The sequence below is a fragment of the Sphaeramia orbicularis genome, chromosome 7 (genome assembly GCF_902148855.1).
Source record: "Sphaeramia orbicularis chromosome 7, fSphaOr1.1, whole genome shotgun sequence".
Classification (NCBI taxonomy): Eukaryota; Metazoa; Chordata; class Actinopteri; order Kurtiformes; family Apogonidae; genus Sphaeramia; species Sphaeramia orbicularis.
This window is the reverse complement of record NC_043963.1, coordinates 51,099,890-51,244,068: the sequence shown is the minus strand read 5'-3', so window position 1 is coordinate 51,244,068 and position 144,179 is coordinate 51,099,890. Positions and strand designations below refer to the sequence as shown.

The 144,179-nt window shown below is 40.1% G+C and overlaps 1 protein-coding gene and 1 pseudogene across 1 annotated transcript; both read right to left on the bottom strand.

Annotated features, from left to right (window-relative positions):
• Positions 1-2,062: 2,062 nt before the first annotated feature.
• LOC115422488 (alpha-2-macroglobulin-like protein 1) lies at positions 2,063-15,442 on the bottom strand (annotated as a pseudogene).
• Positions 15,443-40,843: 25,401 nt separating this feature from the next.
• Positions 40,844-114,935, bottom strand: LOC115421974 (serine/threonine-protein kinase 38-like). The gene is given in 18 exon segments (XM_030137995.1): positions 40,844-40,895; positions 41,085-41,141; positions 41,144-41,178; positions 47,053-47,117; positions 47,120-47,150; positions 78,693-78,816; positions 78,970-79,004; positions 79,006-79,042; positions 79,045-79,084; positions 81,474-81,535; positions 81,800-81,902; positions 82,350-82,504; positions 82,636-82,759; positions 86,877-86,960; positions 87,304-87,426; positions 88,019-88,070; positions 112,787-112,924; positions 114,863-114,935. Coding segments are annotated over 17 exon segments (1,284 nt in total). The 5' UTR covers positions 112,918-112,924; positions 114,863-114,935; the 3' UTR covers positions 40,844-40,869.
• Positions 114,936-144,179: the final 29,244 nt, after the last annotated feature.

Sequence of the window (144,179 nt, the reverse complement as noted above, 5' to 3'; positions counted from 1 at the left end):
TAATCTGTATGAACAGTTCCAGTCTGGTTTCCGCCCCCTTCACAGTACAGAAACAGCACTCATAAAAATCACCAACGACCTACTCATGGCAGCAGATTCTGGTTTACTTACCATCCTCATCCTCCTTGACCTGAGCGCAGCCTTTGACACCATCTGTCACAACACCCTTCTCAATAGATTATCTTCCATGGCATCACCCACACTCCATTAGACTGGTTTAAATCATACCTCTCTGGCCGCACTCAGTTTATCCAGATCAAATCCGTCACATCCTCCATTTCCCCGTCACTTCAGGTGTGCCCCAGGGATCTGTACTGGGGCCCCTCCTCTTTATCATTTACCTCCTTCCCCTTGGCAATATTTTCCGGAAATACAATATCAATTTTCACTGTTACGCGGATGACACCCAGCTCTACCTCACCTGCAAACCCCCTCCACCCTCCCACCTCCTCCCTCACTGACTGCTTGGCAGACATAAAATCCTGGTTCGCTTCCAATTTTCTCAAACTAAACAGTGACAAAACCGAGGTTCTCCTCGTTGGCTCAAAATCCACTTTATCCAAAACCAATAGTTTTTCTCTCACCATTGACAACTCCACGGTCTCCCCTTCCCCACAGGTTAAGAGTCTGGGTGTCATCCTGACAGTACTCTATCTTTTCAATCCCACATCAATAACATCACGGTCTGCATACTTCCACCTACGTAATATTAACCGCCTGCCCCTCCCTCACCCCCCATACCACTGCTATCCTTGTTCACAGCCTTGTCACTTCTCGTCTGGATTACTGTAACTCTCTCCTCTTTGGTTCCCACACAAATCCCTCCATAAACTTCAATTGGTTCAGAACTCTGCTGCTCGCATCATCACCAGGACCCCCTCCACTCACCACATCACTCCTGTCCTCCAACAGCTTCACTGGCTCCTATTAAGTTCCGGATTGAATTTAAAATCCTTCTAATGACATTAAGGCCATCCATAACGCCCCTCCATATCTGTCTGACTCCTTAATGTTGCCACTCCCTCTCGTACCCTCAGATTCCTCCTCCATCCACCTCACTGTTCCCTCTGCCGTCTCACCACCATGGGGAACAAGCATTCAGCCGCTCTGCTCCCCAACTCTGGAACTCCTTGCCACCGGATCTCAGAAACACCACTTCACTTCCTCTTTCAAATCCAGACTCAAAACCCATCTGTTTAGGACCTCTTTCTCTTGTGAAACAATTGCACTGTCCAAATTTTTAACCTGCCTTTTATTTTTACTTGTTTTTGTTGTTTTAACTCTCCTGTTTTACTGTACGGTGTCCTTGAGTGCCAAGAAAGGCGCCTATAAATAAAATGTATTATTATTATTATAACACAAATGTTTGTGTTTACATGCTTACTAATACTCAGATCATTATCTGATTTCTAGAGTTATCAGATTATTCAAGGGAGCACGTAAACAGCATAATCTGTTTTATCAGATAACAGCAGTAGAAAATCAGATTAACACACTTGGATTTCTCCCCAATATTCCAGTGTCTTCATAATATTTGTTAATCTGATTTATTCATTCTTTTACATCTGCGCATGTGTAAAATAGTAGAAAATGGAAGTGATGCAGATAAACATGAGCAGAAGACAATAATAGGAAGTCTGAGTCTACCATCACTATGTACGTACTGATAGGTCTAATCCAAGGTTTTTTGATGATCATATTTCTGAAGTGTATGTAAGTGCGTCAGGTCTGATTATTACAATTGTCTGATTAATCATAGTTATCAGATTTTTATGGTCATGTAAATGGACTGAGTAAAAATATAGTCAGTAAAGGTAATACATTTCCACAAAAAAAGGGCACAGATATTGAAATGAAATAGTTGTACTTTGTTTCTACCCAGCTCTGGAGATGTTTTTAAAGAAAAGTATTTCACTGTATAAATAAACTCACCCAACTTCCACCAAGTCCCATATCCAAGTTTCAGGGAAGAAAGAGCGGGCCGTCTCTATTGGTGGTGCTGGAGCTCCTCCTAAGCCTGGACTAACTGCATTAACCAACTGCACTGTATCCATTCTGGCGATCATAGGAGGACCTGAACAACAGAAAAAAAAACACATACTCACATACAAATACTGGGCTGAAAGGACACTGTGAACTGTTTACAGGCCAGTAAATGTGTCTCTAAATTAAGTAAAGATTGTCACCATAATTGTGGCCCTGGTAGTATTTTCTTCCCATAAATTGAGGCAGTTTGGCACTCGGATGAACAAATTTGTTGCCATCTTCAGCCCCACATTCTAGGTTATCCAAGAACATACATTAGTGACAAATACAGGGGGGGAAGCAAAATTTACAATATTTTGAGGCAGGGATTGAAAGACAGTGTATGACCAATTAGTTTATTGAAAGTCATGAGAATTATTTGCCACAAGAAAATTGACGTAATAGAAAATGTTTTTATTCTATGTCTCCTCCTTCTTTCTCAATAACTGCCTTCACACACTTCCTGAAACTTGCACAAATGTTCCTCAAATATTTGGGTGACAACTTCTCCCATTCTTCTTTAATAGTATCTTCCAGACTTTCTCATAATAGTTTTGATCATAGTCATTCTCTTTTACATTATAAACAGTCTTTATGGACACTCCAACTATTTTTGAAATCTCCTTTGGTGTGACGAGTGCATTCAGCAAATCACACACTCTTTGACGTTTGCTTTCCTGATTACTCATATGGGCAAAAGTTTCTGAAAAGGTATGGATAATAGTGTTAGGTATGATTATGACATCAATATAGTTTGGTTTCAAAACAACTGACGTAGTGCCTGCTGAGAAAAAACAACTAAATGTTCATTGTAAATTTTGCTTCCCCACCCTGTACATTACACATATAACAACAAAATATTAAATATTATCGACTATCATTGAAATTAACGCATTAGAATTACCTGGAAAACTGTATGAGGGTCATCTCCTTCAGGTTGGTATGGAATGATGTATCTTTTGGTCTAACAGAAATGCACTCAACCTCATCCACAGCGTCATATGGAACGTGCCATTTCCGATCAAGCAAATCAAATATCTGAAAACAGACATAACTATGCAATGTGATAAACAGTGGTAAAAAACATATTCAGATTATTAATGTCATTAGTCATTTAATGATCTGTTGTGGTACCCTATCTGCATCCAACGTCTTTCCTGGCTCTTTGATGAGGACACTCTTGTCCACAGCGCTGATGCCACACATAGATTGTGGATGACCCGTGACCTGCAGGGTGATCTCCCCTCCTGGGACAGCCGAGGATGGAGAAAAATCCAGCAACACCTGATCAAACACACCGAATACACTGGCCTTTGAGTGATAAGAATATGTATGTATGTGTAAGTATGTATGTATGTATGTATATGCATGCAAATCAGCAATGTGAAAATACCCCATTATAGATAAAATTCTCACTTAAAAATAAAACTACAGAAGGATCTGTAGCAAAATGTTGAAAAACAAAGGAAAAGTACAGGTGCCTCATATTACTGACATTCTTGTATTATTAATAGTAAATCAGTGTTAAAATGTATGTTACTTTTCTGTGTGAGGTAGAGCTAGTTTAAGTTATTTTCTATTAACAAAGAGGCTCAGGAGATAAGGCTCAAAAGATAAATCTGAGGACTCATCACATGATTGATTGGGAAAAGAAAGAAGGATAAATAAAGTTCTGATACACACATCTTTTTTTCTTCTTCTTGGCCTGTTTTTCTAATTTTACTTTTGGTGAAACATTGGATGATTTAAACATTTATTAAAATGACACCATTGAGAAGCTTAGATGCGAAATAATTATTTGGTGATGCAGTCAACAACTCACACTAGGACATTTATTTCCATTACTTTTTTGGCTTGTAAGGTTGCTGAACAACTGGCGTAGAGATGGAATTTATGGCTCTTTGAAGGGAGCTGGACCTTGTGGATTTGCTCCTTTCAAAGGGCTGTTCAAAAGACTTGCTCATTTTAATTTTTTTTTTTTTTTAAGAAGCCAGCCTAGCGGTAACTCATTTTATCTGGGAAATAATAAGATTTGATTCAGAGTCATTCAAACTTAAACACCCCACCAATATATAATCTATTGGCGGGATATGTGAGTTTGAAATATTCTGAAATACTGATTGTAATTTCATTTAGAATGTGTCAAATAGATTTTAATGTCTGATCTACATTTATTGTAAGCATTCCTCAAGAGGCCATATCCCTCTGCTTTGAAAGTGAGAACACTATTTTGGATTTCCTCTTTGTGTGTATCATCACTTAGCTTTCAGTGTCACAGTCACATCAGATAAGCGCAGTCACCACCTCACGTTGTCTCTCACTGACCTTGTGGCCAAAGCATTTCTCAGTGCTGAACTCAGCCTCATGGGCAATCACAAACCCACTGGAGAGGATAGCATAAGCCACGATGTGAAACTCTGGTGCCAACTCTGGATCCACATGCAGGTTGAAGGTTACCTCACCCTCATTAGCTAGAAAACAGACACCATTAATGAATCTGTTACATAGTCACCTGCTTACATATATCTATCATCTATCTATCTATCTATCTATCTATCTATCTATCTATCTATCTATCTATCTATTAGGCCTGTAATGGTACACATACCAAACCACAGCGTGTCGGTATGCACCAGTTCGGTTCGGTACACGGCTGTACCGACACCCTCAGTATGTTGAGGGAAAAAAAAGGAACAAAGATGTTGTTCGATCAGGAACTTTAAATCCGAGCAAGTTCCAGACGGACATATTGAACTACTGCACAATGACACGAAATAGCTGCTGCCATAAGGTAAAAATAAATAAATAAATAAATAATAAATAAATAAATAAATAAATAAATAAATAAAACGTCAACCTGAAGGGAAGAGATTGAAGACCCTCCGCCATCATTACAGTCCCATTTGGGATCACTACAGGTTCAGGTGAAAGACAAAAACGGGGAAAGTGAAGATAAGACGAACGCTGTTTGGCCCCTATGAACTACGGTAGTTCTAAAACACTTACACTAACTCTCTTTCTCTCTCTCTCTCTGCCTGTCTCTCTGTCTCTCTCACACACACGCTGTGCAATAGAGAAATGGAACCCGGGAGTTGGAAGTTGGAAAGGAGTTGAAAGGATGTAAAGTTTCACTTTCGTTTCACGCCAGTGTTAGTTACGTTAGTTATGGACCGAACCCCCACGTATAATATAAAATGTCTTCTATCACAGTTCTTTTTGTCTATTCCTCAAGTTATAAAAACTCTTGACGTCAGCAGACTGGAATCATTTACCTGAGTGTTCTTGTTTCTAATGGATTTGTTACTATGAACACATCTCATGCTTAAACCTGATTTTAGTTGTAGGAGTTTACTGATGGTAGGTTTGGTCATTTTGTGGTTGCAATTTCCTGGTGTTCTTAAGGGGTCTGTCCTATTGTTACAAGGGTTTATTGTAATAAAAACATATTAAGAAATTGAGAGAATAAATGAATGACATGCAAACTTATATAGAAAAACAAAAATGGAAATTAAATAAATAAATAAATAAAGTTGCTAAGTCCTTGCCCACCTGTGTTTTTTATCAATCCAACGTTTGCTACTTTGTGGAGGAAAATACCATCCCTGAAAAGGACCTGGAAAATGACACATATTTCATCTCACTACTTGATGTAAACAAGACTGGGCTAAATATCATAAGTCAACCAATGATCTTTTGTCTATATGGTTAATGCTGAAGTGCTACTCACCAAATACATTACATCCATAGAGCTCTGAGCCTCTTTCACCACTGTGTACTGGATGGAGAAGGTCACATCTGTGTGACACTTGAGTGGGCCTTCCACTTTTTTCACCCTCAGAAAGCTTACTGTTTTAGTATCAAGAGACGACTCCTGGGCCATGGACAGAGTGATATCTCCATTTTCAAAGTGTGGCTCTCTGTAATTGGGGTATCTCAGTGATGGCTCTGCGCTAACCTAGAGTTTAGAAAAGAAACATTACTAATCATATAATTAGAAGTATAAAGTAAACATGTAACACCACACATAAAAGCAAAACTTCCAACCACATCATCACATCTAACCACACCAGCCACAGTGGTGGGATTTAGCTGTTATTGAAAATGCTGGAAATACTTTGCAATAGCACTATCCTTGTAAAACACATAAAAATGGTTAATTATGTGAACACTTCATAAGTTATTCATGAACAATTGTAAAGCAATTTCCAAACTTCAATTCAGGCTCAGTATTTGTGACATAAAGTAACTGCTTAACTTTTTGTCTCTATCTTTCACAGCTTATTCTTTTAACTCATCCCTTCTAAACCAGTACCCTCTACTGGTCGACAGAAGCCATGGTAAGATTAAAAAATAAATAAAATACAGTGTCTTTTTGCATCCTTGTGCTATTGCGGGACTTTGTGACAAAACAACAGGAAAAAGATATTTTAAGAAATACTCAGAGTGGTTTGCATTCACTAACATCACTGTGAATTGCACCATAGTTGTGCTTGAAATCTGTTCTGTTCTAAAGACCAACAAAAGATATGAGTTTTTCTCAGTCGCTTTGGTACATTTCTCTGATCAGAAGTGAAATTCTCAAAACTACTTGTCCAATCATCACATCCTTGTGTCACTTGTGCACATCAAAAAAGCAGTTTCTCATTTCTTTGAACAAGTTGCAAATGCTTTGGTGCATCCATGCAAATGATTATGTACAATTGTCTGCTGTTTTCTACATTATCAGTTGCTTATGTCATGTTGATCAAAATGTATTATAACAGGTCTCTGCTGAATAGTCTCACCCCCCACAACATTTAGGCATTAGTTCATTGCAAAAGTCTTTATATGCAAAATGGTTAAACAAGTTGTCATAATATGTCAAGTATATTTCTATACTTTTCCATTAGACTTTTTTTTTTTTATTTGTCCTGAATTGGTAAGAAGCTGGATAAGACACTAAAAGATTCTTTCCATGCTACATTGCAGGAGAAGATATTTCTTGTGATGTGGATGAGAATTTGTGGCCCAACAGACAGGGACGTCAGGAGGTGTAGGAAGACTGCACTGTAATTCCTACAGCACTGCATGTGCATTTTCCCTACGGAGATTATCCTATGTTCACATTTCTACTTTTGTTTTTTTGTTTTTTTCTTTGTGCTATGCAGTGTTGTGTTTTCCTTTCTGTATCACAATGGCGTGGTCAGTCAACAAATTGCAGTACAAACAGTACTAAGAGTGTAAATGTGAATCTTGTCCAGTGTCTCACAATCAATCTCCCACATACACTAAGATGTAACTTAGAATTTACAATAACTGTCATCAAAACTTCAGCCAAAGTTTACATCAGAACATCCCTCCAGAGTACACTGTTATATTAACAACATGACTACGCAATTTGACCGTCTATCCGTACACAATGACACAAGGACTTGTCATTTCGATGGCATGATATGTTCATTGACACAGATATTACTTTTGGAGATGAACTAAGGATTTTGAGCAAGAGACTGACGTTTGCAGGTAATCCATGGTGTTTTACTATTTGTATGAATTGTTTTGAGAACTGCACTTACTGTTTTGCAAACGTCGAGGATGATACGAGAAATATACCAAAGTGACTGAGAAAAACTGTAATCTAATGACATGCTGGCTCAAAACAGCATATTTGGAGAAACATTTGCACTGATGTTGCTAAACATGCTCAAATAATTTATTATCCCCTTGTGGCAAATTGTGATACAGCCAGCAATTCACACATCTACACAACTGGCAAATATGAATATGAACATATAAATTACAAATCACATACCACTCAGAAATCTAATACTAGTGTTTAATAATCTAGTTCTGATCAATAGTATTATTGTCAAGTGGTATATTTTTTCTCTTTTTCAGATACACTTCTTACTTACATGGAGGTGGATGTCCCCACTGTACATAGAGGTGTCCACTGTGAAAGTGGTGACTCCATTTTTATCAGTGGTGAGGTTCTGTAGGTGGCGTGAAGACCACGTTTCACCCTCAAACAGGTAGACCGGCATGTCAGGAATGGGTACTTTATTTCCATCAAGTGCCTGGACCTGATAATAAGATGAAAATGAATGTGAATTCACTTACAATGAGCATCAAGACCAGTTTTTGTAGAAAAGGAAAAAGAAAACGACTAAACTAGACTTAACAGTGAAAATATTTCTATTATCTACAGAAAAGAAAAAAAAGAAAAGAATGATACCTACAATGAAATATACAGCAAAGGAAATAAAATACACTGTAAAAAGGGAATTATACATTTAAATCATGTAATTGATGATTTAAAGGTGCAATAGACTTTTGTGACCAATTACGGTAAACAATTTTGAAGTGCCATTCACCACAAACCAAACGTGTTTACAAACAGAGCCGGGAGGTAACTTGGGCATCTTCGGAATTTTGTCATTGTGCATTGTGGGAGAGGGAGGTTTGTGCAGCTGCCTGCAGTGGCTGCAGCAGCACAACCATATCATATTATATGGATGAAACAAACACGACGCGGAAACGTCTGAAACGTGGAAACGGCTGGAAGAATATGCATAGAGGGAAGGGAGCTCCTGCCGTTTCCGCGTCATGTCTTTAGCAGCTGCCGCTGTCAGGTGGCTGCGCAAGCCTCCATTTCCCGCAATGCATGTCACAACCAAATACTGAAGATGCCCGAGTTACCTCCCGGCTCTGTTTGTAAACACATGGTTTGTTTATGGTGGATGGCACTTCGAAATTGTTCACCGTAAATTCAAGAAATTCAGGTGAGTAATCGCAGAAAGACTTAGAGATTTGTGATGCTTAGGCTATGGCTGAGGTTTTACAGATTTGATGAAAAATTGGTCACGAAAGTCTCCCGCACATTTAGAATTATTGACAATTCAGGAGAAAAAATATCACTGTTAATGGAGAAAATGAGACAGAAAATGATTTATTTACTTTTTTTCTGAGAAATATATGTATGTATGCTATGTTCAAGTTTCAGTTATTGCTTGCCTTTTAATAAATATTTGATAAGTAGGTTTATTGTAGAGAGGCAATACTGTAAAGCTTGCAAAAGAAAACATTAAAATATGCTTACATAATTCAAGTAAATCTAAATAAATTTTACCGAGAACTTTAGAAACTCATTTTTGTCACACTGTGACCAACAAATATGTCAGAAAGGTCATTCTGCTTTTCTTGTGAAAGTGATTTGATTACACAAACCAAAAGACTGAATAAAACAAATAAACAAACTTAAAAGTCTTCTGAAAAAGCTACATTTGTCACTTACTTTTCCTTCAAAGTTTGATCCTTTCTCATAAATCTTAGGAGTATCAATGAAGGACACCTTTCCAACAACATATGAAATCATTATTCTTTGATTTTGTGAATGTTCTATGCCTGAAAAAAGAACAAAATTGATTATAATATTGATTATGATATTTTCTACCTTGTATAATGTTAAATCTGAGAGTACTTACCTGTTCCCTCCTCTTGCATTTTGGCGGTCACCTCAAGAACATCTTGCAGCACTTTTTTGTCAAGTTTTATGAAAGTGGACATCGGGATGCTCATGGTAACACAACCTTCATTGTCTGTCTATAAAATACAAAACCACAATACAAAAAACAATTAAAGAGTGAATTGTCAAACATTACCCATTTCAAGCCCTTGAAACAGACTGCGCAAGCAAACCAGGTAAAGACTCAACTCAAGCCACTAGCTACAGGCCCCTCTCACTACTTAATACTGCCTTAAAAATCATTACAAAAGCATTCGCTTCCAGACTAGAAAAGGTTACTCCGTTAGTGATTAACCTAGATCAGAGAGGATTTATTAAAAACAGAAACTCATCTGACAATCTCCGTAGACTTTTCAACCTCATTATCATCTCTCAACAATCGAATATCAACACCATCATAACTTCACTTGATGCAGAAAAAGCATTTGACAGGGTAAAGTGGACATTCTTACTCAATACACTTCATCAATTTGGCTTCAGGGAATCATTCATCCGCTGGATTAATACACTATACACATCACCCAAAGCCACAGTTACAACTAACGGTATCACCTCTCCCACATTCACACTGCATAGGGGCACACGACAAGAATTCCACTCTCTTCTTCCCTTTTTGCACTATTCATAGAACATCTCACAACTGCAATATGTCAAACTAACAGTAAAAAGGGAATCAATGTCTCAGGTACACAACACAAAATCAGTTTATACGCAGACGATATTCTTCTCTACTTACAAACTCCCCAACAATCACTGCAGGAAACATTCAAAATCATGAACATATTCTTATCCATATCCGATTATAGCATCAACTGGAACAAATCAACAATATTCCCACTTTCAAACGATGCCTGGGACTCTGCAGCTCAGGACTCACTTCCTGAAATGCACAGTGGCAATATTAGGTACCTGGGTATTTACATTCCCCCCAGGTTGTCAGAGTTGTTTTCACTTAACCACAATCCCATGCTCAAAACAATAGAAAAGGACCTGGAACACAGGACAAATTTACCACTCTCACTCATTGGATGTATAGCATCAGTAAAAATGAAAATCCTCCCAAAACTTCATGATTTATTCTCCAATGTCCCGGTTACACCTCCTGACAAATGGTTCAATAACCTGAACTCACTGTGCACACACTTTTATTGGAAGAACAAAAAAACCAAAAATCAAACTTGCTACTCTACAAAAAAAATAAAGCTCAAGGGGGACTAGATGCACCACATTTTATCCACTACTTTTTGGCTAATCAATTACAGTACTTAGTTAAATGGACAAAAACAACATACAATAACACATGGATTCAACTGGAACAGTCATATTTCACTAAACTTCTTTTGGCAGACATACCTTCTTTAAACACAACACTAAAAAAACATCACTGATTTAAAATCACAGTCATCTTAACAACTGACTCAGCCTGGTGGAAAACATTAAAACTAACCAACTCTTCCACATCATGTAAATATACCCCATTTGGCACAATCCAGATGTTCTCATAAGCACCACCTCTCTTCACTATCACACACGGGAACAAAAAGGCATCAATCACCAACACCACTTATTCAATAATAACAAATTCATAACATTTACACAGCTCACAGAACAATACAAACTTGACAGTAAGAACACCTTTCAATATCCACAAATTAAATGTATAATCCAAAGTAAAATTAACATAACCTATAAAACACTGAACCCACCCAAACTGCTAGAAAACATAAAGAACCTTAAAGGACTGAAAAAACTCACCTCAAAATTATATAGACGCATAAACTCTGACAATACAATACACACACCAACAGAAAAATGGAGCATGGACCTCGATACAACACTCACAGAGGAACACTGGACAGAAATTCGCAAAAACATTTTTTGTATGACATCCAACACCAATCTTCAACTCATTCAATATAAAGTTATTCACAGGACAAATATCACACAATACAAGATGCAAAAAATGTGACTGACATGGCCACTTGCTCACAATGCACCATGGGAGTCACTGACACAAATTATATGCAAGTTATGAACCGGCATTTGTATGTATACGGAAAACTACAACCAGCAGATTTGTAGTTTAGTTTTTAGAGAAAGAGTTATAGATGACAAAAACAGCAGTGGACAGAGAAGGAGACCCAGTGCTTTCTGGCACTGTGGGCTTCATCTGAAGTAAGTTGGAGGGAGCCTCTGGCACAAAGCTACTGTTCGAAAAAATATAAACTGGACCAGACTTGGACCAGCTTCTAAACAAGCTAAAGAAGTTAAAGAAGGACTACAGGGACCAGAAAAGACAGCTTAGACCCAAAAGTACCCTGCATTTGGACCTGCTGGACTGGGTTTTAAGGGACCAGTGAATCCGACTACTGGTGCACTGAACTTGGACACAGCAGACACGGACTGGAAGCTTTTGAGTGTGAATGAATCTGTTGATCAAACAGCTGAAAATGATAGTGATAAGTTTTTTTTCTCAAATGCATGGTTAATAGCTCACAAAAAGTCAATTTTAGAGATTAAAGCGAGCTACAAATGTAATGGAAATTTAAACGCTAGCTACTGGTATGCTAATGTCACAGGATGACAGGGGCCGTTGTATCCTATACAATCTGACATTGTGATGCTTGAAGTGTCTTTGTGTTAATGCTTGCTGTGCCTTTTATTGTGAATTTTATATTGCATGATGTGTATTATGTGTTTGAGTGTCCAGCTTGCAGTGGTTTGTTACACGGACTAAACAAAGCCAATGTGGATTGTGGACTTTTTTATTCAGCACTTCTGTCTCCTTGCCTCATATAAACTTGGTTAACATACTGCGCTGCTGACCTACCTAATTATCTGTTTACAGACTATCCTTAAATTATCTTTATACATACGTAGAAACCCACATATTTATTATTTATGTTTATGACATATGCCACAGAGTGAATATTTTGTTTTTCACCTGTGGATTAGAATATAGGCTTGTAAACACAAGAGCAATTATTGCTTCTGAGTGAGCGTCTCCCGCAGCAGACCCAATCATGTGATCACATTTTTCGATAACGTAATGACATGGCTCTGACTTGGCTCTGCTTGGCTCTTGGCCTACAGAAAAGCAAACCGGTTCTTTGGAGGCACCAGGTTGGAACCTAAGCTAGCACCAGCTCCGAACTAGCACTGGCTCCGAACTAGCACCAGGTTCTTTCTGGGGAAAAAGGGTAATTCAGTGCATGTTGATACTCTCATCTTTTTACATGAAAACATGGAGTGCAAGGTAGTGATGCGCAGATCAGCGGACCCGGGTCAGGTTGGTGCGGGTCCAAAATATGTAACTTTATTTGCGGGGCAGGTTCAATAATCCCACAAAAGCGGGTTGAAAAAAAAAAAACCCGACCCGCACATCACTAGCACAAGGCCAAGACTTAAGGAAGAAGATGACTCAGAGTAGAATTACTACACTGATTGCGATCTAGAAAAACTATCGTCTAAGTAATGTTCTGTGAACTGTGCAAGCACGACCAATACTGGAATAATAATTTGGACAGCCAGTGTGTTTGGATTATTCTGTTCATTTATCTCAGTAAGACAATGCGCTTTTTTAGCTTACCGGCTGACAGGCCGTAAGCTATTGTCGTCATGCGGCCTCCGGTGGCGGCAGGGGCGTCTGTCGTTATCTGTCATCGTCTGTCGTCCGTTACAAAAATTTCAATTGTCTTCTTCTCTGAAACTACAATTCCGATTGACTTCAAACTTAGTATACAGCTTCTTTACGATGTTGTCACAAAAGCTAGTGAAATTATTTGGATGCAGATCTGATTCTGGATTTGGTGTGACTTTGAAAATTTTCCCCATTATAACAGCTAGGAAGTGGATCGATGCAATAACTCAGTAAATATAAATGATATCAAGTTGAAATTTCTACAGTACAGCCCTCATGGGGACATGATCAAAACATAATGGCCACATGCGGATCAGGATCTTCTTCTGGATCCGGGAACTTACGGAAAATTTAACATAGGCTCTTATGGGGAAAAAATTTCAATCGTCTTCTTCTCTGAAACTACAGTTCTGATTGACTTCAAACTTGGTATGCAGCTTCTTTATGATGATGTCAACACAAGGTATTGTAATTATTTCGATGCGGATCTGATTCTGGATTTGGTGCCACTTTGAAACATTTTCCCATTATAACATATAGGAAGTGGATTGATACAATAAATCTGTAAGTATCAATGATATCAACTTGGAATTTGAATTTTTACAGATCTGATTAGAATATGACCAAAACATGGGCTATTTCGGTAATATAATAAATATACATAACTGGGGATAATAAATGGCATCTGGATACATTTCCCAAAGCTTTTCATTTGGCCAGTAAACTACAGGGCCATTGGTCCTATTTTTCTTTAATATGCTATAGTCTTGGCTGCTGTTGTCTTAACCTTTTCCCACTTTATGTCGTTCACTTAAATTTAAAAGACAATTCAAGGTACTAGCCTATGTTTTGTTTTGGTTAAAATGTCCAAGAAGTACTGTTGATGCTTGCGTCTTGCAAGTTTTTTATTCTGCTCTTCACTGTGCATTGTTAATGTTACAGTAAACATTTGTACAAGTTGCTCATTGTTGAGAGGCTGTGTGTCTGTGTTTTTCCTCCACTGTCAATGTGATGACATCATACATACAACTAGCTGACTCGAGTACAACTTTATTGATGAATACACTGATCGGACAAAATCTGAACTCAGTAATGCCCTAGTACACAGCCCACACTTTTAAATCTCCCTTTGAGGGGGTTGCACACGCAATACGTCATCAAAACATCACACCTTGGTTGAGGAACGAGAGGTGTTCCTTTTACATGGCATTCCGAAATCATGATTCCACCTTTATCATGGCTCTGTTACTACCTCCAGAGGCGTAACAAAGCCACAATAAAGAACCAAATGATCCCATTTCGTTTACGTCGTTCCAGAATAAAGGTGAAATAGTCCTGTAATAGAAGAGCTGTATAAAAGGAGCTACAGTCTTATGACAGGCATTATCTGCTGACAAATACGCTGATACACATATACTGCACAGAAATCCATAACTGCTGTGTTCATTTCTTCATCATTATTATTATTATTATTATTATTATTATTATTATTATTACTTGTATATATAATATTTTTTATTTTCTCCATAGAGAAACTGCTGTACACATACCTCCATGATCTCCTTGTGACATGGAGCAGTGACTTGCTGTCCTTCTAGGTCTTGGTTGGAATAACCATAGAAGTAGCGCTGCAGAGGTCTGCATATATCCACCTTCATGTTGCCTGGAACAGGCTGTTTATATGTGTATCTGAAACAGAGTCACTCTGCAGTCAATCACCCAAGCAGATGTATCTAGAAGCTTTTGAAAGTTGAAAGTTTGTTAGAAAATGTCTCATCACTTACTCGGCACAGATTTTAGCTGTGATTTGGTCTTGGTCAATGCTTACTTCCTCAGATGTGTTGATCTTTACTTCAAACTTTGGTAAAACTGGGACAGAGCATGACAGTTAGTACTCTAAATTAAGTGATGAAAAACATGCAAAAATTTCACAAATTGTTGTACTCTCTGGCAAATAAATCTTATTTCTAAAATAGTGTATGCTTGTCAGAATAAAAGGAGTATAATTTTATCTAATGTCTTAATTAGACAATCCTGTACATTTAACTAGTACAAGCTAAAATGTTAATACTTGGATAACACTGTATACTCTGTCAGTAGCAAGGCTTTGATTCTAGTATTAAGACATCTGATCACAAAAATGACCATTTGTTATAATTATATTAATAATTATAATTATTATTATGCGACTTTATTGCTGTTTTTGCAGTGAACTCACCATATTTCTCCACCTTGAAGTTGTGATATTTCTTTTCCTGACCATATGCCAGCATTATGGTGTAGACTCATTCTTTGGCCTCAGTGTTCAACTCGTAAGAGAGCTGCAGTATTGTACGGTCTGATGTGTCATTCAGCCACTGACCAATCAGGTTGTTGTTACTGTCCTGTTTCATCAAAAATATGACAAGTATTATAACAAAGAAATCAGAAAAATTATGCAAGGTGAATGTGAACTACATTGTAAAGTGCTAAATTAGCTGTTTGCTCTCTTTTTGCAAGCTTAAGGTCAATAAGTGCATCTGAAGTCATTTATAATAAATTTTTTTTTTTTTTTTTTTTACCCGCCACCACCCCCCTTCTTCAGAGTATAACTTTATTTTTAAATACAGCATGTTTAAGTAACAATCTCAAACTTATATTCACATGTTCATCCATTCCTTGCTGGTATAGAAATACATAGAGGGAGGGCTCATATAGACGAAAGTGTACAGGGACAGGACAAGACAAGATAGTGGGATAAAACAGACATAAGACCAAACAGTGGGACAAGCCAGGTAAGTGGTGCTGTTGAAAATCATAACCAAACATGTGAAAGACATGACAACAAGTAAGACAAGACAAAAACAGATACTGATTACATAATTATCGTTATACATTTGTGTGAGTGTGTGTGTGTGTGTGTGTGTGTGTGTGTGTGTGTGTGTGTGTGAGGAGAGGGGACCAAACAGAGAGGGGCTCTAGGGGCTCTACTGCTGGGTGTTGAGTGGTGGTGGTTTGGTTTAGGTTTTCCAGTGAAATGTGCTCTAAAAGGGGGAGGAGAGAGCAGAGGGGGGAGAAAAGGGGAGAAGAAAGTGATCAAGACCCCCACAGCAGAACAATACCACTAACAACAACCACGGTGATAACCACAATAGCAACAATGACCAAAACAAGAACCGAGCAAACTTGGCAGAGGGAAAAGAAAAAAAAAAGGGAAATTTCAAAGAAAAAAGGATAAATAAGACCCGAATAGAATACCACAAACAACGAAAGCACTAAAACAACACCAGCAACAGATCCACACCACATTAGCTCCCCACACCAATCCCCTGTGACAGAGTGACCGCACCAGTGCAAAGCAAAGAGAACAAGGCAAAGACACTGAGGTGCACCCAGTGATGAACACATCCATGCAACTATAACCACAACCCCTCCAAGGACCAGGGGCCAAAAAAGAGGATCCCAAGGCCCAGCCAACCAGGAGACAACACAGAGAAGGGGAGCCAGCCCACCCCCCAGAGAGGCGACGGTGCGCCCGCCTCAAAGATGGCTGAGGAAGGCCCCCCACCTTAGGCCCCACAGCAGCCAAGCAAATCAATCAATCAATCAATCCTTATTTATATAGCACTTTTTCATACAATGAAATGTAGCACAAAGTGTTTTACATATAAAATCAGTGCATCCCACCACCACACACACATACATACACACCCAAACACATTCACACACAAACACATGCCCATACACCCCGCCACCCATGTACCTAATGTTAATACCCATAAATAATAAAACAGAAAAAAATAGATAAGGAAATAAAGGAAAGAAACAGGCTGAGCACGGGGGACCAAAAGCAACAGAGGAGGCGCTAACACAGGGAGCCACCCACACCAGGGGACAGCCACCGCCCCCAGCAACCCAGCGCCACCATCATAAAGCCGCATCCTGACTGGTGAGGGAGGGCCGAAATGCCACCGTATCATGGCAGCAGGGCCCCATTCCCCACCGTGGAGCAGACCCCTGAGTGAGCGTCAGAGCCACTGGAGCCCACAGCCGCCCCCTGGCGCGGAGGGCCCCCGCTGATGAAGCACTGGAAAATATATATAAAACATTAAAAAGATAAAAAGAAGCATTGGTTAAAAGAGTATAAATGTATATAAAACATATATGTAATTAAAGCTGCAAGCAGCATTGGGTGGGACCTCGCACCGGGCGATCCGCCTCCCGCGCGATCCGCCTCCCGTGACCGTCGACACCTCAGCTCCACTCACACCTCTCCGTCCCGATACCACTTCCCACCCTTTAGTGTCCATCCTCCTTACATCTCTACAGAACACCAGCGACCCTCTGCTGAAACCACCATCACCTTTAAATGAGACTTTTATTTTGGAAACCCTACTGTGTGTATGTGCATTTGTTTTGTATGTGAGAGAAAGAATCAGTTTGAAAAATGAATTGAAATTGTATGAATAACTCAGCATAAAAGTGATGATTTATCACATGTAAGGCTATTATTTTGGAAAAAGTCTATTGTGTGAGCATGTGTGTCTGTGAGAAAGAGTACTTTTGAATGAAGAAACATTGTGCAAACAGTTGAGCGTTTGGTCAAAAATGACAAGAAGTTATGTAACAGACATTATTTATTATTTTTAATAGGGGTTTTATTTTGAAAAATGTACTCCGTGTACTTTATAATGTGTGCCAAATGTCCAATATCCACAATATAATGCAGCAAAACCTGTTTTAAAATGTTAGGGGGAAAGAAAAAAAAAAAAAAAATCACTGATCTGCCTAGGGTTTGAACTCATGCCTCTCATACAGCAGACTGCTGCTCTGTCCACTAGTCCATTGTCAGACACACAAAGCCTTGCACTACTCAGGCTTATATAGGGATTTTTTCATGGTGACAAGTGAAACTAAACATACTCTTCAAAAAAATCGCCATTATTCCATAACCGTAGGTCATATTTGAAAAATTCTTTCACTTTTGGATTCTGCAGACTTGTGGGAATTTAATGAGGTACAACTTTTGTGTCAAAAGTCTGAAATGAATAAGCAGTAATTGCAGAAACGTAGAGTAACTTTCAAAGGCAGATTGCCAACTTCCTGTTGGAGTTAGCTCATGAGTGTCTCATGAGTGTCAGTGTATGATTTGTCGGGCTCAATCAGACCAACATTTTGGCATTTGTTTCATGTTTCTGTGACATTCCTACTGGCCGCTAGGGCAGTTTTTGTCTTTTTTTTAGTACATTGGTGGCGCTGCAGAGTCCATTTTGGCACCCAATGGGTTAATTTTGATATTGAATGAAAGTGTTCACCAGCCATGACATACATGGCAAATTTGGTGAGTTTTGTAGCATGTTAAGGGGTCAAATGGCAGTCTAAATTGGAAAAAGTATGAAAATAAACCAATTGTTCTAAATCAATAACCGTACATCGTATCTCAAAATGTTTTGCATGTGAGCGTTGTGCTGAGTCCCGTGAATGGATAGATATGTCACATGTGGGGAAAACTCCAAAGTGAAAATGAGTTCCAAACATCGCAACTTTGCGGGATACTAAAAAAAAACTAAGACAGTTAAGGCTAAGCTACGAGATCACTTTTTTGAGGAGGGTTCACTCTATCTTTTGGTGCTATTTAGAAGTCAATACGACAAAAGGTGTCATCGGAGTTAGTTTTAAAAATTTTATTTTGAAAGGCATATTGCGAACTTCCTGTTGGAGTTAGGTCATAAGTGTCAGTGGATGATTTGTAGAGCATCATCCAACAAAAATTTTGGCACTAGTTTCATGTCTCTACGACTTTCCTTCTGGCAGGTAGGGCGGTTGCCATTTTTTTTCAGATAGGTGGCGCTAGAGAGCCCATTTTGGCACCTATGGGGTAAATTTGTACATTTTATCAAATTTTTCACCAGGCCTGACATGTGTGCCAAATTTGGTGCATTTTGGAGCATGTTTAGGGGGTCAAAATCCAGGTGAAATTGGCGGAGTAAGAAAAAAAAAAAAAAAAAAAAAAAAATGTATATATATAATATATATATTATATATATTATATATATATATATATACATAAAACGAATGAAAAACAATAGGGCCTTGCTTGCAGGCAAGGCGTCTCACTGTGTGAGAGGGCCTTACCTTTTGGCTTGGTCCCTAAATATAATATAAATATAAAGCAATAAAGAGATAAAACAGAAGCAGTTGTTAAAGGTCAAATTAAAAGTCAAGTTAAAAACTAAGGGAGACAGGAGTTAAAAATATAAGCTAAAATTAAAGCTGCAAGCAGCATTGGGCGGGACCTCGCACCGGGCGATCCGCCTCCCCCGCGATCCGCCACCCGTGACTGTCGACGCCTCAGCTCCACTCACACCTGTCCGTCCCCATACCAGTTCCCATCCTTTAGTGTCTGTCCTCCTTACATCTGTACAGAACACCAGTGACCCTCTGCTGAAACCACCATCACCTTTAAAATGACACTTTTATTTTGGAAAACCTACTGTGTGTATGTGCATTTGTTTTTAATGTGAGAGAAAGAATCAGTTTGAAAAATTAATTGAAATTGTATGAATAAGTGAGTATAAAACTGATGATTTACCACATTTAAGGCTTTTATTTTGGAAAAACCCTATTGTGTGAGGATGTGTGTCTGTGAGAAAGAGTACTTTTGAATGAAGAAACATTGTAAACAGTTGAGTGTTTGGTCATAAAAATGAAAAGAAGTTATGTAGACATTTTGTATTATTCTTAATTTTGGTTTTATTTTGAAAAAATGTACTCCGTGTACTTTTGAATGTGTGCAAAATTTCCAATATCCACATACAATGCAGTAAAACCTGTTTTAAAATAAAATTAAAAAAAAAGATTTTTTGGATTACCTGGGACTTGAACCAGGGTCCTTTGGCTCCATAGGCAGCTACATGAACCACTGCACTACAGAGAGACATGTGAAAATGTGCACCAGCAAGACTTTTATAGGGATTTTGCCATTTGGATAAGTGAAACTAAACATAGTCTTCAAAAATCGCTATAATTCCATAACCGTAGGTCGTATCTGAAAAATTCTTTCACTTTTGGATTCTGCAGACTTGTGGGAATTCAATGAGGTCTAACTTTTATGTCAAAACTCTGAAATGAATAAGCAGTAATTGCAGAAACGTAGAGTAACTTTCAAAGGAAGATTGCCAACTTCCTGTTGGAGTTAGCTCATGAGTGTCAGTGTATGATTTGTCGGGCTCAATCAGACCAACATTTTGGCATTTGTTTCATGTTTCTCTGACATTCCTACTGGCTGCTAGGGCAGATTTTGTGTGTTTTTTAGTACATAGGTGGCGCTACAGAGTCCATTTTGGCACCCAAGGGGTTAATTTTTGATATTGTATGAAAGTGTTCACCAGCCATGACATACATTGCAAATTTGGTGAGTTTTGGAGCATGTTAAGGGGGTCAAATGGCAGTCTAAAGTGGAAAAAGTATGAAATAAAAGAATTGTTATAAATCAACAACCGTACATCCTATCTCAAAAATTTTTGCATGTGAGCATTGTGCTGAGTCCCATGAACGTGTAGATATGTCACATGTCAGGAAAAACTGCAAAGTGAAAAATGACTTCCAAACATCACAACTTTGCGGGCTTGTAAAAAAAAAACTAAGACAGTTCCGGAAAAAGTGAGAGATCACTTTTTTGAGGAGGTTTCACTCTATCTTTTGATGCTATTTAGAAGTCAATATGACAAACGGTGTCATCGGAGTTAGTTTTAGAAATTTTATTTTGAAAGGCATATTGCGAACTTCCTGTTGGAGTTAGGTCATAAGTGTCAGTGGATGATTTGTAGTGCTTCATCCAACAAGAATTTTGGCACTGGTTTCATGTCTGTACGACATTCCTAGTGGCCACTAGGGCTTTTCCCATTTTTTTCACATAGGTGGCGCTAGAGAGGCCATTTTGGCACCTATGGGGTTAATTTTTACATTTTATCAAATTTTTCGCCAGGCCTGACATGTGTGCCAAATTTGGTGAGTTTTTGAGCATGTTTAGGGGGGCAAATTCCAGTTTAAAGCGTCACGGAAAAATAATAATAATAATATAAAAACGAACGAAAAACAATAGGGCCTTGCTTGCAGGCAAGGCCTCTCACTGTGAGAGGGCCTTACCTTTCGGCTCGGTCCCTAATAATATAAAAACGAACGAAAAACAATAGGGCCTTGCTTGCAGGCAAGGCCTCTCACTGTGTGAGAGGGCCTTACCTTTCGGCTCGGTCCCTAATAAATAAAAACGAACGAATAACAATAGGGCCTTGCTTGAAGGCAAGGCCTCTCACTGTGTGAGAGGGCCTTACCTTTCGGCTCGGTCCCTAATAATAATAATAAAAAACGAACGAATAACAATAGGGCCTTGCTTGCAGGCAAGGCCTCTCACTGTGTGAGAGGGCCTTACCTTTCGGCTCGGTCCCTAATTAAAGCTGCAAGCAGCATTGGGCGGGACCTCGCACCGGGCGTTCCGCCTCCCCCGCGATCCGCCTCCCGTGACCGTCCACACCTCAGCTCCACTCACACCTCTCCGTCCCCATACCAGTTTCCATCCTTTAGTGTCTGTCCTCCTTACATCTGTACAGAACACCAGCGACCCTCTGCTGAAACCACCATCACCTTTAAAATGACACTTTTAATTTGGAAACCCTACTGTGTGTATGTGCATTTGTTTGTATGTGAGAGAAAGAATCAGTTTGAAAAATGAATTGAAATTGTATGAATAATTGAGCATTAAAGTGATGATGTCTCACATTTAAGGCTTTTATTTTGGAAAAACCCTATTGTGTGAGCATGTGTGTCTGTGAGAAAGAGTACTTTTGAATGAAGAAACATTGTACAAAGAGTTGAGCGTTTGATCATAAAAATGAAAAGAAGTTATGTAATAGAAATTTTGTATTATTGGTATTTGGGGTTTTATTTTGAAAAAATGTACTCCGTGTACTTTTGAATGTGTGCAAAATTTCCAGTGTCCAAAATACAATGCAGTAAAACCTGTTTTAAGATGGAGAAAAAAAAAAAAAAAAAAAAGTTTGGATTGTCTGGGACTTGAACCCAGGTCCTTTGCACCATAGGCAGCTACATGAACCACTACACTAAGGACCGCCATAGACAGCTGCCCACCAAGAAGAATTTTATAGGGACTTTGTCATTGTTAAAAGTGAAAGTAAACATAGACTTCAAAAAATCGCCATAATTCCATAACCGTAGGTCGTATCTGAAAAATTCTTTCACTTTTGGATTCTGCAGACTTGTGGGAATTGAGTGAGGTATAACTTTTTATTCAAAAGTCTGGAATGACTGAGTACTAATTGCAGAAACGTAGAGTAACTTTCAAAGGCAGATTGCCAACTTCCTGTTGGAGTTAGCTCATGAGTGTCAGTGTATGATTTGTCGGGCTCAATCAGACCAACATTTTGGCATTTGTTTCATGTTTCTGTGACATTCCTACTGGCCGCTAGGGCCGATTTTGTGTGTTTTTAGTACATAGGTGGCGCTACAGAGTCCATTTTAGCAAGCAAGGGGTTAATTTTGATATTGTATGAAAGTGTTCACCAGCCATGACATACATGGCAAATTTGGTGAGTTTTGGAGCATGTTAAGGGGGTCAAATGGCAGTCTAAAGTGGAAAAAGTATGAAAAGAAACAAATTGTTATAAATCAATAACCGTACATCCTATCTCAAAAATTTTTGGATGTGAGAGTTGTGCTGAGTCCCGTGAACGCGTAGATATGTCACATGTGGGGAAAAACTCCAAAGTGAAAAATGAGTTCCAAACATCGCAACTTTGCAGGCTTGTAAAAAAAAACTAAGACAGTTATGGAAAAGGTGTGAAATCATTTTATTAAGGACATTTCACTGTATCTTTTGGCGCTATTTAGAAGTCAATACCACAAACGGTGTCATCGGAGTTAGTTTTAGAAATTTTATTTTGAAAGGCATATTGCGAAGTTCCTGTTGCAGATAGGTCATGAGTGTCAGTGGATGATTTGTAGAGCATGATCCAACAAAAATTTTGACACTGTTTCATGTCTGTACGACATTCCTACTGGCCACTAGGGCAGTTGCCGTTTTTTTCACATAGGTGGCGCTAGAGAGCCCATTTTGGCACCTATGGGGTTAATTTTTTCATTTTATCAAATTTTTCGCCAGGCCTGAAATGTGTGCCAAATTTGGTGAGTTTTCGTGCATGTTCAGGGGGTCAAAATCCAGGTCAAAGTGGTGTGTGAATAATAATAATAATTAAAGCTGCAAGCAGCATTGGGCGGGACCTCGCACCGGGCGTTCCGCCTCCCGTGACCGTCCACACCTCAGCTCCACTCACCTCTCCGTCCCCATACCAGTTCCCACCCTTTAGTGTCCGTCCTCCTTACATCTGTACAGAACACCCGCGACCCTCTGCTGAAACCACCATCACCTTTAAAATGACACTTTTATTTTGGAAAACCTACTGTGTGTATGTGCATTTGTTTTGTATGTGAGAGAAAGAATCAGTTTGAAAAATGAATTGAAATTGTATGAATAATTGAGCATAAAAGTGATGATGTCTCACATTTAAGGCTTTTATTTTGGAAAAACCCTATTGTGTGAGCATGTGTGTCTGTGAGAAAGAGTACTTTTGAATGAAGAAACATTGTACAAAGAGTTGAGCGTTTGATCATAAAAATGAAAAGAAGTTATGTAATAGACATTTTGTATTATTGGTATTTGGGGTTTTATTTTGAAAAAATGTACTCCGTGTACTTTTGAATGTGTGCAAAATTTCCAGTATCCAAAATACAATGCAGTAAAACCTGTTTTAAGATGGAGAAAAAAAAAAAAAAGTTTGGATTGTCTGGGACTTGAACCCAGGTCCTCTTGCTCCATAGGCAGCTACATGAACCACTGCACTAAGGACAGCCATAGACAGCTGCCCACCAAGAAGAATTTTATAGGGACTTTGTCATTGTTAAAAGTGAAAGTAAACATAGTCTTCCAAAAATCGCCATTATTCCATAACCGTAGGTCGTATCTGAAAAATTCTTTCACTTTTTGATTCTGCAGACTTGTGGGAATTGAGTGAGGTATAACTTTTTATTCAAAAGTCTGGAATGACTGAGTACTAATTGCAGAAACGTAGAGTAACTTTCAAAGGCAGATTGCCAACTTCCTGTTGGAGTTAGCTCATGAGTGTCAGTGTATGATTGTGGGGCTCAATCAGACCAACATTTTGGCATTTGTTTCATGTTTCTGTGACATTCCTAATGGCCGCTAGGGCCGATTTTGTGTGTTTTTTAGTACATAGGTGGCGCTACAGAGTCCATTTTAGCATGCAAGGGGTTAATTTTGATATTGTATGAAAGTGTTCACCAGTCATGACATACATGGCAAATTTGGTGAGTTTTGGAGCATGTTAAGGGGTCAAATGGCAGTCTAAAGTGGAAAAAGTATGAAAATAAACAAACTGTTATAAATCAATAACCGTACATCCTATCTCAAAAATTTTGGATGTGAGAGTTGTGCTGAGTCCCGTGAACGCGTAGATATGTCACATGTGGGGAAAAACTCCAAAGTGAAAAATGAGTTCCAAACATTGCAACTTTGCAGGCTTGTAAAAAAGAAACTAAGACAGTTATGGAAAAGGTGTGAAATCGTTGTATTAAGGAGGGTTCACTCTATCTTTTGGCGCTATTTAGAAGTCAATACCACAAACGGTGTCATCGGAGTTAGTTTTAGAAATTTTATTTTGAAAGGCATATTGCGAAGTTCCTGTTGCAGATAGGTCATGAGTGTCAGTGGATGATTTGTAGAGCATGATCCAACAAAAATTTTGGCACTGGTTTCATGTCTGTACGACATTCCTAATGGCCACTAGGGCAGTTGCCGTTTTTTTCACATAGGTGGCGCTAGAGAGCCCATTTTGGCACCTATGGGTTAATTTTTTCATTTTATCAAATTTTTCGCCAGGCCTGACATGTGTGCCAAATTTGGTGAGTTTTCGTGCATGTTCAGGGGGTCAAAATCCAGGTCAAAGTGGGTGTGAATAATAATAATATAAAAACGAACGAAAAACAATAGGGCCTTGCTTGCAGGCAAGGCCTCTCACTGCGTGAGAGGGCCTTACCTTTCGGCTCGGTCCCTAATTAAAGCTGCAAGCAGCATTGGGCGGGACCTCGCACCGGGCGATCCGCCTCCCCCGCGATCCGCCACCCGTGACTGTCGACGCCTCAGCTCCACTCACACCTGTCCGTCCCCATACCAGTTCCCATCCTTTAGTGTCTGTCCTCCTTACATCTGTACAGAACACCAGTGACCCTCTGCTGAAACCACCATCACCTTTAAAATGAGACTTTTATTTTGGAAACCCTACTGTGTGTATGTGCATTTGTTTTTAATGTGAGAGAAAGAATCAGTTTGAAAAATGAATTGAAATTGTATGAATAAGTGAGTATAAAAGTGATGATTTACCACATTTAAGGCTTTTATTTTGGAAAAACCCTATTGTGTGAGGATGTGTGTCTGTGAGAAAGAGTACTTTGAATGAAGAAACATTGTACAAACAGTTGAGTGTTTGGTCATAAAAATAAAAGAAGTTATGTAATAGACATTTTGTATTATTCTTAATTTTGGTTTTATTTAGAAAAAATGTACTCCGTGTACTTTTGAATGTGTGCAAAATTTCCAATATCCACAATACAATGCAGTAAAACCTGTTTTAAAATAAAATTTAAAAAAAAAAAATTTTTTGGATTACCTGGGACTTGAACCGGGTACTTTGGCTCTTCAGGCAGCTACATGAACCACTGCACTACAGAGAAACATGTGAAAATGTGCACCAGCAAGACTTTATAGGGCTTTTGCCATTTGGAAAAGTGAAACTAAACATAGTCTTCAAAAAAATCGCTATAATTCCATAACCGTAGGTCGTATGTGAAAAATTCTTTCACTTTTGGATTCTGCAGACTCGTGGGAATTCAATGAGGTATAACTTTTATGTCAAAACTCTGAAATGAATAAGCAGTAATTGCAGAAACGTAGAGTAACTTTCAAAGGCAGATTGCCAACTTCCTGTTGGAGTTAGCTCATGAGTGTCAGCGTATGATTTGTCGGGCTCAATCAGACCAACATTTTGGCATTTGTTTCATGTTTCTGTGACATTCCTACTGGCTGCTAGGGCAGATTTTGTGTGTTTTTAGTACATAGGTGGCGCTACAGAGTCCATTTTGGCACCCAAGGGGTTAATTTTTGATATTGTATGAAAGTGTTCACCAGCCATGACATACATGACAAATTTGGTGAGTTTTGGAGCATGTTAAGGGGGTCAAATGGCAGTCTAAAGTGGAAAAAGTATGAAAATAAAAGAATTGTTATAAATCAACAACCGTACATCCTATCTCAAAAATTTTTGCATGTGAGCATTGTGCTGAGTCCCACGAACGTGTAGATATGTCGTATTTCAGGAAAAACTGCAAAGTGAAAAATGAGTTCCAAACATCACAACTTTGCGGGCTTGTAAAAAAAAACTAAGACAGTTCCGGAAAAAGTGAGAGATCACTTTTTTGAGGAGGTTTCACTCTATCTTTTGATGCTATTTAGAAGTCAATATGACAAACGGTGTCATCGGAGTTAGTTTTAGAAATTTTATTTTGAAAGGCATATTGCGAACTTCCTGTTGGAGTTAGGTCATAAGTGTCAGTGGATGATTTTAGTGCTTCATCCAACAAGAATTTTGGCACTCGTTTCATGTCTGTACAACATTCCTAGTGGCCACTAGGGCTTTTCCCATTTTTTTCACATAGGTGGCGCTAGAGAGGCCATTTTGGCACCTATGGGGTTAATTTTTACATTTTATGAAATTTTTCGCCAGGCCTGACATGTGTGCCAAATTTGGTGAGTTTTTGAGCATGTTTAGGGGGGCAAATTCCAGTTTAAAGCGTCACGGAAAAATAATAATAATAATAATAATATAAAAACGAACGAAAAACAATAGGGCCTTGCTTGCAGGCAAGGCCTCTCACTGTGTGAGAGGGCCTTACCTTTCGGCTCGGTCCCTAATTAATACAGTTAACCTTAGTTGGGACATTTCAGGTGTGTAAATCCGCAAATATAATTCATAGACCACAGATGGTATATAACAATGGACATCATGAGAACATTTCACATTTGAATCTAAACCATATAGAGCAGGAGGCTGGCTTCCGTAAAGTTCATAAGATCCCAATTTCGTATTCTATGAATACTAACTTAATCTAATACTTAATCTAAAATAAAACTCAAAAGTACTTCTGCAACAAATTTTTCCCATGCATTACATACTACAGTAAAGTATGTACAGCAGTAAAAACAAAAGTTTCAGTAGAAAAAAACCCAGTTTTGAACCAAAGGGGTCGTATTTAGTGTGACCTTTATTTGATACTTAACATGTCTTTAAATTTTGTTCAGACAATAGGAAATTTTTGGCATTCACTTTCTGATTTTTTTATACTGATTATATTCAACAAATGCCAGATGTTTGTAATGGCTTTTTCTGCTTCTTGTCATGGGGTCAGGGGCCACACTAAATACTAAATACTTTAGAACCTATTTAGCTCCATTTTTTTTTGTGTCTTTTAAGGCTGTGCACATATTTCCTTGTATTTTCTTGTTGTATCTGAAGAAAAGAGTCTGAGAAATAAATATGCATGCTCGTTTCAACGCTGCAAAAACAAATCTAAGGGCCGTAAAACTTTTGCACAGTATTGTATGTAAGTAATTTATCTGATCAGTTTGTTTTTATCAAGTAATTTGATGTTAAAAAAAAAAAAAAAAAGACTGACAGACGTAATGATCATGTGACGCTAAACTGAGAACCTGTCTGGAGGTTGGGTGGAGGGCAAATGTGACATCGCCACATCTCTTCTGCATAGATTTTAAATGATGTATAGCAGCCTTCACACAGCCCTGGCTCCCAGATCACATTGCACAAGATGACATCAGCAAGATGACATACACATACCCTTCTACCAAAACCCTCTCACTCACAGACACACAAGTGATGTCATGTTTCAAAGTCATTGTATGTGCTTACTGCTTTTAGTCAACTTGTCCACTTTTGTCAACAAACAACCATGGCACCAGGATCTTTTGTTTGGACAGATGAAGAAGTTGAACTTAAATTAAATGTAGCGTTAGACTAAAAATCAACAGGAGAACGCTGACTGGGAGTCGTGCCAGAAGAAATACAGTGATGTATTGGAACTCTTTTTAGAGCACTATCCTGATTAGGATCAAGAGAATTTTTCACAACGCAGGGAGGATACCACCCGCGGCGTAATTACAACCAATCTCAAGGCACTAAGAGGAAAATACAGCAGTGCTGTGGATACGGGACGCAGATCCGGACATGGAAGAGTAGTTCTTTATTTCGAACTCTGCAAGCAGGTATGGGGTGGTTAGCTGACCACCACCACCTTGGTGACCAGCATCGAAACAAATGATTTGGAGATGACCACCTCCTCCTCTGCATCATCTCCCTCTTTTTCAGCACTGGATAGATGCTAATGGCGAGTCTGATAACGCTTAAGACGAAACTGATGGCAGTGTGGCAACAGTGAATATGAAGGAGAGAACGTCTTCACACATATATGTATTATTGCTACCTTTTATGTTCATTGATGTTTGTGTGTATGTGCTGATTTGGTTATGCAGTTAACAGGCCTAGCTATACAACTCTAACAACAGTAATTTGATGCGATGATTGTGCAAGGTTTGTTGATGTTTTCTGTCTGAAATTAGATTATCAGAACTTGAGTCTTTGGAAATTTGATGGCTTTACTTGTTCAAATTATAATGTTGTAATGTATTTTGTAATGATCATGATGTAAAGGCTAAACTGAGGGGACACCAGCACGAGCACCTGAAAAGAAGGCTGCCAGAAGGCAGATGAACAAATGAAGCAAATGATAAATGCAAAATGCCATTGAGGAAGACCAGCGATTATAAAAACAACTCATAAATATCATTGAGGCCTCAGACAAAAGAGCTGCTGAAAACATGGCCAATACACTAGATCGGCTTACAACCTTCATTGCTGAAGGGTTTTCTTTATTGTGCTCCACACACCACCACCGCCACAGTTCCGCTACCCCACAACATTACCCCACCAAGGCCAAATGCAAACACAACATTACTATCTCCAAGGGTCCAGAACCGTTTTGGTATGTACCTGTTCGGTTTGGTTCGAAATGACACAGTATATTGAGAAAAAGAAAAAGGAATGAAAGACGTCGTTCGACGCGGAACTTTAAATCCACACAAGTTCCACACTCACATATTGAAGGAGCACACATTGACCCAAAATACAAAATAGCAGCTGCTATAAGGTTACAAAAAATAACAAAAATGATGTCAACCTGGAGCGAGGGGATTGAAGACCCTCTGCCAACATTACAGTCCTGTTTGGGATCACTGCGGGTTCCCGGTGAAACACAACAATGGGGAAAGTCGAACGTTGTTTGCTGCCTATGTACAGTAGTTCTCAAATACTTACACTTACTCTGACTGTCTGTGTGTGTCACACACATGCGCTGTATAATAGAAGAATAAAACCCGGGAGTTGGACGTTGAAAGTATGAAAAGTTTCACCTTTGTTTCATGCCAGCGTTAGTAATGGACTGCACCCCCAGCATATAACTGCCCCCCCCCCCCAGACAACACAAGCAAAATATCCCCCTCCCCAGTGTGGCACTGACAAATTGCACCCTGCACACACACACACACACACACAAATACACAAAGTGGCCTAAACAGTTTGTTTGCTGTCCTAAAATAAATAATTTGGTGAATTTTGTCATCAATGTTGCTCTTCAGTTAAGAGAGAATACGAGTTCGATTTGATTTTTGTTGTTTGTTCAAAACTACCTTTCAGGGAAAAGTGCAATACAAATGTTTAAAATACATTTAGTAATATTTTATTTTTTTTTTCTATTTGATTTATAGCAGCAGAATTAAATTACTCCTGTTTTTCTACTTTCTGTTGTCTCCAAAAATTGGGGGGAAATGTTCATAAAACTTCATAAATACATTAAAGACGTTTTGAGGGGTTTTCTTTCTTCCCGTAGCAAACCGAAAAAAAACCAAACTGTGGCTTTCAAAACTGAAACCATACCGAACCGAAATTTTGTGAACCATTACAGGCACACGCACGCACACACAGTTTTCATAGTTTTTTACTACTGAGGTCTGCTCATTACAGGGCCTCTTAAAGTACTTTTCTTTACCTGTTAGTACACTGGTTGCACAGTATTTCTTCTGTTGTCTTAATGTCAATTTTCCTTCATATGTTTACAATGTTAACAATGTTTATTATAGAAACTGGGGCTGGGTTTCAGAATGGAAAAACACAACCTTATGATTATGCATGCCTTTGCATTAAGACAGCCGAAATTCTATAAAAGTCAAAAATGTGAAAGCCATATAATTCCATTGTTTACATTTTCAAAACATTTCTGCACTGAATACATTTTTCATAATGCCTGCATACTGTTTGTACACTTGCACTGTTGCACTGTATTTCTTCTGTTTGTCGTAATGGCAATTTACTTTGTATCTGTTTACAATGACCAATGTGGTCAGAATAAAATGTGTGAAAAACATTGTGTGTCTGTGTAATAAATCAATGTACAGGTCAAAGAAGGCATTCACCACATAATTATTTCAGGTTCCGGTTACTTTATTTAAACCAAAAACAGGTGAGATGTTTGTCACATTCTTTAAAATATGCCGTTCAACATAAATGCTTTACTAAAAATGGAACCAGTTATGAATTAAGGTATTGACTGCGGATTCTCCTGACCCTCTTCCCTTCTGCTATCAAGCTGTATCCTCTGTCCGTTGGTTGAGTAACTGTTGGTTGTCTCAGTCACTATGAATAGCCTCAATAGCACTGTTTTCACTACGGGATCCTTTGAAGCCTCACAGCAATTGTGCAGGACGAAACATGCGTAGATGACAAAAGGAAGGTCGTTCAGGTTAATTGTCCATTGCTCCTCTCAGTGTTGCAAACCGGGCTTTCAGCCTCCCAAAGGCGCACTCGATGACCATCCATGCATGGCACAAGGAAGTCGAAGATACTGTTCCTGGCAGTGCTCCCCTCACTTGCATATTCATTCCTTAAATATGCAACAGTGGGTATGCTGGGTCACCAAATAAATACACTGGTATGGCTCTTCATTGTCTACAGTTTGCCTTGGACAGGGCAAATTTTTTCTGTTTTTTCATCTCTCAGGTGTTGAGTGTAGAGTTGGCGAAAATGCAGGTGTCATGTATGCTTCCTGGCCATTTCACTACCGCGTCAATCAAAGAATATTTATAGTCACAGGGTGGCCTGGATGTTTATGCTAAACCTGCCTTTTCTATGAAGGTATCATTGGAATTGACTGAAGCTGTTTAGAATCCATGTACAAGTTGCTGGACAGAACACTGGAAGTGGACAGTTCAATGTAAATGGGACCCAAGTGGACAGTTATTGCCTTACACCCTGTCTGACACGGTTGATCGAAAAAGTCTGAAAGCATTAGCAGTTTTGCATAGTCTACTCTTGTCCACCTTGTAATATACGTACAGGCTACCTTTTTGACCACACTCACTGGAGACCGCATGGTAGTTGTCTGACCCTCTACATTGGGTGGCAGCAATTGGCAAGTGACAGTAGTGATGATCGCAACATCCTGAAATTCTCTTGCCACTCCTCTGGCAAAACCACTTCTTGTTCGAAGTTCTTCCACCAAGCAGCAGTTCACCCAGGTTGAACCCAAAAACGGCCGCGGTGGCTGGCGCTGAATCTTCATGTTGATTGTAGGAGAAGTTGCTGCAAAACTGCTGACCTCCAAACAGTCATTCTCCTATGCTCCTCAACGTTACAGAGCAGTTGCACTTAAATTTGCAAACAAACATAAAGTGTCTGCATTAAACAGCAATACCACCACAACTCTGTACGTGTCAACAAACAATGTACCAAGAGTCACACGTGACGTAAATGTATTTCCGTTGCCAACTGTAACGTTGTCTGAGATCTCCGGTCCCTCCATTTATACGCAAATGCAAATACGGAAGTTTGCAGAAATCTCCACTTTGTCCGGAGTGATGAGAAACCTTCATTTACTCGTGCATGCCTGTCATTGTCATGTGACCGATAGGCACAAACACAGACAAAAATCTCTGTTTACAAAATCCCAGCTTCGTGTGAACAGCTACGCCCCCTTGCACATGGTGCAGACTCATTCCAACAACACTTTACGACCCTATTATAGAAAAAAAGCTCCCCTGCTTGTTTATCTACAATGTTTAGAACGTGCTCAGCCTCATCTACACATTACCTATTACATATTACACTACATATTACAGAGAAGAAACCCTTCGCTGGAATCAGGAATACATTATCATGAAACATCATTTAAATGGCATTCCTTTAGTGGGTCAATATTTCACCTGGGGTTGGGGCTCGTATGAGAGCACATGGTGGCCGGGCCTCTGCCCGAACGGACGATGTGGGCCTGACCTCCGGTGGGCTCACCATTCGCTGAGGGAACCATAGGGGACGGGTGCAAATGTAGATTGAGTGAAAGTCAACAGCAGGGGGCTCGGTGACCCAATCCCCAGACACAGAGACTGGCTCTCGGGACATGGGACACCTTGCTGGGGGGGAAGGAGCAGGAGCTTGTGAGGGAGGTCGAGAGGTACCAACTAGGATGCAATCGGGCTCACCTCCACACACAGCTTGGGCTCTGGAACCCAACCCCTTGAGAGGGGCTGGACTCTCCACTTCTCTGACATTGCCTGCATGAGAGGCAGTGAGCTGGTGTGGGCTTGCTCATAGCCCCACAGCTCAGCCACCATGTGTTGGAGTTTACCCAGAACAAGAAACAAGTGAACAAGAAAGTAGTACCCTTGCAATGTGTCTCTTTCCATTTTCGTAAAGCGCTGTGAATTGCCCTGTGTATGAATTGTGCTAAATAAATAAATCTGCCTTGCCTTGTGCCTGTGGGTTGGGGACAGGCGTCTCACTGTTGTTCTGGCCAACAGGCCGAGCAGCAGTGCAGAGTGCAGATTTGGAGTCCCTGGCTGGGGTGGTGGATGGTGCTCCGACTGGGGACTCCATTGTTCTTCTGGGGGACTTCAACACCCACGTCACGACAGTGAGACATGGAGGGGGGTGGTGGGGAGAAACGGCCTCCCCTCTCTTCACCCAAGTGGTGTTCTGTTATTGGACTTCTGTGGTAGTCACAGTTTGTCCACAATGAACACCATGTTCAAGCACAGGGATGCCCATAATGCACTAGGACACCCTAGGGCCGGAGGTCGAGGATCGACTTTGTTGTTGTTTCATCTGACCTATGGCTGCGTGTCTTGGACACTCGGGCGAAGAGAGGGGCAGAGGCTGTCAACCGATCACCACGTGGATCTGCTGGCAGAGGGAGGAGAGCCGGACAGACTCGGCAGGCCCAAATGGGTTGTGAGGGTCTGTTGGGAACATCTAGTGGAACCCGATGTCAGTGTGGGTCTTCAACTCTCTCCTCTGGCAGAACTTCTCCCAGATCCCCGGGGGTAGGCTGGGGACATTGAGTCCGAGTGGACCATGTTCTCCGTCTCCATTGTCGAAGCAGCGGCACGTAGCTTGCTCCAAGTGGAGGAGTTCAGGTATCTCAAGGTGAGGGAAGGATGGAGTGTGAGATTGACAGGCAGACTGGTACAGCGTCTGTGAAGTGATGCGGACTTCAGTCTGTCATGGTAAAGAAGGTAGCTGAGCCGAAAGGCAAAGGTCTCAGTTTACTGGTCAATCTACATTCCTACTCTCACCTATGGTCATGAGCTTTGTGTCATGACCGAAAGGACAAGATCCCGGATACAAGCGGTCGAAATGAGTTTCCCTCCATAGGGTGGCTAGGCGCACCCTTAGAGATAGGGTGAGTAGCTCAGTCACCAGGGAGGAGCTCGGAGTAGAGCTGCTGCTCCTCCACATGGAGAGGGGCCAGCTGAGGCGGCTCGGGCATCTGTTTTGGATGCCTCCTGGACGCCTCCCTGGGAAGGTGTTCTGAGCATGCCTGCTAGGAGGAGGCCTTGGGGAAGACCTAGGACACGCTGGGGAGACGATGTCTCTTGGCTGGCCTGGAATGCCTCAGGATCCCCCCGGAGGAGCTAGAGGAGGTGTCTAGGGTAGAGGGAAGTCTGGGTATCCCAGCTTAGACTGTTGCCTTCGTGACCCGGCCCCAGATAACGCAGAAGAAAATAGATAGAGGGATCAATATTTCAACTTTATTTAGGATTTTATTTAGAATTATTATAAATCCAAATATATAATTACTCAATCCAAAATATCTAATTTGTTTATAATTTAATAGTATTAAAATTTGTGTTTTAATTATTTATACAGGGTGTCCATAAAGTGTCTTTAGAATTTTACAAATTTATTACAAAAGCAAATGAATAGACAAATCTGTGGAATGATTACAAAATGAAAAGTAGATATTTAAAGTTTTTTGTGCCTCATTTAATACACCTCTACATGGAACTATTACTTGTATGACACACATCAAGACCGTTCTCCATTTCTTGCCATGTTCGCTGTAGCATAACCTTTTGCTTCAGGTCGTTGATGATCGTTGTTCAATACATGGCATCTTTAACATGGCCCCATAGAAGGAAATCCAGGGGAGTGATATCTGGTGAAGGAGGAATGATCGGATTGTACATCACACATTTGAAAACTTTGATAACCCCTGAGTACATCAAAACAAACCTGTTCCCTTCAATTGCTTTTGTAATACATTTTTTAAATTGTAAAGATACTTTGTGGACACCTTGTACTAATTTTGGCTGACTTAAAATTGTCAGTAAAGACTAATGTCTTTACCTTTGTAAATGCTGATATCAAACATCAACGCATTAAACCCCGTAGATGATTTTTAATCTGTGGGTAAATCTTCTAACAAATTATCTTGTGCACATAAGATAATTAACCCGATCCAACAGGATAGTTATTTGTTCACGAGACAAGTTGAATGTACAAGATTTTGGGCTCTGTGGTTTTACCTTGTGAATTTTCCTCAGCTACACATTACACTACAGCTACACATTACAGGTACATTTCTACCTGGTAGAAATGGACTTCAATAGATGATCATCATTTGTAAGAAAAGCCCCCGACATATAACAGACCAGGCTACATTCAAACAAACAGCATCTTGAAATAAATGTGGCAAAAGACCCTAAAACATATCCATTCTTCCATGCAACGTCATTTACATTCATTTTCAGCAACAGCATTTTGGATATTGTCTTCACTTTATAGGTTTAACCCTGTGCTTTTAAATGTACAGCAGAAGTCCGCTCTGGTCCTTGTGTGGAGGGAACGAGCACTGCTCAGGTCTAGAAATGCTCTTTGAATGTAATGAGTGCCTCTTAAAAAAGTAGCATGACAAAAGTAGCGGACTTCAGAAATCAACTTCTGTACACCAACATGGATTTAAAACTACTGCTACTAACCCACGTTACTTGTGTAGTGCTTAATCTGCACCTCTATTCCCACTATGTAACTGAAGCCATGCAGATAGTTTTCATTTCCAAAATAATTCCTCCACTAAGGGCTGGGTGATCTAATGATCCAATATCATGGACCATCTTCATTTGTCATCTGACCTGCTTTTCAGAGGGGTCATACTGGTCATGTCAGTAAACAAACGAATACAAACGCTCCCCAAACATGTCCCAGTATATATTTTTGCTAGGCTAGTATGTGCGTTTCCATCGAGGGGTACAAGCAGGGAGGAAGGTCATTTACAAGAGTATCCTCCCACTCAGCCCTTTCGGCTGCCATGTCTCCACTGCAGAGTTCTACCCACAGCTGACATAATCGCTTGCACTCATTGGAGTTTTGCTGTAGAATGCACACAGTGTCTGCACATCTGCGTCGGTCCACTTATCATACATTATTCTTCAATTGTAAAATCCGTCAATTCCCAGAATCCACAATTTACAACTCCACCTCTGCAGGGCTTTAAAAATGCTGCTTGATTCCTTTCCTGCTTTGGGTCTACCTAACCAACATCTTTAAGTTCCGCCCAGAGTTTTACGGGTGTTTCGAGTAGGAGGGCCTTGGTTGGACCCTGTAAATGTTCTTGTAGTTTGATCCACGGGGGTGGTTCCTACAGTGGAGACATGCACCATTGGCCCTGCCCCAGCTAAACTACCTCGAAGTTCCTGCAATGGAAAGGCATGTGTGCGTTTATGGGATTCTTAGAATGTATTCAGCGTTAAATGTTGAGTTAGTCCTCTTAACAACATGTAGGTAATGTGCATCAAATGTTGCTCCATAAATCTATTTTATAAACATTTTGAAGGACTGCATTAGAAAATGTGTACAGATGAATGGAAATAACCATATTGAAAAACTTAAATTACTAAATATTTACTCTCCCTTAAGGTGATTTCATGAGATTACTTTTTGCCTAATATTAGACATAGTGAATACTGAAGTCATGACTGTATCAGCTCTTTTTTATCTTCCTGAACAGACAAAACAAACCTTAGGTTTTATGTAGGTCTTTTGCATCTTAGGTGGCCATTCTTTGCAACTTCCACACTAGATGACACTAAATATCATGCACAGATGTTTTAGGAATATGTATTCCTAGTATGTTTATATACACATATATATTCCATATACCTTTTAAGTTTGTCCAGTCATGTATTTTCTGTTTGAAAATTATTAGGGAAAAGGCCAATTTAAAAAATCATTTTGCCTTTTTTGTGCTTAATGAGGTTCAAAAAGATTTTTAAATATTTCAAACATTTCTATACAGAGTACTAAAACATATCTGAAACAAAAGGTCATGTGGACTGATGACAAGACCAATTTCAGCACCTCGGTGAGCTAATAGTCTCACAACTAAACTCTATTGTGTTTACACCCAGACACTAGTCTACAAACATGTTAGATGTGAGTTACATATTTAGTAGGAAACACTGCAGCTATGACAGCTTATTGATGGCAGATGTTTGGGTATTCTTATAGATAAATACTACAGTAATACCGGTCCAAGATAATGAGTTTTAGCCAATAACAACAGCAAAGCCACAGCCTCTTGTGACAGCTGAAAATGGACACCTAGTTATTTGGCTTTGCACTTTCACACATCCACACAATACACTCACTACTGATGAACTAATGTGTTAATTTTAAGTTGTTGGGGTTTAATTTGAAGCAATTACATGTGACTAGAACACATTGTCAATTGAGACCTACTTAAGAAATATTTGCACACAATGCTGCAATTTTCAACACTAACAATTTCATGTCTTAATACTTCTTACACTCATTATGGAATTATTTCTAAGTCTCTACTCTTTAAATGTTTCAGTATTGTGTACAAATATTTCTTAAGTTGGTCTCATTGACATTGTGTGATTTGGTGGTCTATACAGACCATAACCCATTAACCTTTTTGCAGTCCCTCCAGAATCCAATCAGATTGATGCTCTGGGCTTTGTTTTTACAACCCTTATGATTTGGATATTTGTCCAAAGGTGAAGGAAATGTAGTTGCAGATGCATTGTTAGTTGTAGGTTTGCCGCTCTGTTCTTTATTTACATTATACCGTTTTGATGTACTCTTAAATGTGCTTCCTCTGGATCAAGGGTGCTGGGCCAAGAAGACTGCAAATGGGGAAAGAGTTTTGGGAGGGGATCGGAAGTTGTGGGAAAGGTTAAGTGACATAGCTAAGCTTAACTAAATACTTATCATGAACATATAGTTATAGTTAGAATGTACTCAGTTACAGTGGTATAATTCTAAAATCATATGTGGGAATGTTCTCTTTTTTTAGTTGTTTTTCGGAGTCTAATGCCCTGTTTCCACTACGTGGTACTGGCTTGACTCGACTCGGCCTTTTTTGCGTTTCCATTATGAAAAAGGACCTGGAATCTGATACTCGGTACTACTTTTTTGGTATCACTCCGCCGAGGTTCCAGGACTGGGGACCAGATACTAAAACGGACGTGTACACACTGCAGACAGTTGTCGACAGTTGTCTCTGTGACCCACCGTTTTACAAAAAACAGATGCGGAAGTGGACAGTAAATATAGCGGTACATTAATCTACATGACAACAGCCCAAAACTACACCATGGTCAGTCGAGGAGATTCAGTCGTAGGTGCCGACGTAAAAATTCAGACGAGACAACACGCAACAAGCGAGTTTATCAGCAACTCTCTGAACAGACGACACAAGTAACGCGCTGCATCACTATGACGACCAGGTACTGTAAAGTTGGTAGTATCTTGTAATGGAAACGCTCTCCAGGAATACCGAGCCGAGCCGGTTCCACGCAGTGGAAACGCAGCATAAGATGGAACCATACTCTTGAGGGGGGGGGGTGACAGCCTCTTGCTTCTACACCATTCCGTTTTATTTGCTCCTGGGATCTGGAGGCGTGGCCCTATCAGGAAAATTGTATATATATACAGAGGGGCCAGTGCAGTCTTTCTCTTGTTTGGATTGTTGGTTTGGTTAACTTAAACGGGTTACTAGTTTTTGGATATCTTGGTTATTTGGCTTTGCACTTTCATACATGTTCACACATCCACACAATACATTCACTACTGATGAACTGATATGTTAATTTAGTTCCTTAAATAAATTTGGGTTAAATGTTAAGAGTCTTGTGTGGTCTCATCCTTTTTTTAGCCTTCCTCTGAGCCAGGTCGTGACACTCTAGAAACCAGGAAACTGCAAACTCATTTTACACAAGGTGATTCAGACCCAGCCAATAACTCCAGCTCAATAGTAAATGCCAAACATATTCTAAAATACAAGCTTAAAGTACAAAAAAATGACATGTCTACTGTACCAACAGTTCAGAAATAGTCATGAACAGAGGTGGCGAATGTCTACACAGTTTCCTCCAGTAGAAGTACAGATACTTTAAGTACCAATAAAATAAGACTGGTAAAGGTAGAAGTACTGATGCAAAAGTGAAAAAATCCAGGCTCTGAAATGTCCTCCAAGTATCAAAGTTTAAAGTTGGCCTTAAAGGACATTCCTCAGCTGTTTGTGAAGTGAACTGAACCTCATGTCATATTAATATAATGTGAAGACTATCGAACCATTCTAGTAAAATATCACCAACTGAAAATAATTTAAACATCAACTTTACTTTAGTGTGCAAATTAGTTTTCAATATCAGCAACACAACAGGTATCATAAAGATTCAACATTATGGTACTTTTTCTCTATCCAGTCTCTGTTTACTGTCTGGTTAGTCTTATGTTTACATGTTGTTTGACATGTAAAACATTTACCAGTGAATACACAAGGTGATTGTCACTTCAACATGTATTAGGAATGTCAGTGACAGCCTGGATGGCATCAAGTTGCACAATGATGCAAAAAACCCCAGATAATTATATATAAATGCATTAAAACTAATTATTAGAATTTGGAGTAGAAAGTACAGATATACGAGTTAAAATGTAGGTAGTAAAAGTGAAAAAAAAACACATACACAAAGTGCAGATAAGCCTTCTGAGTACAGTATTGAAGTATTTGAACTTTGTTATTCCCCATCTCTGTTCATAACATTTACATGCACACAAGAAGGTTCTACAGGTTAGCCCATACGTTCACATGCACTGTAGTAATGAGCTCTGATGATCACACACATTACAGCTGCAATGGAAATGGAATTGTGTTCTGAATTTAAATGCGGTTTCTGACACTTTTCCTGCCTGTGTTTGTGGCATTAAGATGCAGTTTTCAGATTACCATTTCAAACAATTCAACCCACACTGGTGTACTTATCCAGTCTAATAAAAATCTCCAATCTAAACACACCTACACGTGAGCTGCACTGGAGTTGCATCAAATATCAAATAAGGTGCACTATGTGGCCTAAAAATGTACAAAAATGTAATAACTGTTCTGGTCCATCCATCATTCTCATATTTCTCATACACAACTGAAGTTTCAACTAGTGGCATTGACAGAGTTCAAACAGAAACATGACCTGATTTACTCAGCCAACGGTCTTGGTTACGGGCCTTGAGTAGCAGCAGCAGTACTTTAGAGAAGCTTTATTAGTGAGCAACAACAGAATGAGAGAATCCCTGATGAGCACCTGATTTCACTTCATGTGACAGCTAAATGTTTCAGCTCACTGCAAAAAGGGACAGTCCTGAAAAGGGCCCTTGGTTGGTCCAACAGTCTGATGCTGGTTTTACAGACAAGAAATGTAAAGGGATGCTGGTATCTGGAGATTCCCACTGTGAGTCCACTGGTGGGAAAAGGCCCGTGGACCAAATCACAACAATCCCAGTTTGAGTGATGCAATAGCAGGAAGCAGAAAGGTACCCTCAATGCGTCAGATCAAGTGAGGCTGCGGGAAAGCGATTGATGAAGGGTGTAGGGAGGGGGGCCCTTTATTATTTCCACTGTGAAAAAGAAAAAAAAAGCCTCCCTGCTCAGCTTACAGAGTAGAGGGCTGAAGTTCACCAGACAAACCAGTTTTGAACAACTATTCATTCAGAAGTTAGCGGTGGCATGGTAGTTTGCTGAAGCCAGACGGAGGGTATTCATCTCTTTCCTGACTTCATGTAGGACGGGATAGCACCTCGAGCTTGTCAGGCCTTCAAAACGTTTGTAAGTGTAGTTGATGAAGACCCAATCCTTGTTCTTCAGGTCGGCCTCAGTCTGGTTGGATACTGTGGGTGACTGCATGAGAAGGCAAGTCATTAGGTCAACCCATACTTTTTAAGGGATCTTAACAATAAAGACAGGTCAAGACAAAAAGGAATTCTTTCGCCAATATATACCCTGAAAAGACTCTAAAACCATGTAAACTTAATTAAAATGCACATCTAAGACAATATAACTAATTAACTTAACATCACAACTCCATACCTGTTGGCTGAAGAATGTCTGAATCAGGGAATTCATCAAAGTGTGATGTGTCATCGTGCTTTTGATCTCTATGGGGATGGCAGCAGGTCTCTCTCTACAGTTCAGAGACAGACACAAAAGTCAGAAATGTTTAAGATTAAGACAAAGAGACACCTAGTGCCAGTGTTTCTGTTTCAGTGGAGTTGCTCAGTTCTAACCACTCATCAGCCCATTTTCTCAGTTCTCAAGTTGTAGCCCTTGCCTTGACTTGCCAGGGTCCTGCTCCCCAGTGTAAAAATCGAGGACCTAAGAAGAGAGGAGCTGGGCAAACACAATGTTTTCCCTTCCATTATGTTAGGGGGTGCATAATGCACCCCCACCCCCCAGAGGTTCAATTCATTTTATTTAATTTTATTTTCTACATAACTCCGGATCACAAAAGAAGTTATTTAAAGATACCTTCCTTTTAGAACTGGTCTATTCCTTGTCCTTTTATCAAACTAAATAGCCTCAAGTTTTTTTTTCTTATTACATGACGGCAGAATCGTTGTCTCTTCTTCTCTGAGTTCTGTATTGTTATGGAGAGACATTTGTCTTTTTATTCAATCAAATAGAATAGATTTGCAACCAAAAAAGAGATTGAGAGCAAAAGACATAAAGTGGCAATCAAAAAAAAGATCATTTTGCTTGTAAATCAGTCCTCTTCGCTTCCAAGTTGAAAACTTTTGTTTGAAAATCAGTCCTCTTTGCGAGTTCAAAAGTTTTGCTTGCAAAATAAACCGCACTTAATTTGCGGGGTCTACACTGATGGATGAGAGAAGAGTTTCTATTGGTGGGTTTGACCTGGCTCCAGTGTTGGCTACAGCTTCCACGTTGAACCCACTTCTTCCTTGTGTTATGCTACTGGGAGGTAAGTTTATAGTCTATTGCTCTTTGAAATTGAAATGTGTCCTATAAGTAATGAATTACGCTAAATAGTGTCAGCTACAGCCTGCTGTACATTCACAGTTTGAGCAGAGTCACAACCTGAACAGAGTACGTCGGAATGAGTGAGTGAGTTACAGGGAGGCATTCACAAAATAGGGCTGTGATTTAAACATTAGTGCAGACTGGTGCCCGCGGTGCCAAAACATGGTTATAAAACACACACGCTGCTACAGCTGTCAGCCTGTATCTCTCCCACGGAGCTCTGTCCATTAGAAAGGTGACGTCACTTCTGAGATGTAGAATGTGTATTATAGCAGAGAAACTCATATTTCAGCACCTCTGATTTGTAGTTCCTCTCTCTTTAATCTGGCGTTTGACTGTGTTTTTTTTGACAGTTATTTAACATTTTGTTATACAGAACATAACACCAATCGGCAATAGACCTAATCCAATAGCAAAGATAATTCAGGCTACAGTTATGAAACAGCAAACAAGTTACACAATCAAATTTTTAGTGCAGCAGTTCAAACAGCACTTCAGAGGACTATGAGACAAACCACACATTATCTTTAAAGAAACTAATCCATTTGCCCCACATTATCATATAAAGTTCAGCTTGCAGCCTCAGCATAAATGTTAATCTCCCCATTTTGTGAATTTCATCAACAATTTAACCAGTCCTCCAGTACCGGTGGATCAAGTTGAAGCCATTTTTGAGTGATTGTTTTTTTGCTGCAGCACCAAAGATTTTTAGAAGGTATTTGTCATTTATTGCCAAATCATCAGGAAGATCTCCTAACAAAAAGTAGGTTGGTAAAGTAGGTTGCTGTAATTTAAAACCCAAAATCTGTTCTGTTTTTATCCGACATCTTTCTAAAAAGTTGTACTGTTCATACAGGACCAAAAAATGGGGGTGTGGTTTGCCTCTGTGTCCCCGCAACCCCTCCAGCATGTAGAAGCATTTAAGTTTCTACAAAAGTGTTGTTTTGGTGTTATAAAGAACCGTACTATATTTTTCCAACAAAATTCTCACCAGTAGGCTGAAGAGGAGGTTGCAGTAGCAGATTCACACATATTGTCCTATTGTTCACATGATATAACAGTGTTCAATTCTTTCTCCCATCTTTTTTTAATCTGTTGAGTTTCCTTTAGCCTTCAACAGACCTTGAAAGAGCTTACAAATAATAGACTTACATTATTTACTTAGTGTAAGCTTGTGAGACTAGTTGAATTATCACATTGGCCTCTGAATTACACATTTTCAGTATGTTTGAAGAGCGATATTATTGTAATTGCAAATACCTAAAAAAATCATTTTTTTCCAAAGTACGTTTGTTTTTTGCAGAGTTTTAAAACTTGGTAAATTATTTTTATTCAGTATCTTGCAGTACACAGTGATCCCTTTATGTGACCAATTTTTAAAACTTAAATCAGTTTGATTAGGTATAAACTCTTGAGTCAAAGCCGGCCCATCACAACTTCACAACTTCAAACCACGTCATTAGTCTAAAAGAGACCAACAGACTTAATTTGTTTTGACAAGTGGCTGTAAGTTTCTGATCTCCAAACAATTCTTGTATTGGAATATTTCCACACATGTTCTTCATTTCTTTCCATCTAGCCTCATAGGCACCATCACACCACTGTATCACTGTTTTAAGTTGAGCTGCAATGTAATAATCACATAGATTTGGGAGGGATAAACCCCCTTTTTATTTTCTAATCATAACTGTACTGTAGTTAACTCGAGGTTTCTGTCCCTTCCAAATAAAACCAGATATTTGTTTGTCCCACTCACGGAACTGAGAATGAGGGATTCTAACAGGCAGTGACATAAGCAGGTATAATAACCTAGGCAAAATGGACATCTTAATGACCTCAATTCTTGCATTAAAGTCAAATATACATGTTACCCATTGTGTAAGGTCGTCTTTAATCCTCTTGTTCACATTTTCAAAGTTTTTTTTATACAGGTCACTAAGAGAGTGGGTCAGCGACACACCTTATTTAATTGCTTTCTGAGACCAATCAATAGAAATTTTGTCTTTAAGCTCTGCTGAAGGGCAATAATTAAAACTCATAACTTTTGTTTTACTTATTTAATTTATATCCTGAATAGACATCAAATGTATGCAGCAATTCTAGAAGGGCCTGGATGGATTGCTCTGGACTGGAAAGATACAAAAGGACGTCATCTGCATATAATGCTCTTTTATGTTCTTTTGAATTAATTACAATACCATGGATATTCCATGTCCCAACATGGAATATCAAGTGGAGGAGTTCAAGTATCTCAGGGTCTTGTTCACGAGTGAGGGGAGGATGGAGCGTGAGATTGACAGATGGATCGGTGCAGCGTCTGCAGTGATGCATTGCTGTATCAGTCAGTTGTGGAGAAGGAGGACCTGAGCTGAAAGGTGAAGCTCTCGATTTACCGGTCAATCTATGTTCCTACTCTCATCTATGGCTTTGGGTCATGACCGAAAGGACAAGATCCCGGATACAAGCAGTCGAAATGAGTTTCCTCTGTAGGGTGGCTGGGAGCACCCTTAGAGACAGGGTGAGGAGCTCAGTCACCAGGGAGGAGTTTGGAGTAGAGCCGCTGCTCCTCCACATGGAGAGGGGCCAGCTGAGGTGGCTCGGGCATCTGTTTCGGATGCCTCCTGGACACCTCCCTGGGGAGGTGTTCTGGGCATGTCCCACTGGGAGGAGACCTCGGGGAAGACCTAGGAACACTGGAGAGACTATTTTGCTCGGCTGGCCTGGGAACGCCACGAGGTCCCCCCGGAAGAGCTAGAGGAGGTGTCTGGGGAGAGGGAAGTCTGGGCATCCCTGCTTAGACTGTTGCCTCTACGACCCAGCCCCAGATAAGCGGTAGAAATAGATGAATGGATGGACCATGGATATTAATTTTCCCTTATTGATGGTAAATCTTATGAATCACGAAACAGTTTTATATCTTCTGTGTTATTTTGTCTCGGTTGCGTGTATAACATTTTATAATATGTTCGGAATGCCGTATCAGTTTCTTCTCAATTATTTTCTAATATTCCTGTCTTTAGGTCAATTATTGAGCACACTGATTGCATTATTAGTTTTTTTTTTTGCTAATTTTCCTTGCAAGTAATTTTGTTGCCTTTGGTCCCGTTTCATAGTATGATTGTTTTAGGAATTTATACTTTTTCTCTTCTTCTTTATATACATCTAAACTTTTACTCCATATCTTTTTAATTTGTTCAAGAGTCTGGTTACTATGAGTTTTAATGTGTATAATCTCTAAATCTTTGATTATGTTCATAAAGTTGTTTTTCCGTTGATTTTTTTAATACCTGTACTCAGCGATATGAATTTGCCTCTTATAACAGCCTTCAATGTGTCCCATAGAATGTTAGGATCAATTTGTCCATTATCATTTAAGTCTAAAAAGTTTTTTTTTTTCTTCTTTTACCTCTTTTATGACATTGTTATTATTAAGTAAGCTTGTGTTTAGTCTACAAATAGTTTTTTTGGGGGGATCAATTAAGTGTTAAATAGATTGGTGAATGATCTGACATGTTCCTAGTAACAATTTCACAACTTTTTATTCTATGTCTGTCATTCCTAAAGACCAGAAAAAAAACTATCCTTGAATACACTGCATGAGGGGGAGAGAAGTAAGTAAAATCTGTTTCCACTGGATGCATATCCCACCAAACATCAAATAAACCTAAGTCATCCAGGCAGTTCCTTAACAATTTACTCTGTGGCGTGACTGTCCGTTTATTATTATATCTATCTTTTTTTATTCAACACTGTGTTAAAGTCACCTGCACATATATTAATACACCTTGTGACTCTGAAGAAATTACTTCTAGGATTTTTTTCTGAAATTGTAGGTCATAATGTGGAGGCATATAAACCAAAAGAAGACTGGTCATTTTACCCTCTAATTTTCCCTGGACCAGTATATACCTGCCTTCACTATCTTTTATTTGGTGTTTGGCTGTATTTTGTATTGAAAGAGTTGGATTGAAGATCTCAGCACCAATCAGCTGAGCAAGATTGCTGCACAGCTGTAGCAGCATGTGTGTTTTATAATGTCAGCAACAAAAAAAGCATTATTCAGTTGCTCTGAGTGTGTTTTCTGGTATAGTAGTATTTACTTATTTAGTTACAGGACAGTGTGTATTGGCATTAGTTACAAAGAACAAGATGCATGCACAAGACTTAGCAGAGAAGCTAATTTCCATCTGTTGTCCTGGACAAACGATTAACACAACAAACATCACAGTAGTAGTAACCATGACATTTTGGTACCACGGGTACCGGTCAACACTAATGTTTAAATCACAGCCCTATGTTGTAAACGCCTCCCTGTAACTCACTCACTCATTCTGATATACTCTGCTCAGGCCATGACTCTGCTCAAGCTGTGAATGTATGGCAGGCTGTAGCCGATGCTATTTAGTGTACTGCATTACCTATCGGACACATTTCAGTTTCAAAGAGCAATATACTATCAACTTAGCTCCCAGTAGCATAACACAAGGAAGAAGTGGGTTTAATGTGGAAGCTGTAGCCAGCACTGGAGCCAGGTCAAACCCACTAATAGAAAGTCTTCTCTCATCCACTGGTGTAGGCCCCACCCATTAAGTGATTTTTAATTTGCAAGCAAAACTTTTGAACTCGCAAGCAAAGACCACTGATTTTCAAGCAAAAGGTTTTAAGTCACAAGCAAAGAGAACTGATTTAGACACAAAATTATCTTTCTTTTTTGATTGCCACTTACTATTTTTTGCTCTCAAATCTCTTTTTTGGTTGCAAATCTATTCTATTTGATTGATGAATAAAGAAACAAATATCTCCCCATATATTAGGCATTGGGGCAGAACTCCGCCATGCTCAAACACAGACAGGTGCACCGCTGAAACTGGCAAGAACATCCACAGTGTGAGCTACTGCCTTGAGGATGAAGCTACTGTGTCAATAAAATGTCTCTGCTTTAGAATGTTGTTGTGTTAACAGTGTAAAATATAAGCCACCTTTGACTGGAAATCAGCTGTCTGTTTGGAAAGGTCCTCACCTGATATGGTCATAGTCGACCCCCTCAAAGAAGGGGTTGGACTTTATTTCCTCCACACCACGGCCGCACCGATTCTGTGCTCCTCTTCACAGCAGAACCTAGACACAACATGGCTTTTAGATGTTCATGTTTATCCATCATTTTCAGCAACCACTAGAATGATATTATGCAATCATATTATCTGACTTTCTGTTTAGCCACATGTCAAGTAACAGTTGCCTTTAGCCAATTACTTTGTCTTTATGAGTATATTTGCCTGACCACAATGTGACTAAATTTTGTGCCAATCATGTCACCTTCACTAATACTAACATTAATGGGACTAGTGAACATGGTAAACTCTGTGCCAGCTGACCTGACACCATGTTCTGCTCCCTCAGTTACTGTTGCTAATCTTTGGTCACTACGTAATTCACACCAGAAATTTGATTTGTAATACATGTCAGGAAAAGCGACTTCCTGTTGCCAGGATTTCCAAGCAATTACAGCAACTTCGGGGATTTTAAAAAAGTGACCATTTTTGGTGGTTGTGTACTGTAACTCACAATTCAAGATTCATGTAATTTCTTTTCCAACAGTCACGTCAGAAATGACATTAACTGGCAGGATAAAAGTAGCTATTAGTGAGCTAAGCATAATTTGCTACCTCAGACAGACTTATGAGAAAGTAAGAGACCGTCAAAGTTCATTTTAAAAATGTTTCTGGGATTCTGGGCTTAAAATACACATTAGGAACTGTAGTTTACTTAATCAATAAAGTAGATTTAGCTTATTTCATACTCCTTCATACACACTATTTATTTACAGTTTTTCTCATCACTTTGACACATTTCTCAAATAATCCTTGACATTTACAAAACAGTAAGTGCATTTCTCAAAATTCATATAAATAGCAAACACCATGGATTACCTGCAAAAGCCAGTCTCTTGCTCAAAATCCTTAGTTCGTCTCTCAAAAGTAAATATCTGTGTCAATGAACGTGTCAGTGCTATCAGAATGACAAGTCCTTGTGTCACTGTGTACAGATAAGACGGTCAAATTGCTTAGTCATGTTGTCAATATAACAGTGTACTCTGGAGGGATGTTCTGATGTAAACTATGGCTAAAGTTTAGATGACAATTTTGTAAATTGTAAGTTACACCTTAGTGTATGTGGGAGATTGATTGCAAGAGACTAGACAAGATTCACATTTACACTCACTGTTTGTACTGTAATTTGTTGACATACCATGTTATTGCAATACAGAAAGGAAAAGACAGCACCGCATAACACAAAGAAGAAACAAACAAAACAAAATAAAAGTAGAAATATGAACATAGGACATTCTCCTTGGGGAAAACTGTACATGCAGTGCTGTAAGAATTACAGTTCAGTCTTCCTACACCTCCTAATGTTCCTGTCTGTTGGGCCACAAATTCTCATCCACATCACAATGAATATCTTCTCTTGTGATGCAGTGTGGAAAGAATATTTTAGAAAACTGCTTGATCATTGGTTAATCTAATGCTTCACACATTTCCCTTCATTAGAGAAAGTTAAGATTCACCTGGGAACAATTTACCAATTCACGACAGATTTGGAAAAAAAAAGTCTAATGAAAATGTATAGATATATGCTTGGCATATTATGACAACTTGTTCAACCCTTTTGCATGTAAAGACTTAAATGATGAACTAATGCCTAAATGTTGTGGGGGGTGAGACTATTCAATAGACCCATTATAATACATTTTGATAAACATGACGTGAGCAATAGATAATGTAGGAAACAGCAGAGAATTGTACATAATCATTTGCATGGATGTACCAAAGAATTTGCAACTTGTTCAAAGAAATGAGAAACAGTTTTTTTATGTGCGCACACGACACAATGTGAAGATTGAGCAAGTACTTTTGAGAATTTCCATTCTGATCTGAGAAATGTACAAAAGCAACTGAAAAAAACAGTAAAAAGAAATCAGAGGTAAGAATTAGACCTGCTACTATTAACTGAGTGGCCAACTAATTCAATGTTTTTTTCTTTTGATACTTGATGACTTGTTTAAGATGTTTTTAAGACAAAAGTGAAAATTCTGAAATTCTAGAATCTGAAAAGTGAATATTTATGGGTTACTTTCCTCCTATGTGTTAAGTTATGTTTTAGCTACTGCACATGTGTGCATTTGGGGGGGGGAGACGCTATATCCTTAGTTACATTACGTTACGCAGATGTTGCTATGGAATTAACATGTGTTGGTGAGGAGTAAAACAGAAGTGTCACAAGAAAAAAAACAAGTGTGGTTATTGACTCAACACTATGTGATATCAAACTCAATATTATAATAATATTATAATAATTATAATTATAATATTTAAAGGAGTCGTACATAGGATTGTGGCTAAGACAGGTATTGCAATCACATTCAAAATACTGTAGAGCATGGTATCCCCTTTGCCTCCCCCCAGACAAGGGTTGCCAGATCCAGCATAAGCATCTACAACAAGGAGCTACCATGACAAGCGACTAGTCCTACATCCACGCAGTTCCGGGCTGCAGTCTGTTCTCCCAGCCCAGTCCGTGGTGTATTCTTCAGGGACCAAGCCAGGAGAAGAGACCACGACAGGGCCCCAGGAGAAGAGACTGCGGCCCAGGACCCAGTGAAGACACCGTTGCCTGGCTGTCATCAGGTGGCGAGACTGCGGGCCCAGCTGTGGCAGAGCGTCAGTCAGTTGAACTTATTTCTAGTCAGCTTGTCAGTCTTTAAGTTTTCCTGTCTGTCTTATAATGTGTTTGTTCATGGCCTTTTCATTTCCATGTCTCTCACCTGTCTTCCTCTGTTCTGTGCTTCAGTCCCTAGTTCAGGAGTGTCCAGATCTGGTTCTTGAGGGCCGCTATCCTGCATGGTTTAGATGTATCCCTCTTCCAACACACCTGATTCAAATGATAAGCCTATGATCAAGCTTGATAATGACCTTCAGATGTGCTGATTGAGGTAAACATCTAAAACATGCAAGTTGGCAGCCCTTGAGGACCAGGATTGCCCTTGTTCATTTTTTCCACTTCTTTCCCCCTCTCATCTTTTTGTCTGTCTTGTAACTGTTGTCCTAGCCCTGTAGTCCTGGTGTTTATGCTCCTTTGTCTTTCTGTCTCTCTGGTCAGTCTGTCGTTCCTCTATCTTCTAAATTTTTAGTCTTTTCGGTGATGGTAATTTTTTTTAATGGGAGGGGGGGCCTCAAAATAAAATTCTGCTTAGGGGCCCAATTTGGCCAGGGGCAGCCCTGCCAAGGAGCGTACACCACCACCGAGCCAACATCAATCGAGCTGTGACTCAATGATGAGCACGGACATTAGCTCGTCATCAGAGCAGCCTTCTGCAAGCCGCGACGGTAAATATCGAACTAGCAGATTTAATCCAAAATGGTTACTTTTAAATGTGACCATTGCATGACTTTTCAAGATCCACTAGCCGATTACTTTATTAGGATTTAACTTAAGTGAAAACAATTGATATTATTTATTTTAATTGTATTTTTTTTGTGTTTGTTAAAACAGTATTTCAGAGTGTGCCTTTTTTGTTAGACTCTATAGTAGGTGTGTAAGTATTATTAAATGTCTTACAATAACACATAATAGGCATAATTTCATATTTCCTGTCAACTTTTAACATTTTCTTTAAACAAAAACATGGTGGGCTTCCCTAGTGGCCCTACCACCAGGCTTGGCAAAATTTCTGGGGGAAACCCTGTATTACATAAGTTAACAATTTTCTTAGATGACACCGTTATGTGTTTACTTATCCTTCAGTTGTTGTTTTTTTTTTACCAGACATTTCAACCTATTTCAAGTGATACCCACAGTGCCAAATGGTTTACAGGTATCAGGAATGGAAGGATGGACTACACAACATTGATAACCATCTAATCTTAAGCCTTGAGCTTTGTTATATTTAAGCCAAAACTTGCAAGTAGGTACAATGGAATTGTTGCGGTAATGGACAATTTAGTTAAGATTATCTGGGTATATTTATTTTGTTGAACCCATTTTCATTGTATTTATTAAGTAATATGATTTTTGTTTTGTTTTTTTTACATTTCTCTCTCAGAACAATGTATCTGTGCCCAAAGTCATAAAGTCACTGGAAAGCCTCAGGAAAGTAAAATTTCCTGCTGTGGACACCACCCTCCATGCTTACTACCACTTTGAGGCACTGACAAACCACAGTTATTCTTTTTCTTGTCTGTGCTGTGGCTGCCACCCATCAACTGTTGTGATGGACCAGCATAAAAAAGGAGTATTCAAATGACCTGATAAGCTACAATGTCATGTAGTGTAAATGAGGTGGTATGTTTTGATGTGATAAACAATTTGCATGTTGCTCCATGTTATAGAGAGTGACACTGAGGAAGCCTTTGAGAACTTCACTGGGGAAGGTGAACAGAGTTCTGGGAGTTGGTTGAGCTGGAAATGATTTCACGTGGATTTTTCCCAAGTATTGTGCTGTTCAACTCTCTCCAATTTTCTTTACATTTATTCAATGATTCATATTTCCATTTTTATAAATTTTTTGTATGATGTATGGGAGCGGTGCACCCCCACCTAAATATACATGCACAAATGCGGAGTCGGTATCGGATCGGAGCGTTTTCTGGAGGTTGGTGTAGTCCACGGTCATCTGGACTATCTAGTCAATGAGACAGAAGTTGAAAACCTGATCCAGGCCATAGGTATGTCCCGCATTATGAAAATAGCAAGGGGGGGCATCTCCGCTGAAATCTCGTTCTATCATGTCAGGTAGTGATGCAAAGTCAGAAATGCCCATTTCACATAAACTGCCCCTCTTCAGATCCATTTATTTTATTAAATTTCTCTGCAGAATTTATTTTGTTCTACTACATAAATGTCATGGTATAATAAATCAATCATTAAGGAATATGACATGCTTTTTTCATGAAGTAGCCTATATAAACAATATTTAGCTTTATTCTTATAGACCCTATCGAAAGAGAAATTCAGGTTCTCAGGAAAATCGCTGCTTATCAATTAATCATTAATCAATCAATAAGGTCAACCAACTAATGATTAATAGATTAGTTGATAATTTGCATCCCTAGTTTCAACTGTATGCAAGCTGTGCAAGGCATGCAATCTGGATACCAAGGGATTCAGGATGGATCTTATCATCAGACTAAGAGAGGATGATGACCAGACTTCCTATGATAAAGTATTCAGGAAAATATGGGGAGCATCTGGATCATTGCACATACAGAATTAAAAACACTCCGATAAATTGCTTGTGCACTGTCTGACAATGTTGTCATTTGTCACTCACTGAAAGGCGGCTGGTCAGTTATCCTGTGCCCTCATGGTGTTGTGTACAGTTTAAAGTTCAACCTACGAGCTGAGTCTCCAAGGGACTTTGTGGATCTTCTTTTGATGTGGAAGCATCTGCCAAATGTTTCTGTTTATAATTTTGCTTGTGGGTGGGCAACTCATGCAAACCTCCACTTCTCAACCTCTATACCTTTCAAGCCGTGTGAAGGGAGACTGGCGGCATCTACACAACAAAACATTACAGCAGCCCAGCAGAAAAATAACTAAAGATCTCTCTACCATGGCTGACTAAAATTTCACAAAACCCAGATGAAGCTGGGCATCCGCACATGGGCTCCTCAGACCACTACGTGCTCTATGATAATTTTATGAGGCCAATACCAAAGACCCACAGGAGGTCTTCAGGAGGATCAACCTGGTTCCTGAACTTCAAGGTTCATTGAATAGCCAGGTGGCCAAGCAGCTTTTCTCAAGTATGCAGAAAAACAACTATTTCCTTAATAACATGGTCCCCGCAACACACATATTTCTGATGAGAAATATGGTACATTACAGAAACAACACAAATGCTAAGCTTTTGGAAAAGCAACCCCAGAGGGTCAATGAGATGCATCATTTGCAAGACATCACTCTGGAAAGATTGTCCAGGCAGTATTTGGTAAATATTTTTTGTATTACTGTAATGATTTTTTAAATGTAATTCTTGTGTTCAATGTCAACAATTTCTGAAAACCCCAGGACCCCTAGCATCACAACATCAACCCCCCTAGTTGGACTGCCTCTGCAGCAACAGAAGCTAACCCTTGATCCATACAAAGGTAAGTATTTGGCTTTCAAATCAACATGAAATTATTTTGCCAAGATTTTACAAGACCTCCAAGAGTTTCTGCATCAAATATCTTTTATAGACACTGATACCTGTGGACTACAATGAGAAACAATCACAAAATGTGAGGCCATGTCAAGCACCATGAACACTGAAATTGCATCTTGGCCAAGAGCAGCTGGTATGCATTTTCAAAATTTGTGCCCCTCATCTTGAAGTTGTGCTGCAAATTAATGTCCTGTGTTGAAGTACACATTCAATATCTGGGTTTTATTAATGTGATGCTTTGTAAGAAACACCATGTCATGCTTTTTCTTTTATGGGTGTCAACTGGACTACATCTTGGTCACTGACAGGCCAGGGGTGAACTGATTGTTAAAGCAGGAAAAAGTTGCCTGACTCGAGCAGAGTTTTTTGGACATGGCTTGAACAATGAAACATGAGTTATAGTTAATCAATTTTAGGTGAGACTAAGGGATGGATGTTTGTGGCTACTAAACTTTTTTTTGGCTGGTGTTTTTGCAGGTTGGAAATGCAGGCTTTGAGGTTTTTAAGTGGCTCAATCACAGGTATATAAAATACAAAATTCATCTTATCCATCCATCCATTTTCTTCCGCTTATCCGGGGCCGGGTCGCAGGGGTAACAGTCTAACCAGGGATGCCCAGACTTCCCTCTCCCCAGACACCTCCTCCAGCTCTTCCGGGGGGACCCCGAGGCGTTCCCAGGCCAGCCGAGAGACATAGTCTCTCCAACGTGTCCTGGGTCTTCCCGAGGTCTCCTCCCGGTGGGACATGCCCGGAACACCTCCCCAGGGAGGCGTCCAGGAAGCATCCGAAACAGATGCCCGAGCCACCTCAGCTGGCCCCTCTCGACGCGGAGGAGCAGCGGCTCTACTCCGAGCTCCTCCCTGGTGACTGAGCTCCTCACCCTATCCCTAAGGGTGCGCCCAGCCACCCTGCGGAGGAAACTCATTTCGACCGCTTGTATCCGGGATCTTGTCCTTTCGGTCATGACCCAAAGCTCATGACCATAGGTGAGGGTAGGAATGTAGATTGACCGGTAAATCGAGAGCTTCGCCTCTTGGCTCAGCTCCTTCTTTACCACAACCGACCGATACAGCGACTGCATCACTGCAGACGCTGCACCGATCCATCTGTCAATCTCACGCTCCATCCTTCCCTCACTCGTGAACAAGACCCCAAGATACTTGAACTCCTCCACTTGGGGCAAAGACTCTCCACCGACCCAGAGGGCAGACCACCTTTTTCGGTCGAGAACCATGGCCTCGGATTTGGAGGTGCTGATCCTCATCCCGCTCGCTTCACACTCGGCTGCAAACTGCCCCAGGGCACGCTGAAGGTCCAGGTTCGATGAGGCCAACAGGACAACGTCGTCTGCAAAAAGCAGAGATGAAATCCTGTGGTCCCCAAACCGGACCCCCTCCGGCCCCTGGCTGCGCCTAGAAATTCTGTCCATAAAAATTATGAACAGAACCGGTGACAAAGGGCAGCCCTGCTGGAGACCAACGTGCACCTGGAACAGGTCTGACTTACTGCCGGCAATGCGAACCAGACTCCTGCTTCGGTCATACAAGGACCGGACAAAATTCATCTTAAAATGTCCTTTTTCCATTTTTTTTAAATGAACGCTTGTTCATTTTTGATATCTTTTCCAAAGGGGAAAACCATTTTTGTGGTTGATCTCTACGTTGTACCAACATGGCGACAGCTGCAAGCATGCAACCCACTTGAAAGTTTACCTGTAAGTGTACCATGCCATACTGAATTGAAATAAAATTACATTCATGTTTTTCAACATGTTCTTTTTTTAACTTTTTGGAAGAATGATGCTGCATTCAGACATGCCATTGTGGTTCCTGTGTGGAAATCTGGGCATTACATTCTCTCTGTAAGTAATGCTGGTCCCTTTGACTAGCTCTCATATGGCAACTACTTCTAATGTTCTTAAAGTCTTAGATTAGTTTTTCTGCTAGTCCTGTGCTGTGTTTTTGTTCTGTCCTTCCACTGACAGTTGAGTTTAAATGGCAATAATTGCAACTGTGGGCTTTGAAGCCAGCACAAAGAGAAATATTCTCTCCGGACTCAAAATGTGCTCAAGCACGATTTGGATTTGGTGATGATAAGATGAGGGGACTGTTGAAGAGAAGACTTCCAGTTGCAGGTTTGATCAGTCCAGTCTTCAGTAGTCCACTGCTGGTGTTTCATGGCCCAGGGAAGCCTCTTTTCTTATTCTGAAGTCTCAGCAATGGCTTTCTTGCTGCAACTTGTCCATCAAACCTGCAACTCGAAGTCTTCTCTTCACAGTTCAAACTGAGACTTGCTTACTACGACCACTATTGAGCTGTGCTTGAAGCTGTTGTCCTGTGAGTCGCCTATCACGAAAGCTGCTGACTCTCAGAAACTTGTCTTCTGATTCTGTTGTAGCTTTGGGTCTGCCAGACCTCTTCCTGTCAGCATTTCCCCTAGTTTCTGAGTGCTTTTTGATGGTGAAGGAAACTGTACTTACTGACACCTTGACTTTCTTGGCAATTTCTCTGTAGGAAAGACCTACATTTTTAAGTGTAGGTCTTTAAGATGGTCTGTCTCTCTTCTATCATTAATTCCCTTTTCCTTACCATTTTTATAGTAACACACTACTTTCTGCAGCACAATACTGTTCAAAAATGCTCACAATGTTGGTACCAAAGTATGTTCCAGCACTACTTTTATGCAGACAGAGGGGGTTGGAAGTAATTGAGAAATGTTGGGACACCTGTAGGAATTGGTAGCACCAACTTTCGAGGCTTGATCAACCTCCATTGCTGCAGAACTGCTTTAGGTTGTTAACCCATTTCTTGTTCGCCTTATTGTATAATTCTGAAATGTACATTATTTTTCAGTTTTGTTTAAACTTACCTTTTTTTTTTTTTTTTTTTTTTTCCTCTGGGAGTTCACAGCTTACCTTTGTACCATTTCAAGCTGTTCATTGGACTTGAACTGCTTGAATTTCAATACAAAACTGGAAAAATTGGGGTGTTCTAAAAATTTTTGACCGGTAGTGGATATGCTGATCTGTGTGTCATTACTGGTTATCAAATTCATATTTGAATTTTACACTTCAATGTTGACTTGGGAAAAAAAAGGCACCATGAATAGCTCGTTCAAATGGTGTGTGGAGTATGACTGCATGTAAAAATGTGTTCCCAACTGAATTCAGTGTGGTGTGTGGTTCATGAAAATCAATCATAATGATTCATTCTAACAACTATCTATATAGCTTTAATGCAGTTGTCTTTGTAATTTTAGAAACCTTGCACAGTCATTACACGCTGGAAATTGAAAGGAGGTGAATGGCTTGCAGACAGAGGTAACAGTAACTACTGTTTGTAGTTTGTGTATTACCCTAAAATGATTGTCCGAAAGAAATATTTATGGAGGACTTAATTGAACTACACCACTAACTTTTCTTGAACATTATAAGATTTTCCAAGACCAGCATTTGGCATTGACTGTGGCATCTTCATGTAGATGGTAATACAATTTTGTCCAATTAAATTATCCTTCTGTGTTGAAAATGTCAGCATTATATTAAAATGCTGACATTTTATTCCTAGTATGCCCTTTATATCACATTAGATGCTCCATATAATTTCACTATTGTAAGTTTACCTACTCAAAGTAAGCTAAAATTTAAGGGAGGAATTGATCTGACAAAGTGCTGGCATAAATATACATACATTTTGAAGATAGACATGCCATATCTGCGGAAAAGGTGGTGTATTCTCTTAATGGAGAACTTTAACCTTGGAGGGTAAGACTGCAATGTTGATATTTGAATGACTTGCATGTTGTCCAGAGTTAGTTATGGCATGCCGCAAGGGTCGGTCCTCAGGCCCATTTTGTTTACACTGTATATGCTGCCTTTAGGTAATCATTAGAAAACATGGCATTTATTTTCACTGTTACACAGATGACACACAACTGTATTTATCGATTAAACTTGATCAGACCAGGTAAGCGAATAAACTAAGTGCCTGCGTCGAGACATAAAGACCTGGATGAGCGCTAATTATCTTTTACTTAATCTTGAAAAAACATAAGTTATTATAATATGCCCTAAAAGTGTGAGAGACTCCCTAACTGACCACATAGTCACTCTGGACAACTCGAGTGTAGCCTCCAGTGCTACAGTTAAAAACCTACGAGTTCTATTTGACCCAGATCTATCATTTAAAGCTCATATTAACCAAGCCTGCAGAACAGCCATTTTCCAATTGTGCAACATAGCCAAAATTGGAAATATTCTGTCTAAAAATGATGCTGAAAAATTAATTCATGCGTTTGTCACATCTAGATTAGATTAATGTAACTCCCTACTCGCAGCATGTCCTAAAAGTTCACTAAAAAGTTTTCAACTGGTTCAGAACACAGCAGCAAGACGATTAACAGGAACAAACAGAAGACAGCATATCACGCCTGTGCTCCAAGCCCTTCACTGGCTTCCAGTCGAGTTTAGAATAAAATCTGAAATCCTCCTTCTTACATACAGACCATTAATGGTATGGGCTCTTCTTATCTCAAAGATGCTCTGGTGCCGTACCATCCTAACAGAACCCTTCGCTCTCAGAATGCAGGTCTACTGGTAGTTCCCAGGGTCTCTAAAAGTACAGTAGGAGCAAGAGCATTTAGCTACCAAGCTCCTGTCTCGTGGAATCAGCTTCCAGCTAATATTAAACAGGCCGACACAGTCTCTACATTTAAGATTAAATTGAAAACATTTCTCTTTGAAAAGGCTTATGGTCTGGCTAGTTAAAAACAGACTGAACCCCACAGTTCAGTCTAAGCTGCCCTAGGAGCAATAATGCTGGGGGGAGGTACAGTGCACTGAGTCCTATCACCTGTTTCTGGTACTACGTACCCCTTTTGTCTGTACTTATAATTTCCAATATTTAGTTTACTTAGTCTGTTCATCACTATTCACCTAGTGTCCCTTTTCCCCACTAACCTCTGAGGCAGTGGCCACTGTTTCAGTTGTAGCCACCTGGGGCCCAATGATGACAGGATCTGAGATGGACCCCCTCATGTGCTCCCACCTTACTGCATCTTCACAGACTGGAACTACATCTGCAAATGGACATCCATCAGTCCTGGTGCATCTATAGCCTGTCTGTCCATGGGAGTGGATCTCTCCTTCACCATGGTTCTCCTCGAGGTTTCTCTCTTCCTACTGGGTTTTTGGAGTTTTCCCTTGCTGAGAAGGAGGATCTAAGGACGGGGGATGCCCGGGACAGTAATCCATTTCCTTCATCTGCTGTTTATTTGACTGTTGTTTGTTTCATATCCCTAATTCTGTAATGCCCTGTGAGGCTGAGCTCTACAGCCTCACAGTGATATAGAGCTCTACAAATAAAATTGAATTGAATTGTTACACTGCATTATCATTTTTTTTCATGTGTTAATTTTTATTTTAGGCATTGCAAGGTGTTTGCTCACTGGACACACTCAGCTAAAGTCCTCCTGCATGGTGAAGTACCACCTGTGTTCAGGTTGAGGAGACAAAAGCTGGATGACACAGTTAAGGTTAGGGTTAGGGTAAGGGTTAGGATTTTTTGACTCTAAATAGACACACCACAAGTTTCCAAAGAGCACCTGTGGATAATCACCAGGAAGACCCAGCAGCACTTCCACTTTGTTGGATTAGAGTTCAGTAGGACTGTGTTTGGGTGAGTCCTGTGGAAGTACCTCCATTCTACCTGAATGTTTGTGGGGCATTTTTTAACATGGCCTTGAATACCACATTTCCTTCACAAATGGGCAAGGCAAGAACATAATTGAACAAGACTCTCTTTTGAATGAAGAAGCTAATAATCAAACAGGCACTTTACATGAACTATATCACAATCTAAAGAAACTAAAAGAAAAGGAGAAGAAGTTAGAACTACATGCAATCACACTGTCGGATTACTGGAGAGAACAAATGATCCCAAGAGGACTGCGTATCAAAAAGTTCCCATCATTCAGCCATGACAATGTTGAATTTAAAAAGAAATGGGAGGCCATTTTGAACAAATGTTCACTTGATTTGATTTTATTGCTGATTGAAGAAGCTAAACACAGAAAGCTGCTTTGCAACCAAATATAGATGACATCAGATCAGTGATTGACTCTACTGATCCCTGAACAAAAACTCCAGCGTGAGGAAAAACTTGAAGAGATGCAAAAATTCACAACTCTATTGAAACATGAGAAAATGGCTAAATTTAGAAGCAACCAAAAGGATTATAAGGAAAACAAGGTGTACACATGGAGTCATGGATCTCCTCAACCTCCACGGAAGAACAAAAAAGTCCGCTCAGTCTCATTCAATCTGCTCACAAGTGATGAAGATCAAGAGGATGAAAATTCCTCAAAAGCAATAAATTCTGGAGCTGAATCTGATTTTTTGGAACAGCAAACCCCCAATCCTACTGGAACGGAAAACCAGGAGAGGAAGGAGGAAAAAGAAAAACAGGACGATACAACAGAGGACAAATACTGAGACCTCGGACACGTAGCTCTCAGCGGAGGACAACACAACAACAAATGTGATCAACATTTCAGGTATGTCTCTTCCTAAAGAATGTCAGCTCTATCAAAAGGACTAAGTTATGCTCCTACCTACAGAACAAAGTGTCAAATGAAAATAGACCTCTTCAGATTCTACAGTAATTTGCATTTGAAGGTCTGGTACAATCAAAATCCAGTGAATCATGACTCACACAGTGGGGTTGAGCAGAAAGCAATAAGTTCATTCAGACCTAAATCCACTTTCTTTCCTACCAGCAATAATGTTTGTCTTAATGCTTTCACAAAAACGGTATCGCATGAGGTTGAAAAACTTTTTCAGAATAACAAACCAACAACTAGATACAACCTCACTAGGAAAGAATCACAGGCCATTAATTGGCTGAGCAGAAATAATGATGTCATAGTGAAGAGTGCTGATAAGGGAAGGAGTGGTCATTTGGGGAAGACCCAGTATGTGGAAGAAGCACACAGACAACTGAATGACATCCACTACTATTCCCCATTGACAGAAATCCACTGAACAACCTGCAGTGTGAACTTATGAATATGCTAGATAAAGCTAAAGCTGAAAAGTGGATCACAGATAAAGAATTTACATTACTGTTTGAAAAAACCTAAGACTACCTTGTTTCTACATGCTGCCCAAAGAACACAAAAATCTGTTAAATCCACCTGGCAGACCCATCATCAGTGGGAATGGCTCAATTCTAGAACCCATTTCAAAATACACTGATTATCACATTAAATCCTTTGTTCCAGAACTAAGATCTCACATTCAGGACACATATGTATTAAACAAATTAAATGAAAGAAAAAATATTGGAGATGCATATATGATCACAATGGATGTGGAATTTTATTTACTAACATAGATCATGAGGAAGGCCCCCAAGCCATGCAGCATTTCTTACAAAAGAGACATGAACTTACTCCTCCCACAGACTTCATTGTGGATCTCACAAGATGGACACTGCAAAAGAACATTTATTTTCCAGGAGCAGCTGTACAGACAACACAAGGCACGGCGATGGGGGTCACATATGCACCATCCTATGCAAATCTGTTCCTAGGAGTGGGAAGAGAAATATATCTGGAGTCCATCTAACCCCTTTTTGAAGAAAATTGAATGGTTTGGACACTACATGATCTGATTTTCTTTATGCACTGTGAAGAGCATGAGGTAATAGAGTTTCATAAATACTTGAATAACACCAACAAGAATCTGAAATTATCTCTGGAATGCAGCAAAAAGGAAATACATTTTCTGGATTTGAGAATTACAAAAACTGATGGGACTCTACACACAATTATTTACAGAAAAGCCACTGATCGGAACACAATCTTAAGGGCGGAAAGTTTCCACCCAAGGACTCTCATTGATAATATTCCTTTTGGCCAGTTTCAGCGATTAAAACGCATATGCAACACAGAGGAAGAGTTTGATATCCAGGCCTCTGAGATGGCAAACCGCTTTAAAGAAAGAGGATGCAAAAGAATACAGTAGAAAAATCACTCCGGAAAGTAAAGGCCCTGGACAGAAACAACTACTCTTGACCACGAAGAAGTCACAGCAATCTTCTGGAACATATTTTGTGACTCAATTTAGCAAACAAGCATCCCAAGTAAGAATATCATAAAACACAACTGGAAAATTCTTCAGACTGATGCATCTCTCAGACCACTGTTCATGGAGCTACCTCAGTTCTCATACAGACGTGCACCAACCCTGAGAGACAAGGTGGTACAGAGTTATCTCCCTCCCCCTGAAAAAACTTCTTGGTCAAAAAAACCCTGTGGAACTTTCAAGTGTGGAAGGTGTAACCACTGTGACAATGTGAAAAAAACTGATGTATTCCAAAATGTAACATCTCACATACATAAAATGAGAACTTTTGCTAACTGCAACACCACACATGTGGTTTGCAGATTGGAGTGCCCATGTGGCCGTTTCTATGTCGGACAAACAAAAAGAAGGCTCAAAGATTGATTGGCGGAGCATAAAAATGCCATCCGTATGCTATGGCATCACATTATATGGAGGTGGGACATGGAAACCCCAACACACTGAAAGTGGTCGTTCTGGAAGGTGTAGAAAAGGACATCAGAAGGTGACTGTGTAAAAGACTACTCCAACAGGAGACTTTCGGGATTATTGAACTACAAGCAACAAAACATCCAGGTCTCAATGGAGATGTGGACCTCTCTCTTTTTTTGTAAAGGATCATTTCATGAGGGATATTTGATTGGTAATGAGAAAATATGAATTAATAAGACTTTAAAGTGTATTGCATTTGAGTATGTGGTACTAATAGTGGGATCTAACTTTAGAAGTGTGGGTTTTTTTTTTTTTTTTTTTTTGTCATATTATTTGTTTTATTTAATTATATATGTTTATATTTTGTATGTATGTATGTATTATGAATATATATGTGTGTATGTATGTATGTGTGTATGTATACATACTATATATACATATATATACACACACACATACATACACTATATTGCCAAAAGTATTCGCTCACCCATCCAAATAATCAGAATCAGGAGCTCAGTGAATTCCAGCGTGGAACTGTGATAGGATGCCACCTGTGCAACAAATCCAGGCATGAAATTTCCTTGCTCCTAAATATTCCATAGTCAACGGTCAGCTGTTTTATAAGAAAATGGAAGTGTTTGGGAATGACAGCAACTCAGCCACAAAGTGGTAGGCCACATAAACTGACGGAGCGAGGTCAGCGGATGCTGAGGCGCATAGTTCGAAGAGGTTGCCAACTTTCTGCAGAGTCAATCACTACAGACCTCCAAACTTCATGTGGCCTTCAGATTAGCTCAAGAACAGTGCGCAGAGAGCTTCATGGAATGGGTTTCCATGGCTGAGCAGCTGCATCCAAGCCATACATCACCAAGTGCAATGCAAAGCGTCGGATGCAGTGGTGTAAAGCACGCCGCCACTGGACTCTAGAGCAGTGGGGGTGCGTTCTCTGGAGTGATGAATCGCGCTTCTACATCTGGCAATCTGATGGACGGGTCTGGGTTTGCCGGTCCCCAGGAGAACGATACTTGTCGGACTGCATTGTGCCAAGTGTAAAGTTTGGTGGAGGGGGGATTATGGTGTGGGGTTGTTTTACAGGAGCTGGGCTTGGCCCCTTAGTTCCAGTGAAAGGAACTGTGAATGCTTCAGCATACATTTTGGAGAAGTCCATGCTCCCAACTTTGTGGGAACAGTTTGGAGCTGGCCCCTTCCTCTTCCAACATGACTGTGCACCAGTGCACAAAGCAAGGTCCATAAAGACATGGCTGACAGAGTCTGGTGTGGATGAACTTGACTGGTCTGCACAGAGTCCTGACCTCAACCCCATAGAACACCTTTGGGATGAATTAGAGCGGAGACTGAGAGCCAGGCCTTCTCGTCCAACATCAGTGTGTGACCTCTCAAATGCGCTTCTGGAAGAATGGTCAAAAATTCCCACGAACACACTCCTAAACCTTGTGGACAGCATTCCCAGAAGAGTTGAAGCTGTTATAGCTGCAAAGGGTGGACCGACATCATATTGAACCCCAAAGACTAGGAATGGGATGTCACTTAAATTCATATGCGAGTCAAGGCAGGTGAGCAAATACTTTTAGAAATATAGTGTGTATATATATATATATATATATATATATATATATATTATATATATGTTAAGCCTGTAACGGTACACGTACCGAACCGAACCGTTTCGGTACACACCTGTTCGGTTCGGCACACAGCTGTACCGAAACGGCACAGTATGTTGACAAAAGAAAAAGGAACGAAGATGTCGTTTAATGCGGAACTTTAAATCCGCGCAAGTTTCACACGGACATATTAAAGGACACGCACATTGACCCAAAATACCAAATAGCAGCTGATATAAGGTAAAAAAAAACAAAAAAACAAAAAAACACAAATATGATGTGAACCTGGAAGGAAGAGACTGAAGACCCTCCACCATCAGTACAGTCCAGTTTGGATCACTTCAGGTCCCGGTGAAAGACAACAACGAGGAAAGAGACGGAGATAAGACGTTGTTGGCCCCTAGGAACTACGGTAGTTCTAAAACACACTAGCGCTCTCGCCTCTCTCTCTCTCTCTCTCTCTCCGCTGTATAACAGAGGAATAAAACTCGGAGTTGGCCACTGACAGTATATAAAAATAAAGTTTCACTTTCGTTTCACGCCAGCGTTAGTTACGTTAGTTATGGACCGGACCCCCCCACCCCCCGGCTCCGACCAAAAAAAAAACAACAAAAAACAACAAACAAACCATCCCCCAGACAAATCGTACGTTCCATGCGCGCACACTCAAACACAAACACACACACACAAGTACACACAGTGTCCTAAACAATTTATTCTCTGTCCTAAAATAAATAATTTGGTTCAGTTTGTTGTCAATGTTGCTCTTCAGTTTGTTTAAACAGAATACCAGTTTACCCTCCTGTTGATGTTGAACTTCATGCAGAATTTTTTTGCTGATATTTTTCTGCAGATTGTGAACTGACAGAACTGTGATTAGATTTTTCTTGTTTGTTCAAAACTACCTGTCAGAGAAAAGTGCAATACTAATGTTTAAAATACATTTAGTCATATTAATAATTTATTTTATTTTCTATTTGATTTATAGCAGCAGAATTATATTATTCCTGTTTTTCTATATTCTATTGTGTCCAAAAATTGGGGGAAAAATGTTAAAAAATTCATAAATGTATTAAAGACATTTTGAGGGGTTTTCTTTCTTCCCGTACCGAACTGAAAAAACTGAATCGTGGCTTTGAAAACCGAAAACGTACCGAACCGAAAATTTTGTGTACCGTTACAGGCCTAATATATATATATATATATATATACATACAGGGTGGGGAAGCAAAATTTACAATGAACATTTAGTTGTTTTTTCTCAGCAGGCACTACGTCAATTCTTTTGAAACCAAACATATTGATGTCATAATCATACCTAACACTAGTATCCATACCTTTTCGGAAACTTTTGCCCATATGAGTAATCAGGAAAGCAAACGTCAAAGAGTGTGTGATTTGCTGAATGCACTCGTCACACCAAAGAAGATTTCAAAAATAGTTGGAGTGTCCATAAAGACTGTTTATAATGTAAAGAAGAGAATGACTATGAGCAAAACTATTACGAGAAAGTCTGGAAGATACTATTAAAGAAGAATGGGAGAAGTTGTCACCCGAATATTTGAGGAACACTTGCGCAAGTTTCAGGAAGCGTGTGAAGGCAGTTATTGAGAAAGAAGGAGGACACATAGAATAAAAACATTTTCTATTATGTCAATTTTCTTGTGGCAAATAAATTCTCATGACTTTCAATAAACTAATTGGTCATACACTGTCTTTCAATCCCTGCCTCAAAATATTGTAAATTTTGCTTCCCCACACTGTGTGTGTGTGTGTAAATATATATATATATATATATATGTATACACTTTTTTTTTTATACTTCTTTTGTCTGGTTTATTGATTTTTTTTTTAGGTTTTTTTTCTCTCTTTTCTTTTTTTTCATTTTTTTTCATTTCTATTCTTTATTTTTTCTTCTTTTTTTGTTTTTTGTGTATATATGTGTGTGCATATGTTTATGTATGTCTGTATGCATGTTTTTTTTTCCCCTTACACCTCTCTCCTTCAGGTCATTAAAGTGATTGTATGAAGGTGTGCAACTCACTAGTGAAAAAAGCCCTGATGAAGACCAGAGGTCACAACATGTTGGGTGTATTTTAAAGACTGCCATGAATTAATAAAGGCATTTTATTTTTACACAAATCCTACAGTGTGCCTTGGATATATTTTTTGAAATCTAGCATGCTAATGTGGATTTTTTGACTCTAAATAACAGTTAAGGTTAGGTTTTGATTTTCAAGGAATTGCCTTTCTAGCAATGATGCCAGAAGACAAAGAGAAGACCCTCTGTGAAATTGCAGATGTAGACAGTGAGGAAGCCAATGAGGCCTTTTTGTTACAATTTGAACTTATGGAGGGCCTGACGGTGTTCCCTGATGAATGTGTGGACCAACAGAACCTCCGTGTCAAGGCCTGTTGTCCTCAGAGGTCCCTTCCTATGTCAGAAACAGATTGAAAGATTAAACCACTTATGGCTGGCTGGACACTACAAGTGCTCCACCCCCCGACCCCTTCCAACTACCTTGGCTGAACAACGGCCAGAATCTCTGCTCGGCAGGTGGCATGCCTTTTTGGATGCAATGTGTCCACCATAGTCAGGATGCAACAGAGGCATGAAGAAACTGGCTCAACTGCAGACAGACCTCGGCCTGGACAAGCACGTGTGACCACGCTACAGCATGATCGCTACATTGAGCTGCAGCACCTCCGGGACCGCTTTGTGACTTTTGGTTTTGGGGGTCCTTGAGTTTCTTTCTTGATCCTTATTTTTGTCAACAAAATTGGATGTGATTTTTTATTTTACTGTACAGAAATGGCCTATGATTAATTCCAAAGAGCTTATGGAATAAAAATCCTCATCCATTTAAAAAAATATAAGAATCTTCAAGTGTTGCGTTTTCATTGGCACTGAGTATATGTTAACCAGTGCAAACTGCAATTTGTAAGGAAATCTGTATATTCAGAAGTCTGTGTCCTACGTATGTACACAGGGGACTGTAATTTTTGATGGATCTTGAAAACAAAACAAGTGTTCAAAAAATGGACTAAATTTATCATCCTGTGAAATTGCTGTGTATTTATAGTACTTTTGAGACAAACGGGAGCTTAGAGATAGGCCTGAAATTTGAAAGTGCTGCAGAATCAAGGCCAGGTTTTTTAAGCAAGGGATGCACCACTGCATGTTTAAAATGAGCAGGGACAACACTGGATGACAAGCTACTGTTTAAAATGGATTGGACAGCAGGCGCTATAGTTTCAAAAACCTCCTTAAAGAGACGCGGAGTAGTGGGTCATCTGGAGAACCTGCGGCCTTCAACTGAGCAACAATGTTTTTTAATTCTGGGAGAGTTACAGGCTCAAAGTCATCAAAAACAGCACAACAGGGGACATGCACGGAGGGGTCATGAGAAGGGGCGTTATTTGTGTCCTTATAGTTTCAACTTTGCTTACAAAGAATGAAAGAAACTTCTTACATGTTTCAGAAGAATGCTCTACGCACACAGGCTGAGGGACAAGCTGAGCTAACCAGTTTGGCTTCTTACTTGTGTTTGAAAAAGGAAAACTGAAAATTTCATATATGAAGATATATTTTCAGGAAGAGGAGAAGCAGGCTAAGGGTGCTACTGTTGCACACATTGAGACACCAGTGGATGAGATGGTCTTGTTTACTAGCAGTTATTTGTTGGACAACATTGGAGCAACATTGAAAAACTCATTTTTACCTCTGCAAAGTGTAACTCCGGAGGTTATGTTTTCATCAGGGTTTGTCTATCTGTTTTTTGTCTGTTAGCAAGATAACTCAAAAAGTTATGGACAGATTTGGGATGAAATTTTACTGGCACAAGGAACGAATGATTAAGTTTTGGTGGTGATGGAGGGGGTGATGAAATTTTCAGGAAATGTTGATTCTGGCACAAGGAACAAACAATAAAATTTTGGTGGTGATGGGGGGGCGGGGGGGCACAAGTGATCTGCCTTGGCGGTTTCTAGTTCTGTTATGTTTTAGAACACATGTGAAACTAGAATCCTTCAGGACTGCAGTCGTGCAGTAGAATGGGTGGAGGCCAACCTGCACGTCTTCACTGCCTGAGTTGACCCGCCTGATGTGCTGCACATTGGGAAAGAGGTTGAGGCTGTGTTGCACTATAAGACGCTCTGGTATGCAGTAGATGGCAATCCGGGAGCCACCCTGGACATGTCACCAGTTCATCGCAAGGCTGACATATAGAGATGAATCACTCTCACATTCACACCTATGGGCAATTTAGATTAACCGATTAACCTATCAGTGCATGTCTTTGGATGGTGGGAGGAAGCCGGAGTACCCGGAGAGAACCCACGCAGACACAGGGAGAACATGCAAACTCCACACAAAGGTCCCACCCCCATTGACTGGTGTTGGAATCAAACCCAAGACCATCTTGCTGTGAGGCACAAGTGCTATCCACTGCACCACCGTGTTGCCCCCCATGGAACCTCAGGGCTGCCATTCAAATTAATTTTTATAATGTTGAGGACTTGTGAACACTTACTGAGGAAATTTTGAACAAAAGAAAATATCTAAGTTTCTGTGAATGCCAAGAATAAAAATGATTTGAAGGAGTGTGTTTTTGTCTTTCATCTTTTCAGTTAAAACAATATAAGGTAACAGAGGGGCTGTTTCTTACATTGTTTTGTTTATTTATGCACTATACACTTCCACCACATTGTAATTGGAAATCCATCCATCCATCCATTATCTTCCGCTTCTTCCGAGGCCGGGTCGCGGGAGCAATAGTCTAAGCATGGATGCCAAGACTTCCCTCTCCCCAGACACCTCCTCCAGCTCTTCCGGGGGACCCCGAGGCGTTCCCAGGCCAGCTGAGAGACATAGTCCCTCCAACGTGTCCTAGGTCTTCCCCGAGGTCTCCTCCTAGAGGGACATGCCCGGAACACCTCCCCAGGGAGGCATCCGAAACAGATGCCTGAGCCACCTCAGCTGGCCCCTCTCCATGTGGAGGAGCAGCGGCTCTACTCCAAGCTCCACCCTGGTGACCGAGCTCCTCACCCTATCCCTAAGGGTGTGTCCAGCCACCCTACGGAGGAAACTCATTTCAACCACTTGTATCCAGGATCTTGTCCTTTCGGTCATGATCCAAAGCTCATGACCATAGGTGAGGGTAGGAACGTAGATTGACCGGTAAATCAAGGGCTTGACCTCTCAGCTCAGCTCCTTCTTCACCACAACCGACCGGTACAGCGACTGCATCACTGCAGACGCTGCACTGATCCATCTGTCAATCTCACGCTCCATCCTTCCCTCACTCGTGAACAAGACCCCAAGATGCTGAAACTCCTCCACTTGGGGCAAGGACTCCCCACCGACCCGGAGAGGGCAAACCACCTTTTTCTGGTCGAGAACCATGGCCTCGGATTTGGAGGTGCTGATCCTCATCCCACTCACTTCACACTCGGCTGCAAACCACCCCAGGGCACACTGAAGGTCCAGGACAACGTCATCTGCAAAAAGCAGAGATGGTGTGGTCCCCAAACCGGACCCCCTCCGGCCCCTGGCTGCGCCTAGAAATTCTGTCCATAAAAATTATGAACAGAACCAGTGATAAAGGGCAGCCCTGCCGGAGTCCAACATGCACCTGGAACAGGTCTGACTTACTGCTGGCAATGCGAACCAGACTCCTGCTTCAGTCATACAAGGACCGGACTGCCCTTAGTAAAGGGCCTCGGACCCCATACTCCTGAAGTACCCCCCACAGGATACCACGAGGGACATGGTCGAATGCCTTCTCTAGATCCACAAAACACATGTGGACTGGTTGGGCGAACTCCCATGAACCCTTGAGCACCCGATGGAGAGTACAGAGCTGGTCCAGTGTTCCGCGACCGGGACGAAAACGCATTGTACCCTGGAATCGACTTTCCCCGGGAAGCTGAGGAGTGTGATCCCCCTGTAGTTGGAGCACATCCTCCGGTCCCCCTTCTTAAAAAGGGGGACCACCACCCCAGTCTGCCAATCCAGAGGTACTGTCCCCGACTGCCATGTGATGTTACAGAGACGTGTCAGCCAAGACAGTCCCTGAACATCCAGAGACTTAAGGTACTCAGGGCGAATCTCATCCACTCCCGGAGCCCTGCCACCGAGAAGCTTGCCAACCACCTCGGTGACTTCAGCTTGGTGATGGACGAGTCCACCTCTGAGACCTCAGCCTCTGCTTCCTCCATGGCAGACGTGACAGTGGGATTGAGGAGATCCTCGAAGTATTCCCTCCACCATCCGACAACATCCCCAGTCGAGGTCAGCAGCTCCCTACTTCCACTGTAAACAGTGTTGGTGGTGCACTACTTCCCCCTCCTGAGGCACCGGATAGTTTGCCAGAATTTCCTTGAGGCCGACCGCTGGTCCTCCGCCATGGCCTCCCCAAACTCCACGAAGACCCAAGTTTTTGTCTCCACAACCGCTCGGGCTGTGGCACGCCTCACCTGCCGGTACTCATCAGCTGCCTCGGGAGTCCCACGGCCAACAAGACCCAATAAGACTCATTCTTCAGCTTGACGGCATCCCTTACTTCCGGGGTCCAACACCGGGTTTGGGGATCGACAGGCACCGGAGACCCTGCAACCACAGCTCCGAGCAGCCGCTTCGACAATGGAGGTGGAGAACATGGTCCACTCTGACTCAATGTCCCAAACCTCCCCCGGGATCTGGGAGAAGCTCTCCCGGAGGTGGGAGCTGAAGACCGCGCTGACATCGGGCTCTGCCAGACGCTCCCAACAGACCCTCACAACACGTTTGGGCCTGCCGAGTCTGTCCAGCTTCCTCCTTCGCCAGCGGAGCCAACTCACCACCAGGTAGTGATCGGTTGACAGCTCTGCTCCTCTCTTCACCCGAGTGTCCAAAACACGCGGCCGGCGGTCTGATGACACAACAACGAAGTTGATCATCGATCTCTGGCCTAGGGTGTCCTGGTGCCAAGTGCACTTATGGACATCCCTGTGTTCGAACATGGTGTTTGTTATGGACAAACTGTGACTAGAACAGAAGTCCAATAACAGAACACCACTCGGGTGAAGAGGGGAGGCCATTCCTCCCCATCACCCCCCTCCAGGTCTCACTGTCATTGCCCATGTGGGCATTGAAGTCACCCAAGAGAACACTGGAGTCCCCAGTTGGAGCACCATCCAGCACCCCTCCCAGGGACTCCAAGAAGGCCGGATACTCTGCACTGCTGTTTGGCCCGTAAGCCAAAACAACAGTGAGGCACCTGTCCCAATCCGAAGGCGCAGGGACGTGACCCTCTCGTTCACCGGGGTGAACTCCAACACATGGCACATGGTAATTGGAAATGAGAAGTGTTTTTAGAAAACACTGAGAGTAGGAGTAAAAGGAGTGAAAGTGTGGATATAGATAAAGAAGAAGAGAAAAAGTATAAATTCCTAAAACAATCATGCTATGAAACAGGATCAAAGGCAACAAAATTACTTGCAAGGAAAATTTGCACAAAAAAAAAATGCCATCAGTGTGCTCAATAATTGACCCAAAGACAGGAATATTAGAAAATAATTTAGAAGGAATTGATACAGCATTCCAAACATATAATAAAATGTTTTACACACAACCGAGACAAAATCACAGAAGATATAAAACTGTTTCTTGATTCATTAGATTTACCATCGACTGGAGAATGTCAAAATGAATGTTTAACTAAGCCTATTAGTAACTAGAAAAGCACTCAGAGAGTGCAGACCTCCGCCAAGGCAGATCAGTGTACCCCCCCAATCACCACCAAAATTTAATCATTTGTTCCTTCTGCCAGTATGAACATTTCCAGAAAATTTCATGAAAATCTGTCCATAACTTTTCTTGCTAACAGGCAAACAAACAAACAGACAAACAAACCCCGTTGAAAACATAACCTCCGCATTACACTTTGCGGAGGTAATAAATGTTAGTTGCTTTGCATACAAACATACTCAATGTGTCCCTCAAATAACTACTTTTGACTTGGACACTGAGGACATTTCAGAGTCTGGCCTGCCGTTTTTTTTTTACTGCAGTAAGAAAGTTCGATATTTGAACTTTTACAACAGTCTATTTTGACACAAGTACCTGCACTTGAGGACTGGAGGAAAATATGTGTGGAGTTCAGATACCTCTGATATGTTCTAATTTTAAACAAATTTGTGTACAATTTGAGGCTGCGTAAATACTAGATTCTCCATAAAGGAAACACTACTAAGAGAAAACAAGAACATAACGTTCTGCACCAAATATAGTGTAAGGTCTGTTGAAATTTACTGCCCTATAATTTAGATTAGATAGTCTTTGTGTAAAACTTATTACATATGTGTTTTAATGCAGGGCCGTGCAGAGAGCTATAAAAGGGCAGGGGCTCAAACTTCCAAAAGGGTACATGAAAACAAATAACCACCAATTACAAAGTTCACATTTAGCAACAAGCAACAGTATTAATCCACAGCAAGTCAAAGATTGACCAAATGGTCCAGATCAATGTCCTCAATACTGGGTGTGTCCTCCCTGAGCCCTAACACAGGCTGTGCACCTTCTGCGCACACTCTGGATTCACCTCCTGATCCTATCTTGGGGGATGTTGTCCCACTCTTCCTGAAGGGCCTGTATGAGCATCTGGCAGTTGCCAGGTGCTAGACACCTAGCATACACAGATCTACAGTACCAAGAATATCCCACAAATGTTCAATGGGATTGAGATCTTTGACTTGCTGTGGATTAATAATGTTGCTTGTTGTTAAAAGTGAACTTTGTTGAACTACCCTTTGTCATATTTTACATTATCCTCTGGATACTCATCCACTGTTTTCGTTTGTTGTATTTTGTTTGTTAATTGAGCGCAACCTGGCCTGGGCCAAGGCTAGGAAAACTGGCTCTATGGCTGACTGGACTGTCTTCCGTCACCTTAGAACCAAATGCGTCCACTTTGATACAAAATGCCAAATCGGAATATTATCTGTCACTCACTACTGACAATCTAATAACCCTCAGAAATTTGGAAAGTTATTAATCACTTCCGTAAGTAAAAGTGCTCAGACTCTCCCAACCTATGTTTAAGGACTCTGTTCCAGTTTATGATGGACAGAGATTTTAAACTGTTTAATAAGCTTTTATATCATCTGCTCTTTCTTTGACTCGGTGGAGCTGCTCCTATGGAACCTTACACCCACTTCTCAGTATATACTGGTGAGCCTTTAATTTCTTACCCTTTTCTACTCTGGAAAGTTCTTAAAGCTTCTTAAAGCATTGGACCCCAGAAAACCTGCTGGACCTGACCTAATGGATCCTTATTTTTTAAAGTTGGCAAGCAGACTTTATAGCGAGCCTCTGACAATTCTTTTTAACCTTACAGTGGTAAAAAATGAATTCCCTCTGTGTGGAAATCTGCATTTGTTCTTCCCTTACTGAAAGGGGGTGACCCGGCAGTTTAACTAATTATAGACCGATATCGAATTTGTCGGTACTAGCCAAAATTCTTGAAGCTCTTGTGAATGAGCAGTAAAGGAGTTTTTATATTCAAATGATATTTATCAGAATATCAGTCAGGTTTCCGAAAAAACACAGTACTGTCACTGCCGCAGTGAAAGTGACAAATGACATCAGAGTTGCGCTTGATAAGAAACAGCACTGTGCGTCACTTTTTATTGATTTGGCCAAAGCATTTGACACAGTTGACCACAATATTTTAAAACTTAAACTCTGTCAATCAGGACTCTCACAGGATGCAGTTGGTTGGTTTTCAAACTACCTGAGTAATCGGACTCAGTGCATCAAATTTACTGGCCAGTGTTCTGACTTTGTTGCTGTCCACAAGGGGGTGCCACAGGGCTCTGTATTAGGTCCCCTCTTATTTATTATTTATATTAATGACCTGGGCATGCATACGCCAGGTGCTAATTTGCATTTTTATGCAGATGATACATTATATACTGCTTTGGATCAACTCTTGTCCAGGCGATTGAATCCCTGCAGAAAGCCTTTGTTGCTGTCCAGTATTCATTAATTCAACTGAAACTGGTCCTCAATGCAGACAAGACTAAACATGTTGTTTTCCAATTCAAGGACACCTCCGCAAACATTACCCTCAGTGACCACTCTGGAAGGAAATGTAATGAGGTGGTCCACACATATAAATACCTGGGGGTTTTAATGACAACTCCCTCACTTTCAAGCCACATGTGGAAAACCTTGTGGCGAAATTGAGGCTAAAGTTGGGATTTTATTTTCGTAACAAATTGTGTTTTTCTTTTAAAGTAAAAAAGCGTCTTGTTGCTGCGACTTTTTTATCAGTATTGGACTATGGAGATGTTTTATACATGAATGCTTCTGCTCAGTGCCTACAGAAGGTTGACAGTGTCTACCATGCTTCCTTGAGGTTTATAACCAACTGTAAAGCATCGACTCACCACTGTGAGCTGTATTCGCGGGTAGGATGGCCTGCTCTGAACACCAGAAGGACCAACCACTGGTACTTGTTTATATAGAAGGCCATACTTGGCCTCTTGCCTAGCTACATCTGTACCTTAATTGACAAGAGAAATTCTGAAAATTATTCTCTTCGAACAAATGAGTGCATTCTGCTGTCTGTTCCATTTGCCCGTACAGAAATGGGTCAAAAGGCTTTTAGTTGTTCTGCACCTCATGCATGGAATCAGTTACAGAAAGACTGGAAACTAACTGAGTTGATTTCTTTGAGGACTTTTAAGTCCAAACTGAGAGTTCTTGAGGCCAATTCCATATCTTGCACTTGCTTTTCTTAATCTGCCTGTACATGCAATTTTTATCATCTGTTTTTGTCGAGAGTGTGTGTATGTTGTATGTATTCTTGAAACTATGTGTTGCGTTGCTGCTGCCTATCTTGGCCAGGACAACCTTGTAAAAGCTGGTTCTTAATCTCAATGGGACATTTCCTGGTTAAATAAAGGTTAAATAAATAAATAAATAAATAAATAAAATGGTTTTTTTTAAGAACAAGAAAGAATTTGTTTTCATATTTAATAAAATTAGTGAAATGGCATCACATAGACTATGTGATAGGTTTCTTTTGATGTTCAGTTTCTCATATAAGTGGAAATAAAGATGTAATGTGTAGAAGTTTTTGTGTTAATACCCTGCAAAAATCTAATCTTACCATGTGCATTTTTCTCATTTCTAGTCAAAATATCTCATCACACTTAAAATAAGACAAATCACTTAAAGAGTAACTTTTCAGTGAGATATAAGAACTTGGTTTTAGCAACAGATCTTGAAAACTCATTTCAAGAAATCTTAGTAAGATCATTTTCACTTGTTCCATTGGCGATTTTTGTTTGGCTTAATTCAAGATTTTTTTTTTGCTCAATTCACCAAAAAAATCTGCCAATGGAACAAGTGAAAATTATCTTGTAAGATTTCTTGAAATAAGATTTCTAGATCTGTTGTCTAAAAATAAGTTCTTTTATCTCCCTTACAAGTTACTCTGTAGGTGATTATGTCTTATTTTAAGTGTGATGAGATATTTGACTAGTAAATGAGAATAATACATTTGGTAAGATTTTGATTTTTGCTGTGTAAGTCCAAGACAAATTCTTAAAAGCAGATGTTAAATTATGTATAAAAAGTATGACAGTGAATGTTAATAACTAGAAATACCTTCATTTTACATCTGGTTTACCCCTACTTTCACAGTGAACACATTGAATATTTTAGTTCCTTTTCATTATAGGACATATTTATGATGATATTTAGGTTTTCCACAGTTAAGAAATAACCATGTAGAGGAAGTGTTAACCCAAGCCAACCATTTAACATTACATGATAATAATAAAGTTTATGTTGTAGTATTTATAGCTGTATCATTTAATATTGACTAGTTGATGGGAATATTTGTGGAGGTTTGTGGTTATTTCAAATAAGATTCACTGTTGGCACTGAAGATTCAGTGTTGGCACTGATGAAGAGTCGGGGGATTTTACATAAGTTTTATGACTCTTGTACACCAAAGGGCTAGATTTAGGTATATGGATGAGAAGAGGACTGGATGTGTTTTCTTTTTATGCAATTTTATATCGGTTAAGCAGAATTTGATTACTTCAGCACATTTTAGCCCATTAAGACGAGTGGTACTTTTATGGCAGCTTCTAAATGCTTCTTTTCTCTCCTTTTAACGTTTCTTATGTGATTTATCACCATTTATTATAATAAAAACCTGCGTTTTGCATTTTTCAGTGTTACTTTACCCTATATTAATTTACTGATCATGTAGATGTTCATTAAAGCTCAGAGTAAACCTTAAAGGTATTATGCAAAAACAGAGAAAACTGAAGATAAAGTGACTGTTTCAGCAAGTGAGGACTATTACCATGTGTTAGAATTTTGCGGCTAAAACTCAACAGTGTTATGGAATAAAACAGAAGTTAATATGTGTGAGTGCTTCAGCAGGACTCAGACTCAGGTGGGCACCCAGCTGTTAGAGTGTGCTAATCTGTGAGCTCATTCCATGACGTGACGATGATATTGAATTATTTTACTCACTTACGATCGGTTTTTTGGCCCCAAAACTATAGTGTTGAAGAATAGGACCAGGACCAAAAGCGACAAGAGAATGTTTTGGGAAGATAGCGGGGTGGACTCTCACGTACCTCGAATCGCGGAGCATCCCTCCTCCTCCTCGTTCATTCTCCAGACCGCATGACGTGTGCGTGTGTGTGTGTTGCAAGCACGGTTGCACAGGAGGAAGGGGCAGGGCGTGACACAGATGAAAAGGCACCATGACCAGGTCCAGTGACAGCCAAATTAAACCACTCTCAACATTCATTATCACTGATCAAAATTTTAGTCACGAAAATTTTAGTCATGCAGTTTTTTGCGAATAAAAAAAAAAAAAGAGTAAAAAGGGCACTTGTAGGCAGAGGATCAAAGCGGCAGGGGCTCAAGCCCCCCCGGCCCCCTGCTTTGCACGTGCCCGTTTAAATGTGAAAAGTACTCAGATATTATAACTGCAGAAGGACAAGGCCATTTCACCTTGAAAAACTAGGTCAAGGTCACCTATTTTCAAAAGGCGTCTGCTCCATGCCAAGATGTATCCACAGTATAAATTTGGTGCAGATATCTCAATGTATTCTTCAGATAATGCCATTATGTTGTTGATTCACCATTTGACCTTTAAAAAGTAGGTCAAGGTCAGCCATTTTCAGTAGGCTTCTGCTCCATGCCAAGATGTATCCACAGTATCAATTTGGTGCAGATATCTCAATGCATTCTTCAGATAATGAGATTATGTGATTATGTTGAATGGACAGACAACAAAATGATTACAATACCCTCGGCTGAGGAGTAAGAACTATGTCTATCTTGTACCCACTGTGTTAATCTAACTAGTGTTTATTGATCAAATTATATTGTGTATGTTAGAGCCCGACTGATTAATTGGTCGATTACAGGGTATCACCGATTAATCAACATCGGTTAATATATAACCGATGGATTCACTTTTTTGCTGTGTGAGATTCTGTCACTCTGCACCTGTGTGTTACCGTGCTGCCTGGAGAGTTAGACGAACAGTAAAGTGCGTTCGGTTTCACTTTCACTTGACAAGCACGGACCGCTATCCCCCTTGCTCCAACAATAACGGACTGCTACCCCCTGCTCCGACAATCACTGACCGTTACAACCTCCCACGACAATCACAGACCCCCATCCCCCCCAAATAATCATGGACCGCTATCCTGCCCCGTCTTACCAACCATTCAGCCCCCACCCCCATCCGTGCACTTCCTGTGTACCTCACAATTTTCATTCTGCAGGCATGTATTAATACTCTATAGTAATTGTCAATTACATTTTTAAGAATGATTTACCAAACAATTTTTATGTCACTACTTATAAAATACAGACTCGCCTCTTTTCCCACAAGTCTGCTCTGCCACGCATAAAAACTATCACATCTACAACCCGTGGTTCCCCACGGGTCACATCCTAGTCTAACATAAGACTATTATACAGCGTTTTAAAATTGTGTAAATTACCTTTGTGAGATAAACAAAGATGCAACTGTAATTCACGTCCACCATTATCTAATATATGACTATTATACAGCATTTTAAAATTGTGTAAATTATCTCTGTGAGATAAACATACAGCTGTTGATTCACATGTCCACCATTATCTAATATAAGACTATTATATCCTGTGTATATCAATGTTCTTATTTCATATATCGGCCAATATGTCGGATATCTGCTTTTTTTAAGCCCCCAATATCAGTATCAGCTCCAAAACTCCCATATCGGTCAGGCTCTGGTGTATGTAGATCTCAAATGCATACTCTAATCCTTTATGTCTACTTTTCTCTGACATTTCATAGCTATTACTGCTCACAGTACACACACAAGATGCCGACACAAGTCCTCCACATACAGGTCCATTGCATTACACTCTTAGAATAACGAATGTCAGCTCTACAAACCTGTTCAATCAGCTGAAGAGACAGCATTCCAAACAGTTGGAGAGTCAAACTGAACTAGAAGACCAGCCAAACCACAGCCAGAGGCAACAGGTAGAATTAAACAGATGCAAACAACTGTAACACATTTAGTAAAGGCAATCTATGAGAAGAGTAGTAAGTACGTTTCACATTTATACTTTTTTGGAGTGCCTGGATTATTCTTCTTATTTTGGACTTCTTCCTCCATTCAAGAGCACCCAATACACTAATTACCAGTTGAAAAACCAGAGCTACCAGCCACCTGTTCTGTAAGCCTGGAGGATTATTTAAAATGGGCATTTCTTCATTGATATTTTGTTCTGTATTTTTTTTTTTTTTACTTCTCATGTTTATTGAAAGCTACCTCAAAAACCAAGTGCAGTTTAGTTTTTATGTTCAAGAGTGCACTTATCAGAGTGTTGTTATTTACATTTTAGTATGTTTATGTTCTTGGCACATGTTGGCGAAATGGCATAAACTAAATTAAAAATGTTCTGGATGATAAAATATATTTTTTATTTTAGGGCAATGTTTTACATAGGGAAATTGTTGGTTGCACTGTTCGGAACTTGCAAATTAGTCTCAAGATCAATGTAAAGAAATGTGATAAAATTGAGATCATGATTTTATTTTTTTAAAAATCGTGATATATTTTTGCCATATCTCCCACCCCTAGATACTTGTACTTTTATGTGTGCAGACTCCTGGAACAGCTGAGTGATCAGCTAACCATGAACAGTGGAATACTGTAGCTTCGGTTAAATATTGATGTGTGTTCTTGCCTAAGAATGAGGTCTTTGGCCTTCTCCGATATAGGCACTTCTGGAGGAAAGATGAGTGTCTCCCGCCAGTTCATCACCTTCCTGTATGTCTCCTGAGGTGTCTCTGAGCAGAATGGAGGATAGCCTGGAAACAACAACACAAACTAATTTGAATCAGATTTGTGCGAAAGAAAAAATACAGGTTAAAAAATATAAAAAATAAAAACTTCATATGACTAAAGTACGATGACAAGAATGGTCCAAACTCCAGTGGTGCCCAGTGATGTGAAGTTATTACCTATGAGCATCTCATACATGATGACACCAGGCTCACCAGTCGCAGAGCTTGTTGTATCCATTTTGCATGAAGACTCAGGAGCAATGTAGTCTGGGGTTCCCACTGTGGAGAAGGCCTAAAGGGGAGAGGGTGGAATCAGAGCATGTCATTTTTTTTTGTGTTTTACTTTAAGTTTCCAAGCCTAGAAATTCACCCAGACTGACTGAAGAGGTGAGAATGAATTTTGCAGTAACAATAACGATAGATTCTAGATATGATAGATGAGTTTCTCTGAGGCCCCCCATCACACCTTTTAAAAGGGTTCAGAATCACCTGGGTAAGAACAGAGTGGTCAGACAGCCAGAGGAGCAGGAGGCAGAAGAAAGTCATGTCTTTACCCAAGAAAAGGGAATGAAAGGAGGTGAGCTGCACAACTGAACTAACACACACAGTTGGAGCTAATGTCAGTAGCTGTTGTCTCAGAGTGAAGGCAGCATATTGAGGCTTTATTTTGACAACAGATTAATTTCCATCAGCATCAAAGTTATTATCACCATTCAATTTGATTCAAGATTCCTTTTATCTCAGGACTGTGAAGATGCCATCCTGCTACCAGAACAACTGAATGGAACAGACCTCAAAAACTATAATATTAACACCCAATGATCTACTATAATTTATTTTTAACAGAGGATTAAAATTGGTAAAATAAACCAGAGGTGGAAAATATTCCAACTTTAAGGTTATAATGAATAATGAACAATGCAAAGTCGAATTATTATATGACCTACTGTTGGTGTATTTGAATCAGATATAATGCCTAATGGATCTTGAAAAAAGGTGGTTTATAATTATTACTTAATTCAATGCAAGAACTAGAAAAAAAATTCTCAGGGAGTGCCATGCATCAAAAAAGGTGCCTAGCCTATATGGGTTTATAAAACAGAGTAGAAAGTTCACAGTAAACAGAAGGTACGATACAAAACATGGCTCATGTCATATACCATGTCATGTGCATAGCCTAGCAAATGGTTTATTATATATTACATATATTTATGTAAAATTATATGTTTACCATGCTAAACCATTTTTTCCATCATTTTTTACAACACGTGTTGGAACACATTTCTAACAATAGCTAATGATCTTATTTTCCTGCAAACAAAAACAAAGATGAGTGAAGTCTGACTATTTAACTTATAATGCTGCTAATTAGGCATTTTCTCAATATAGAGGTGTCTGTATGTGGAGTGAAACTTTGGAACAGTCTGGACATCCAACACAAGCAATGCCAAAAATATCCACAGATTTAAACTGTTATATAAACAGATGTTCTGGTCCCAGTATAAAGATAGAGGGTCCTAATATTGATGTTACATCAATATTCTGTCTTAATGTGTGCTTGTTGTTCCTCATCTAGTTGACATGTGTTGTCCTTTACTTTCTGGTACTGTGCTTACCATTGCTGGTATGTGCTGCCCTTTCCCATTAGTGGTACTGCAGTTTTTAGTTTTTTTCTTACCATTTTTGGTATGTAATTATTGCTGTTCTTGACCACTTGCGGCATTGTTTTTTTTGTTTTTTTTCCACCATTGTTGGTATGTAATTATTATAATGGAAGTTGACAGTGAACTGTTACCAGTGGTAACATCACCACTACTTTGTTTCTATTTTTCACACACATTTTGGTTATATAATGTAAATACTGTCGAGTGAGTTCATTCCAATTTGGTATAGGCCTATTTTGTTCATTGTTCTGGCTTGAAGTCAAAGGACAGGCGTGAGTATTTAAAACATTATTATGTTATTTGATGATGAGAACAGGGGTGGGATTAAATAAGTTTTTTTCCCACTCCTTTTTGAGTGTAGATGAATGATTTTGGAATTTTGAATTTGCATGTATTCTGTAAATGCTCGAAATAAACAAATGAAATGAAACTAAGATGATATTTGAGATATATTAAGTGAGCATGGGGGCCCACCAAGATGGTCTATACATAGGGCCAAGAATTTCATCCTTCATCCTGACTGCATACACTTATTTTCCATCCCTGTGCCCACCATCTCAAGTGTCATTGTGCACAGAATAGTTTGGTAAATGGCATGAAGTGCATCAAGACTAACTAAATGACTGTTAGCAGATTTCATTTAGTCCCCAGTAGATTTTCTAACCACTTTTTAATCATTGTTTTAGCCTCTCCAAATCATATATATATATGGCAGTAATAATGGCCCAAAATAATGTAACATAATACATTCTACTGAAATCTTCCATTTCCTTGCAATAAGACCATAAACCCCTTACTGTCAACCACTATAATATCTAAATTATGTAGGAAAAAAATGTGTAGGTTTTTTAATCAAATTCCAAAGTTTTCTTTTCACAACCACACAATCCATCCATCAGACCTGTAGAGCAACCTAAGCCCCACAGACAACCTGAACCTTTAAGCATATGTGAATTCTTGCTATTGCATGTGACAAGTAAAAGTCAATGTGCATGCTCAAACATGTCTCAGACCCACCAGTTGCCTTCTGTTCCTCTTCCAGGTTTCTGCTTTCCTTTTGGAGTTCATGTTCTGGAAGGCTGTGCACACAGAACCATTGCCTGTTACACAGTAAATCTTAACCAATCCTTATCTAGAATTTAGTATTTTTACTAATGTTTGTCATGATATCTGCCACGTTAAAGCCCACATTGTTCACTCAATCAATCAAATTTTATTTATGTAGTGCCACATTATAACAAAAGTTATTGTTATGTCAAGGAAAACTGTTACAGAACACAAAATGTTGCAGGCATGCAAACAATAGTGGAAACAAATGGAAGGGGCTGCCTGACTTTGCTTACTGAGGTCACTGGGCAGGCTGTGGTTCAGATTCTTGTAAAACTCAGTACGGTGAGCCCTCTTCAGTCCGGTGCACAGCCCAAAGTCAGACAGCTTCACGTGACCCTAAAAGTAAACACACACATTGCAAAAACATCTCATGTGTGGCCTGTGTGAATAACAGGAGCCCACCATACCTACAAGTTGAATTCTGACAACCAGTGGCTTGACAGTTATACTTGCAAAAAATCGAAAAATTACATTTCCATTTCTAGGGGGTTTAAAACATGTGAGTAATGTGGATGCCAAGTGCACAGCATAACTAATACATTAAAACACATATTTGTATGGATGCAGCCTGAGAACAATAAGCAAGACACTGGTCACATACTATTCCATTTGCTGTTTTATGTTTTTTCCAGAAAGCCAAACCAACATTTTTATGTCTGAATGATTCTGGAACACCACATATTCAGCAGTTTGTTAGCTTTACTGGTGTATACACAACAGGTCTCTGCTATACTGGATGGACAGGACATTTGAGCAAAGTCAGTTCTGGCACGTGTGACTCACCCTGGAGTCCAGCAGCAAGTTGTCTGGTTTGATATCTCTGTGGATGAAGCCCAGCTGGTGGATAGAGTCGATGGCCAGCACCGTCTCTGCTATGTAGAATTGAGTGGCCTCCTCAGTCAGAGTGTCCATCTTCATCAAGAGGGTCATCATGTCTCCTGCAAGAGCACACAGTAACACTGACAAAGGGAAACAATGCAGCTGAAAGCTAATCAGTTTTGTGTCACCCAAAACATCAACGCTAAGGTTAAATGACTCAGTGTCATTTAACAGAGTCACAATGTCACACCTCCTGGCAGAAACTCCATGATGAGGTACAGGTTCATCTTATCCTGGAAACTGTAGAACATTTTCACCACCCACAGGCTGTCTGCTTCCACTAGGATGTCTCGTTCAGCACGGATATGACCCACCTAACAAACACACACAGGGATTAATGAAATCTGAACCGAATATGCTGAAACAGGTGGAAGATGAGCTGCACTGTGGTGCACTGCTCAACTACATTTAGCACCATACAATTGTACGTCTTCATGACCCAGTCAATTTCCATTTTACATAGATGTTTAACCCATTATATACATCTGATGACTGAGAATTTAAAAAAAGGCATTCAGTGTATTTATTGCCAAACAGAGATTTTCGCAATATTGACACTTTTCAGTCCAGTGAATCATTTCAAGTGAGGCACATGTCTGCACGTAAAGACAAGGCTATCAATCAATCAATCAATCAATCTTGATTTATATACTGCCACATAATAGCAAAAGTTATCTCATGACACTTTACATTTAGAGCTGGTCTAAATCTGATTCTGCCTCTCTTCAGGGTAAAAAGTGAGGCAAATGAAGTGATGCACCCATCATGCCTAGTGCCTACTGTACAAGCCTGTGGGTGCAGTGCTATGATCTGGGGTTGCTGCAGTTGGTCAGGTCTAGGTTGTGTGGTGGCCGAATGCATGCGAAATCAAAGCTAAAGGCAGTCCAACAAAATATTAGTGTGTGACCTTTTTTGTGGTGGCGACTTTTTTTTTTTGGCCAGGCAGCATATATTTTTATCTGGTGAACTGCTGGCTGTTTTGTGCATCTCCTCTCACATAACACATTAGTTATTCAAATCAAATTTATTTATATAGTGTCACATCATAACAAAAGTTATCCCATGGCACTTTACATTTAGAGCTGTCTAAACCAGACTCTTGAGCCAATTCACAGAAACAACAGAATCCTCCAGGAGCAAACACTTGGTGACAGTGGTGAGGCAAAACTTCCTTTGAACAGGCAGAAACCTTGAGCAGACCCCAGCTCTTGGAGGATGGTTGTCTGCCTTGATCAGTTGGGGTTAAAGAGAAAGGGTTAAAGCACAGGTGTCAAACTCCGGTCCTCGAGGGCTGCTATCCTGCATGTTTTAGATGTTTCCCTCTTCCAGCCACACCTGGTTCAATTAATGATCAGCTCATCATCCAGCTCTGCAGAAGCCTGATAACAATGTAATGGCTTCCAGGTGTGACGGAAGAGGGAAACATCTAAAACATGCAGGATACCGGTCCTCGAGGATCTGAGTTTGACACCCCTGGGTTAAGGAAGAGAAAGAGAGATTGGGGGAAGGGGGTAAATAGCAACACGGATGCACAGCAAACTGAACTGCAACTGTTAAAACTAGAGCTGTTGTTGCTAGTATAACTACCAATAACTGGATCAAATATCCATAACTGTTATCACTACTAGGGCATTAGTGACTCCAGATTTTTTTAGATTGACTTATTTGTCAATAAAGTTGACGTCGAGTCGACTTGTGTGATGATGTTGTCACATTGACAGCGGAGGACCAACACAGACACACAACTGTTCAACAATGAGTAACTTGTACTAACGTTCACTGGAACATTAACAATGTACAGTAAAATGCAGAATAAAATACTGAAAAGACACAAGCGTCAACAGTCCTCAGACATTTAACCAAAACAAAACATAGGTTAACACCTTGAATTTTCTTTTAAATTTAAGTGAACAAGTGGGAAAAGGTTAAGACCGCGGCAGCCAAGACACACAGCATGTTAGAGAAAAGTGTGCATTGTCTTCATGAAATAAATGAACAGAGTAATCCAAACACACTGGCTGTCCAAATGATTATTCAATATTGGTGGTGCTTGCGTAGTTCACAGAACATTACTTGGACCATACTTTTTCTAGATCACAGACAGTTTAGTAATCCTACTCTGAGTCGTCTTCTTCCTTCAGTCTTGGCCTTGTTCGCGCAGCCACCTGGCAGTGGCAGCGGCAGCTGCTACAGACATGACACAGAAACAACAGGAACTGCCAGGCGGCTGCGCAAACCTCCGTTTCCCACAATGCACGTCACGAAAAAATTCTAAAGATGCCTGAGTTACCTACTGGCTCTGTTTGTAAACAAATGCTTTGTTTATGGTGGATGGCACTTCGAAATTGTTCACCGTGATGCAAGACATTCAAGTGAGTAATCACAGAAAGACATAAGGATTCGTGATACTTAGGCTATGACTGGGGTTTAACAGATTTGATGAAAAATTGGTCACAAAAGTCTCCCACCGCTTTAAACCAAGTTATTCTCCTTCATGGGTCTTTCAGTTCAACCAGGACAAACACTATTTGACGCAAGTCTTCCCTTTAATCTGAGTGTACTTTATCTGCCGAAATGGGTGAATAGCCTTTAAGAAATCAGTTGGAAAAAGTTTCTAAGTTCAAATTTTCAAAAACATGAAAAAAAAAATCCAAAATTTGAAATTCAGCCATTAAACTGTGTACCAAGGTTATAATAGTTTTGGATTTTTCATTCTGGTTTAGTTTTATTATTTTTGACTTTTTGTTAGTTTTCGTTTTTTTCTAATTTCTTAGTTTTAGTATTAGTTTAGATTTTTCATATCATTTATCTTCCTCGCCATCGTATTCAAAGAAATTAGTGATGTGTGGATCAGGGGGTAACCCGCAGGACATTTTTTGGGGGGTCAGGTTGGGGCAGGTCATTCATTAAGCAGTGACACAAAAATATGCACAGTATCATGTATAAATTCCCTATAGCAGGTTAAAATGTTTAGCCTGTTATAGTTTATATAATTTGATGGTTATGTCATGGTTCGCTCTGGCATGGCTGTGAACCCCACCCTCAACAATCAGACTTGCATCACATCCACCTGCTGCTGCTGCACAACCTTTTTCATTAGGAGCATATAGAAGGTTCCTTTCTGCAGCTGGATCACTGCACCTCATCACCTACAATAACTTGGACTTCTACCATCCTTTCCCACCGGACTCTGACAACTGCACCAGGTATTTTAATTTGTTCCCCTTTCTTTCTTTTCATAAATCTGCTTCTCCCTGCATTTGAGTCCTAGCATTCACACAGTATAATAGGTCAGTACTAGTGATACACAGATCAGCAGGTTAACCCGCAGGTAACCTGCAGGTCGGGTCAAAAAATGTCACTTTATTTGCGGGGTAGGTTAAATAATTCTGCAAAAGTAGGACCCGCTGGTTGGAAAAAAAAAACAGAAATGCGCATCACTTGAAACAAATCCCATACAGGACTCTGCTGCTTTCTCTCAGCTTTAGTCTGCATGTTGCCATTTAGAGTGGGGATGAGAAGCCGACTCTAAACCACAAGTGATGACGGATCGTGAAGGGCCACATGGTGCCGCCAGCTAAAATTGCTCGAGTGAAAAAAATCAATTTGATATTAATCCGACATTGACAAAGACAAAAACGAAGGGAATTTTATCCATAATTTTTATGCATTTTAGTTTTGTAAGCACACAATACACTTTCAGTTAGTTATCGTTTATTTCATTTAATTATTCAATTATTTCATGAAAATGTTTTTTCAATTCTAGTTTTCGTCATTTCTTTTGTTTTCATTAACAATAATAACCTTGCTGTGCACTGCACCTCTCCTAGTGGTAAAACCAATGTGTGTCAAAATCGAAAAAAAAAATCTGGTGAATAGTATTCAAGAAACTGGTTGGACAAAAATCTTGGATGGACAGAAAAACAGATGGAGTTCCTGGTATTACTATATATTGTAATGGGCATTAAATTTATAGAACTATAAAAAATTATTATTTTGCAGTTCACCATTACATTTTACTCACAAATGGGAGCAGAGTGCTTTGGCTATATTTCCACTGCAACTAGTAGTATTAAAGCTGCAGGGCTTGATAGTTTTTAGCATCACTGGACAAAACCTCCATAGTTATCTTTTAGAGTGTTGTAACTGCAGTGGTCTGAGAGGAAATGAGACCTCTGTACCTACTCTTTGCCTTTTTTTCAAGCTGTAGAAAATCTGCTCCATGATGCTCAGCTTTTGTCTACTTAGAGGCATTTTCAGACATTGTGCATTGAGTCATATTGTTTTAAAGGCCAAAAATATTTGTTCACTGAAATGTTATAGATTTCAAAGCAGTAGAATCAGAAATTATACAGCAATGGGGGTGCGGTGCTGTTTTTCTACAGTTCTAAGTATGTGCACAAACAAACGTATGTCAGAATTCTTCTTCACCTGTTCCTTCTCCAACATGTCAGCCTTACGGAGAATTTTCATGGCGTAAACATGACCGGTGTCTTTCTTCTGTACTAGGCGAACCTGAAAACCAATCACAACATTGTTCACACTAGTCAGAGGAAGTCAATTTGTCAGTGGATGAAAACACAACACAAAAGCACAAAGGACAAAATAAGAGTGAAAATTTTACAGAATGTAGGGTTCTTAGTCAAGTTATAAGGCTTAGATGCTGCACCCAAGCCATTTTAGAAGAACCGAAGCCAATAAGTGTAAAAATCATGTGAACATTATTATATCATCATCATCATATTACTACAATGAATATAGACACGTGGGCTCGGAAGTCATTGTCACTCCCCCCTCACTTCAAATGCCAATGGTAACTGTTTTGCAGGTATTCACCATGTTCTTAACATGCTCTTACCTCTCCGAAAGCACCTCGTCCAATCACCTTCAGGGACTCAAAGTCCTCAAGGCCCAGTCGCGTGCGTTTCAGACGCAGAAACTCTGTCTCTTTCCTTGCATGCTGAGAGCGACGGATACGTTTCTGCAGAGCACACAAACCACCACCATTCCTGTTAGGTGGGATCACATCACAATAGTTGCCACAAAGCACTGAAAAACTATAACTCACTTCAGTTGGAATTAGAAATTTGGCTTGACCTGAAAAGAATTGAGACCACTACCCACAGATTTTTTTTTATTTTTTTTTTTTGTAAAAAGGGCTTAATCTTAAATGATTAATAAATTCATATTGCATGTTATACATATACTTCATGCAGGATAATATTAATCCTCAAAGACATAATTTCAGGAACTCCGTTAATATCTGTTTTGTTTTTCTAGCATATTATAGCAGTCAGCATCATATGCAACTGAGCTTAAGTTCCAGTTTGGCTCATATAAATTATATTACCTTTGTCTGAGGATTGATGAATTTACAGACAGAACCCCAGGAAGTGTGTGTGTATGTGTTTGTGTTACGTCTGTGTAGTTTCGATAGCACTGTTACTTACACTCCTGCTCCAAATGTAAATCAGTTGACAAATGAACCTAATGCACTCCAACATAGTCGCAGCCCTAACTGAACACGCATCTAACTTATAGGTAAGGATATATGAGGCTGTCATAGCACGAACCTCTTCATCTGCCAGACCCTCCTGATCCATCACTTTCTCCAGCTTCTGCTGCCTGAAAACACAGTTTGACCAAAGTGTTATTATATGCACAGTGATTGTGATGTCTTTAGGTCAAAGACCTAACTTATTTCCTGTGCTTGAGCTAGGAAAATGAAAAATACAGCCACTGTGGCTACATTAGTAAAATGAGTGTAGCCACAAAAAGCCACAACTAGTCTGGGTCCCTGCAGCGGGGCGTGTAGCGGACTGTGGCGACGAGCATAGCTCCCCAAGGAAATTAGGAAAAATGACGTCTTTTTCCTGCATTCTGGTGCATTTTGAGCTTAAAAATATGTCAAATCTGGCTTCAGTTTCATACAAGAAAAAAAAAAAAAAAAATCATAAAAACTTAACTTAAGTCAACATTTTCATCTGAACTATTTCTATTTCTAATCTAATATATACCAAAACAATAAATGATAGACTTATAAATGCAATTATTCTGACCACCGATGTTCACGAGATTCAATATGAGATTCAATATAAAATTAAAGCCGCAAGCGGCATCTAAAGGCCCTCGCCTAGGGCACGTCCAGTAGAAGTATGCTCATCGTTCAGCAGGTGGCGCTCTAGCACCAAATTTCAATGTCTTCTAATGAATGGGTGTAGGCCTGCGAGATGTGCCACTGAGTCAAATTTGAGAAAAATCGGTGTTCGTATGTCCGAACTGATGCAATTTTCGTGAAGATAAATTTGTAGGGGGCGCTATTGCGTGAAATGGCATTTTCTTTTGATATATGGGTGTAGGCCTTGGAGATTTACAACTGATTCAAATTTGAGCCAAATTGGTGTTTGTATGTCCGAATTGATGCAATTTTCGTGAAGGTAAATTTGTAGGGGGCGCTACGGAGCGAAATGGAAATTTATTTTGATGAATGGGTGTAGGCCTGGGAGATTGAAAACTGCTTCAAATTTGAGCCAAATTGGTGTTCGTATGTCTGAAGTTAAGTAATTTTTGGGAAGGTAAAATTGTAGGGGGCACTATAGCGCCAAATTTCAATTTTTTTCTCATAAATGGGTGTAGGCCTGAGAGATAGACATCTGAGTCAAATTTGAGCCAAACTGGTGTTCGTATGTCCGAACTGAAGCAATTTTAATAAAAATTTTTTAAAAAACTTGTAGGGGGCGGTGTAGCGTGAAATTTAAGTGTCTTTTGACAAATAGGTGTAGGCCTGGGAGACAGATGTCTGAGTCAAATTTGTGCCAAATCAGTGTTCATATCTCTGAACTGATGTCATTTTTGTAGATGTACATTTGTAGGGGGCGCTATAGTGCAAAATTTCAATTTCTTACAATAAATTGGTGTAGGCCTGGGAGATGGACGTCTGAGTCAAATTTCAGCCAAATCGGTGTTCCTATGTCTGAGCTGAAGCAATTTTTGTAATGGTAAATTTGCGAAGAAACTTTGCAAAGTTTGCGACGTTGTCACAGAAAAACGGTGACACCAATCCCAAAAATTCGGCTAACTTTTGATGCCCCACTTCTCTAGATACTGTACACTGATTTTGAGCTCATTTGGCCAAACGGCCAAGGAGAAGATAGTTAAAATACGACATCAGCGAAAACGCTGACTCAGCATTTTGGAAATTTCAATCCAATATGGCCGACTTCCGGTTGGTTTAGGGGCATGGCCACAATAATATTTTTTGTTTGTCTCCTCATGATGAATCTGTGTACCAATTTTCGTGGCTCTACGACAAACTTCATGTTGGGTGTGCTCCCATTGACGTAATGCATTTCCACTTTTCAAGGGGGCACTGTCACAACATTTCTTTACCGACATCTACGAAACCTATATGTAAATTCAATTTTGCACATTTCTGAATTTTGGGCAACATTTGGTGAGTTTTTGTAAATGTTCAGGGGTTCAAAATTGAGCTCAAATTGCTGGAGAAAGAAAAATTAAAGCCGCAAGCGGCATCTAAAGTCCCTCGCCACGGCCACGTCAAGTAGAAGTATGTCCATCGTTCAGAAGGTGGCGCTCTAGCAGCAAATTATATGTCTTCTGATGAACGGGTGTAAGCTTGGGAGATTGACAATTGACTCAAATTTGAGAAAAATCAGTGTTCATTTATCCAAACTGATGTAAATTTTATATAAGTACATCTGTAGGGGGCGCTATGCAGCTACAATTACATTTCTTCTGTTGAATGGGTGTAGGCCTGTGAGATGTACCACTGACTCAAATTTGAGCCAAATCGGTGTTCGTATGTCCGAATTAATTCAATTTTCGTGAAGGTAAATTCGTAGGGGGCGCTATTGAGTGAAATGGCAATTTCTTTTGATAAATGGGTGTAGGCCTGGGAGATTGACAACTGATTCAAATTTGAGCCAAATTGGTGTTTGTAACTCTGAAGTGAAGTACTTTCGTAAAGGTAAAATTGTAGGGGGCACTATAGCTCCAAATTTCAAATTTTTCTGATAAGTGGGTGTAGGCCTGGGAGATAGACGTCTGAGTCAAATTTGAGCAAAATTGGTGTTCGTATGTCTGAACTGAAGAAATTTTAATAAAAAAAATAAAATAAAATTTGTAGGGGGCACTGTAGCGCGAAATTTCAGTTTCTTTTGATAAATAGGTGTAGGCCTGGGAGACAGATGTCTGAGTCAAATTTGAGCCAAATCGGTGTTCGTATATCCGAACTGAAGTCATTTTTGTAAATGTACATTTGTAGGGGGCGCTATTGTGCAAAATTTCAATTTCTTTTAATAAATGGCTGAAGGCCTGGGAGATGGACGTCTGAGTCAAATGTTAGCCAAATCAGTGATTGGATGACCAAACTGAAGCAAGATTTGTCAAGGCAAATTTCTGAAAAAACTTCGCAAAGTTTGCAACGTCGTCACACAAAAATGGTGACACCAATCCCAAAAATTCGGCTAACTTTTGATGCCCCACATCTCTAGATACTGTACACCGATTTTGAGCTCATTTGGCAAAACAGCCAAGGAGGAGATAGTTAAAATACGTCAGCAAAAACGCTGACTCAGCATTTTGGAAATTTCAATCCAATATAGCCGACTTCCGGTCAGTTTAGGGGCGTAGCCACAATAATATTTTTTGTTTGTCTCCTCATGATGAATCTGTTTACCAATTTTTGTGGCTCTATGAAAAACTTTACGTTGGACATGCTCCCATTGATGTAATGCATTTCCACTTTTCAAGGGGGCGCTGCTGCAACATTTCTTTACCGACATCTACGAAACCTATATGTAAATTAAATTTTGCATATTTCTGACTTTTGGGCAAACTTTGGTAAGTTTTCGTAAATGTTCAGGGGGTCAAAATTGAGCTCAAAGCACAGGACAAAGAAAAAAAAAAAAAAAAGATAATAATTAAAGCCGCAAGCGGCATCTAAAGGCCCTCGCCACGGGCACGTCCAGTAGAAGTATGTCCATCGTTCAGCATGTGGCGCTCTCGCACCAAATTTCAATGTCGTCTGATGAATGGGTGTAGGCCTGGGAGATTGACAACTGATTCAAATTTGAGGCAGATCTTTAGTTTTATGTCCAAACTAAAGAAATTTTAGTATAAGTAAATCTGTAGGGGGCGCTATGCAGCTGAAATTGAATTTCTTCCTTTGAATGGGTGTAGACCTGCGAGATTTACCACTGAGTTAAATTTGAGCCAAATTGGTGTTCGTATGTTTGAATTAATGCAATTTTCGTGAAGGTAAATTTGTAAGGGGCGCTATTTAGCGAAATGTCATTTTCTTTTGATAAATGGCTGTAGGCGTTGGAGATTGACAACTGATTCAAATTTGAGCCAAATTGGTGTTTGTATGTGTAACGTGAAGTGATTTTCGTAAAGGTAAAATTGTAGGGGGCGCTATGGCACAGAATTTAAAATTTTTCTGATAAATGGGTGTAGGCCTAGGAGATAGACGTCTGAGTCAAATTTGAGCCAAATCGGTGTTCATATATCCGAACTGAAGCAATTTTAATTAAAAAAATTACAAAATTTTTGTAGGGGGCGCTGTATTGCAAAATTTCAGTTTCTTTTGACAAGTAGGTGTAGGCCTGCGAGACAGATGTCTGAGTCAAATTTGAGCCAAATCGGTGTTCGTATGTCCGAACTGATGACATTTTTGTCAATCTACATTTGTAGTTGGGCGTTATAGTACGAAATTTCAATTTCTTTTAATAAATGGGTGTAGGCCTGGGAGATAGACGTCTGATTGAAATGTAAAGCAAATCGGTGTTCGTATGTCTGAGCTGAAGAAATTTTTGTTATGGTAAATTCCCGTAAAAACTTCGCAAAGTTTGCAACCTCGTCGCACAAAAACGGTGACACCAATTCAAAAAATTCGGCTAACTTTTGATGCCCCACTTCTCTAAGAAATGTACACCAATTTTGAGCTCATTTGGCCAAACGCCCAAGGAGGAGATAGTTAAAATACGACGTCAGCGAAAACGCTGACTCAGCATTTTGGAAATTTGACTATAGGTCCAAATTTCAAATTTTTCTGATAAATGAGTGTAGGCCTGAGAGATAGACGTCTGAGTCAAATTTGAGCCAAATTGGTGTTTGTATGTCCAAACTGAAGCAATTTTAATAAAAAAATAAAAGAAAACTTGTAGGGGGCGCTGTAGTGTGAAATTTCAGTTTCTTTTGACAAGTAGGTGTAGGCCGGGGAGACAGATGTCTGAGTCAAATTTGAGCAAAATTGGTGTTCGTATGTCTGAACTGAAGAAATTTTAATAAAAAAAATAAAATAAAATTTGTAGGGGGCACTGTAGCGCGAAATTTCAGTTTCTTTTGATAAATAGGTGTAGGCCTGGGAGACAGATGTCTGAGTCAAATTTGAGCCAAATCGGTGTTCGTATATCCGAACTGAAGTCATTTTTGTAAATGTACATTTGTAGGGGGCGCTATTGTGCAAAATTTCAATTTCTTTTAATAAATGGCTGAAGGCCTGGGAGATGGACGTCTGAGTCAAATGTTAGCCAAATCAGTGATTGGATGACCAAACTGAAGCAAGATTTGTCAAGGCAAATTTCTGAAAAAACTTCGCAAAGTTTGCAACGTCGTCACACAAAAATGGTGACACCAATCCCAAAAATTCGGCTAACTTTTGATGCCCCACATCTCTAGATACTGTACACCGATTTTGAGCTCATTTGGCAAAACAGCCAAGGAGGAGATAGTTAAAATACGTCAGCAAAAACGCTGACTCAGCATTTTGGAAATTTCAATCCAATATAGCCGACTTCCGGTCAGTTTAGGGGCGTAGCCACAATAATATTTTTTGTTTGTCTCCTCATGATGAATCTGTTTACCAATTTTTGTGGCTCTATGAAAAACTTTACGTTGGACATGCTCCCATTGATGTAATGCATTTCCACTTTTCAAGGGGGCGCTGCTGCAACATTTCTTTACCGACATCTACGAAACCTATATGTAAATTAAATTTTGCATATTTCTGACTTTTGGGCAAACTTTGGTAAGTTTTCGTAAATGTTCAGGGGGTCAAAATTGAGCTCAAAGCACAGGACAAAGAAAAAAAAAAAAAAAGATAATAATTAAAGCCGCAAGCGGCATCTAAAGGCCCTCGCCACGGGCACGTCCAGTAGAAGTATGTCCATCGTTCAGCATGTGGCGCTCTCGCACCAAATTTCAATGTCGTCTGATGAATGGGTGTAGGCCTGGGAGATTGACAACTGATTCAAATTTGAGGCAGATCTTTAGTTTTATGTCCAAACTAAAGAAATTTTAGTATAAGTAAATCTGTAGGGGGCGCTATGCAGCTGAAATTGAATTTCTTCCTTTGAATGGGTGTAGACCTGCGAGATTTACCACTGAGTTAAATTTGAGCCAAATTGGTGTTCGTATGTTTGAATTAATGCAATTTTCGTGAAGGTAAATTTGTAAGGGGCGCTATTTAGCGAAATGTCATTTTCTTTTGATAAATGGCTGTAGGCGTTGGAGATTGACAACTGATTCAAATTTGAGCCAAATTGGTGTTTGTATGTGTAACGTGAAGTGATTTTCGTAAAGGTAAAATTGTAGGGGGCGCTATGGCACAGAATTTAAAATTTTTCTGATAAATGGGTGTAGGCCTAGGAGATAGACGTCTGAGTCAAATTTGAGCCAAATCGGTGTTCATATATCCGAACTGAAGCAATTTTAATTAAAAAAATTACAAAATTTTTGTAGGGGGCGCTGTATTGCAAAATTTCAGTTTCTTTTGACAAGTAGGTGTAGGCCTGCGAGACAGATGTCTGAGTCAAATTTGAGCCAAATCGGTGTTCGTATGTCCGAACTGATGACATTTTTGTCAATCTACATTTGTAGTTGGGCGTTATAGTACGAAATTTCAATTTCTTTTAATAAATGGGTGTAGGCCTGGGAGATAGACGTCTGATTGAAATGTAAAGCAAATCGGTGTTCGTATGTCTGAGCTGAAGAAATTTTTGTTATGGTAAATTCCCGTAAAAACTTCGCAAAGTTTGCAACCTCGTCGCACAAAAACGGTGACACCAATTCAAAAATTCGGCTAACTTTTGATGCCCCACTTCTCTAAGAAATGTACACCAATTTTGAGCTCATTTGGCCAAACGCCCAAGGAGGAGATAGTTAAAATACGACGTCAGCGAAAACGCTGACTCAGCATTTTGGAAATTTGACTATAGGTCCAAATTTCAAATTTTTCTGATAAATGGGTGTAGGCCTGAGAGATAGACGTCTGAGTCAAATTTGAGCCAAATTGGTGTTTGTATGTCCAAACTGAAGCAATTTTAATAAAAAAATAAAAGAAAACTTGTAGGGGGCGCTGTAGTGTGAAATTTCAGTTTCTTTTGACAAGTAGGTGTAGGCCGGGGAGACAGATGTCTGAGTCAAATTTGAGCCAAATCGGTGGTCGTATGTCTGAACTGATGTCATTTTTGTAAATGTACATTGGTAGGGGGCGCTATAGGGCGAAATTTCAATTTCTTTTAATAAATCGGTGTAGGCCTGGGAGATGGACGTCTGAGTCAAATTTGAGCAAAATTGGTGTTCCTATGTCTGAGCTGAAGCAATTTTTGTAATGGTAAATTCGCGAAGAAACTTTGCAAAGTTTGCAATGTCGTCACACAAAAACGGTGACACCGATCCTAAGAATTCGGCTAACTTTTGATGCCCCACTTCTCTAGATACTGTAGACCGATTTTGACCTCATTCGGCCAAACAGCCAAGAAGGAGATAGTTAAAATACGACATCAGCGAAAACGCTGACTCAGCATTTTGGAAAGTTCAATCCAATATGGCCGACTAAGGGTTGGTTTAGGGGCGTGGCCATTATAATATTTTTTGTTTGTCTCCTCATGATGAATCTGTGTACCGATTTTTGTGGCTATATGACAAACTTTATGTTGGACGTGCTCCCATTGGCGTAATGCATTTCCACTTTTCAAGGGGGCGCTGCCGCAACATTTCTTTACTGACATCTACGAAACGTACATGTAAATTAAATTTTGCACATTTCTGAATTTTGGTCAAACTTTGGTGAGTTTTCATAAATGTTTAGGGGGTTAAAATTGAGCTCAAAGTGCAGGAGAAAGAAAAAACAATAATAATTAAAGCCGCAAGCGGCATCTAAAGGCCCTTGCCACGGGCACGTCCAGTGGAAGTATGCCCATCGTTCAGCAGGTGGCGCTCTAGCACCAAATTTCAGTTTCTTCTGATGAATGGGTGTAGGCCTGGGAGATTGACAACTGAATCAAATTTGAGCCAAATTGGTGTTTGCATGTCTAACGTGAAGTAATTTTTGTATAAGTAAAATTGTAGGGGGCGCTATGCCACCGAATTTCAATTTTTTCTGATAAATGGGTGTAGGACAAGGAGATGGACATCTGAGAGAAATTTGAGCCAAATCGGTGTTCGTATGTCCGAACTGAAGCAATTTTAATAAAAAAATATTAAACATTTTTGGAGGGGGAGCTGTAGTGAAAAATTTCAGTTTCTTTTGACAAGTAGGTGTAGGCCTGGGAGACAGATGTCTGAGTCAAATTTGAGCCAAATCGGTGTTCGTATGTCCGAACTGATGTCATTTTTTTAAAATCTACATTTGTAGGGGGTGCTATAGTGCAAAATTTCAATTTCTTTTAATAAATGGGTGTAGGCCTGGGAGATAGTAGTCTGAGTCAAATTTCAGCCAAATCGGTGTTTGTATGTCTAAGCTGAAGCAATGTTTGTGATGGTAAATTTTAGAAAAAACTTTACAAACTTTGAAACCTCGTCACACAAAAGCGGTGATGCCAATTCAAAAAATTCGGCTAACTTTTGATGCCCCACTTCTCTAGATACTGTACACCGATTTTGAGCTCATTTGGCTAAACGGCTTAGTAGGAGATAGTTAAAATACAACGTCAGCGAAAACGCTGACTCAGCATTTTGGAAATTTCAATCCAATATGGCTGACAAAAGGGTTGGTTTAGGGGCATGGCCATAATAATATTTTTTGTTTGTCTCCTCATGATGAATCTGTGTACCGATTTTCGTGGCTCTATGACAAACTTTATGTTGGACACGCTCCCATTGGCGCAATGCATTTCCACTTTTCAAGGGGGCGCTGCCACTACATTTCTTTACCGACATCTACGAATCCTATATATAAATTCAATTTCTCGCACTTCTGAAATTTGGTCAAACTTTGGTGAGTTTTCATAAATGTTTAGGGGGTCAAAATTGAGCTCAAAGTGCAGGAGAAAGAAAAAACAATAATAATTAAAGCCGCAAGCGGCATCTAAAGGCCCTCGCCACGGGCACGTCCAGTGGAAGTATGCCCATCGTTCAGCAGGTGGCGCTCTAGCACCAAATTTCAGTTTCTTCTGATGAATGGGTGTAGGCCTAGGGGATTGACAACTGATTCAAATTTGAGGCAGATCTTTTTTCGTATGTCCAAACTAAAGAAAATTTTGTATAAGTAAATCTGTAGGGGGCGCTATACAGCTAAAATTATATTTCTTCTGTTGAATGGGTGTAGGCCTGCGAGATGTACCACTGAGTCAAATTTGAGCCAAATCGGTGTTTGTATGTCCGAATTAATGCAATTTTCGTGAAGGTAAATTTGTAGGGGGCGCTACTGAGCAAAGTGGCATTTTCTTTTGATAAATGGGTGTCTGCGTGGGAGATTGACAACTGAATCAAATTTGAGCCAAATTGGTGTTTGCATGTCTAATGTGAAGTAATTTTCGTATAAGTAAAATTGTAGGGGGCGCTATGCCACCGAATTTCAATTTTTTCTGATAAATGTGTGTAGGACAAGGAGATGGACATCTGAGAGAAATTTGAGCCAAATCGGTGTTCGTATGTCCGAACTGAAGCAATTTTAATAAAAAAATATTAAACATTTTTGTAGGGGGAGCTGTAGTGAAAAATTTCAGTTTCTTTTGACAAGTAGGTGTAGGCCTGGGAGACAGATGTCTGAGTCAAATTTGAGCCAAATCGGTGTTCGTATGTCCGAACTGATGTCATTTTTTTAAATCTACATTTGTAGGGGGTGCTATAGTGCAAAATTTCAATTTCTTTTAAGAAATGGGTGTAGGCCTGGGAGATAGACGTCTGAGTCAAATTTCAGCCAAATCGTTGTTTGTATGTCTAAGCTGAAGCAATGTTTGTGATGGTAAATTTTAGAAAAAAACTTTACAAACTTTGAAACCTCGTCACACAAAAGCGGTGATGCCAATTCAAAAAATTCGGCTAACTTTTGATGCCCCACTTCTCTAGATACTGTACACCGATTTTGAGCTCATTTGGCTAAACGGCTTAGTAGGAGATAGTTAAAATACAACGTCAGCGAAAACGCTGACTCAGCATTTTGGAAATTTCAATCCAATTTGGCTGACAAAAGGGTTGGTTTAGGGGCGTGGCCATAATAATATTTTTTGTTTGTCTCCTCATGATGAATCTGTGTACCGATTTTCGTGGCTCTATGACAAACTTTATGTTGGACGCGCTCCCATTGGCGCAATGCATTTCCACTTTTCAAGGGGGCGCTGCCACTACATTTCTTTACCGACATCTACGAATCCTATATATAAATTCAATTTCTCGCACTTCTGAATTTTGGGCAAAATTTGATAAGTTTTCGTAAATGTTCAGAGGGTCAAAATTGAGCTCAAAGCGCAGGAGAAAGACAAATAATGCAAAAAAAAATAAATAAAAAACATAACAAAAATAATAATAATCTGAGTAAGAACAATATAGCCGTTTCTGTGGCAACCACATATTTGGCCTTATGTGACAGCTCTCGAGCTCCCCCACGTCTGTGGGGTCAGATGTCACGTGTCGTGCACTTACACACATGTGACTAACCCCAAGTGCGCGTGTCCCATTGACTCCCATTCATTCTGAGCAGGTGTAAATATGCGATTTGTGCACATGTCATGTACATCGTCGGAAAGGTCTCAGTGCCGTGAATGTGAATATGTGTGAGAGTGGCGACAGTGGCAAAAGGCGACCACGTCACTGGCGATTTCGTCCCCATGCGCCCACTGCAGACTCAATAGGTCCTGCGCCGGCTTTACTCGGCTCGGGCCTAATAATAATAATTAAAGCCGCAAGCGGCATCTAAAGGCCCTCGCCACGGGCACGTCCAGTAGAAGAATGGCCATCGTTCAGCAGGTGGCGCTCTAGCCCCAAATTTCCATGTCATCTGATGAATGGGTGTAGGCGTGGGAGATTGACAAGTGATTTAAATTTGAGGCAGATCTTTGTATGTCCAAACTAAAAAAACTTTTGTAAAAGTAAATCTGTAGGGGGCGCTATGGAGACCAAATTCAATTTGTTCCATTGAATGGGTGTAGGCCTGCAAGATGTACCAATGAGTCAAATTTGAGCCAAATCGGTGGTCGTATGTCCGAGCTGATAAAATTTTCGTGAAGGTAAATTTGTAGGGGGCGCTATTGAGCAAAATGTCATTTTCTTTTGATAAATGGGTGTAGGCCTGGGAGACTGACAACTGATTAAAATTTGAGCCAAATTGGTGTTCGTGTGTCTGAAGTGAAGTAATTTTCGTAAAGGCAAAATTGTAGGGGGCGCTATAGCGCCGAAATTTCAAATTTTTTCTGATAAATGGGTGTAGGCCTGAGAGATAGACGTCTGAGTAAAATTTGAGCCAAATCGGTGTTCGTATGTCCGAACTGAAGCCATTTTAATTAAAAAATGAAAAATAAACTTATAGGGGGGTGCTGTAGTGCGAAATTTCAGTTTCTTTTGACAAATAGGTGTAGGCCTGGGAGACAGATGTCTGCGTAAAATTTGAGCCAAATCGGTGTTCGTATGTCCGAACTGTTGTCATTTTTGTAAATGTACATTTGTAGGGGGCGCTGTAATGCAAAATTTTAGTTTCTTTTAATAAATGGGTGTAGGCCTGCGAAATAGACGTCTGAGTCAAATTTGAGCCAGATTGGTGTTCGAATCTCTTAGCTGAAGCAATTTTTGTCATGGCAAATTTTCGAAAAAACTTCGCAACGTTTGCAACCTCGTTGCACAAAAACGGTGACACCGATTCAAAATATTCGGCTGACTTTTGATGCCCCACTTCTCTAGATACTGTATACCGATTTTGAGCTCATTTGGCCAAACGGCTTAATAGGAGATAGTTAAAATACGACGTCAGCGAAAACGCTGACTCAGCATTTTGGAAATTTCAATCCAATATGGCCGACTAAGGGTGGGTTTGGGGCGTGGCCATAATAATATTTTTTGTTTGTCTCCTCATGATGAATCTGTGTACCGATTTTCGTGGCTCTATGACAAACTTTATGTTGGACATGCTTCCATTGGCGCAATGCATTTTCACTTTTCAAGGGGGCGCTGAAGAAACATTTCTTTACCGACATCTACGAAACCTATATGTAAATTCAGTTTCTCGCACTCCTGTATTTTCAGCAAAATTTGGTGAGTTTTCATAAATGTTCAGGGGGTCAAAATTGAGCTCAAAGAGCAGGAGAAGAAAAATTAAAAAAGAAAGAAAGAAAGAAAGAAAAATAATAAGAATCTGAGCAAGAACAATATAGCCGTTTCTATAGCAACCACGTATTTGGCCTCATGTCAAAGCTCTCGAGATCCCCCACATGTCTGTGGGGTCAGATGTCACATGTCGTGCACTTACACACACATGACTGACCGCAACTGGGCGTGTCCCATTGACCCCCATTTATTCTGAGCAGGTGTAAATATGCGATTTGTGCACATGTCATGTACATCGTCGGAAAGGTCTCAGTGCCATGAATGTGAATATGTGTGAGAGTGGCGACAGTGGCGAAAGGCGACCGCGTCACTGGCGATTTCGTCCCCATGCGCCCACTGCAGACTCAATAGGCCCTGCGCCGGCTTTACTCGGCTCGGGCCTAATAATAATTAAAGCCGCAGGCGGCATCTAAAGGCCCTTGCCAAGGGCACGTCCAGTGGAAGTATGCCCATCATTCAGCAGGTGGCGCTCTAGCACCAAATTTCAGTTTCTTCTGATGAATGGGTGTAGGCCTGGGAGATTGACAACTGATTCAAATTTGAGGGAAATCATTGCTCATATGTCTGAAGTAAGGATATTTTTGTATAAGTAAATCTGTAGGGGGCACTATGCAGCTAAAATTAAATTTCTTCAGTTGAATGGGTGTAGGCCTGCAAGATGTACCACTGAGTCAAATTTGAGCCAAATCGGTGGTCGTATGTCCAAAGTAATGCAATGTTCGTGAAGGTAAATTTGTAGGGGGTGCTAGTGAGCGAAATGGAAATTTCTTTTGATAAATGGGTGTAGGCCTGGGAGATTAACAACTGATTCAAATTTGAGCCAAATTGGTGTTCGCATGTCTGAAGTGAAGCAATTTTAATTAAAAAATTTAAAAAAAAACTTGAAGGGGGAGCTGTAGTGCAAAATTTCAATTTGTTTTGACAAATAGGAGTAGGCCTGGGAGACAGATGTCTGAGTCAAATTTGAGGCATGTCGGTGTTCGTATGTCCGAACTGATGTCATTTTTGTAAATGTGCATTTTAGGGGGCGCTATAGTGCAAAATTTCAATTTCTTTTAGTAAATGGGTGTAGGCCTGGGAGATAAACGTCTGGGTCAAATTTCAGCCAAGTCGGTGTTTGTATGTCTGAGCTGAAGCAATTTTTGTAATGGTAAATTTTTGAAAAAACTTTGCAAAGTTTGCAACCTCGTCGCACAAAAACGGTGACACCGATTCAAAAAATTCGGCTAACTTTTGATGCCCCACTTCTCTAGATACTGTACACCGATTTTCAGCTCATTTGGCCAAACGACTTAGTAGGAGATAGTTAAAATACAATGTCAGCGAAAACACTGACTCAGCATTTTGGAAATTTCAATCCAATATGGCCGACTAAGGGTTGGTTTAGGGGCGTGACCATAATAATATTTTTTGTTTGTCTTGTCATGATGAATCTGTGTACTGATTTTTGTGGCTCTACGACAAACTTTATGTTGGACATGCTGCCATTGGCGCAATGCATTTCCACTTTTCAAGGGGGCGCTGTAGCAACATTTCTTTACAGACATCTACGAAACGTATATGTAAATTAAATTTTGCGCATTTCTGAATTTTGGGAAAACTTTGGTGAGTTTCATAAATGTTTAGAGGTTCAAAATTGAGCTCAAAGCGCAGGAGAAAAAAAAAAAAGTAATAATAATTAAAGCCGCAAGCGGCATCTAAAGGCCCTCGCCAAGGGCACGTCCAGTAGAAGTATGCTCATCGTTCAGCTGGTGGCGCTCTAGCCCCAAATTTTGTGTCTTCTGATGAATGGGTGTAGGCCTGGGAGATTGACAATTGACTCAAATTTGAGACAAATCAGTGTTCGTATGTCTGAACTGAACCAATTTTTGTATAAATAAATGTGTAGGGGGCGTTATGGAGCCAAAATTCAATTTGTTCCATTGAATGGGTGTAGGCCTGCGAGATGTACCACTGAGTCAAATTTGAGCCAAATTGGTGTTCGTATGTCCGAACTGATGTCATTTTTTTAAATGTACAATTGTAGGGGGCGCTACAGTGCGAAATTTAAATTTCTTTTAATAAATGGGTGTAGGCCTGGGAGACAGATGTCTGAGTCAAATGTGAGCCAAATTGGTATTCGTTTCTCCGAACTGATGTCATTTTTTTAAATGTACACTTGTAGGGGGCGCTATAGTTTGAAATTTCAATTTCATTTAATAAATGGGTGTAGGTCTAGGAGATGGACGTCTGAGTCAAATTTGAGCCAAATCGGTGTTTGTATGTCTGAGCTGAAGCAATTTTTGTAATGGTAAATTCGCGAAGAAACTTTGCAAAGTTTGCGACGTCGTCACAAAAAAAACGGTGACACCAATTCAAAAAATTTGGCTAACTTTTGATGCCCCACTTCTCTAGACACTGATTCTGATGAATGGGCGTAGGCCTGGAAGATTGACAATTGACTCAAATTTGAGAAAAATCAGTGTTCGTATGTCCATAAAAGAGAAACTGTTGTATAAGTAAATCTGTAGGGGGCGCTATGCAGCTAAAATTAAATTTCTTCCGTTGAATGGGTCTAGGCCTGCGAGATGTACCACTGAGTCAAATTTGAGCCAAATCGGTGTTCGTATGTCCGAACTGAAAGAAATTTTGTATAAATAAATCTGTAGGGGGCGCTATAAGCTGAAATTCAATTTGTTCCATTGAATGGGTGTAGGCCTGTGAGATGTACCACTGAGTCAAATTTGAGCCAAATCGGTGTTCGTATGTCTGAACTGATGCAATTTTCGTGAAGGTAAATTTGTAGGGGGCGTTACTGAGCGAAGTGGCAATTTGTTCTGATAAATGGGTGTAGGCCTGGGAGATTGACAACTGATTCAAATTTGAGCCAAATTGGTGTTCGCATGTCTAACATGAAGTCATTTTCGTAAAGGTAACATTGTAGGGGGCACTATGGCGTCGAATTTAAATTTTTTCTGATAAATGGGTGTAGGCCTGGGATATAGATGTCTGAGTCAAATTTGAGCCAAATTGGTGTTCGTATGTCCGAACTGAAGCAATTTTAATAAAAAAATATTAAAAATTTTTGCAGGGGGCGCTGTATTGCAAAATTTCAGTTTCTTTTGATAAATAGGTGTAGGCCTTTGAGACAGATGTCTGAGTCAAATTTGAGCCAAATCGGTGTTCGTATGTCCGAACTGATTTCATTTTTGTAAATGTACATTTGTAGGGGGCACTATAGTGCGAAATTTCAATTTCTTTTAATAAATGGGTGTAGGCCTGGGAGATAGACGTCTGAGTCAAATTTGAGCCAAATCTTTGTTCGTATGTCCGAACTTAAGAAATTTTAATAAAAAAATATTAAACATTTTTGTAAGGGGCGCTGTAGTGCAAAATTTCAATTTCTTTTGACAAATAGGTGAAGGCCTGGGAGACAGATGTCTGAGTCAAATTTGAGCCAAATCGGTGTTCGTATGTCCGAACTGAAGAAATTTTAATTAAAAAATATTAAAAAATTTTGTAGGGGGCGCTGTAGTGCAAAATTTCAGTTTCTTTTGACAAATAGGTGTAGGCCGGGGAGAAAGATGTCTGAGTCAAATTTGAGCCAAATCGGTGTTCGTATGTCCGAACTGATGTCATTTTTGTAAATGTACATTTGTAGGGGGCGCTATAGTGCAAAATTTCAATTTCTTTTAATAAATGGGTGTAGGCCTGGGAGGTGGACGTCTTAGTCAAATTTCAGCCAAATCGCTGTTCGTATGTCTGAGCTGAAGCAATTTTTGTAATGGTAAATTCACTGAGAAACTTTGCAAAGTTTGCGACGTTGTCACACAAAAACGGTGACTCCTATCCAAAAAATTCGGCTAACTTTTGATGCCCCACTTCTCTAGATACTGTACACCGATTTTGAGCTCATTTGGCCAAACGGCCAAAGAGGAGATAGTTAAAATACGACATCAGCGAAAACGCTGACTCAGCATTTTGGAAATTTCAATCCAATATGGCCGACTAAGGGTTGGTTTAGGGGCGTGGCCATAATAAATTTTTTTGTTTGTCTCCTCATGATGAATCTGTGTACCGATTTTCGTGGCTCTACGACAAACTTTATGTTGGACGCGCTCCCATTGGCGCAATGCATTTCCACTTTTCAAGGGGGCGCTGCCGCAACATTTCTTTACCGACATCTACGAAACCTATATGTAAATTCAATTTCTCACTCTTCTGAATTTTAGGCAAAATTTGGTGAGTTTTCGTAAATGTTCAGAGGGTCAAAATTGAGCACAAAGCGCAGGAGAAAGAAAAATAAGACAAAAAAAAAAAAATAATAATAATAATCTGAGCAAGAACAATATAGCCGTTTCTATGGCAACCACGTATTTGCCCTTTTTTGAAAGTTCTCGAGGTCCCCCACATGTGTGTGGGGTCAGATGTCACCTTGTCGTGCACTTACACACATGTGACTGACCGCGACTGGGCGTGTCCCATTGACTCCCATTCATTCTGAGCAGGTGTAAATATGCGATTTGTGCACGTCATGTACATCGTCTGAAAGGTCTCAGTGCTGTGAATGTGAATATGTGTGAGAGTGGCGACAGTGGCGAAAGGTGACCGCGTCACTGGCGATTTTGTCCCCATGCGCCCACTGCAGTCTCAATAGGCCCTGCGCCGGCTTTACTCGGCTCGGGCCTAAAAATAAAAATAATAATAATCTGAGCAAGAACAATATAGCCGTTTCTATGGCAACCACGTATTTGCCCTTTTTTGAAAGTTCTCGAGGTCCCCCACATGTCTGTGGGGTCAGATGTCACGTGTCGTGCACTTACACACATGTGACTAACCCCGAGTGGGCGTGTCCCATTGACTCCCATTCATTCTGAGCAGGTGTAAATATGCGATGTGTGCACATGTCATATACATCGTTGGAAAGGTCTCAGTGCCGTGAATGTGAATATGTGTGAGAGTGGCGACAGTGGAGAAAGGCGACCGCGTCACTGGCAATTTCGTCCCCATGCGCCCACTGCAGACTCAATAGGCCCCGCGCCGGCTTTACTCGGCTCGGGCCTAAAAAAAAATAAGTAAAAAAAAAAAAAAAGTATCTGAGCAAGAACAATATAGCCGTTTCTATGGCAACCACATATTTGGCCTTATGTGTGAGAGTGGCGACAGTGGCGAAAGGCGACCGCGTCACTGGCGATTTCGTCCCCATGCGCCCACTGCAGACTCAATAGGCCCTGCGCCAGCTTTACTCGGCTCGGGCCTAATAAAAATAATAATAATCTGAGCAAGAACAATATAGCCGTTTCTATGGCAACCACATATTTGGCCTTATGTGAAAGCTCTTGAGGTCCCCCACATGTCTGTGGGGTCAGAGGTCACGTGTTGTGCACTTACACCCACATGACTGACCCTGAGTGGGCGTGTCCCATTGACTCCCATTCATTCTGAGCAGGTGTAAATATGCGATTATTGCACATGTCATATACATCTTCGGAAAGGTCTCAGTGCCATGAATGTGAATACATGTGAGAGTGGCGACAGTGGCTAAAGGCGACCGCGTCACTGGCGATTTTGTCCCCATGCGCCCACTGCAGACTCAATAGGCCCTGCGCCGGCTTTACTCGGCTCGGGCCTAATAATCTGAGCACAAGAACAACATAGCCGTTTCCGTGGCAACCACGTATTTGGCCTTATTTGAAAGCTCTCAAGCTCCCCCACGTCTGTGGGGTCAGATGTCACGTGTCATGCACTTACACCCATGTGACTGACCCCGAGTGGGCGTGGCCCATTGACTCCCATTCATTCTGAGCAGGTGTGAATATGCGATTTGTGCACATGTCATGTACATCGTCGGAAAGGTCTCAGTGCCGTGAATGTGAATATGTGTGAGAGTGGCGACAGTGGCGAAAGGCGACCTTGTCACTGGCGATTTCGTCCCCATGTTCCCACTGCAGACTCAATAGGCCCTGCGCCGGCTTTACTCGGCTCGGGCCTAATTAAAGCCGCAAGCGGCATCTAAAGGCCCTCGCCACGGGCACGTCCAGTAGAAGTATGGCCATCGTTCAGCAGGTGGCGCTCTAGCACCAAATTTCAATGTCATCTGATGAATGGATGTAGGCGTGGAAGATTGACAAGTGATTTAAATTTGAGGCAGATCTTTATATGTCCAAACTAAAGAAATTTTTGTATAAGTAAATGTGTAGGGGGCGCTATGGAGCCCAAATTCAATTTGTTCCATTGAATGGGTGTAGGCCTGCAAGATGTACCACTGAGTCAAATTTGAGCCAAATCGGTGTTCGTATGTCCGAGCTGATAAAATTTTCGTGAAGGTAAATTTGTAGGGGGCGCTATTGAGCAAAAGGGCATTTTCTTTTGATAAATGAGTGTAGGCCTGGGAGTTTGACAACTGATTCAAATTTGAGCCAAATTGGTGTTCGTATGTCTGAAGTGAAGTAATTTTCGTAAAGGTAAAATTTTAGGGGGCGCTATGGCGCCAAATTTCAATTTTTTCTGACAAATGGGTGTAGGCCTGAGAGATAGATGTCTGAGTGAAATTTGAGCCAAATCGGTGTTCGTATGTCCGAACTGAAGCAATTTTAATAAAAAAATGTAAAAAAAAAAACTTGTAGGGGGCGCTGTAGTGCAAAATTTCAGTTTCCTTTGACAAATAGGTGTAGGCCTGGGAGACAGATGTCTGAGTCAAATTTGAGGCATGTCGGTGTTCGTATGTCCGAACTGATGTCATTTTTGTAAATGTAAATTTGGAGGGGGCGGTATTGTGTGAAATTTCAATTTCTTTTAATTAATGGGTGTAGGCCTGGGAGATAGACGTCTGAGTCAAATTTGAGCCAAATCGGTGTTCGAATGTCTGAGCTGAAGCAATTTTTGTAATGGTAAATTCCCGAAGAAACTTTGCGACGTCGTCACACAAAAACGGTGACACCAATTCAAAACATTCGGCTAACTTTTGATGCCCCACTTCTCTAGATACTGTACACCGATTTTGAGCTCATTCAGCCAAACGGCCAAGGAGGAGATAGTTAAAATACGACATCAGCGAAAACACTGACTCAGCATTTTGGACATTTCAATCCAATATGGCCGACTTCCGGTTGGTTTAGGGGCGTGGCCACAATAATATTTTTTGTTTGTCTCCTCATTTTGAATCTGTGTACTGATTTTCGTGGCTCTACGACAAACTTTATGTTGGACATTCTCCCATTGACGTAATGCATTTCCACTTTTCAAGGGGGCGCTTCAGCAACATTTCTTTACCGACATCTACGAAACCTATGTGTAAATTCAATTTTGCACATTTCTGAATTTTGTGCAAAATTTGGTGAGTTTTCATAAATGTTCAGGGGGTCAAAATTGAGCTCAAAGCGCAGGAGAAAGAAAAAAAATTAAAATATATATATATATATATATAAATAATTAAAGCCGCAAGCGACATCTAAAGGCCCTCGCCAAGGGCACGTCCAGTAGAAGTAAGCTCATCGTTCAGAAGGTGGTGCTCTAGCACCAAATTTCAATGTCGTCTAATGAATGGGTGTAGGCCTGGGAGATTGACAATTGACTCAAATTTGAGACAAATCAGTGTTCGTATGTCCAAACTGAACAAATTTTTGTATAAATAAATCTTTAGGGGGCGTTATGGAGCCAAAATTCAATGTGTTCCATTGAATGGGTATAGGCCTGCGAGATGTACCACTGAGTCAAATTTGAGCCAAATCGGCATTTGTATATCCGAACTGATGCAATTTTCGTGAAGGTGAATTTGTAGGGGGCGCTATTGCATGAAATGGAATTTTCTTTTGATAAATGGGTGTAGGCCTTGGAGATTGACAACTGATTCAAATTTGAGCCAAATTGGTGTACGTCTGTCTGAAGTAAAGTAATTTTCGTAAAGGTAAAATTGTAGGGGGCACTATAGCTCCAAATTTCAATTTTTTCTAATATATGGGTCTAGGCCTGAGAGATAGACATCTGAGTAAAATTTGAGCCAAATTGGGGTTCGTATGTCCAAACTGAAGCAATTTTAATTAAAAAATTTTTTTAAAAAACTTGTAGGGGGCACTGTAGCGCAAAATTTCACTTTCTTCCTACAAATAGGTGTAGGCCTGGGAGACAGATGTCTGAGTCAAATTTGAGCCAAATCGGTGTTTGTATGTCCGAACTAATGTCATTTTTGTAAATGTACATTTGTAGGGGGCGATATAGTGCGAAATTTCAATTTCTTTTAATAAATGGGTGTAGGCCTGGGAGATAGACGTCTGATGGAAAATTAAGCCAAATCGGTGTTTGTATGTCTGAGCTGAAGCAATTTTTGTGATGGTACATTTTCGAAAAAACTTTGCAAAGTTTGCAAGCTCGTCGCACAAAAAACCTAGAGGGTGAAGAGAACTCAGGCAATGATGCAGCCTTAGTCTGATAGGGAGCAACAGGAGGGCTCAGGAGGACAAAACAATGAATTTCTAGGCAGATTACCTGCTTGATAATGAAGAGAACGTTACAGAGCATATAACAACAGCCTTCACATCTGTAGGAGCCTGCAAGCCGTACTGTCATTGTATTCGCTCCATAGCAGTGCTAGCTAATGTTGCTAATTGTGTTGCTAAGTCATAACCATTAACTGCATAATTATAATAACAGCCCAAGGCTAGATGGTAGTATACATAAATATAGATGTCAGAAAGTCTATTTAATTTCTGGGACTTTTATTTTGAAGTTGACGTGCACTTTGCTGTAGCGCTGTCTTTTCCGCTGTCGGCAGATGTGCATGAGTAATGGAGAAGTGGTCCGTGTGCGTGCATGACGCAGTGTGAGTACTTACACCCTAATTTGTTTATATCTATCTGTTATGGCATTGCTCAGTGGTTTGTGTATGTTCCCAATGTTTCTGATGCGGGTTAGCAGTACTCGAGTATATTAATATTACGCAGAATCTGTTAGCTGATTTTACGAAGCTGTTAAATGGGCATTAGCAAGTGTTAGCTTAGCTTGTTTATTTTCTGTGCACTTACTTGTGATAAGCGTTGAGTTCTACTCGCTACCCAACTCCAGACCATTTTTGTGTATTGTTTACGTTTACTATTTGACTCCTGTTCATCATGCTAACTGTAATTTGGCACGGTAGCTCCGTGTGTTCAATTCACACGTGTTGCGTTCGTACCGCGCATGTTGCGCTGTTTGCCCACAAGAGGGCGCCAGAGACCACTGAATAATTTTGTATAGCTTGTGTGCATCTCTATTGTACTTTCTTTGTATTTCAATGTGTGAGATGTTGACTGAAGCACATGTACTTTGATTTTCTTTATTAATATATTGTTTAATCTTCTTTTTGTATTTTTATAGAACCACACACACCCCATGACCAAAAGAGGTGATCTCAGTCCAGATCAAACTGAACCATGGTTTAGTTCATTTTCAGTGTGAAATTTTTTTTGATAGTGTGGACTCTTCCACAAGGCTATTGTTACCAACGAAAAAAGAAGAAAAACAGTGGGAAATGAAGAACACGATGCCAGACAGAGCCTGCATATAGGGATGTAATGATTACCGGTATAATGATAAACTGTGGTAAAATTCCAGATGATTAATAACCATTTCAAATTCCAATTATCATTAAAACTGTTTAATTACCGCATTTTGAAAAACTCACGGTGATACTGCTCATTTCCTGGAGAAGCAGCAGCACTCCAGGCGCACATGTACAGTTTGCAATGTTTGGTCTCTGGAAACATGGCGGAAGTTTCCCGCATGGATAGCGCTCGAGAGATTTTTTTCCCCCCACTAAAAGGACAAAGTCAAAAGTCTGGACATATTTTGGGTTTTTAAACGATGCTGAGGTGAAACTAATTGAAGATGATCAACCTGTCTGCAGAAAATGCAGAAAAAAGTCTCTGTGAAGGGGGGCAACACAAATTTGATGAGCCATCTCCATAACCACCACCTACATCTATACATTTGATTTGTATATAGCGTGTGTTAGTTTAAACACCTGCACTACAGATTTGTTTACATGTGGTTGTATTGTTCTTACATCCACATTACTTTGTTTAATATGCTAGTGTATGCACATTTGATTTCTACCTAAAGCCTCAGTCACAAAGCTTCGTACGAAAGATGGGTTCATACGAATCTCCCAGTTCGTACGAGTTCTGGAGTTCGTAGACATTTGTGGAGGGAGCAGTAGTTTCTTACGGCCGTCTTACAAAGTCAGCATGGCTGCTGTTGGAAACGCAAGAGCATCTTGAGGCCACCATGAGAAAATGACGTGATTGTGTGTCGTACGAACACCGCACACAGTTGTCGCAGTCTTCTTAAGAGTGCCTTAAAACCTTCCTACGTCAGACCTACGGCCACTTCATGAATTATTTAGCCGTAAGGTCAATGTATGTCAGCCCTACGTGAAACTCATGGTGCTCGCAAGTCAATGGTGGGAAGATCTTACGCTGTTTTGGTCCAACAGCCGCGGAAGAAGAGGGACATTCTAAAGCACTTAATAAAAAACACAACTTAACGTAGTTTAATGTCCCAGAACAGTGATCAATCATCACCAAAGTTCATGTGGACATCTGTAGTCATGTCCACTTCCACCTCTGCAAAAAACTTAAACATATAGTTTAATCTTACAGTACTCTTCTTTCATTCATTCATTCATTCATTCATTTTCTGAACCGCTTTATCCTCCAGATGGTTCCTGAGGCACTGGAGCCTATCCCAGCATTAGAGATGTCCACGCATAATTTGGTGATGATTGATGCTTTTTTTTTCAGACATTAAACTACGTTAACCTATTTTTACATTAAGCCTTTTGTGAAAGCGCGTTTTCTATGTTTGGGATCGTGCACTGTCAGTAGTGCTGAAATCACACATTACTGTAAAATAGGCAGGAAAACGGAATCGTACTGTTAGAAATTAGGAGTAATAATAAGACATCAGATGAAGACATTTGAAGTAGAAGATATAACAATAAAACAAAGATACACAAGAATAAAAAAGAGAAGTGATTGTTAAAAACAATAACTGTCTGACACAGACATCCATCACCCTGATCCTCGCCCTTGTGGACTGTGCATTTTCTCTGCTGGTTTGTTTCAAGTTTATTTTTCTGTTAATAAAACACTTAATTCCCTTCTGCACTATGCGTTTGAGTTCAGTCATTCACTCCGTCTTGAAAATTTCTATTCGACCCCCTCAAAGAACACCACGAATGCTGTAGAAATTACGCACTACCGCCTAGAAACACCTTACGTCCATCTTAAGAACACCGTGCAAATCTCTGTCTGTGCATCCGTTCATGTGAACGCTGTAAGAGACCCCTAATAACATTGCAATGTGTTGTTGAGCTCTACTTGCGGCCACCGCAGGAACGTATGGGTCCTGGAATGGCCTCCTGATCCACAAACATCGTACGTTGTCTTTACATTGCTCATAAGGCATTCATTAGTGCACCGTGCGAAAGGGGGTTTCGTACTGCGTTCATAGAAAATCTTGGACAAGATTGCTCACCTGGCTACGAACTTAGGAACGGTCCACGAACACTCCATGAAAACTCCATTCTTATACGGCCGCCTTGAGAAGGTCGTACGAAATGGTCCATAGATCATTCGCACAGAGTTCGTAGCCGTTCGTAACGGCATTTGTGACTGAGGCTTAAGGTACACCAAAGAGTGAAAGTGTCCTTTCTGTACCAGTTTCTCAGAAATCTGTGAGACTAGATCTCATACATGAGCATTGAATTTAAGGAAAAGTATTTTATCTACAATTTGCATAAAGTGCAGTTACCTATTATGACCAAAAGGTGCCATCTTTAATGCACATTTGTATGTTTGATGTTCACATGTTAATATTTCAATGTCTCTGCCCACAGAAAGTACATTGTGCATGTTATTTATTTGTTCTAAATAATTCTTGGTAAAATTTTTTCACTGTCTGTATAAGTACTTTTTGAATATTTAGAACAAATTTTAACAATACCGTGAAAATAATGATAACCGTGATAATTTTGGTCACAATAACCATGATATGAAATTTTCATATCATTACATCTCTACCTGCATATAAACCAATCATTGTCAAGGGTCACTGCAAAGGTAATGACAGTAGAAGGTATTAGGGGCTGTACAATTTTGGCCAAAAATAAATTCCTGATTTTCTCCTCAAAAAGCTTGATTTCGATTTGGGTTGGTGGTGGCATTTTAGCCAACATGTTGTTTTGGTGGGCAGCCCACAATGCAACGCACTGCTCCCACTCTGGAGTGTGATGAAGTTTGAGGTACTGAAATAAATTGGTAGTGCTGCTGTCTTTGACTGATACCGTCTTCAGACAGAGTTTGCAGCAAGGAATGGTTTGGTCTTCAATGGAAACTTCAAAGCCGTACCAATTCTACATAACTGACTTGCTCTTGCTATTTTTAGCCACAAACTTCTCACTCTCCTTAGCAAATGGCATTTTTGTACTGGTGTGTGGAGACCAAAGACTGTGGAGACTACTGTCACAGTTAGGAGGAGGAGCCGGCGGTAGCCCGGAGGCGCGCAGCCTGGGAACACGAGAGAGATGAAATTCAATTTGACGATTACCCTTTTATAAATATCATCCTAATTATATAATCCGATTTTGATTTAAAATTGATTAATCTTGCAACCCTAGAAGGTAGGCATAACATTAAAAGTTTCTTACTGTCTTCTTCACAGCAGACATTTAGCTGGTTAAAAGCAGGTAAAAACACAGGTTACTGATAACATTAATGATGGCTCTATTCTTTCCCCAAATGGCGTAGGTTTCAAAGTGCCCTTACCTCATCTCTCTTTCCTCATGTTGGGTGATGAGGTTGCTGTAGAAGTTTTCCAGGGTCACTTTGGCCATGGTGACCCGCTCCTTGGTGTGGTTACTCATGGTGGAGCATGAGCTTTGGCCTGTCATAGCCATCCTTTACCTGAAAAAAATGCAGACAGTAAAGGGAGCCTTTCACCGGGAACAGTTCCACTTTCATAAATAGATAAAAATTCAGGCTGTGAGAGAGCTGAAAGGAGTCCAAAACCTGCACTGACATAAATACTACTTTACATCTTTAGTCAGAATTATTCAGTTCTCATATGTCAAGAAAAAGAGGAAGGAAGGCATATGCTGTGTCGGTTGTGCAGAGTAACAGGGATAACATTGTGACAGCAAAGGAACAATGATGAAAGTTGATTTGTGTAAGCCTTGATGGTTTAGACCCACTGTGACTTACATGAAAGATGAAGCCAAATGTGCGAAAACAGACTGTTGTAAAAGCAGAAGTACTGATTAAGCATCTCTGCAGTAGTAAAATGACAAATTCCAAACTCAGATACATTCTCATACTATAAAATAAAAAGTCACACTTTAAATTTCATTTACATTGCCTGTATGAAAAGAGAAAAGCCAAGCTTACACCATTGTACAACACATCTAAACACAACTCAGAAAACAATGAACATTAACTTAACTCTGAAATGTAAATCAGTTTTCAGTGTCAAAGTCAGCAACGGAAAATCTATGATGCCTTTTTCGTCTTTTACATTGTTTCATTTTGTAAAACAACAACTCATTACAAGCATTTCCTTCATTTTGTTTTAAAGCAGCATTAAATCAAAATTTAAAAATGAACACAAAGGGCACAAACTCAAAATCAGAGACAGTACACTATCTTGTGTCATCACATCTTTCATTTTTCATCATGTTACATCTGATGTGTGTATATATAGAATTAAACACCCACCCTTAAATGCATTCAAACTACAGTAATATTTCGGTTTTGAACATCTATGAAGTAGAAAGTACAGATATTTGTGTTCAAGCTAAAAGGAAAAAGTTACTAGAAAAAGTTCTCAAATAAAGGACAGATTCTGGAAAAAACTGATGAAGTATTTCTTCTCAGGTGCTTTCATCAAAATTGGGTGTGTGTCTTTGGTTATACTACTGGAACAGAATAAGTATACGAGTTAAAGAAATTCTGATCTGGGTATTAACTGCTACCGAAAGGGCATTTATTTTAATCAAGCTGGTAACTGACATCACACATGAGAGATATACTTTCAAATGTGTGTGTGCGCGCACACGAAGACGCGAAAACAGACACGTTCGGCACTCTATTACATGAAGAGTAATGTTCAGCTGCTAATAGTGTCTCTTTGAGATGATTAATAACCGAATCACACTGAGGCTACGGACAGAAGTTAAATGCACTTTATTTAGGTTTATCCGTTCTTATAGCTACTGTCAAGACGGAGTTGTGGTTTCGGTCTCACGGTATTCAGACAAACAAACAAAAAAAAAACTACATACCTTAATAGATAAATACTATGTCGCCAAAGTAATGAAACTCAATCCTAACGTCGTGTTTCATCGACTGTCACTTTTATTTATTAAGGTTACGCAAGTTATCTTAACTTGAACGTTCTGTAAAGAAATTATTTAACCTACCAACATTTGTTAGCTTGCTAGTTAGCTATTAAAGTTCCAAAGCTCAAGTCAAACACTGACAGTATCAACAACGCCTTATGTTTTCTTCAAATTAAAACTGTACCTTTTCCTCAACGGAATTTTGCAGACCGAGCGTGAAAGTCTTTTATTCTGAAAGCTGTAAGCGGAACAACATATTTACGTTATACAACACTTGATGGTTTAAAGTTAACAGAAGCTATTTGCTTCTGGTGAAGTTAGCTTAGTAAACGTTAGCTACGGAGCGTAATCTACCACAACACCACAAATTTTTTAGTTTCGAAACCAAACTATCTAAGACGGAAAATGTGCGCAATTAATTGAGCACTGATTAAGTAAGAACATATTCAATACAGTGTACTTTAATTAATTCATGCTGCATGTTTGTAGTTAGTCTTTGTTCGCTTACCTTGGTTGAAGGTGCGGTGTCTGCCGTGTCTTCCTCTGCTTTGCCGAGTGTTGAATCAAACAAAGTCTGACCTAAGCCTGACACCTAGTGGCCAAACGTATGGAACGTCTTGTTTTTGTTCTTCTAGTTTATTGGCGGTTGCCAAACCACTTTAATGGTGCATTACCGCCACCAATTGGACAGGAGTGTGGAACAAATGATTGGCAGGAAAAAAACAACTAAATCCTTCCTGTAAAATCTATATCCCTTAAGAAATTCTATCTATCTATCTATCTATCTATCTATCTATCTATCTATCTATCTATCTATCTATCTATCTATCTATCTGTCTGTCTGTCTGTCTAATCTGTGTGTGTGTGTGTGTGTGTGTGTGTGTGTGTGTGTGTGTGTGTGTGTGTGTGTGTGTGTGTGTGTGTGTGTGTGTGTGTGTGTAAGTGCTTCCAACCACTTTCCCAAGAAGACCCTTTAATGAAAAATAATCATGTTTCAGTTTCTTAAGTGAGGTTAATAATTTTTACGTTGCTCAGTATATGCCTTGCACTCCAGCAGTACATGTTTAATGGTTTCTGACTCATTGCATTTGCCGCATAATCCTGTTGGATGCTTTCCTATTTTATGTAATGATTGATTTAATCCAATGTGTCCTAAAGAAGTTGAGTTATGATTCCTTCTTTCTGCTGATTTCAACCTCCAATCTTGCTTTTTTCCTACCCGTGTAGTTATGGTATATAGATGCCTACCTGTTTCACTCCTATTCCAATATTCCTGCCAGACTTTATACATTTGTAACGTAATTTCATTTCAGCCTTACTAATAGGAATCTGTAACCCTATGTCCCTATTTTCCAAGGCTTGTTTGGCCAGTTTATCCACTTTCCTAATTTCCCTCTACCCCTACATGAGCAGGAACTCAAATAAATCTTACTTCAAATCTGTTTGGCAGGTGACATAATTCACTCGGAACTTCAAACAGAATATTCCTGCCTAGATGCTGACTTTCCACTTTTAATGCTAGAAAGAGCTGAGAGACTGTCAGTTACAATACAACATCTTGATCTAAGTTTCCCTCTACCCACAGTAATGCTAATCTTATTGCCAGGAGCTCTACAGTAAACACTGATAAATGATCTGATGACCTTTCTTTAACGGGTACATCATAGCAAGGAATAAAGACTGCTGCTGCTGTTTTTCCTGAATCTGGTTCTTTTGCTCCATCAGTGTATATACGAGTTTTCCCCATAAAGTGCTGATCTGTATATCTCTAAACTATTACATGAGTATGTACATTATGTGTTTTTTGTTTTATTACCTCATGCAGACTTAGGTCTATGGACACTGTTTTAAAAAGCCAAGGGGGTATGCTATATTTAGGAAAAGTAGGCCAGTACCTAAAATTGCACAAACCCAAACTTTCTGCTTAGCTTGACCAAACCCATCTAAAACTTCTGAAATTTGACTTGTTATGTTCCTAACAATCTTTTAGGACCTCATTAATGGGATGAGAACTTCTATGTCCCTGAATTAACCCTGTATGCCAACAACAGACCGACTCTGCTGATTCTTAGTGGCAATATAGTGTCATCCGCAACTGACACATAAAGCACATTGTCGGTCCGGCTACCTACCTGACATTTGTGTCCCCATTATTTACTGATTTATATGACCCAAAAATGAGTCACACATTTATAACAAATGGTTTAAATGACATCTGTAGGTATCTATAACTCAAACAGAGGAATCGGACATTAAAAGCACAATTGTATTACACAACTTTAAAGCTGCCGTATGTAGGATTGTGGCCAAAACTGGTACTGCAATCACATCAAAATACTGTAGAGCGTGGTATCCCTCCCCTCCTCCTCCCCCCAGGCTAGGGGTTGCCAGATCCTGCATGAGCATCTACTACTAGTGTTTTCACAAATCCTTGCCACCACACCATAAATTTCATACAAAAAATCATCACCAGACTTATTATACATAAGTATAATTTATAATAGGCCAGGACAAATGTCCTGCCCACTCAAATGAAAGTTTGCAAAGATTCAGAAGATAGGGAAAAGGGAAATGAGCCCTTAAGTTTCATTTTTACTACACGCCACACAATCGCTTTATCCCCCCCCGACTGAACCACGGATGCCGGAACTACCCCCCCCTTCCAGAACCCCCCCCGACCGAACCATGGACACCGAACTACCGACCCCCCCCCCCCCTTCGGATTGCACACCACTAAATGAAGAGTCCACTTTCACAGAAAACACTGTACAACAAGGAGTTATCATGGTAAGAGACAAGTCCTACACCGGTGCCCGATCTGTTCACAGTCCTGGACCGCAGTCTCTTCACCAGGGCCAGGAAAAGAGAGTGCTGCCCGGCCCCGGGAGAAGGGACCGGGTGAAGAGGCTGCGACCCCGGCTCTGAGTGGCTTTTACCAGTGGTCAGACTAAGGCAGAGCCGGCGTCGGTCTTCAAATCCTTCTCCTCTTTCAGCTTTCTCCTTGTTTCAAAGTCATTTCCTACACATCTCCTTGTTTTGTTTCTCACTTTGTCACGATGTATTTGGGAATAATACAAGGCCTTTTAGGTTTATTAACGTCAGACATTTGTGATCAGAAATGTTCCAGCTGCAGCTCAGTGGAACTGGCAACCTGGATGATGAAAAGGCTTCTGACTCTGTGATGGACAACAGGTGATGGGCGGAGCCTCAGACCAAACACACAATGTCAACATAAACATCATTTCGGGGCTGACACTGAGCTTTTCAAATGCAAATATTCTGCTGGACTACTACTGTCAGTGATATCAGTATTTGAAATGAACATGATTCCTTAATGTCTGGTGACACTCAAAGGCCATTTTACAATTACTCAGAACAGAATCCTACATACTGTACCTTTAAATAATGTATGTGTCCAGTGTTTTGTCATCAGTGTATGTTAATCAACTTTCACAAGCCATGACATGATCAGCACAAAAATTGCAACCTCTCACACACTTAAATCAGGTGAAACTGTATTTTGACCATTATCTTTGTTGACTCTGTCCAAGAACTAAATTGTCTGTTAGTATGAGTCATTGAGATGATGCATGCATTTTGTATATACGATAACATACAGGATAGTAAATAAAATATCACTAAAAGAGAAATATGCTGTATATTCTTGTATTTGTACTCTGTTTTCTAAAACCATTACATTAACCATTTTTCTGCATATCTTAAACTTATGTTGAATCTGTACTATATGTGTATATTAAAGACTTATTTAATTGTATAGACAAAACAAACAATGTAGATTAGATTTTCCTTCACAATTCTGAGTGTCTCTCTTGGTCTCAACACCACAAAAGCAAGCTCATATAACCGCTCACATTTCACCAGCAAATGTTCCTGATTGGCTAAAGTCCGACCAACTTTCACGGTAGATTGGATAAGATGTTGACATGAAGCTCATGTAAACACACAATGAATACATTCAGTGAAATACATACAAATACATATAGAAAGTTGGTCACATTTGGAGGCAACTGTCTGTATTCTGTCATCATTCACCTATTCAACATGATTGTCTTATCATGCCTTCAGCTTCAATCTCCATGCTTGCAGTGAGCTATTAGTTCTTCCTCCACTAGATGCATGGATTCTAGATGCATAGAATAGGCTGTTAAGTTGTGGGTTATTTGATGGTGGGTGGTTGATTTGACAACACAATGCGTTACAATACAAGTACATATGGGATTGTGGTAGGAATCCTGGTGAGTTTTTGAAATTTTAAGAATGATACAGCGGACATGGTGGTGCAGTGTTAGCACTCGAGCCTCACAGCAAGAAGGTCCTAGGTTCGATTCCAACACCAGTCGATGGGGGATGGGACTTTTCTGTGTGGAGTTTGCATGTTCTCCCTGTGTCTGCATGGGTTCTCTCCAGGTACTCCTCCAACTTCCTCCCACCATCCAAAAACATGCACTGATAGGTTAATTGGTTAATCTAAATTGCCCATAGGTGTGAATGTGAGAGTGATTCTTTGTCTCTATATGTCAGCCCTGTGATGAACTGGCGACATGTCCAGGGTGTACCCTGCCTTCACCCTTAAGTAGCTGGGATAGGCCCCAAGCGACCCCTTGACCCTACTAGAGGATAAAGTGGGTTCAGATAATGAATGAATGAATGAATGAATGAAAATCACCACTGGTGAGACACAGTACTTGATGAAGAAATGCTTTGTTTATTTCAAGGTCTTATTTATGTATAAATAAGAGCTCGCACAGCAACCAAGGACTGTTGCTGTATGAGGACAGATTTCTGTCAACTGTCCAAATGGAAGACACTTTTGAACCCAAAAGTTGCAATGTCAGGTGCTGACTGCATGCATTAGACATAATAACACTAACAGCATAAACACAAGATTATATTCAGCATACAGGATGACATCTTAAAATGAGAATACCAAGTTATTGATACAAAGAACAGTGGTGATCCAGAAAAAAATGACGGGGGGTCCAGGGGCTGACCTTAAAAACTGTAATTTTTTTATAACCATACCCTGAATAAATGATTAAATTTAACCTTACTAATGACACCACTTTGGAACCAAAGCAAGAGTTTGCTTTAATGAGGTAGGCCTCAGTTATGGCATTGAATTCCATTGCATTCCAAATAATTTAAATCAGAAACCACAGGATACAGTAGAGGTAGTGCATTACCACGTATTACTAAATATATTATTTAATGTATTTTATTATTATTCAAATATTTAATAACACACTTGTAGTAAATCATTACTTAATTAATTAGGATTGTATTCTTCTGAAACAGAGATCTCACTCACAGTGAGTGGACTTGCCAGAGGGCAAGGCCCCAATTGTTTTTCGTTCGTTTTTAGGGACCAAGCCGAGAGGGCAAGTTCACTCACACAGTGAGTGGACTTGCCAGAAGGCAAGGCCCCTATTGTTTTTCGTTCATTTTTTATTATTATTTTCCCGACGCCAGTTTGAACTGGATTTTGACCCCCTAAACATGCTCGAAAACTCACCAAATGTCAGGTCCGGTATGTCAGGTCCGGTAAGTCAGGTCTGGTATGTCAGGTCCGGCGAAAAATTTGATAAAATGCAAAAATTAACCCCGTAGGTGCCAAAATGCACTCCCTAGCACCACCTATGTCAAAAAACACAAAAACCGCCATAGCGGCCAGCAGGAATGTCCGAGAGACATGAAACCAATGCGAAAATGTTCCTTACATCAAGCACTACAAATGTTCCAGTGGGCACTGAGAGCTAACTCCAACAGGAAGTTGGCAAATTGCCTTTCAAAGTAAAACCCCCAACTTAAAACTAGTATGAGCCTGTTTGTCATATTGGCTTCTAAGTAGCATCAAAAGATAGAGTGAACCCTTCTCAAAAAACTGTCTTCGCAAATTCCTAATTAATGTCTTAGTTATTTTTTATAAGTTCGGAAAAATGCGATGTTTGGGACTAATTTTTAAATTTCGACTTTTCCCCACATGTTATATATCCATACGTTTAGAAAATCACCCCAACTTTTCTATGCAAAAATTTTTGAGATGGGATGTACAGTTATGGAGTTATAAAATACTGTTTGTTTTTATGCTTTTTTGGCTTTAACCTGCCATTTGACCCCGTCAACATGCTCAGAAACTCACCAAACTTGTCACATATGTCATGTCTGGTGAATACTTTCATACAATATCAAAAATAACCCCTTAAGGACCAAAATGGACTCTGTAGCGCCACCTACACATACAAAACTGCCCCTAGTGGCCAGTAGGAATGTCGTACAGACATGAAACCAATGCCAAAATGTTGGTCTCATCGAGCCCGACAAATCATAAACTCACACTCATTAGCTAAATCCAACAGGAACTTGGCAATCTGCCTCGGCATATATTATATTATCCAGGAATTACAAGGACGAGGTGCTTTCCACCATCACTGCTTATTCAGTTCAATCTCTTATGACTAATGTTATTTATTAAATAAGCTCAGGAGTCTATGTGCTTGCCTCTAGTCCAAGAATTTTTGAGATTGGATGTACCATTATGGATAAATCGTAGTTTGTTTCTGCAGATCCATGCAGAGGTTTTCTGCCACAGACTCTGAGCTTTGTCTCTGTGTGTGTGTGTAACCCGACACCGCTGAGTAGACTGACAGGGAAACAAAAGGTGAAAGCTGATTGGCTGAATCTTTTCCTGTGGAATGCATACAATGAAACCACCAGGTGGTGCTGTAAGACCATGAACAGACAGTCAGATTCCTAGTTTGACTTAAAGACATGACAAGTGTGACAACATGACAACTGTCAAACGGTCCACACAAGAACATTTGAACAATACAGAAAAAATATGAAAATTACATAAGAAATATATGTACGTATGTCCAAAATTATATTTGAATAAAAGTTGAATAAAAATGAAGACATGATAAAAATGTGAATGGTACACACACACACACACACACACACACAAACATAATAAAGTTAGACAGAAGGCCCCTATTGTTTTTCGTTTGTTTTTTATTATTATTTTTCTGCTGCCATTTTGAACTGGATTTTGACCCCCTAAACATGCTGGAAAAATCACCAAATTTGGCACATATGTCAGGTCCGGCGAAAAATTTTATAAAATGCAAAAAATTAAACCCCGTAGGTGCCAAATGGGCTCTCTAGCACCACCTATGTCAGAAACCATGGGAAACCACCATAGCGGCCAGCAGGATGTCTGAGAGACATGAAACCAATGCCAAATGTTCCTTACATCGAGCACTACAAAAAATATAGGAGGACGCTTGAGCTCTCTCCAAGAGGAAGTCAGAAAATTGCCTTTCAAAGTAAAACCTCAGTTATATATATACAGGGTGTCCCATAAGTCTCCATACATAGGAAGAATAAACGTTTCTTGACATAAACCATTTTTATTTACATAATATGACTGCCCTTTTGTCAGGAACACATTTCCATGCGTGGCCTCCACTGCTGGAGAACTATAAAGAAGAAATATAAGAAGACATGTTAGAACCAATATGTATGGAATGTATTATGTCCTCCTATGTATGGAGACTTTGGGACACCCTCTATCTATCTATCGATCGATTGATCGATCGATAGATAGAATAAAAATGAGGACGATAAAATGTTAATGGTACACAAACACCACAATAAAGTTTTACCAAAATCAAGCCTTATAAGGTAAAGTATAAGTTTTAACGCTCACCTGTTTGTACAATTTCAAGTCACTCAAACGGATTCGGTCTGTCACACACACATTTGCATACACACACAGTAGGCTTTTTCAAAATAAAGCCTCATTATAAGGTGATGGTGGTTTCAGCAGAGGGGCACAGGTATTCTGTAGGGCGAAGGAGGACGGATGCAAAAACGAGGGGGCTGGTGGCGGGATGGGAGAGGTGTGAGTGGAGCTGAGGTGTCGCCAGCCACGGGAGGCGGAATGTACGGGAGGCGGAACGTACGGGAGGTGGAACGCACGGGAGGCAGAATGCATGGGAGGCGTAACGCACGGGAGGCGGAACGTATGGGAGGCAGAACGCATGGGAGGCGGACCTACGGGAGGCGGAACATATGGGAGGCAGAACTAACGGAGGCGGAACATATGGGAGGCGGAACACATGGGAAGCAGAACGCACGGGAGGCGGAATGCACGGAGGCAGAATTCACGGGAGGCAGAATTCACAGGAGGCGGAACGTACGGAAGACGGAACGTAGGGGAGGCGGAATGCACAGGAGGCAGAACGTATGGGAGGCAGAACGCATGGGAGGCAGAACGTAGGGGAGGCGGATCGCCCTGTGTGAGGTCCCGCCAATGCTGCTTGCAGCTTTAATTTAATATATGTGTATATATATATATATATATATATATATACCACACACACACAGTATAGTACCGTATATATATATATATTATATATATATATATATATATATTATATATATATTTTGCAAAACGATTAAATGATTAAACAAGGTTCCCGTGTCTACTCAAGGTTAGGCCTGGGTGGTAAATGGTTAAGGTTAGGATTAGGCTATGGTTGGGGTTAGTTTTCAGTGGTAAATGGCCCTTGTGTGTACTGTGTGAAGGTTCGTTGCTAAGCTAATGCTAACACGAAAAGTTGACGGCCTGGAGTGAGTCGCATCCCCGCCATGTTTAGGATTTGGACCGGGGATACACTATAGGACAGCAAGTGAGTGTCAAAGCTGTTATCTTACTATATTGATCCATCAGACCTGTCCATGGTCTGTGACTTAGATAAACGCTAACGTCAACTATGTACAACTGATGTTGTGTGGATTTGTTTCTGGTATTATTTGTTATAGGTATTATTTGTGCGAATGTGGTATATGACATTTTGTTCATGCTCTCTTATATTCTTCATTTCATAGGTCTTATGTATCTCATTGTTGTGTTTAGTGTTTTTGGTTTTTTTTTTTTTTGTAGTTTTTTTTTTTTTTTCTCTTCTGCCCAGTTTACTCAGTTCTGGTTGTAGTTATTGTCACCATTATAATTGTCTCCATGGTTGTTGCTGTTTGTATTGTTGATACTTTCTTGTGAGGGTCTTCGCCACCTTCTTCTCTCTTGTTCTCTTCCCTTCTTCTACCCCCCCCACCCCCACCCCCCATGTCAGATCCGGCATCGTAATGTGGTTCAACAAAACTCATAATAAACACAGTAGAATATCAAAGGGCGCTTCATATACTTTATGAAGTTACCCTTGGTAAAGCAAATTTGTTCAGCACCAAAAGGAACCAGACTACCATTCTGCTGTTAGGACGCTGGACAAGACAAGTAGGAAAAAAAAAAAAAAAAAAAAAAAGATAAATGCTAACGTCAACTATGTGTTAAGAAGGACATTACCTGTCGGTTCACTGTTAATAATACCTCACTTGTTTGTGCTTGTGGCTAATGCTTATCACAAGCTAGCAAGCTACCGATGTTAGCACGTGTTCAGTGACAGACATTGGTGATTCTTACATTTATGTTAATACTGTAAACGTAAGAAACATGCCAAAGGACTCTACAATTAGCAGGGCTACCGTAATTATCTTAGTTGGATGTTAAAATTGTGATTTGGAATTTGCCGGTGTTGTGTCAAGGTATGGATCCCGCTCAGAATTGTTTTCCCTGGCAGCAGGAAGATAATTTCGGGCCTTTCTAAACTAAATGGCGAATGACATGGAATAATGAATTAACACGTAAGATTTGGCTATGGCTACGTAAGATTTGGCAATGACCACATAAGATTTGGCGTAACAACTGCTCCTTTGTCATTTGGAATAGTTTGAATGGAATGATAGCTATAATGGGAACGACGGATGACTTCGAATAACGGAAAACGTGTCGGTTTACTGGCTGGCTGGCTGGCCTCTAGTAAATATAGTGAACAGAATATGAAAGTAAGAGCATTTATCCCCTGAAGTTAGCTGTCGGTGTAGCCCTTGCCTCAGCTGTAAGTGAAGCTCCAGAGAGCTGCGCGAGCCCATCTAACTTGATTTTCAAAATAAAAGCGTTTCCGTATCAACTTGACTGGACAAAAGCGTCCACTATCATCTTCCTGATATATTAGAACAGGCATGTCCAAAGTCCGGCCCGGGGGCCAATCACGGCCCGCGGTCAGATTTTATACGGCCCACAGCTTGGGTTTTATATTATATTATTTATGGCCCGCTTGGACTGTTGATCCGAGTGCATGAATCATAAAAGGTTCCAAATGCAGTTTCTCCTTTCACCTCATGGTGGCAGCACCACTCTACCTCTATCTGGCTCTGTGACTTTGCTGTGAACCATTTTCGCTCATTTCTAACCATGGCGCCTGTAAATAAAAAAAAGGAAAGTTGACAGTGAGGGCCGCCGCTTCCAGGAGAGATGGGAATTGCAATTTTTTTTCACTGAAAATCGAGGTGATTGTGTTTGCCTAATTTGTCGAGAGCTTGTTGCCTTGTTTAAGGAATTCAATGTAAAGAGACACGAGCAGACAAAACATGCTAACGCATACGACAAGCTAGCAGGGAGTGAGCGTTCCGAAAAAGTGAAGCAAATTCCAGCTGCTTTAAACTCACAACAGTGACTCTTCATGTGAACCTGGGAGTTCAATGAATTCACCACCAAGGCAGGCTACCAAGTTGCCAGGTTAGTTGCCTCTAACTGCTGGTGTTTTGTACTTGTACATGTGACACAAAATATTACTTTCTGAATGATTTTGTGAAAGACAAGAGTAAGAGTCATATGTCTTCATCTAAAATGTTAACAGACTTCGCATTACTGAGTAATATATGAGTAATGATTACTCATATAAGTCATGTTTAAAATGAATGTGGGGTTAAGATTTTTATCAACTTTTTGGAAGTTTAAGATACTCCATACAGTTTGTTCTATGTAATCTGACTCCAGATGTGAAAGGAAGGCAGAATTGTTTTTTCTTTTTTTTTTTTTTTAATTTGTTCACACCTGAGTGGCGTAGGTCTGGTTACATTGCCATTAAAAAAAATTATATTGTGACAATGAAAATAAAATTATTGTAGAACAGCACATTTATATGTAATTTTTACTGTTTAAAAAATGTCTGAAGGGACCACTGGCCCTGGCAATGTCCACATTATCAGATCTGGCCCTCTTTAAAAAAAGTTTGGACACCCCTGTATTAGAACCAAGGCATCACGTATGTGACGTGACATTATACGCACTGTTGTCAATCAAGTTGGAATAAAATGTTTTTATCTCTTCCCATTAAATTAATGTGGTATTGTGATTCAATCTTGATAAAGTGTAACTGAATGCAGTCGGTATGTAATCATTACAGCTGGTCAAAGGTGATTACTGATGTGAATAAATAGGAAAAAAGGGGAAATGTATCTGAAAATGTAATCATTCCATCTTTATACACAGCGGTGTACTTCTTTTAAGAACCTACTTATAGTATAATTCTTATAAGTCCATTTGTTGGATCTGTAAAATTCTGAAAAGCACGAGTTTACTTCTAAATATGAATAACGTCTTTGGTTTTTGGCCATAATAAATGTCATACAATTCAAATGGGCAAAAAATTGATTTTTGATTCATCGTATTAGTCAATATCTCCCTCTCTAAAGCAAATGACAACAATATCCCATGGAATGACACTGTCACTCTGGAGAATGATAGTCCATTCTTATGACCACCTTCCCCCTTGACAAATGGAATGACACTTATACTCAGTGGAATGACACTGCAATTCATAAGAATGACAGTGTTTTTCTCCTTGTTATAATCCCTCTCTAAAGCAAATGACACCAATATCCCATGGAATGACACTGTCATTCTGGAGAATGGCAAGACTCAAGGTGTGAATGTAGGTCAGGGATGTCAAACTCAATTTAGGTCAGGGGCCACATTCAGCCTAGTTTGATCTCAGATGGGCTGGGCCAGTAAAATATTAGCATAACACCTTTGAATAATGCCAACTCCAAACTTTTCTCTTTGTTTTAGTACAAAAAATAACATTAAATTCTGAAAATATTTACAAACTATGCAAACAAAAAAGACAATAACCTGAAAAAACTGAAAATTCTTATTAAAAATAAGTGCAATTTTAACAATATTACGCATAAATTTATCATTTATACATTTGCATTGTGGACTAAATCTACAAAGGCACTAAACATTAACAGGCATTATATTGTTTAAATTGCACTTAATTTTCTTTAGACATTTCAGGTTGTTCAGGTTATTCACATTTTATTGTTAAAGAATAGTTTAGAAATGTAGGCTAAATATTTTCATAATTCAATGTTATTTTTTGTGCTAAAACAGAAAAAAAAGAATTGTCATTATTTATTGGCATAATGTAACATTATTTTTATTCACGTTAAACCAAAAAGAATATTTGGAGACATTATTTATAGATTATGCTATTATTTTTCTTGCAAATTCATCCCATGGACTGGATTGGAACCTTTGGTTGGCCGGTTTTGGACCGTGGGCCGCATGTTTTACATGTGATATAGGCTATTATATAGTTTAGTGTTCTTAAAGGAGACCAATGGAAGGTGTTGCCATAAAATTTTCACTGTCCCTCTTGCAAATATGCAACTCTTTAGCTACCAATATGTTTGTTTTTATGAGGACTTTTATAGAGTACAAAAAGAAATGTGTTAGCACAATATTTTATGGATGTTTGCATGTTATGTCAAGGTCTGAACAAAGAGAGGTAAGCACACTGAATAGTGGCTATTAAAAAAATCACACACTGGCACCTGTGATTGTTCTCCAGCATTCTCTGTTCAGTAGTTCTACACCTCCAAGCAAGTGTGACAGGCTTGTTTTAATGTCTGTATGTGTCCAGTTTTCAGGATATAGCATGTACTTTGTAAATGCTGTGTACATTTTCCTAAGTCAAATGGAAAAGTTGATGAAATTGTTGCCATAACATTTCATAGTATGTTTTTACTTGTCTTTTCATCGACAGGGTTTGTGCAATACTGTAAGACTGCAGAATGTTTTGTTGCTTTTTTGAAAAATAAATGTTTTTCCGAACATTTAAATGTGTTTAATTTCTTCCCTTCAATACAATACAAAATCGTATAATTACATTTGAAGAAATCTCATTTATGTTAAGTAGTGATAAATGCATATGCATATGCTTAAGATAATTATTTCAAACAAGTTGGGGTACAAGGAAAATTAGTTAACTGAAATGATGACTTTAGTAATATGAATGATAATCTATGTCAATACAACTTAAAATGTTTAGTTTCGACATGTGTAAAAACTAAAGTGGGTTAAGGCAACAGGTTTCCATGCAAATTTCTAGTAAACTCAGCTAATTCAGGTTTACAGTCTAAGAATCTGTTTAAAATGGCTGACTTTTTAGTCTGAGTCGTGTCCGTCTGTACGACTAGATCTTCAATCAAGAACCAGTGCATATATATATGAAACAGTTTTATTTAACGCTTGGCCATATTAACAAACACATGTATGAAAAAATTTAAACAACTGATAGAATACAGCAAATTGGGACAAAAACTGAACTGACTGTCAAACTGACTGGGAAAGCCTGAAAGCAAAAGCTTAATGCCTGGCTCAGTGTTGACCCGCTTTATTCCTCTCCAGACGTCCGCCCTGCCAGTCCAAACCATCTTATGGCTGCTGACTCCTTCAGTGGCGGATCTGGTGGAGCCACATTGTCTCTCAGCACCTATAATGTAAAATAGACACAAACAGAGTGAATATTTTTTTCAAATAATTTTTCAAGTAAGCCCATAACTGCCTGTGAGTATGTGACAGTGGGAAGAGCACATAATGGACAGAATTGATTGAATGAATATGTAATATGGGGCCTTTACACACAATTGTGCATGTGCTGAGAGGAGAAAATGTAAAAAAAAAAAAATAATTTAGCACACACAAAGTGATTTATCAAACCCCAAAACAGTTCTGCTCACAGAAACTGCGTCTATATTTACCAGGTCTCAAAAAGGAGGTGCAAACAGGTTGGATGCATAATTACACACACATGGAAGCAGTTTGGAGACAAAGAAATGATGAAATGAGATGCAGATGATGCATTTTTCGCCCTCCTGTAAACATTTTTGGAATAACGGAAGAAAAAATAATTGAGACGTATTAAAATAGAATAAGAATTACAAGTCCATCTCTAATCTTCTGATGATCAGCCGCTGTTTTCCGACATGAAACTATGTTAAGCTTTTTCTCTAATGTGCACCTGATAAAGCTTAACATGGACAACATCCATAATATGAGGGTTAGGGTAGGGTAAATGTAAGAATCACCAGTGTCTGTCACCGAACACGGGCTAACATCGGTAGTTTGCTAGCTTGTGATAAGCATTAGCCACAAGCACAAACAAGTGAGGTAACAATGAACCGACAGGTAATGTTCCTCTTAACACATAGTTGACGTTAGCGTTTATCTAAGTCACAGACCATGGACAGGTCTTATGGATCAATATAGTAAGATAACAGCTTTGACACTCACCTGCTGTCCTGAAGTGTATCCCCGATCCAAATCCTAAACATGGCGGGGATGCGACTCACTCCAGGCCGTCAACTTTTCGTGTTAGCATTAGCTTAGCAACGAACCTTCACACAGTACACACAAGGGCCATTTACCACTGAAAACTAACCCCAACCATAGCCTAACCCTAACCTTAACCATTTACCACCCAGGCCGAACCTTGAGCAGACACGGGAACCTTATTTAATTATTTAACCACTATAAACAACTATATTAATGTATACATATGTATTAAAATAACTTTATTTTTTAGCGCACCGACCTCCACTTCCGGTGGGGTACTTCCTTAGCATTAGCCACATTAGCTGAAAGCCTTAAAAATTTTCAGCCTATGCTTTTATTTTTTGTGGTGGCCTTAATTTTAAAGCAAGAGACCTTTCGGGTAAACAGCGCCCCCTTAATTGAAAAGGTGGGTGATGGGTTTTTTTTTCTTATAGTGGATATGTTTTTGGGCTGTTCTTTTTTTTCTTATAGGGGATAATTTTTTTGGGCTGTTCTCTTTTTTTTCTTATAGTGGATAATTTTTTTGGCCTGTTGCACCTCTGGGCCACCGTAGTTATCATTACATATGAATTCTATTACATATCTGCTGTAATGTTCATAGGTGTCCTCACAATCACTGATGTGCATATTTTGTGTCGCTGTTGAAATATAATTGACGTTTTAATTTACATTAAATGATAACCTGAATCTATCAGCTGATCAAATATGAGACTTCCACCCTACAAAACATATCAACATTTAATAAACTAGCAAGATGTGTAACCTACTGATTTCAAACATAGCAAAATATTTGACTTCTCCCCACAGACACTAGCATGTAAATAGATGTCATCCTTTGTAAATAGCTGACAGTACAAAGGACAAGCAAGCTACAAACATGAACTGTTAAATATCAATTTAAAAAAAAAAAAAAAAAGGAGTAAATCATGAGGAAACATTTTAAACAGCACAAAGAAACAAAGGACAGGTAATAAATATATATCACCTATTCATTAAATGCTAAATAATGCTTCATTTAAAAAAAGAAAAGAAAACACTGCAGTCTGCTTACCTTGTTCTTCAGATCTGATGATCCTTTGTCAGTGGATACCAGGAATGTCAGAGAGTTCTTAGCACATTTAAGGAAAGTAAATCTCTGACTCAGTAAAAAGGAATACTATTTGATCTGTAGATTCATTTGTTTTAGTAGCTTACCATCATGCATATCATCAAAGTCTATATCATCCATGTTCACAACGTCATTGTCAGGGTTGGCCTTCAAACTAAACATATGACTGAAAATTTACAAAGAGAAATAGTTACTTATATCAGAGGGGTAGGGAGGAAAAATGTATTTAACAGAACACTCAAGAACACCCTTTTTTACTTTGAGACCAAATTATTGTTGACTGACCAACAGTTGTTTCACTGGTCACTAAAAACATTTTAAAAGAGGTAAAACTACATTGTGCACTTAAATCAACCATCTGGGACCTGTTCCATGATTTTTGAACCATTATTGCAGCAGTTCTATATCCTGCATAATAGCCATGAATGGCACAGAATGTATGACACTGTGGTGATATACACCTTAGAGGGACCACTGCCATTGATTCCTTTCATCAGTCCTTCTAAGGGCCAAGGAAAAGTCAACATAGGCAATGTAATTAGGGCCAGCATCATCTGGGATATTTATAATAATAATAATGGATTAGATTTATATCACACTTTTCTATGTGTGTATACTCAAAGTGTGTACAGTGAAGCCGTTATTCATTCATTGTCTACAATCACCTACTGAGGAACTAAAATGTTGAGTACATCTCCTCCTCTACTTTAATCACTTACAGACAATACTAAAAACTTACTGTCTTTTCATTTCACACAAACTACAAAAGGAATCCAGATAAATCACTCAGTTTAATTCTGTGAACACCAACATCTAAACCTGGCCATGTTTCCTTGAACAGCTGTCTCAGGAGGTCGTTGTGCATGTACAGGGACAGGACTTTGTCCTGAGGGTTCTTGGGACATATCCTGCCTTGTGCTGCTAGCTGAGCTTGACTGCAGTATTCTGTTCCTGGACTTTATAAACAATAGATTCAATCCAATTATTTTTGTAAGACTGTGTAGTTAGTAGGCCTGTAACGGTACACAAAATTTTTGGTTTGGTACGTTTTTGGTTTTGAAAGCCACGGTGTGTGTGTGTGTGTGTGTTTTTTTTTTTTTTTTTTGTTTTTTTTTTTCAGTGCAGTACGGGAAGAAAGAAAAAACCCTCAAAATGTCTTTAATGCATTTATTATGAATTTTTGAACATTTTCCCCCCAATTTTTGGAGACAATAAAATTGAAAAAACAGGAATAATATAATTCTGCTGCTATGAATCAAATATAAAATAAAATATAATAAAAGAAAATAGACATTACTAAATGTATTTTAAACATTAGTATTGCACTATTCCCTGAAAGGTATTTTTGAAAAAACAACACAAATCAAATCACAGTTCTCTCAGTTCACATTCAGCATTAAAATAACATAAAAAATCCACATGAAGTGCAACATTAAGAAGAGAGCAAACTTGTATTCTCTTTTCACAAACTGAAGAGCAACATTGACAACAAAATGGTAAATGGACTGAACTTATATAGCGCATTTTCTACACCTTCATGGTGCCCAAAGCGCATTACAATTCCTCACATTCACCCATTCACACACACACACACACACACACACACACACACACACACACACACACACACACACACACACACACTCATACACTAGCAGGCGACTGCTGCCATGCAAGGCGCTGCCTGGCCCTACTGGGAGCAATTTAGGGTTCAGTGTCTTGCCCAAGGACACTTCAACATGTGGACAGTCAGAGCCAGGATTCGAACCGCTGACCCTTTGGTCACTGGACGACCCGCTCTACCACAGCCGCCCAAAATTAACCAAATTCTTTATTTTAGGAGAGCGAACAAACAGTTTAAGTCACTTGTCTTTCACCTGAACTTGAAGTGATCCCAAACGGGACTGTAATGATAACGGAGGGTCTTCAATCTCTTCTTTCCAGGTTGACATCATATTTGGTGTTTGTTTTTGTTTTTTTTACCTTATGGCAGCTGCTATTTCATATTTTGGGTATATGTACGCTCCTTCAATATGTCCGTGTGGAACTTGCGCGGATTTAAAGTTCCGCATCGAACGACGTATTTTGTTCCTCCATGCAGAACTTCATGAAGTGATAAGAGTCTTTCAAAACAGTAAAAACCATCTATTTATGACTTGTTTTTAATATTTTCCTGCTTTTCTGAGTAGAGCAGGTAAAAGGGTCATTTTTGAGCATTTCACGCAAAGAGAAGCTGTTAAATTATACAAATTAATGGCAACCATTCAGAAAAGAAAGAAAACCAACAACATAACCATGTAACATGTAACAACATAATGCACCATACAATCGTAACATTTCTGACAAAAATAATACATCAGTTTCTGAGTTAGTAATATGGGTAATTTCCATTAATTTCCACTAGATGGCAGTATTGTATTATCAAGTAACTGTGACTGCCTCTGTGGGTGTCTTTAACTATTTACATGTTTATGTGCAAATAATTATGTTAACCATTTTCATTTGGTTTAACGCCTCTCTCGGCATGTGTGGGTATGTGTGTGTCTTAAAGTGTTTATATGTATATACCATTTTTGCTGTTATTCAATGCTCCTCCTGTCTGTCCTTTCCTGCAGGATTATTGAAGCACTTGAATGGAATTACGTAACTGAGAACTGCTTTGGTTTAATGCCCTGCCTTTCTTGTTTTGTCACAGCTACAGCTGGACAGGAGATGTAATTGACAAGTCCCACTAATAAAACAATCTAATGTTTTCTGTTAGGCAAAGTTTTATAGTATCAGTGAACTGGTGTTTAGAGTAAAGTCAACCACCACCTTTAACTCTTCTTACGCTCCTATGAATGAGGACTTATTCAAGTAATAAACAAGTCAATAGACAATAAATAAGTCAATAAACAACTGGATCACTGAAGGTTTGCTGGCTTAGTTTTAAGTCAGTTCATACCAGCTGCACTCCATGGATCCTGCTACCAACATTATAGACTGTCTTCAGGCTGGTATTGGAATATCTTGCACAGTGAAGAAGTCACTTATGCCAAAAAAAAGTCTCATAATTGAGGATACATTGTAAATTAATCTAAACCCTGCAGGCCTGCAGCTGATGAGTTTTCAATGTCGAAACAATACAAAGTCATTTGAAGAAGCATCAACATTTAATGTGTATACTACTGATTTTAAAGGTGTTTCTGTGTAAAAGAATGTCTCAATTGCTGTGCTCCGCATTTGCACCAACAAACACACTCATCCACCTGCTGCCACTGTTTAAAATATCTACAGATATTATTATTAGATCTTTTATTTTTTTTGTATCTGATGGGACAGACTACCCATTACTTTTACTTCTCATAATGTGCAGTTGTGACTATAGACTTATATCAGCAGAGGTAAAAGTTTCACCAGAGGATACAAATCATTTTAAGGGAATGTAATGGGAATGTATTATAAAGTCACATATTTTTCAGTGTGTGCAAATGTAATACATTAAAGCTTTACATATCTAACCAATGGCTAACCAGTGGCTAAGCATAGCTAAGCAATGGCTTTTAACATGAAAACATGTTATTTTATTGAGTGTTAGCATGTTCTATTGTTTTTATTTCAGCAATAAACCACACAAATCCTATAAATCTCACGCCTGTGTGTGTGTGTGTGTGTGTGTGTGTGTGTATATATGAGTATATCTTAGCTTTAGCAGAATATATGTATCTATACAGAAGTGAAAAGTAAAAAGAAAAGAAAAAGCAACACTAAACAATTGTCTTTATCAGTTGATGTCTGCCCCTGGATCTCCTGCTGTGATGATTGATGTTGTCCACAAAGAAACCAGATCTTTGTCCAACAGTTTTAGTAGACAGGTGATGGATGCCAGAGTTCTCCGTTGGTTGCTCAAAGAGGGCAATCAGATCTTCCAGGACACTGATGACGCTATAGCAGATGTATTGTTGTTTAAGATAATAGTGCAACAAAGTCAGACATTTTCCACACACTACCATTCTCAGCTGACAACATGTCCAAAGTCATCCGACGGATCCATGTCATCAGGGACGTGGGGCTGGCTCTGATTCCTCTCACAGCACAATGTAGTTCATGATGCTCATGAAGTCCTTCTGCAACCCCCCTTGGAACTCTATTGGCATTGATGATTATCTGAGGGTCGAATGATATTCCTGGGATGATAGTGGATCATCTTTTTGCAGTGTGAAAGAACATCTCATGACTTTCTCCTCCTTGCTCTTGGAGAGACATATGTGTATATAACATATGTGGCAGGAGACAACTGGAAACATTCCTGACCCTGAACCTCACTGACTGAGAGAGAGAAAACCTGTGAGCACTCAATGAAGAGACCTTAGGAACAAAACTTATCTGTGCATTTAACAAGAGCATCTCTCAGTCCACACATCCCAAAGTGTTTGAATGGTTGTTATGGCTGAGGTCTGTCCATGATCAGGTTTTCATAGGGACCTTTTACTGATTACCTCTACGAGTGATTTATCCTCTATGGTGACAGGGATCTGGTGGTTTCTTCACTGGGTTTGATATGACCCCCCTAATTCTTATCTATCTAAAGGGATCCCCTTTGTAGCCCAGAACTTCCCCCCAGTCGCCAGTCGGACAAATCACCCAGTTGTCACTGTGACTCTTACAGTGTAGGAGGAGAACCCAGGTCGTCCTTTCTGTAATTTTCAAGAATCTGAAATGGACCCTTCTGCTTCACACTGGTCCAGTTGCCCTCCTTCTCACTTTAATGAGGACCCTCAGTCCTGGTTTTACTACTGGGTCTGATTTCACCAGGTCTCCTGAAAAAAAATTAACAAAAAAGAGACTTCTGTACTGGTTAATACTTTATTCATATATTCTGCTAAAGTCAATCATCTCCTTCTCCACTCCTCTTCAGGTTCCTATTCATTATAACATTATATCACTCCATCAACCCCACTGGTTATGGATGATAAATACAATAATTTTAATTTTTTTTTTCATTTCTTATAACCATTAGGGACATTATATGATTTGCAAAATGTGAACCATTATCATTATACATTTCCTCTTGAATTCCATAACTCAACAATGAAAGAAATAATTGGAGGGTTTATTTAAGTATAAGAATTAATCCCCAAAGAAAAATTCAGTTGTCAGACAGCTCATACCTGTTCATTTACTCTTCAGTTTAAACTAAAATGACTGTAAATGTCCTACATACTTATTTCTCTTCATTAGATCAGCATGAAAAATACAAAGAAAATGAGTCTTAAATACTAATATTGGGAGTTATTTATCCATTTAGTTTCTTTTTCAAAGTTCATTTACTTTATATTTAATAATTTTCTAATAATTAATGCCTGACCATTTACTTATCCAACATGCAACATTTTTTTTTAACGTTCATGATTATCTCCTCCATCCTTATGCATGAGAAAACAGTCATAAACCATTTATTGTTGACTTGTTTTTTAGACTTTCTTGCTTTTCTAAGTAGAGAAGATAAAAATGTCATTTTTGAGCGTTTCACGCAAAAAAAAGCTGTTTTTGTCACTTTGGGACAAGGATGTTTTTTCTCAAGCAGAACTTCATGAACTGAAAAGACATGAAAAAAAAAAACAGCCATAAACCACTTATTTCTGACTTGTTTTTAGTGTTTTCTTGCTTTTCTGAATACAGCAGGTAAAAATGTCATTTTTGAGCATTTCACGCAAAAAGAAGCTGGTTTTGTCACTTTGAGACTAGGATGTTTTTTCTGAAACAGAACTTCTTGACCTGAAAAGATTTTGAGAAAACAGACATAAACCACTCATTTTTGACTTCTTCTTCTTTTTTTTTTTTTTTAAAGTGGTTTCTTTCTTTTCTGAGTAGAGCAGGTAAAATGTCATTTTTGAGCATTTCACACAAAAAGAAGCTGTTTTGGTCACTTTGAGACAAGGATATTTTTTCTCATTCAGAACTTCATTGTCTAATAAGACTTTGACAAAATAGCCATAAACCACTCATTTTAACTTGTTTTTAGTGTTTTCATGCTTTTCTGAATGGAAAAGGCCACAATGTCATTTTTGAGCGTTTTTCACGTAAAAAAGGAGGAGGAAATGTCGTGCTGACCCAGGTCAGGATAAGGCCAGGACGGTCGGCGGACTCTGTCTTTATCCAGGCCATTGTGGCACGTTGCCATTTTTCCAGGCCCGTGTGGGACTCTGTTCTTGTTTTCAAAGACAGAACGCCGGTTAACTGATCTCCTTTATAACCTCCGGTGCTTTTCTCATCTGGCGCTGGATAACGGTAAAATGGTATGTGGGACTTCGTTATTTTTTTCCATACAGAACCCCTGTAAGCCTAACCCCTTTTTAACCTCTGGTGCTTTTCTTACATGGAGCTTGATAACGGTAAAACTCGAACCGTCTGTGGCCATTTTTCAGAACTCTGCTCCTCCTTGCCCTGGTCTGACTCTTTTTTCTGTCTCACTCCCACTCTTTCCTCCAGCCACCTTAAAGCTGCACACTGAATTCTGTCATTTTTCAAACTGCCCCGTGGAGATGGAATGCTTCCCCACATTGCAGCCAAACACTGGGGGCTGAACTCTGGCCCTCCTTGCCTGTCTTCAGTGTGACTCGGACTTCTACAAACTGCACTTGCTGTATTTATTGTATTTTAAATGTATTGTAATTGTATTTTATTGTGTTTTAATGGTATTTGAATTGTATTTTATTCGTAATGTTTAATTATGCTTTGTACTGTAAAGAACTTTGTGACTCTGTCTGTGAAATGTGCTCTATCAATAAAATGTACTGACTATTTTGCCTACTAACTTGCCCCCCCACACCATTCTTAAAGCTTAAATTCTTAAAGCTCCACACTGGGGCTGAAAATCTGGTCCTCTGGCCCGGTTAGGGTTAGGGCTGAGGACAGGACCAGGGTTAGGGCTCCGGGCTCTGGCTCCGTTCCAGAGTTCGGGTTAGGGCTGAGGCCAGGGCCAGAAGTGGGGACTCTGGGCTTGGCCTCAGTTCCAGGGCCAGGGTTAGGGCTGAGGCCAGGGTCAGAGTTAGGGCTTTAGGCTCTGGCTCAGTTCAAGGCTCCAGGCTCCAGGCTCTAGGTTACGAGCTCCAGGCTCCAGGCTCCAGGCTCCAGGCTCCAGGCTCCAGGCTCCAGGCTCCAGGCTCCGCGCTCCAGGCTCCAGGCTCCAGGCTCCAGGCTCCAGGCTCCAGGCTCGGGGTCATTTCCAAGTTCCAGGCTCCAGGCTCGAGGTTAGTTCTAGGCTCCGGGCTCCAGTCTCCGGGATCTAGGCTCCCCTCTCGGGGTGATTTGGAGGCTCCGATATTCAGAGTTTGGGCTTGGGGTCAGTTCCAGGCTCCGGGCTCCAGTTTCCAGGCTATTGGCTCCAGGGTCTACGCTACTTCCTCTGGGATCCAGGCTTTGGGCTCGTAGTGTGTTCCAGGCTCCCGGCTCAAGGTTTTAGGCTCCACACTCCGGGCTCGGTGTCAGTTCCAGGCTCCGGGCTCCAGGCTCGGGGTCATTTCCAGGCACCGGGATCCAGGCTCCAGGCTCCAGGCTCCGCACTCCATGCTCCAGGCTCCAGGCTCCGGGCTGGTGGTCTTTTCCAGCCTCCGGGCTTAAGGCTCTGGGTCAGTTCCAGGCTCCGGGCTCCGGGCTCCGGGCTCCGGGCTCAAGGCTCAAGGCTCAAGGCTCCAGGTTCAGTGCTCCAGGCTCCGGGCTCCAGGCTTCAGGCTCCGGGTTGCAGCCTCAAGGCTCGAGGCTCCGTTTTCCAGGGTCCGGGCTCGGGGTGAGTTCAGGGCTCTGGGCTCAAGGCTCCGGGCTCTGGGCTCAGGGTCAGTTAGAGACTCCGGGCTCCAGGCTCCAGGGATCAATATTCCAAGCTCCAGGCTCCGCGCTCCAGGCTCCAAAATCGGGGCTCTGGGTTAGTTCCAGGCTTCACACTAAAGGCTCTTGGCTCCAGGCTCCGGGCTCCAATCTCTGGGTTTCGGGGTCAGTTCCATGCTCCAGGCTCCAGGCTCCAGGCTCCAGACTCCAGGCTCCAGGCTCCAGGCTCCAGGCTCCAGGCTCCAGGCAGCGACCTCCAGGCTACGGGCTCTGGGTCAGTTCCAGGATCCAGGCTCTGGGCTCCAGACTCCGGCCTGTGGGCTCCGCACAACAGGCTCCAGGCTCCAGGCTCCATGCTCAAGGGACCAGGTTCGGGGTCAGTTCCAGGCTTCGGGCTCCAGGCTCCAGGCTCCTGGTTCCAGCCTCAAGGTTCGAGGCTCCGTTCTCCATGGTCCGGGCTCGGGGTGAGTTAAGGGCTCCGGGCTCAGGGCTCCAACCTCCAGGTTCCATGCTCCAGGCTCTTGGTCATTTCCAGGCTCCGTGTTCCAGGCTATAGGTTCCGGACTCTGGGCGCGGGATTAGTTCCAGGCTCTGGGCTCCAGGATCCAGGCTCCAAGCTTTGGCTATGGGCTCCAGGCTAAAGGCACGGGGTCATTTCCACTCTCCAGGCTCCATACTCCACGGTCCAGGCTCTGGACTCGGGGTCAGTTCCAGGCTCCGGGCTACAGGCTCCAGGATCACAGCTCCATGCTCATTGCTCCATGCTCCATGCTCCAGGCTCCAGACTCCAGGCTCCAGTCTCCAGGGTCCTGGCTCCAGGCTCCGCGCTCCAGGCTCCGGGCTTGTGATCAGTTCCAGGCTCAAGGTTCCACGTTAGGGTTCAGTTCCAGGCTCCAGGCTCCAGGCTCCAGGCTCCAGGCTCCAGGCTCCAGGCTCCAGGTTCTGGGCTCCGGGCTCCGGGCTCCGGGCTCAAAACGCCATGCTCATGGCTCCATGCTCAATCTCCGGGCTCCGGGCTCCAATTTCGGGGTCAGTTCCAGGCTTCGGGCTCCAGGCTCCAGGCTCCAGGCTCCTGGCTCCAGGCTCCAGGCTCAAGGTTCCGTGCTCTGTGTCAGTTCCAGGCACCAGGCTCATGGCTCAAGGCTCGGGGTCAGTTCGAGGATTTGGGCTCCGGGCTCCAGGCTCTAGGCTCAAGGCTCAAGGCTCCAGGCTCCAGGCTCCAGGCTCCAAGCTCCAGGTTCCAGGCTACATGCTAAGGGTCAGTTCCAGGCTTCGGGCTCCAGGCTTTAGGCTCTGTTTCAGTTCAAGTCTCCAGGCTCCAGGCTCTTGGCTCTGGGTCTGTTCCAGGCTCCGGGCTCCAGGCTCAATGCTCAAGGCTCTGGGCTCCAGGCTCCGCACTCGTCGTCAGTTAAAGACTCTGGGCTTCAGACTCCATGGTTGGGGTCAGTTCAAGGCTCCAGGCTCCAGGTTCCACGCTCCAGGCTCCAGGCTCCAGGCTCCAGGCTCCAGGCTCCAGGCTCCAGGCTCCAGGCTCCAGGCTCATGTTCAGTGCAGGCTCCAGGCTCCAGGCTCCTTTCTCCGGGCTGCAGGCAAAAGGCTTCAGGTTATAGGCTCTGGGCTAAAGCTCACCCCAGTGCCCAGACCTCTCGATGAACCCATACACCACACACTTCAGCACTGCTCGCTGTGCAGAGAAGGTAAGAATGCCATTTTTGAGCGTTTCACACGAAAAGAAGCCGTTTTGGTCACATTGAGACAAGGATGTTTTTCCTCAAGCAGAAGTTCATGACCCCATAAGATTTTAACAAAAAATGCCATAAAAATCTTGTTTCTGACTTGTTTTTAGTGTTTCCCTACTTTTCTGAGTAGAAGAGGAAAATATAATATAATATATAAATATAATAATATAATTTTATAGCGTTTCACGGCAAAAGAAGCTGTTTTGGACACTTTAAGACTAGGTTGTTTTTTTCTCAAGCAGAACTACATGATCTGATGAGACTTATACAAAACAGCCATAAACCAATAATTTCTGACTTGTTTTAAGTGTTTTCCTGCTTTTCTGAGTAGAGCAGGTAAAAATGTCATTTTTGAGCGTTTCACGCGATAAGAAGCCGTTTTGGTCACATTGAGACAAAGTTTTTTTTTTCTCAAGCAGAACGTCATCGCCTGAAAAGATTTTAACAAAACAGGCATAAAACACTTATTTCTGACCTGTTTTAAGTGTTTCCCTTCTTTTCTGAGTAGAGCAGGCAAAAATGTCATTTTTGAGCGTTTCACGAGAAAAGAAGCTGTTTTGGTCACATTGAGACAAGGTGTTTTGTTGTCAAGCAGAACTTCATGATCTGATAAGATTTTATCAATGCAGCCATAAAACACTTATTTCTGACTTTTTTTTAGTGTTTCCCTACTTTTCTGAGTAGAAGAGGGAAAAAATGTCATTTTATAGCGTTTCACGCGAAAAGAAGCTGTTTTGGTCACTTTGAGACTAAGATGTTTTTTTCCCAAGCAGAACTTCATGATCTGAAAAGACTTATACAAAACAGCCATAAACCAATTATTTCTGACTTGTTTTAAGGGTTTTCCTGCTTTTCTGAGTAGAGGAGGCAAAAATGTCATTTTTGAGCATTTCACGCGAAAAGAAGCTGTTTTGGTCACATTGAAACTAGGATTTTTTTTTTCTTAAGCAGAACTTCATTATCTGATAAGACTTATACAAAACAGCCATAAAACACTGATTTCTGACTTGTTTTTAGTGTTTTCCTGCTTTTCTGAGTAGAGCAGAAAAAATGTCATTTTTGAGCATTTCACGCGAAAAGAAGCTGTTTTGGTCACATTGAAACTAGGATGTTTTTTTCTAAAGCAAAACTTCATGAACTGATAAGACTTATACAAACCAGCCATAAAACACTTATTTCTGACTTGTTTTTAGTGTTTTCATGCTTTTCTTAGTAGAAGAGGCAAAAATGTCATTTTTGAGCGTTTCAGACGATAAGAAGCTGTTTTGGTCACTTTGAGACAAAGATTTTTTTTTTTCAAGCAGAACTTGATGATTTGAGAAGACTTTTAAGAAACAGCCATAAAACACTTATTTCTGACTTGTTTTTAGTGTTTTCATGCTTTTCTGAGTAGAACAGGTAAAAATGTCATTTTTGAGCGTTTCAGACGATAAGAAGCTGTTTTTCTCACTTTGAGACAAGGATGTTTTTTTTTCTCAAGCAAAACATCATGAACTGATAAGACTTTGACAAAACAGCTATATAACACATTTCTGACTTGTTTTTAGTGTTTTCATGCTTTTCTGAGTAGAAGAGGTAAAAATGTCATTTTTGAGTGTTTCAGACGAAAAGAAGCTGTTTTTGTCAAGTTGAGACAAGGATGTTTTTTCTCAAGCAAAAGTTCATGAACTGATAAGACTTTGACAAAACAGCCATAAAACACTTATTTCTGACTTGTTTTTAGTGTTTTCATGCTTTTCTGAGTAGAAGAGGTAAAAATGTCATTTTTGAGCGTCTCAGACGAAAAGAAGCTGTTTTTGTCACGTTGAGACAAGGATGTTTTTTTCTCAAGCAAAACTTCATGAACTGATAAGACTTTGACCAAAAAGCAATAAAACACTTATTTCGGACTTGTTTTAAGCGTTTTTCTACTTGTCTGAGTAGAAGAGAAAAAAACTTCATTTTTGAGCGTTTCAAGCGATAAGAAGCTTTTATTGTCACTTTGAGACAAGGACATTTTTTCAAGACCTGAGAAGACTTGGACAAAACAGCCATGAAACACTTACTTCTTACTTGTTTTTAGTGTTTTCATGCTTTTCTGAGTAGAAGAGGAAAAAATGTAATTTTTGAGCGTTTCAAGCGAAAAGAAGCTGTTTTGGTCACTTTGAGACAAAGATGTTTTTTTTCAAGCAGAACTTCATAATTTGAGAAGACTTTTAAGAAACTGTCATAATACACGTATTTCTGACTTGTTTTTAGTGTTTTCATGCTTTTTTAAGTAGAAGAGGAAAAAATGTCATTTTTGAGCGTTTCAGACGAAAAGAAGTTGTTTTTGTCACGTTGTAACAAGGATGTTTTTTTCTCAAGCAAAACTTCATGAACGGATAAGACTTTGACAAAATAGCCATAAAACAATTATTTCTGACTTGTTTTTAGTGTTTTTATGCTTTTCTGACTCTATTGGTAAAAATGTCATTTTATAGCGTTTCACGCAAGCAGAAGCTGATTTGGTCACTTTTGAGACAAGGATGTTTTATCTATAGCAGAACGTAAAGCTTCACACTTAGTTCTGGCATTTCTCAAACCGCCCCGTGGAGATGTAATTCTGCCTTACATTGCAACCACACTCTAGAGGAAGAACTCTGTCCATGGTCCTGATTCTTTGTCTTTCTTTCTCTCTTGCTCTCTCTCTCCCTCTTTCCTCCAACCCCCTTAAAGCTGCACACTGGCGTGCATGGACGAGGAAATGTCGCACTGACCCTTGTCAGGGTTAGACCGGGACGGCTGGTGGACGGTGTGGACTCTGTCTTTTTTCCAGCCCGTGTGGGACATTGTTATTTTTCCAGAGACAGAACACCGGTCAGCCTAACCCCTTTTTTAAGCTCCGGTTCTTTTCTCATCTGGAGCTGGATAACGATAAAACATGAACCGTAACTTTTTTTTTTTCCAGAGAACACCCCTGTAAGCCTAACACCTTTTTTTTTTTTTTTTTTTTTTTTTTTTTAACATCCGGGGCTTCTCCTCAACTTTAGCCGGAAACCTAACCATGTTCCAGGTCTTAATCTTTTCCCCTCTCTCCCCCTCTCTTCTCTCCAGCCCCCTTATAGCTGCTCACTGAGTTGTGGAACTTTTTCAAATCCCCCCAGTGGGCCCCACATCAGAGCCTCACACTCGAGGAAGAACTCTCGTCCTGGTCCTGCCCCCCCCCCCCCCCCCCCCCTTTTTTTTTTTTTTTTTCTTTTCTTCCAGCCACCTTGAAGCTGCACATTGGCATGCGCTGAGGAGGAGGAACGCCGGCAAATGTCGCGCTGACCCGGGTCAGGATAAGGCCAGGACGGACGGCGGACCGTGTGGACTCTGTCTTTTTCCAGGCCTGTGTGGGACTTCGCTATTTTTCCAGGCCTGTGTGGGAATCTGTTATGTTTTTTCAATGACAGAACGCCGGTTAGCTGATCCCCTTTTTAACCTCCGGTGCTTTTCTCATCTGGAGCTGGATAACGGTAAAACTCGAACCGTATGTGGAACCAGGGCAAGACTGAGACTCATTTTCAGCCCTGGAGTTTCGTACCTCAGACCGGCCCACTTTAGATCACGACCAATTATAATTCAAATAATGGAATTAGAACCTTACATGTTATGTCTACACACTGTTCTGCAAAGCCTTGTAATTCAGTGTATTTTCTAAAATATTTCCAATTCAGCGCCAGTAAAGGTTGCTTCACAATGTGGATTTATTTCAACAGTGAGTGCACATCGACATCTCCAACATTATTATTCCTCGCAACACAACAATAACAGGATCTATATAACTGTTAACATTTTTCAAAACTTTTAAATGTTTGAAATGAAATAAAAGAAAATATAAAAAACATTAAATAAAAAAATAATTTAAAAAAAAATAAAGCTTGCTGCACTTTCTAATAACGCTATCATTTTTATATCCTCTGCAACAAAAGATTTCCATCACAACTTCCTTGAGGTTTTTTCCATCTTTGCTATTTGAAACTTTTGATATATATTAGGGGTTTGACGAGGATGATAAGAAAAAAATGCATGTATATCCCATGACTGAGGCTGAGCAAAGAAATCAAAGCTAACAACAGACTCATCTTCATCTGTCTCATTTCTGATTAGTAGTTCATGGTTCTGCTGCTGAGCTGCTCCTCTGTCATCAGTAGACTCTGCTCTCCCTTTCAGTCTTCCTTCAGTTTCCCTAGATTCACCTGCACCTGTATCACAGTAAACACTAAATCACATTTTAAAATGGTCATAATTCTAAGCACAAATCCTCTATTTTGCAAAGCCTTGGTGTCAATTTCATTCATGTAGTGCTGAATCATCTAGCATCTCAGAGCACCTTTCATACTGAAAAGGCCTACACCATACTCTTCATTGTATTCTATTTATTCTAATAATCTTCAGTCTATGAGCAGTCCTACCTGCCCACTCTGGACTTGTGGGCTCATGGCTGGTGTCTGCTGCTGGATCTGCTTTCTGACTCTGAGGAGCTACAAGACAAAGTTTCCCAGTTATGCGGCGTCGCATCATACTATTATTTAAATTGCTTAACGTTATGTTACACGCCACAATGCCACACAATTCATTGACTGGATAATTAACTAGCTTGAAAGGTGGTTTACCCGTTTCATCGTCC